This window comes from Sylvia atricapilla, chromosome 2 (genome assembly GCF_009819655.1).
Source record: "Sylvia atricapilla isolate bSylAtr1 chromosome 2, bSylAtr1.pri, whole genome shotgun sequence".
Lineage (NCBI taxonomy): Eukaryota > Metazoa > Chordata > Aves > Passeriformes > Sylviidae > Sylvia > Sylvia atricapilla.
The window spans coordinates 2,746,822-2,891,000 of NC_089141.1; the positions used below are offsets into that span (position 1 = coordinate 2,746,822).

The 144,179-nt window shown below is 40.1% G+C and overlaps 3 protein-coding genes across 4 annotated transcripts in view; all 3 read left to right on the top strand.

The window, feature by feature from the left end:
- Positions 1-17,630: 17,630 nt before the first annotated feature.
- Positions 17,631-105,227, top strand: USP25 (ubiquitin specific peptidase 25). Of its 2 annotated transcripts, XM_066340662.1 has the most exons (26): positions 17,631-17,745; positions 37,108-37,185; positions 38,299-38,443; positions 47,427-47,550; positions 53,470-53,632; positions 66,202-66,288; positions 70,861-70,998; positions 71,862-71,938; positions 72,655-72,728; positions 74,187-74,335; positions 76,570-76,697; positions 77,438-77,533; positions 77,829-77,990; positions 80,366-80,574; positions 80,782-80,852; positions 84,292-84,520; positions 85,767-85,964; positions 86,855-86,994; positions 89,725-89,838; positions 91,649-91,744; positions 95,082-95,260; positions 96,011-96,089; positions 97,889-97,968; positions 102,643-102,766; positions 103,445-103,640; positions 104,087-105,227. In XM_066340662.1, exons 1-26 carry the CDS (start codon positions 17,701-17,703, stop codon positions 104,257-104,259), a joined length of 3,354 nt encoding a protein of 1,117 aa, XP_066196759.1. In that variant the 5' UTR covers positions 17,631-17,700; the 3' UTR covers positions 104,260-105,227. The 2 variants fall into 2 exon arrangements, with proteins under 2 accessions (XP_066196759.1, XP_066196760.1); XM_066340663.1 differs by lacking the exons at positions 89,725-89,838; positions 91,649-91,744.
- A 24,294-nt stretch (positions 105,228-129,521) lies between these two features.
- Positions 129,522-139,258, top strand: SH2D1B (SH2 domain containing 1B). The gene is made up of 4 exons (XM_066338599.1): positions 129,522-129,831; positions 133,138-133,201; positions 135,779-135,947; positions 139,124-139,258. The coding sequence occupies exons 1-4, from the start codon at positions 129,698-129,700 to the stop codon at positions 139,162-139,164; spliced, it is 408 nt and encodes a 135-aa protein (XP_066194696.1). The 5' UTR covers positions 129,522-129,697; the 3' UTR covers positions 139,165-139,258.
- A 2,605-nt stretch (positions 139,259-141,863) lies between these two features.
- The window catches only part of CIP2A (cellular inhibitor of PP2A), a 24,858-nt gene continuing 22,542 nt past the window's right edge, over positions 141,864-144,179 (top strand). Inside the window, exons 1-2 of the mRNA XM_066340664.1 lie at positions 141,864-141,988; positions 142,972-143,119. Coding sequence (XP_066196761.1) covers positions 141,887-141,988; positions 142,972-143,119 — 250 coding nt within the window. The 5' untranslated portion in view covers positions 141,864-141,886. The remainder of the gene's footprint in view (positions 141,989-142,971; positions 143,120-144,179) is intronic.

Sequence of the window (144,179 nt, forward strand, 5' to 3'; positions counted from 1 at the left end):
CTGCTGAAGCCACACCTCAAATCCTGTGTTCTTTCAGTTTTGGGCTCCTCACTACAAGGACACTGAAGTGTTCCATATAGGTCCTTCTTGTAGGGAAGATTTACATCAGGTGTGAGGAAACATTTGTTCGCAGGAAGGGTTGTTAAGCATTGGAATAGGCTGCCCAGGAAAGTGCTGGAGTCCCCATCCCTAGAGGTATGTAAAAGATGTGTAGATGTGACATTGAGGGACGTGGTTTAATGGTGGCCTTGGCAATGCTGGGTTAATGGTTGGGCTCAAAAATCTTTTCCAACCTTAACAACACCACAATTCTATCTTCTTAAGGATTGACCATCTGGAAGTCAAGCTAGAACTTGTAATACCAGTTTTTATCCTGAAGTCAGGTACTTACTCAAGACAGTTCTAGATACATGGTTTCAGTGCTGAGAACTAGACTCCTAATCTCACATTTGCTAATGTTCTGGACTAAAAAGGTTGGAGCTCCTGCAGGAGTTCCTCTCATGTCCCTCTGTAGCAGGGTCTAGCTGACTAGATACCATGTCTTGATCACAACCAAGGCACAGCCATCTTAAAAACATTGAAATAACTCCACACTCAAAAAAAGAAAAAAAAAAAAAAAAAAAGGGAATCCATTTAGAAAAAAAAAGAACATCAAAAGTACTGCATTTGATGTATTTTATTCTGTCACAATTTTAATTCCGTAGTTACAGAGGAACCTATTGACTGATGTTCTCTGCCCTCCCCTTTTCTAATTTGACTAATGCCTTTATTTTGGAAGTGAGAGGGGAGAGAGGCAATACTGAGAAAAGAGAGGTGTATCTGCAGTGTCTGGCTGCTGGGAAATAAATATATCCCATTGATTTCTCAGTATGCCATATTTCAGGAAGGTTATTCCCTGTGTGTTAATTAAAAAGTTGTTGTAGAGGCAGTGATGGCCCAGCCTTGCCATCACCTTTGTCTCACAGGGTTTGTGCAGAGGGCAGGATCAGACGTGACTGCTCTCACATCCTGTCCTTCCCTGAGTTGTAACATCATCACAACCTCAGAGCACACCATGTGTGGGACCAGTGAGTGTCATTGCCTGACCTGGCCCGTGAGAAGCCTGGAGATAACAGTGTGTCTAGTTCCGTTCTTCCTTGTTTGGGCTTTCTCCACAGTCTTCTGTCCCAACCTTGAATGTTGCCATACTGTTTCAGAAAGCTGCTTCATGTGAAAATGGCCTGGCCTCTCCTAATTGCAACAGCTCCTTGTTCTGCTGCCAAGAAAATAGCATCATCAGCTACTTGGATTATACAGAATATTACAGAATAAAGACAACAACAGAAATACACTGTTATTCTTCCTTCATTATGTCCTGCCTTGTGACAGGAATCCCTCCCCCTGCTAAGTTCATTGGTTAACAATAAACAAAGATGATTTTAAGAGCTGTCTCACTATAGCCTCTATGCCCTGTGGAGAGTAATATACTAGAGCACTGATAGTATTTAAAACTGGCTTACCATCACAGTTTTGGTTTTTTTTTAGTAAAACTAGTAAAACACTAGTGTTTTTTTTAAGTAAACTTCATTTGACTTACAACCTCTCTTAAACAGACATGATACCCTTTTCGTGTATCTACATACAATGGAGCATCTACTACCCAAATATCAAAGAATAGCTTAAATAAATTTTAAACCATTTTATTAACATGAGCAGAGACAGTTGTTCACTGAAGAGAGAGTGTCACCACAAAACTCCAGAAGTGACCAGAAGTTGTAGTTTAACTTGGGGGTTTGGGCTTGCTTCTGCCTTTCATTCCTATTAATAGAAGATTGTTTCTCAATGTTTTTTGAAATTATGTAAATTATTTGGCTGAATATCAAATATTGATTTATCAGAAACCTTTCTTTTAAAATCTTAGAAAATTCTCTACTTTGCCAAGGGAAATGCTTTGAGGAAAGGATAAGGACTTCACTTCCCCTAGCTGTAGGTCACTAATTTTGGTCAACAAAATTAAGATTTTAGTTTCCAATGACTCCCTCTTAGTCCACAGAGTGGAAGTGGGTCTCGCAGGGAATTCCTGAAGTCTACCTCAGATATTCTGTGCCACCCTTCAGGGGAGGCTTGTGGAGGTGAGGAGAGAGAAAATTGTCTCAGACACCCTCTGCAGTATGTGAGGGGTGGATGTGCCTTGGTGGCCCCAGTTTCTCAGTGCTGGAGGCTGGCTGGGTGCTCTCCTCAGGCTGCCGTGCACAGGTGGACAGGGAGATGCCAGTTTCCACCTGCTGCTGTGCCCTGGCTTTTCCAGAGCTGCTGCAGAAAGGATGGTAAGTTGGAACATCTTCTGAGCCTAATATCTGAATTGTGGGCCACCAGTTCACAGCCACCTTTTCTTTGGAGCACCAGTCCATCCTTTCTCTTCTCTTACAGTTTCTCTGTCTTTTGTTTTTCAGAATTAATTTAGATGAGGTATCTGCCATTTTGGGGCAAGATCTTCTTGCTCATGCTTACAGCAAGCAAATTACATGACATTAAGTTCTGACTAATGCTTTGTTCCAGTTGTGGTTGTCAGCTGTAGGTGATAACATCTGCATTCAGAAATCACTGGCTCTGCCTTTGCACACAAAGAGTGCTCCAGCTCTGCAGCCCCTCTGCCCTGCCACGTGCTGTCCCCACAACTGTCTCAGGCTGCCCAGGGGGAGCCTGGTCACTTGTATCTATAAGAATGGAGCTGCTCAGCTGTTTGAAGTCATGGGTGCATACTCACCTGTATCCAGGATTCAGATACTCAAAACATCACAGTTTTGGATCTACCCAAAACTGGACTTCAGCGGAATCACCAAGAGACTTTGAGGTGCACTGGCTGATTTAGACAAGTGGGCACTGACCTCCTGCAGCTTCGTAATGAAAGTCCTGCAATTTGATGTTCTTTTGCACTGCACTGCTCCACATCCTCTTAGTTTCTATTAAACTTTTATTCAAACAGAATACTTTAAGTATCTGGATCTTGAAATTCATTGCTGGATTCTTTAGTATTCATCATTCTCATCCGATAAAATTGCTCAGCTCTTCTACAGAAATTTGAGACATATAAAACTTCCTTGATAAAACTTACCCTTTGGTGGGTTCAGAAGTCAGAAGGATACTATCTCTTTTGACTGTAATGGCTATGCTGTTGCTTTTGCTGTCAGCAGTGTATATTTATTTTTATTAATAGATACCTCTTTGTTTTGTTCTCATTTAGCCTGATAGCCTAATATTTAAAATAGCTGAGAATCACATTTTACCTAAAGAACATTTCATTTATTAAAGGCTATTTGAAATTACTGGTCTAGTGAATGTATTGCAACTTAGCCAATAGCCAATAACCTCACCTTCTTTCTGTGTGATTCCAGTTCTGCATAACAAAGAGAGGGCCTTATGTATCCAGGGGAAACTGAATCACTTAAGCAGAAAATAAAGTCTGTCAAAACACTACATAAATGCTGCACATGCATCTTTTTTAATTGAGTTGTGTAAATTCAGAGATTTCCAGTGTCTGAATGTCTAATCCCTGGACCAAGTCAAAAAAAGATCTGCCACTCCTCAGGCTAAAATACAAGTCACGAGTTAAACAATTAGTCCTTTAAAGGAACAGTGGATATGTGTAAATTTGTGATGGTTTTAGAGGTCCTTGATTCAAGTCAACTCATGAATTTAGTTTATTGATTAAGACATGCTGCATCAGGAGCTTCACTGCCACCCTCCCCACAGAGATGGAACCTAATGTGCTGAGGTACAGGCTGACATGAAAAGGATTTGAAGTCTACAGAATGAAGCAGAAATATGCCTGTATCGAAGAGTAGCTCTTATGGTACATTTGGCTTAGCATATGCAAAAGACCTCCAATATTTCCATCTTGTAATGAGGGCTTTAAAAACCTCCTCTCATGAAGAAAAGGCTTGAAGGGAGAGGAAGAAGCTTCTTAATGATTCCTTTCAGTGGGTCACTGCTCTGCAGTAGCTCTCAAAGCTGCTGTGGATTTTAACATTTTCTTGAGCACAGCTGGGCCTTCTTTTTTCCCTGGCATTTTTCATTCAGCTATAAATAGCTACTAGACCAATATTACCAAGTATATCTTTAAAGAAATAACAGAAGAAGTAAAAAAAAAAAAAAACAAACAAACAAAAACCCCAAAAAAAACAAACAAACAAAAAAAAAAACCACAAAACTTTAACTAAAGCTTTCCAGAATGACTGCTGTCATTTTCAAGGTGCTCATGAGTCTCTCTAGGAACTGTAAATTTAGGGAGAGAAATAGAAAGGTGTATGATGACTACAGCAGATGGGATATTTAGTGTATTTTTTTTGAGATTCTTTTTCTTAATGCAGCATTATTTCTGTCAAAATTGAAATGCTTCGAAAAAGATGCTAAGTTGTTGTAAGCCTGTTTAAAGGAGAACTGATAAAACATTAAAAAGTCCAGCAAAGAATATTTTGACCGCTTTTACAAATTTTTTAAATATGAAATGTGTTATTTAAAAGAATAAAAGAAATCTAAACACTAGGAAATGTATTTCAGCAACAGAACAACAAAATATATTTGGTTTAAATGGGAAAAATTGTAATTGGAAAAAAGATTTCTGTGAAACAGAAAATCCAGTTCCTGGCCAGGTCTGTTTAGTGACAATTTCCTAAATCTGCAAATACTTTTGATTCATAGATTCATGAGTCATGATTCTGTAAATACTTTTGATTGATGGTTTTAAAGGGAGAGAAGATTCTTAAATGTCAGCTCACAAATGCAAGTGGATTAAGATCTCCTGAGCCACCTGCTTGTTTTAATGGGGACGGCTTGATCATTGTGTGGAATCCTGTTCCACATGTTCCTCAGAATGGTGCCTGAGCACTGAAGCTTAGTTGTGCCCTTCTCTCAAAACTGGGTGAAGAGATTTTCCCAAGCTGTAAATATCAATAGTCTCAGATTAATGATGCTTTTGCAGAGCATAAGGCTCTCAATTACCTCAAGTGTAGGCTGCTGTTGTGCAGGAGGAAGGGGCAATGTTCGCAGTGAGGGTGTTTGTCTTCCCAAGTTATGTGTGATGGAGGCTGGAGTTTCTGGGGATGGCTGGACACCTGCTCATGGGCAGTGAGGAATGAATTTCTTGTTTTGCTTTGCTTATGCGTGAGGCTTCTGCTTTCCCCCACTAAACTTTTATCTCAACCCACAAATATTCTCACTTTTACCCTTCTGATTCTCTCCCCCATCCCACTGAGGGGGAGTGAGCATGTGGCTGTGCAGTGCTTAGGTGCTGGCTGGGGTGAAACTTCTGTATATTTTAAATTGGATATTACTTTTGAAGCCAAAAGAACATGCCAGATAAGCTGTTATCACATCTCATATGTCACCATGGAGTGCTGCAAGACAGGTCTCACTGGGAACTGGCCAGCATTGGCAGTGGAAAGCTGGGAAACTTATTATAAAGACCACCTTCATAACTGGAAGAAGTGTTGGTGGAGGCAGAAGCTTTTACTGTGAAGGAAGTACACCTCATTCATTAGCTCTTCTTGCAATGTGGAAATTGAAACAGTAAATAAAAAGGACTGCTTTTACTGTGCAACTCACTGCTGTGCAATGAGCATTGCACCATGCTTTGACTATAACACCCACCAAATGTAATAATCATCTATTGGCCAGATTATCTTTTTCCTCTGGGGATTTTGACCTATTTCCTGTTGAAGCAGATTTTTCTCATATCACATCCATGCATTTCCCATCACTCTGTAAGCTGAAGAAGAAATATAGTCTGACAAATTAATTAGCTAGAGTTCTCCTATGTAGGATACCATGTGGGAGTGTGTAGACCTTAAATGAGTATTTGTCACCAAATGAACATGTCTGTGCTAGTTGAAAATGCCCTTCAAGCTATGTCTGAATTATTTCTCTGTTCAAATGAGTTACTCCTTCTTGTAGGTGGACTCAAGAATCTTGTCTTTCATCTTAATTTGTATACAGCAGATTCATGGCAGAGTAACTTAGTCATATGAAGGAATGCAGATAACACCATTCAGAGTTGCTGTAAGCCAAGGAGTTGTACAGGTAACAGACAAGTAAAACCAGGCCTGGGATGTCTACCAAAACAATCAGGTCACAAACTCTGCATAGTCAAGTTAAAAATCTAATTTAGCTCTTTGTATGGGTTCTTAATCATGCATGTAATGTGTACAGGTTCACATTAAAGTTAGAATTAATTACATCTTTCAACCCATCCATCTAAATGAACAATGCTTTGCTTAATGCAGCTTTGTTTTTATAAATATCCTCCCATTATGCAGCAACTGAATATTCCTGTTTTACCTTGGCTTTTGTGTGTGGGAGAGGCACCCTGGAAACTAAATATATCCAGTATTAATTAAACTATGTATCTCGGAAGGACAGCAGGATAATTCTGCTTTATAGTTTTATAATGAGATTTGTCTGAACATGACAAAAGCTCAGTCAATTCAACATTTTTAGTTCAATTTTAGATCTATATTTACATCAGTGAGAGTGAGCAACAATTGGCTCCTGTATTTTACAACCTGGTATTTATGAAAAAAGACCGTTCTTGAAACTGAGTTTTGCAAATACTCAGAAAACAGGAAGAAACAATGCACAGGGAAAGGGGAAATGGAGAACAAAACGTGGAGGAAATAAAAGACATTTTTGGCACCTAAAGAAGCAGGAGGGATCAAAATGCCCGTGAAATACGAATCTGAACATTAAAGTCTTGCTGAATCCTTAGAATAACTTGGAGTATAATAGATCATAATTTTCCTTCTCTGTTACGTTTCTTGCCCTGTTAAATGCCCCACATATCCCACATTTGCTGGCCTTTGTGCTTACCTCCCTTCCTTGTGCCCCATATGAGCCAGCAACTTACCCTGCCTCCCCCTGAAGCCCGTGGAGCTGCTATATCCCATGTTTTGCACCATGAACTGTTTGCAGAGGGTTTCCATCATCCAGGATACAGCTGGTGGCTCTGACTCAGAAATGCTGAACACAAGGGTTGGTTTTCTCAGCTGTCCACAGCAACCATGGAAAGGTTTCACTTCTGCCTTGGATTTAACAGAATCCAGACCTGGAGGTATTGTGAACTGGATGATCTGAACTCAACGAACTAGAATTTTCCCACTGAATTACTCTACTTACAAATGGGAGAAGTCCCCAGTTTACTTGACCTGTCACACAGGTACCTTGTTATTCATAACTTGTGTTAATTCCTTGAACAAAGCCATTTAGCCACTCTTGCAGCCCAGGGACAAGGAGGGACACAGCCTTGCAGATTGTGCTGAGGTTGTTAAGAGGCAGAACCCCTCCAGCTGTTTTGTCTATCCTGTCCTTGCCATAGCTGGCCTGCAGAGGTGGAGCACCTGCACGTGTCTCAGCACAAAGTCTTCTTTCTTGGCCCAGACGAGCTTTTGTCAGCACTTTAAAGAAAATTGCTGGACTTTGCATCTGAGTCATGTACACACGGCCTCAGCAGCTGCTTTTCTGTGAGGGTGGTTTTCCCTGGCAAACTGATAGCAAATTGTGGAGGGACTAGAAACAGCAGTAGGAAATAATTCATGAGTTTACAAAGACTTCCAGACTTTTTTCCATGATATTTCAAAAATCAATTCTTAGCCCTGTATAACAGACAGCAGACATCTATTACAAACATTCTCAACCAAATGAAAAAAATATGTGGCAAGGAAGCACCAAAGATTACAAATATATATTTTGCAAAACTGCCTGTAATTATGCAAAGTAAATTTTATGCAAAAAGTGGCGCCACCTAAATGGCAACACAACATATGCACATGTTCAAAAAAGAGAGTATTTTCAAACAAACTATTGTCACAGTCATGCAATAGCTTGAGTCTTCAATTACAAGTAAATCTATCCTAGTAAAATGAATTCTTTGATGTGGGGATTGGGGGTTTTATGTTTTTCACTACTAGGTGTTTCTACTCTTCCAAGCTGAAACAGTAAAGAGACGTTATAGGAGAAGGCAGGGTTACCTCCATGTGTGGAAACATGACAGTAGTTTTGCTGCAGCTTTCTACTTGGCAAGGTAAAAAACCCAGTTTAGATGTCTCAGATGTTACCAAGTGTGTTAATTTCTCACCTGAAACTCAGACAGAAGCAGTAACTTTTGTACTAGCAACAAACCTGATGTTTACAGTTTTCTCCAAACTCTCCTATTTTCTGTGTTTCCTGGCAAGAAGAGCTGGTCTCGTGGCACTGGGCTGCAGTGCTTTGCTGCATGCCCAGAGAAAGCAGGACTGTTCCAGCCATGGCAGTTCATATGTGCTGCCTGCTCTTGTACCGTGATGCATTTGCTTCACACAGCCTCCCCAGAGATCTGGGCTGAAATTACAGCACTGTGGTTGAGAGTGAAACTGCCTTAAAGAAGTAGAGGATGGCACAAGTTTATATAGGTGGCAAACCCAGATGTCCATTATCTAGTTGGTGCAGTGAGCTGTTTCTGTACTGCTTGTGTTTTGAAAGGTTCCCGAAAAGTCCATGGAAGGGGTTTTAGATGTGTTGATTCAGTTGCAGTGATAGCTGTGTCAGAACCAGGAGGTGTTGCAACTTCCTAAGTAGTAATAATAGATGGGTTGATGCCATCCACTTCCCTAGTTTGTCTTTTCCTGCTTTGTCATGAGGGCGTCTGTCTGGAAGGGCTAGAAAGCGGAAGACTCCTCAGTTTTGAAATGTTTGCAATTGTAAGCACCCAAGAAGGAAATGAGTGCCTTGACAGAGGCAGAGTGCTTCCCTGCAGTCTGAGAGACAAGCTGGGGTCCAAGCTCTACAACACAGAAGGGAGAGTAGTGGTTTTGAAATTTAAGAGTCTTAGTTGGCATTTATAAGTTCTCCTGGTCATCTGTGGTAGTCTTAGGGATGTGACTGTCAGTAACTAAGACACAGCAGTAATGAACCTGAGTTTAGATCCTTTTAAAAAGCATAAGCAGGCATGAAGAATGGATCAAAATTGAATATATTAGAAGAAGCGACATAGATTCTGAGAAAATAGATTCCTTCATCTAGGGTCTTTCTAGATGAGCCCTCAAATCCATGACCCCTTGAGCCAAACTGACCCTACAGTCCTTAAAACCTGGTCTTAAAGTAAAGATCCCAGAGCCAAAGTTTTCCTTCCACTGAATTCACCTAGTGAAGATTCAAACTCATGTCATTGTGTGAGTTAGTAAATACACCCTTTGAATCACAGAACTTTACACAAAGATGTTGAATTTGTCTATTACATTGATCCATGTGCCTCCTCTGTGGTGACCAGAGTCCACTAAAAAACAGTTTGAAATCTTTTTTATCATATAGCTGAAAGAAAATCAACAACAACAACAACAAAACTCCCATATCATAAAGATGTGTTTACCTGAACTCTTCACCTTACTATAGATGCACACTTGGTGGGATGGGTAATCCTGAGTCTCTTGTCCTGTTTCTCTTGCTCTGTCACCCTGTGTGTGTAACTCGTATTTCCAGTTCAGCATTGTGACTTTTTGACAGGTCATGAAGGTGTGTTTGCAAAGGCTCCCAGTGTGGTAGAACCCTCTATGCTGGCCACTTCCCAGGCTGCATTCTGCACAGCTTCCACACCAGTCACCTGCCTAACCTGGTGCAGAGAGCTGCTTGCCCTGATAGTGTGGGGTTTTCCCACAGTCCCTCCTGGTGATTATGTCCTTCTATAGTTAATGCCTTGCCATCCCTGAGCTCTGTTTAGCCATTCCATCTCCCAGCCTTGGATAACAAAAGCAAAGAGAGCCCTCAGAATGGACAACTTTGCCTACATTCCTACATGGACAACTAAACTAAGTGTATGAGATGTCACCTCCTTGTAATGCTGACCAGCTACTGATGATAAACAGTCTCTCTCTGCCTTCACACTTTGCTAATCAGTCTCCATCTTTTCTATGTAATGAACTATTTTATTGTCTCAATTTTGTCCATTTTTATAACAGACACTTCCCTTTGGTTTTTGCCTTTGGAGATTTTCTTGCTTCATTGACTCTCTGGAATACTATATTGAGCTTGTTTTAAATTGCAAAGTGTGCCCATGTGTAGTGTGCCTCAATGAAACATGCATGAACTGCTGTTCCGAGCAGCTCCCGCTGTCAGTCCATACACGGCATTTCTGAGGAGGCTGCTGCTCCCAAGTTCCCCAAAAGCACTGCCTAATGTCACCACTTCAGTTCCTGTCTCCATTTTGAGCCATGGATTCCCCCTCTCCAAAGTTAACTCTTGCTGTAGCTGTTCAGCACGGAGTCCTAGCTAGTGTAGCACTCCCCTCTTTCTGCATGTTCAGTTCCATGGCAGCAAAGCTGACCCTGAAAATGGTTTTCTTTGGAAATGTGTACCAAATGTGCAATAGTGTCAGAAGCTGAATGGAGTTTTACCAGTGAATCCTAAAATCGTCAATGAAAGTCCCCACTGAGAAACAAGTGCCACTGGAGATCATTTCTCAAACAGTCTGACTAATGCAATTTATGACCCTGTCTCATCTCCTCAGCCTCCTGTTTAGCTAATGTGTCATCCTTTCAATCTTATGTTTCACCCCAGCTGTCCATGTTTTTACATTTAAAGGCTTTGCATGAGCTGTGCCTGATACTGTAGTAGTAAAGGTCACGAAGCTGACTTTACTATTAGGTGGGTTTCATTTTTATATGCCAAACGTGATGAGGAAAAGTCACAGTGAAATCTGTTGACAAGATCAGCTTGAAATATTGAACGCATTAAATGACTTTGCTTTCAGTTGGTCTTCTCAGGACAAGGGGGACTGGAAATCTCATTAGAATATAAAAAGTGACAGATTTTGTGGCGCCAAGGGTACTCTTGGAGCCAAATATTATCCCTCATGTGAATACACAAAGAGTAAAGTTGCATATTTATTTGGAGGTTGGCCTACAGCTGTGTCTAGAGCAGCCACTGACAACAGCCATGACCACCCTCAATGCAGCTCTAACAGGGTTAATAGCAATAAAGGGGTCTTAAAGGGTTATTATATATTGATCAAAAACTTCCTTTTTCTTTCTTTCTGGTAGGTAACTTCCCCAGAATTAATTATTAAAATGATAACTTTTTAATCACCCAAATGAACACTATGCTCAGATAAAACAAGTCAGATATGTCAGCTGAAATGATCTGCAACTGTCATCATTCCTCTGTACCATTAAGGTAAAGTTGACTTTCTGGTTAAAACAATCTTGTTTTGTCTTATGTCTTCTCACTTACAAAACTGCTATTGTTGCAGGCAGTAAATGTGGTCAGACACATCCATGGATAGCTGAAGAATGGAGAATACCTTCTTTTCTGCCAAAAATATATTTTAGAAAGATATATTTAGAAAGATTTATTTTACCTTCTATCAGTAGGTAAAAAATACAAGATGGTGTGAGCCTGACCATGCACATGTGAGTAATATTTTTTATCTACTTGATTTTTTACATATAATATCTTACAGTTAGTAATAAGATACAAACCAAACTGACACTCATTTAAGAAAACGAAGGACATGTTGTCCCATAACTGGATATAAAAGAGAAGAAATCACTCAGGGAATGTAAAAATGTAAACATGAAGTTCCTTTTGAGGAAATTTCTACGCCTCTTACTCAGTAGTTTCATGTGATCCAGACTGAGAGCTATTAAGTTAATAAAATATATATCTAAATAGGCTGAGGGCATGAAAACTTGAGGCTATAAAAATCCTAAAAGATCCTATTAAAATCCTTTCTTGGGGAAAAAGAAAAGCTGTAATTAAGTCCTACTATGGAAGTCATACTCATTTGTGAGGAACTGCCTGATCTTTCCTTATTACAGGATGAATACAATGAAACTTGTGCTAATGCCCACCATGGTCTATAGAAAACTGCCTGTCTACAGCTGAGTCGACTGAAAAATAAGATTTATAAAGGGAAAAAAAAAAAAAAAAAGAAAAGAAAGAGAAACACACAAAAAAGGGCAAACTCAGATCTAAATTTTTAGAGAAGCAAATAGTTATCAGAGAAGTTTCCGTTTCCTAAGTGCTGAGGAAGCTCTTTCTGGGTGTGTTCTTCAACCCTGCCAGGACTGAATACCCAGGAACATTCCCTAAACGGGAAGCAGTGGTATTCCCCAGCTCATCTTCCCAGAGAGCACTTGATAGCTGAGCTCTGAGCATGCTGATGGGGTGAATCAACGTGGCATGCAGAGCCTTGAGTTATTAATTTTAAAATACAGCCACTGAGAAGCAGTAATGATGTTTGTTCTTTATTTAAGATCCTCCTATTCAGAGCAGTGTCCCAGTAGATGGAGGATTTGATGAGTGCTGCTTCCTCCTACACTGTCAGGGGTTTGGTGTCCACATTCCCCTCATTCCAGAGGAGTGGCCAGACAAGGAGGCTGCAGACCAGGCTGTGATAAGGACGTGGGCTGGTTGGACCCGAGCAAGCATCATTAAGCTTTAGTTGTGAAACATGAATCCTTATGTAAAGCATCTTCCAACCCATTCAAAACTATCTCCTCTGTCCATAGCAGGGGGAGGATATTAGGCAGCACGTGCCTCCCTCAGCAATTTAGAGGGTTGTAGGTTGTTGGATATTGTACATCCCAGCTTGAAGCATCCAAGGCCATTCCATACCTAGCACAGGGAACTTGAGCTGAGGTATTTCAATATCACCCTAAAAACTCAATACCTGAAACCTATGTGAAATTATGCACTACAGTCTGGGGCCTTTAATTTCCTTATCTTTAACTGTGGGTGACTAGGAAGAAGGGCATACAAGATGATAGAAGCAAAACATGGGAATTTTTGTGCTAGTCCCATCAGCTTTGACTTGTGGTTTTATGTGTGGATTACAGGATCCTGATGGAGAACAACACTGTTGATCCACATAGACCATCAAATGTAAGGTCATTGTCTAAGAAAACAATTGTCTTTCATTATTCATTTAAGGAAGAGTGCAGCATGCATTTACATGACTGTATATGTGGGATTCTTGTCCAGGAGTTGTGATAGGCTGTCATCACAGTCAACGAGCATTTGCTTCAACAAAAAACAAGAAATGACTGAGAAGCTGAATGGGGAAGAAGAACAGGGAGTTTGCCACTTGAAAAAATACATGCAAAGTAAGAATGGGAAAAAGAAAAATGTATAACTGGCTTGATTACTTTGTAACCCAAAATAAATTGTTTAGGCCTTGGAAGTGTGAGTGTTACACAGTTATGGTGCTAACAGTTATAAATGTTAGAGCTGAAATAGTTTCAAAATAAACATTGTGAGTAATCATTAGGTAAATTCTAAACCAGGGGGGATGCTAATTATTATTTTGCTTAAAATAAATTCAGTGGAAATAGTGATTTGTTTTGAAACATGCTCATTTAAATAAGTTACCTTTCCAATGACAGAAAGAAGTATTTTTGGAGCAGTTCTATATCTTTCTACACCTTGAAAAACACTGGGTAATGCCTACTGGAAAGACTAGTAGTTGTTGCTGAGCTCTAAATTACTTTCAGCCAAAATACAAAAATTGTATTTCCAGAGGCCTCTCAGGAAAGCTGTGTGAAGTAATATGATCAATGGGCAAGGATGATCAAGAAAGTAAATAAAATGCAAAGATGGCTAGGGTAAAAAGAATTTTTAACCAGATTCTTGTAAAATCCATAATTTCTGTGAAATTCTGCTGCAATTACATGAACTTAGGAGTCTAAACCTGAGAATTTTTATTTTGAATGTAGCACCTGGGATTAAGAAGGCACGTGAATAGACATCTGCTGTAAGAAAGCAATTAAACGGTCAGGAACCTTCACTTTAAGGTCAATAAACAATGGAGTATGGAGTTGTGTTTTGCAGAGCAACAAAACCTATGTTCACCTCATTTTAGTTTTACTTTTAGATTTTCAAAAGGCTTTCAGACAATGACTGCTCTCTTTCCTGGGTTACAGCTTTGGTTAGTTTTTGTTTTGGTTCCCTTGGATGATAACCAGCAGGAGACTTTGCAGGTGCCAAAGCAATGCTTGAATGGTTACCAGCGGCACGGAGAGTAATTGCCAAATGATGATTTCAAAAGTGTCGTGCTATAAAAGCTGCTTGAATGGCCGTGGTTTTGTCAGTTGGCTGAACTATTTACTCCAGAGCCAAAAAGCCTAAGTGAAAGTGCTCCAAGATGGGGTTTATAAATGTGAATCCAGGGCAGCTCTTGTCCAGGGTTAACTACAAGCCTGTGTTTGTAGTGTTTGCTGCGCTTTTTAAAGCAGTGCTTTCTCATCCCCAGTATAGCAGGTTACACATTTGGGAGAAGAAAACTAAGAAGTCCTGACTTGTACTTCCCCAGCTGTAACTTATGCAGCCACAGTCTAATTAAAGCCCTAAATAAATGTTGCACTTAATTAAAGGCAAACCCAAGTCTATTGAAAACGGAGCGAAATAATGAGCTATTTCTTGTACATGATATTTGTATACAATAAAACATGTGCTAAAGTGTTTTGTGGTTGGCTGATGTTTTGGCTGTTCTTTGCAAAAATGGGAAAATAAGGATTCCTGTGAGCAGGCACAGGTTTTCCCTCCAACAGGCAGATCAGGAAGGTGCGATCACTTACTGATTTGAGAAATAGGTGAAATGAAACTTGATGGGTACTATCTCTGAGCCTGGGTCATCCTCTCTTCTGGGCCAGCACAGCTGTTCCTGCAGCCAGTCAGTGAACCATTTTGGGGAACTGATCTAGCAGAAGAAAACAACCAGTTTATAGGGGGAGGGGAGCCTGTTCTTGTATTTCAGGTGAATCACTTCTCTAGCACTGCTAGTGAGGAAGACGTGCAGATGACGGGGAGCCTTGCTCAGGGAGCAGCTGGTGGCAGAGGTTGTGCAACATGTCACCAATTGTTTAACAACCAAAGCACGCTTGGTATCAGCCAAATCCTGTAATATTGTTAAAAGTTGCTCTCCTGAGCAACTAAGGGGAAACCCGACAAACTTCTGTGAAAACAATCACATATATATATACGTATATATATATATATATGTGTGTGTGTATGTGTGTGTATATATATATGTGTGTATATATATGTATGTATTCTTCTTAAACTGTGGCCCTGACAAAATCATTAGTGTTTTCTGATGAGGTACAAATTCCAGTCTTGTGCTCAATGGACTTCATAGAGTGCTTGAGCTGCAAACAGAACAGGGACCTCTGCTCCCTCTGGTTCCCAGCAACACCATAAGTATGACAAAATCCTCTTTTGCATGGCTGTGGTTTAGATTATTTATTTCAATGACAAATCCCTGTCTTGGGATTGCATTGCTTTGCCTTTTTTTTAATTTAAAGGAAGTTAGGAAGCCAGAACCCTTAAAAGAGATAATTTTATTGGGCGAGGGGAATTTAATGGAAGGCCATCCTATCCTGATTTAAAGAGAATTGAACAAAACTTATGATTTCTTCTTTCTTTTTGAACACATTTTATTTTTGGGCACAGGAAAGCTATTAAATGAAACAGTGAAAGCATTTGAAAAAAATATTTCAAGACAAAGGTATTTCATTTAAATGCTAATTTGTTTTTAATATTTTCAAATAATGTAAATAATTAATAGTTTTGATGACAGTTATCTGAACATAGCACACGTCAAAAACATGGTGAAGAAGCTGTAAAAATGTATTAAGAAAAGCATGATTATATATTGGAAGAGGACAGAGGAATTGGACTAGCACTCCTGCACAACTGCTACAATGAAGTTTTTTAAGAAAAGCCCCAAGCTGCCACTGTTGTCTTTCCTTCTTTCCTCTGAAAGGATGTAATGCCATCAGTCTGAGCAGATAGAATTTCTGCTCCTATCTCCAGAAAAGTAATTTGCAAGCCGTTTCTGATCCCGTTATATTATCTGCATAATTTCTTGTCTTTTGCACAATAAATTCTTTGGGAACATTAATTTTAAAAATTGCCTGGCATATTGCAGCAGAGAAGGAAAAAACATTAAAACTGATACAATCTATGGGCAACAAACCTGAGAAGGGCAAATATTGATTACATTGCAATATCTCCTGCACAGAAGCTACAGTGAAATAAAGCAGCGCTTGCAGGTTGTCATGAGCTGTGCTTGTGTTTTACTTGAAGTCCAGGATCTTCCAGCGATGTTATTACCTGATAACCTGAGTTTTAAAAAGATCCATACTCTACTGTGGGGAGAGGAGGGCCTTGAATTACAGGGTCATAAAGACTGCGTGACAGACAAGCAGTAGCCACAATTCATTCTGTTGTGTTAGGCTCCCAGCTGATGTTTTTTAGGTACTTGAGGCTCTCAGAACCATGCTGCTCTCGGCAGCTTTTCCTACAGGCTAAGCTTTGCCAGCCTTGGAAATGGAACTGGGACACCAGTACCATGCACTGGGCAGGCATTCAAATATGGGGTGGGCTTCTCTGCTGCTGGGCAAACGTGTTTTGGCCAGCCAAGTCTCTGTCCTGCTTGTGCTGATGCCCAAAGCAGAGCTCTTTTTTTGCCCTTTCCTTGACACCCCAGAGCAGAGTGACAGAGGGACAATCTTTTACCTGTTACTGTGTATCTGTGGTTCCAAAATTCACTGTGAGCTGCCGAGACCAGCTACCACCCTCCTCCCCATTCCCCCACACCCCTTACTTCAATGACATTCCCGTACAATTTGAATGCTGAACACCATCACCTCACAGCTCACCCAGTCAGACTCAGGGGAGGGGAAGACGTGCAACTTCAGGATGCACCATTACTGTGTCTAGTTCTGGGCTCGTCAAGGAGCTCCTGGAGAGGGTCCGGCAGAGGCTACAAAGGTGATAAGGGTGTGGTGCATCTCACTTATGAGGAGAGCTGGGCCTGGTTAGTCTGGAGAAGACTGAGGGGGACCTCATTGATGCATACACAGATATCCAAGGCGGGCGCCAAGAGGATGGTGGAGCAACAGGAAGGAGCAATGATCATAAACTAAAATACAAGAAGCTCCATATCAACACAAGGAAGAACTTTTTCCCCCTGAGGGTGGCAGAGCACTGGAAGAGCTGCCCAGGGAGTGTGGAGTCTCCCTCTCTGGAGACACTCCAAACCCACTTGGACACGTTCCTGTGTCACCCGCTCCAGGTGACCCTGCCTCGGCACGGAGGTTGGGCCGGGTGATCTCCAGAGCTCGCTTTCAACCCGAACGATCCTGTGATTCTGTAATTCATTTGCTAATACGGCAAATTTGCTAATACGAGCAGCTGGAACCAGCGCTGGCTCAGAAATTCCCTGGCGATCCCCTGGAAAGCGGCGCCGGTCCGAGCCGCTCTCGGTTTCCCCTCAGCGGGGCAAACTTCGCCCTCCCCGGGGAGGCGGCGGGCCCGGCCCTGCAGCCGAAGGCGAAGGACGCGGAGCCCTTCCCGGGGCAGGGGCGGGCCCGGCCCGCCGCCGGCGGGAGCTCCCAAGATGGAGGCGGGCGGTGTGACAGGGCGGGGAAGGGGCCGGGCGGGGGCTGCGCCCGGGGCAGGTGCGCGGGGCGGCGCCGCCGGGAGCCGCAGCCGGGCCGAGGGCGGCGCTCGGCGCTCCGGGAGCGGCGGCGGGGCCGGAGCGGGGCTGCGCTGTGCCCCCCCAGCGCCGGGCGGTGACTCGGGCTCCCGCCCCGCCTCCCGCCCCGCTCGCCCAGCCCGGGCCCGGCCCAGCCGCCGCCGCACGGCGCCGCCGCCACCCGCCGAGCCCGGGGCGCCGCCGGGAGCCGCGCGGGGGCCATGACGGTGGAGCAGAACGTGCTGCAGCCCGGCGGCGCCGCCAAGGTGAGTCTCCCGCGCGGCCCGGCCTGGAGCGGCTCCGCGTCCCCGCCGCGCCCGGGCCTGGCCGCGCCCGCTCCGGTCCCCCCAGCGCCGAGCTTCTCCCGGGCCTTTCCCGAGCCGCGGCCGCGCCTGGGCCCTGCCGCTCCGGCGGCCGCGGAGCCGCAGCGGGGGCCGCCGCCGGCCTGGCCCCGGGTCATCCCGGCCCCGGGCTCGGCGCTGCCCTCGGGGGAGCCCCGGCGCTCTCCCCCGGCCCCGGGCGGGCTTGTTGCGCTCGCAGGCTGCCGGGCTGGGCGGGAGCAGCGCGGGGTCCCGGCCGAGCCCCCGTGGGCCCGGCGGGAGATGCTGCACATGCCCGGCGTGACCCTGCGGGGCCGGCATCCGCGCCTGCTAAAGGTGAACGCTATTTCCAGCCGCTGACGCGCTGCCGCTGGAGTGAAAAAGTGCCGGGTTTGGGGACTCGTGTTAACGTGCATCATGGAACGGGGTTAAGGGAATGACGGCGCTTACCAGTCTGTTACCGTGCGCCAGGACTCGACGGAGAATGTTTCTCTGTCAAAAGGAGAAAAAAAAAGGATACCTTCTAACCTTTTCCTTTGCTTGAACTGAGCTGTCAAGAGAAATGTCTAAAATTCAACCGCGCTGCTTTTAGAATAATACGTTTTGAAGGTAGCTCGTAGGTTAGCGCAACTCTTCTGGTTAGTGGTGTGACTGTTGCCTCTTCCCGGATTTTTATTAATATTTTAATGGCATGTGCTGCCTTCATAAGAGGATAAAGGTGTATATATATATATATGTGCTTTGGTACAGTCGGTGTGGAAGTTAAATGGCTGCAGCCGTAAGAGTGGCCAGTGGGAATGTGCTGATTAGGGTATAACTGGTTAAAGTGGTACAACTCGCGTTGAAGAAGCCTTTTGGGAGGAGGGCGTGTCTGAGCCAGGGCTGCTCTCCCTTGGAAGTAGTTAGCAGTGATTTTGGCTGTTCAGCAGGAAGGCAAGGGCTGAGCGGGCTGATCTTGTTCCTCTCTCAGTGTTTTCACTCGGGGTGTGCTGGCAGGTGAATGTAGCAGATTTGCTGCTACATGTGCCTGCTCTGTTGGAAAAGTGATTTTGCTGCTGTGCGTCTGACAACTTTCGTGAAGAAGTTTATCTTTTACAAAACCTCTTGTCGGTGGGTTACTTAATGTGTTGTAATTATCACATCAGATACTGTGGTACGCAGTGCCTTCATGCCCCTGATCAGTGCTGCCCATTTGTTTTCTGACAATCCTGAAGGAGATCCTGAAGGAGAAATGCTAGTTTTCAGCTAAACGAGAAGGATCCTTAGTTTTCAGCTAAACTACTACTTGTGGGTCAGTAGTTCAGATTTACTTGAGCTTCAAATCGAGGAGAAGCCAAAAGGAGGTTGAAGATTGATTGTGATATATGCCAGGTAATCCATGCTGTAGTAAAAAAAAAAAGCTAGCAATAATTCTGAAGTTGTAATCAGCATCTGTGGCTGATGGTCACTTTTTTAAGTGTCTAGAGAAACTGAAAAAAATATCAAGGTTTTTTCATGGCAGGGATTTTTTTATTATTATTTCCATTGAATCATCTCATTATTTTATTACCTGCAATTGCTTGTTTCCTGTTTTGTCCCTAATTGCATGCCTTTAAGGAATGAGGGAAAGGCAAATCTTAAAAGTATTTTGTAAAAAAGTTTCATTTGACTTGAAAGTGAGCATCTAATTGCTTAGTGAGACCAATGACTAGCTCATTGGATGACAAACTTTAACATTGATCGGGTATTTGCATGTAAGAAGGCAAATAGTGAAGGTGCAATGGGCTGATGGATGGATGAAAGGTGGAGAGACTACCATAGCACTAACTTCTTGTTTTCTCTTGAAAGGGGAACAATCCAATCTCCACAAATAAGGGAGTTTGTTTTGGAGACGTCAAAGTTTGTTACAGTTGTTTTCTGATAGCATGAAGAAACCACTTACAAGTAGGAATATATTGATTTTACACGAGATGCCTGAGTCATCAGCATACCTTTTTCATAGCCGTGATTTCCAAAATTGTTCATCAGATGTTTTCTTACTGTCATACAGGAAGTGTATGTCAAACTTCAGCAGCACTTGGTTTGTATTAATAAATGCTATAACTACAAACAGCCTGTTTCCCACTGAAGCTATCTTTAGTTTATTGTGTGGTTAAAGCCAGCTGCATCAGGTCAAAAGAAGTTTTTTCATTCATCTCTACTGGTCATCTTGACCCTTAGTTAAAACTTGTAATTTATGTCCTGAAGCAAATAATTAATCGTATTTTTCTCGTTGTTCATGGTTCTAGTGTGCTTGTCTGACATTGTTTGGTGTCTGAAGGTTATAGGTAATGTTCACAGTAAGACTAAAGAGTGTGAATAAACAACATGAAAAGTTAAAAAAAAAGCAGCTTCTTGTTTTGTACAATCTGCAATTCTGTCCCATCCAATCCTTTTTTTTTTTTTTTTTTTTTTTTTTTTTTTTTTTTTTTTTTTTTTTTTGTCAGGTATTTGCTGCTGAGGAACTAAGGCATGTGTGTTGCAGGATTTCCCCATTCTCCAGGCAGCCCTACACGGCTGGTGCCTGTGTACATCGATTTTCCTCCTGCAGGAAAATCATCCCAGACCACCCTCGTGCTGTGCAGACCCTTCCCTCAGCCAGTGTCCCCTATGCAGCGAGTTCAGGGCCTGGATGAATGGGAATTTTTCTGGAAGTTATGATGCGGGGAGGTCAAACATGTCTCAGCTCTGATAATTATTCTGATGGTCATCTCAGAACAGCAGGTTGAAGAAGCTGGGCTTTAATTGGTGGCACCTAGCTGGCCTCTCAGCAATGTATGTTATCAAGTTCTGCTCCTTCTGGAGAGAGCCTGACATTTGGTTGATACACAGATTTAAAGGCTGTTTTATCTGTCCTTTGGTTTCCCACACCCACTGTTATTTCAGACCTGTGATTCAGCAGTGCATTGGCAGGGTAATGTCAGGAATAGTAGAATAATAGTAGAATAGAGCTGTGCCAGCTCAGCTCATTCTTCTTTTTTTAAAAGAAGCACAAACTTTTAAGGATATTTACCACTTGAAATAATGCGTGGCTTAAAGCAAGGTCTGATGCTAAATTCTTCTCTCTCGCTGTTTTTTTGGGATGAAAAGGTGAAAATTGTGCCAGCCTGTGTGTGCTTCTGCTGTGCTTGTCCCATGGTTCTGAAGTACTTATTATTTAAAGATTTAGCTTATAATATGGCTAAGTATTTTTTTTTTCCTAAAAGCAATAGCTGCTTCATGCAGAGGATGATAGAGTCATCTCTGTCCACCAATTGACATGATGCAGTCCTGAATGGCAGGAAGTGACTGCAAAGTATCTACTGAGCACCTGGTGCACAAAGACAGTGTCTTGGGAGCTCTGTACTCTTTTTTTATTTTTTTTAATTTTTTTTTTCATCTTAATAGGTGGCAACCTTCCAAGGAGTTAAAATCCAAACCTTTAAAATCTCTGTATTTTGAGGGTTGAGTTCAGGGTTGCCTGGTGGAGCTAAGAGCTGCAGGCTCCCTCTCTCATCCTGAGGCTGGAGCCACTCTTGCCTGTGACCAACATGCAGGTGTCCCTCTGCACCTGAGAAATGGTCCCTGGCTCATGGAATGAGGGTCATTTCTGCATGTCCCCATGGATGAGGAGCTGTCTGTGTTTGGACTGTGTGACAGGCAGGTTTGGAGGGCCTGAATATGGGGATTACAGCTGCCAGTGCTGGTACCCAGAGCTTCAGTACCTCTGTGACCAGGATGAGCAGAATAACAACACTGGTTTACTTAAAGTGTTTGCACCAGCTACTAAGGAATTTGCAAACATTACTTGAAGTATTGTGGAGTTATGCTTTTAAATATATGCATCTTATTCTGCATTTAAGAAGTTCATATCAAAAAACTTTATAGTACTTGTAGTTACACCTTTGACACAGATTCCTGTTGGTATTTCTGAAAGCTAAAGCAAGGTGCAAAGGCCAGTGATTCAAAGTAATTTTGAAAGCCCTTGTCAGACTGGTCTGCTGAATGCCTTCTGGTTTTGTGACTGTTTTGATGGATTTTGGTGAGAGTGGGTGGAGGTGTGTGTGGTTAGTTTTGGGTTTTTTTGTCTTTTGTTTGTTTAGTATCTATGCAAGCTTGCTGAATCTTGGAGGGTTGTGTTTATTGCTATAATATGATATGGATCAGCACCTTTATGAAACCTTTAACAGCAATTTAAAACATTTTGCTTTCAGAAAACCTTTCACAGAAATTTGGCAATGAGTTCAATTGTGTTTGCAGGAGTTTACAAGAGTAGAGTAGTACTATCATTAGAATTTGTGTGAAATAATGTCTTTCAATATGTTCAGTCCACACCTTGAAAGAAAAAGACTGTTTCGGAATATGAAAGTGTAAAGTTTATTCATTGTAGTATTATTTTAAAATATCTGTAACAAATCCTTAACACACATTTTCCCCTCCCTTCCCCTCCAATATTTTTAGGATAACCCTGTATTCACGGCTACTATGAGCAGCAGCTACAAAAGATGGTAAAACTCATCAGCTTCAATGAAAAGGTCCAAAAAGCAAATTATCCATATCTTAAAATAGAAAAGTATTTCACATTTTAAAAAGTGCTTCATAAAGATAAGTGAAAGGATAATTGAACAGTTGCCTTTCTTACATTCTTGTGCCTAAGAAGATACATTGTGGCCAGCATCTCCTTAATTCTGTGAATTCAGCTAGTGTCTATGGACTTGAGTAACTGAAGGGGAGTGAAAAGTAGAATAAAGATGGAATTTCTGTTCTGTTTCTGGCTAAATCCTCTCTTCTTCCTGGCTGAAGGACCCATCCAAGAGTTGACAGCCTGGTTGTTCAGTCCCTGAGAAGCTGGCTCTATAGCTCAGTGATGTGAATGGTGAGGCTCAGGGATGTCACAGGTTCTGGGGACGAAGTGACCAGGTTGGTAAACCAACCTGAGCTCAGCCCCAGGGGACATAGAGGATGCTTTTCAGGCTGGGCTCAGATCTTTGCAGGGAGGTCTTTGACACTCACCTGTGCCAGGAGCTGTCTGAGGAGCTGTGCCAGTCACCCCTTACAGCCATCGCTGGCAGTGCCAGTGACAGGAGGATTATTGAGGTGCCTAAAGATATATATTAAAATAATATTGCCCTTCACTGTCTCTAGTGAAGATACTGATTTTCAATTCCCAGCTGGTCAAGAGTCAAATGTGACATTCCTGGTATTCCTTAGCATAAAAAGTAAACAAAAAGTTTTAAGAGCTGTGTCTTCACTTACATATTTTCGTGAGGAATAATTTCCTTTAAAGGCCTGAATTTTTTGTTTTGTTTAGTTGGTTGTGTTTTTGGGCTTTTTCAATTGATTTTCCATTCTTGTTAAAGAACAGAACTCTTAAAAATCTGAGGGGGATGTGTTTGTGTGTGAGTTGCTGGGACCTGAGAGAGAAAAGTCTTTTCTGCATTCTCTGAGTAGAAAAGCCACAGGTGTGGGAGCAGATTTTCTTGGAAGTGAAAGTGTCGTGATGGCTTTCACTTTCTAGTTCTCTTTTGATAACCACTGTGATTATGTTAAAGTGGGTGTAGGTTGCCTTGAGTCACAGCAAAGAGTTATGTGTATATAGGTTTTTTGTTTGTTTGTGGGTTTTTTTTCTTTTTGCTTGAGTTTTTTCTTAGCTGGCTTTGTTACTAAACTTCCCCATCAAATCCTGGTGACTAAGTTACCAATGTGATGGTCTTCAGTCAGCAAATGGACACCTTTAAACTGAAAGAATTCAGATTCTCAGCAGGGGCCTGTTGACTTGTGCAGTGTAGCATCCCAATTCAAATCACAAATTAGAGTATTAGGTGAATAATGTAGGAGAGGCTGTTGTGACAATGTATTTCAAAAGGATTTTATGAATTCGGAGTAGAGTTCAGTCTTTTTTTCACATTATGAAATAGAGATGGCTTTTGTTAGCTGATGATTACACTTTATCAGTTGGGGTGCTGTTAAAGTCAACATCTGCTAAGAGTGGAAAATATTAGACTGGAGTGAAAATGAGTTCAGTTTCAGTAGTCAAGTGAATCTAATGTCACTCATGTGTGACTTCTGCCAGGGAGCCGAGTGTGTGATATATGGGATAAAAGCTCCCTCCATTCTTTTTGGGACTGTGATAGGTCCAGTGTTCTGGGGGGTCAAGTATAATTAATAGAGAAAAGCTGATACTGTGAATCACAGGAGTTAATTGTGTGCAAAACCATTCAAGTTGAAAGCTTTCTATAAGCTCATCTCTTTTATTAGTTAAAAAAGGGAGGGAATGCTAAAGCTGTGGGGCTGAAGGAAAGATGAGGTGGTGAGATGTCTTCCTCCAGAGCATGCCTTGCACAATAGTACCAACTCAGGTTTTGTGCCAAGTAAAGGTACAAACTTAGGCTTTGTGCCAAGCAAAAGGAAATACTTTTTGCTGTTTCCTCAGGTTGGCAAATGCCATCTCTTGCTGGTTTTGTGAACCCTTTTAACTCTTGCTTTGGCAACATAGTGTGTTCTGAGCAGCACGTGTCAGATTTTTCCACATTACATTAATACTGCTTAATATAGATGTTACTATGAGCTGTATTGTGCCTGCACACCTCAGCCAAGTTTGCAGGTAAAATTGGGAGCAGCTGTAGTGACCATCTAAAATATTGCTTTCTTTCAGCATTGCACTTTGCCATCTCTCATTGTCTTGCAGGGTTTCCATTTTTTTTATTGCTGTAGATTAATAGATTTCTGTAGGACTTCAAAGCTTGCCATTGCCCAAGAGCTCTACAGACCACTAGTGGAACATTTTCATGACACTTCTTTCTGAATGATCCTGTCTCATACTGGTGCTCTGTTACCACCCCATTTTTCAGAAGTGGATCAAGTAGCTCTTGGCTGCTGAGGGTTGGACTTCTCTGCTTCAATATTTGAGGTGATTACACCAGTCTGTTCTGGCGTGGCTGTGCTGACTCCTGCTGACACTCACAGGGCTCTGTCTTCTGGCAGAGGGGTGGTTTTAGCACCCTGAACTACACAGTAGTTTTCCTGTGGGTGTCATGCAGAATCTGTGAGTTTGGGCTTTAATGTGAATGAAATGTTAAGCAACATTGACTCAAAATTTTGAGGTTGCTGTGAAATGCTGTGAAAGAAGAACTGTGTCCTAAGATGGTATAAAGACAGATTGACACAAAATGTTTATGAGCTGGACACTGAAATGACTTCAGTTGCTGGTCACAGGCTTTGTGTGTTCTTCTCTGTTTAATTATAGAGTGGTTTTCCCATGTATTTAGTAACATAATTCATTCTAAGCTTTTGAAAATCACAGTGAAAATCTGTTTGTTCAGACTAGACTCTTACAATTTAAGAAGGCACTGATTTTTTTCTTTTTCAGTTGGGTTTTGTAGTCTTTATTATTTTGTAAATTAGGTTTTCTTTGCCATAAAGGATGAAATTCAGGAGTATGTTGAATGCCATCAGCATGAGAGTTTTCCTGAAATCTGGTGTTACCTGGTGGTGGGACTTCAATAGGAACAGCATTGTTGTGAGCAGTAGCACCACTGAGTGTCCACAGTTTTAAGGTCTCTCTCCTTCTAAGGATGTTGGAAAGGTGGAATTAAAAGGACACGTGATGTGGAACAGCTTGAAGGCTCGAGTGCAATGTTAACTTTGAAAACATCACCTGACACAGATTTGTGTATGTAAAACACTTGTTTTTAAAGGGCATTGGAAATACTGGTATGCAAATTCTGATTGGTTTTATTCTGAGATGTACAGCTCTGACTTGATGCTTTTGTTTATACCTGGTTTCTGAATTATCTGAATTATTTTACGGGGTGGATTCTTGCTGAAAAAAATTACACTCTGCACAGTGTGTCTTTTAAAATGTTTGTGTTATCAACTAATTGGCAACAGTCAAGCTTATCAAAGTTTAGGTGCCAAGAAAATGCAGACTGTGCTAAAAATATCCTTTACTAAAGCTTTTTTAGCCATCAGGTGAAAACATATTTTCAGATTTACAGTAAGCAGAGGTAGACAGAAGAATATATTTAATAAAAGCTTGTCAGAGAGGCATTAGTGTTTTCAAGGCATGATCTGGAGATATTTAAATCTAATCGACCCTTGTATTTTGCTATACACAGAATTAGTGAAAATAAATGCACGTGATATAATGGCATTTTATCCCCCTGTGGCTTCATCCTGCCAATTGTCATCATTTCAATGGTAGTGTACCCCAGAATGCAGAGGGCACCCTTTAGAAGAGGATGTGCACTCTGGGTCTGAGGTGTAGAGCTTTTGGACTGTGCTTTATGCAGCTGTATTTCATTCCAGTTTTTCCTTTTGTTGAATAGTAAATGGTAGGTTTGAGGTCACACATGATTTTTGTGGTAACTGTCCTCCTCACAGCTCTGTGACTCCAGGGAAAGTCAGATACCTGTGCTTGAAATTCCTGTTCCTATTGTCAAACTAAAAATGACACTTTCTGATTTTCAATCAAATCTCCATTAAAACATAAAGCCACTTTGAAAAGTTGAATATAGCTGTGTTTTTACTGGGATTAAGCAGGAAAAAAACCCCAAAAAAACAGCCCCAAATCCACAAACAAACAAAAAAACAAAACCAACCAAACAAAAAACCCCAACAATAACAAAAAGGGGAGTGTCACATGGAAGTTGAAAATAGTATTCATTTATTTTCAGATGAGTGCTTTAAAGTAAGCATCTGGAAAAGGCTTGGGTGTGCATTGGTACGTGACATTCTTCATTCTTTTCAGAAGAGATGGCAGGAACAGACTCCTGCTCCACTTCCCTTTTGCTTTTGGTTTCATTTTATTCTTCTGAAAGTCAGTTACTTTGAAACAGAAATTTCTTCTGGGACCACAATCTGTTCGAAGAGTACTTTTCCTTTTTTTCCCTAAGACTTTGTAGTGCATAAGTATAAAGGGCCTGGTTAGAGGACTGCATACTATATTTTATCCCAGAAATATTAGGTTGTGACTGAGAAAGCATTTCTATACTTTGCAAATTTTAACTTTTGCTTTGTTTTGATATAGATTATCAAAAATATATGACAACATTTTTAGCTTGCAAATATATATTTTTTTTAACTAAATAGCTTTATAGGCAGCTTGCACAGGGATTTCCCTTCCTGGTATTTCTTATTTTCCCATCTGTCAGCTACTTTTCTTCAAATTTTACTTGTATTTCTTACGTAATTTCCCACCTATTTGAGGACCTCTTTCTTTCATTTAGAGACTTTCCCACTACTGTGCAGTTTTCTTACTTTAGAATCTTTCAATTATTTACTGGTAATAGTTGGCAAGTTTTATTTAATTCTGGCATCTAAGCTTGTAACATTTTTTTTTATTTTATGGGGTACTAGAATTAAGTCTTCTCTGTCTGTATCCTGTTAGTTGTATGGAAATAGAGTACTCCGTGAGCTAACTAAATAGAAAAGGATTGAAGATTTTACTATCAGAGTTTTTCATCTCTGTCATTTGATGGAGAATGTATTGGCACAGTACTACTGCTAAGAAGGAAGCACAGAATTTAAACTTTTGTTTCAAATAATTTTCCAGAAGTGTAAACTCATTAGAGGAATATTTTGTATACCCCTTTTATTCAGGTCAGCTTCTGAAGCTTCAGGTAGGTGTGTGATGATGGCAGAAAGTCATTCTTGGTGATACTGTTATGACAACATTGACACAGGGAAAATTGGCAGGGCTAAATTACAGGGAATAGTACTTAGGAACCAAAGTTGGTCGAGATTTCTTGTGACCGTGTCCAAATGTATTTGAATATAGCACCTTCAGATTTCTGTGGGGAGGTGAGGCAAATGTGTGTTTCAGTATAAGGTAATTCAAAGTCCTTTAAAAAGCCTCCCCAAAACTTTATAAACAATTTTTTTTTCTTTCTCCATGAAAGAAAATGGCTTAAAAAATTTCAGCTGCCCTCTATGGTGTGCAACGCTGAATTTACTGTTCTTTAATTGTGGGGTAGTAAAATTACATGCTGACCCCTGGTACAGCTCTCACAGTGTCTTTGAATAAAGTGTCTCTGTCATGTTTAAGGTTCATTTCAATTCTAACATCACCTGCTTCCAAGGGGGTTACTACCCAGTGCAAGTCAAAGCTGCTGACTGCCCTTCACAGGCCGTGGGGTGGCAGTGACCTTTGCAGGGACACAGCACAGTGCCAGCTCCTTGCTGGTGCTTGACCCAAAGGCTGTCGTGGCCTGTCACCTTCCAGGTGACCTGTTAACACCACCCCAGATTTTACATGTCTTAATGTTATCTGTAGGCTCCTTCTTGTGCAGGGTTGTGCCTTGTGTCTGTCCTTGCCCTTGTGCCCCTCTCCAGGCTAAAAATGTGTCTCTTCCCATAATTTCTTTTTAGATGATTAGTGGAGGGCAGGATGAGCTATCAGATCATTTTACTGAATGCTGCAAAGAGTGGTGTGTGCCTTGCCTGGTACGATTTTTCTTATAATGCACCAACATTTGGGGAGGGAGTGACCAGTTGAAGCTGTGGGGTGAGTTCACATCTGGCAGACCTCACTGCAGTGGAGTGGAGCTGCTCCTCTTCTGTTCCAAAGCCCTCTGTGTTCTCTCCTCCAACTTCTTGTAGCCCAAGATGTGGGCAGTGTGATCAGGAGCTCCATTCTGGCTGGATAAGGTACTGAGAAGCCTGGGGATGCTGCTGAGTTTTTTGGGGATTCCTGGGACCAGGCCAAGCTGCTGGAGGAGACCTTGAGCTTTCGAGAGGCAGGAGGGCAGACGTGCCTGGGTATGTGCCCACTCTGTGATTACAAGGCCTGTTTCTGTAGGAAATCATGCTACTATTTTTTTTTTTTAATTGGACTAAACGGAAGAGCCTTTATTGAAAGGCTTTCTGTTAAGGTCGGTTGTTTGGTTGTTTTTTTTTTTTCCTTCCTATTCAAAACAGACAGCTGAGCTCTTTCCCCAAATGTGTCCATTCTGTTCAATACAGTGGACTCTTTGTAATACAGACCTGTCTGTGAAAAAGCGTAATTAAATTTTATTTACGATTTCTCTGCTGTACTATGCTGAATTTTATGTGGAAAAAAATTGTCAAATCTTCCTGGTATCACTTACCTAGGGCATGTAGCAGAGTTGTTTGAGGTGAAATGGAAGCTTTGATCTTTGTGCCATTAACAGCTGCAGTAAATGAAATCCTTCTGGATGTGCACACCTAAAGCAGCAAGTGGAAAACATTTTGGCTTGTGCAGGAGTGGGTCTGATTGTGTATGTTCATTTGTGAGAAGCATACACCAGGAGCACATCTGTCACTGTGAGATTTTTAATTCATCTTCCATTGGTGTAAGTTTTCTGCGATAGTGCCTAAGTAGAATGGGGACTGCAGGAGGTTTTTTTCCCCCATCAGTTTCTCTCACTAGATAAAAGGAGAGTTAAAATAATAGTAGAGAAACAACTCGTAAGGCTGCTGCTCCGCAACAGTTGAACCCAGTGGAAACTGGTGCAGTCTTTGCCTTATCTCTCTTGTCCCACTCCCGGCTCTCACTAAGCTGGCAGGAAATCAGTGAATGCAGAGAGTAACTCTGATGGTTTACTGAGAGCCTGTCCTGGCTTGGCAGAGGTTTGGGGGAGTGGTGATGCTGGCTCCTAGGGACCAGTGACGTGTGGCAACACCAGTCTGGGCTGGCCAGCACTGGCTGGAACTACAGCCGAGGAAGAACAGCTGACTGCTCAGCAGCAGCTTGTGGTCTGACAGCCCCTGTGAGTGTTATTGTTTGTAAGTATTGTGGAGCCTGGGATCCCACCGATCTGAGGACACTTGGAATTTCCAGAGTTGGTTTGTTTGCTCCGAGAATAGTTGCCCTTGTTATCATAATGGCAGAGCGAGGAGGATCAATGAGACTGGCTTGGTGTTTTCTTGGGAGCTCTTCTGTATTGTGCAGAGCAGGGTGAGGCTATTAGGATGTCTGTTTGGAGGAAAACAGCCCTATAGATGTGCTGAATGTTTGAATGGGCCAGTGGGACTGCCTTTTCCACTTGAGAGCTACGCCTGTGAAAAGCATCAAATATGAGCCAGAATAGCTTGTATTTGGTGTGATGAGTTAAACTCTGATTGGGATGCAAAGGAAAATATCTCAAAGTGTAAAAATGTGGATCTCATGGCAGTGTTGTTTTAGACCTGAAAGACAAGACAGAACATTTTTAATAGTGGCTACAGTAAAATTATACCCTAGGCAATAGTCATTCCTGTGAGGAGAAAGCTTAAGTCTTCGTTGTGCTCCCTGGTCAGACACTGTAAAATGGGATGTTTATGCGTGATGGTAAATATCTGTGAACAGAAGAAAAAAATTGGAAAATAAACTTTTAGAACAGGAGAGACTAGAAAAACGTCGTAGAATCATGGAATGATGTAGGCTGGAAATGGAACTCACTTTGTTCCAACCCCTGCCATGGCCAGGGACACCTTCCACTGTCCAGGTTTCTCAGAGCTCCATCCAACCTGGCCTTGAGCAGTTCCAGGAAGGGGACAGCCACAGCTTCTCTGGGCAACCTGTGCCCACCACTGCCCTGACAGTAAAGAATTTCTTCCTGATATTAATCTAAACCTACTTTGTCTGATGCCATTCCCCCTTGTCCTGTCACTCCAGGCCCTTGTAAATACTTTTTTTTTTTTTTTTTTTTTTTTTTTTTTTTTTTTTTTTTTTGCCACATATGAGTCTCAGAATTGTGAGTGTTTATATGAATGCATGATCTCATGTTGTATAGAAATCATTGTTGTAATATCAAACATTGCAATTCATTGAAAAGTCACCCGTTAAAGTGTGGAAATCTGGTGAGGATATTCTGTGTGTTGTCTAGGATCAACCTAGGTTACATAAAGCTATGATTGAGTAGAATCCTTAATTTAATTCTTGAGAGAGGAGTGTACACACCTAAGTAGTGCACTCAGGCCTTTTCCCCCATAAAGTTTTATTTGGGTTAGGCTGTGGTTGGCTGAAAGTTCCAGCCATACACTGTGTCCTTTTGCTCCTTGAAGTAAGTTCTTGCTCTCAGTCCAGTTGCACTTTGTACAAGCTGCTGCTGTAATTGTCAGATTTTGGCAGCCTGTGCAGAGCAGTCCCAGACTGAAAATCTGCTGTCTTTGTGCATGTCCTTTGCTCTCCACAGGTGATTTTTGTCTGAAGCAAAGCTGAGGTGTATTTTGCGTTAATGTGTGTATAAAAATATATCTTTACCTACTTTCTTGGAGGATACAATGTCATGTAAGAGGTTTCTCTTTTCATACCTGGACAAATGGAAGCCCAGTTAGCAGATGCTGGGCAAGGGAACCTAATTCTGTTGTGCTTTAAGGAGCACCTTACAGCTGGTGCAGAGATTAAACTTGGTCTTTGCACTAGCAAAATAGTGCTTTAAAAATATATGCATACATATAATGACTTTCTAATTTATGTATTTTTGTAAATATGTTTATTCTGCACATACATGGAGAAAAATCTTGAGGACAGAGCTGGGAAAAGCAAAGCCTTCTGGACTGACTGCATGTTTTCCTTTCAACTCAATATTTTCATGGAAGGAGTTAGCTTTTATTTGCCTATTTGGAACTTGACCAACAGCATATTTAGAAAATGGTTAATGTAGCTGTGTTGCTGGAAGCTGTAATGTACAGCAGTGTCTGTGGACCTTTTAACTATTCCTGGGAGATATGATTAATGTGGCAGAAAATGATATTCACAGTAGTAATTGAGGGTCTTTAGTATGCTTGTCCTTTGTATGTTAAACTATTTCTGTTTGTTTGTAGCAGAACCTAAAGCCTGTTTATGGAGGATTACATTCCTCTAAGCTCTCAGTGTTCTTCTCATTACAGCAGCATCGTGTGAGAAAACCAGCTTATTAGCTACTTGTCTACAAGCAATGCCATTAGCAGGTCCTCTGCAGCTTAGGCTTCATTAGAATTGTTTTTATTATAAAATATTTTTCAACGTCATTTGAGTTTTCCTCCACTAAATAAGTCTTATAAATCAGTGTGGCACTAGAAAGTAAAGGAAGTGGGATTTGTGTGGAGGCCCTGAGTCAAGAATGCCATTCTCAGCATTTGCATTTTCGTCTTTCTTTCTTTTGGTCTCTAATAAAAATATACATCCCTCAGGAATCAGAATCATGGCCTGGGTTGGAAGGCACCTTAAAGGTCATCTGGTTCCAGTCTCCCTGCCATGGGCAGTGACACCTTACACTGGACCTGGGTGTTCAGAGCCCCATCCAGCAGCCTGGTCTTGAGCACTTCTGGGGACAGGCACCCACAACGTCCCAGGGCAACCTGTTCTAGTGCCTCACTACCCTCACAGTAAAGAATTTTTCCTGATATTTAAACATACTCTGTCAGTTTGAAGCCTTTTCCCTTTGTCCTGTCACTGCAGGCAAAGAAATTCTCCCCGTTCTTCTCTTCTAGGCTCCCATCATGTGATGGAAGGCTGCAAGTCTAAGCTGTGTCTGTTTGAGGCTGAACAATCCCAATTCTCTCAGCCTTTCCCCATAGGAGGAGTGTTCTCATCAGCTTGGTCCCTAATGCATTTTCATTATGTACTGTCAAAATGTGAACTGTGTAGTGAGGCCATAGATCCCATTTTCTTCACTAATGGTTGGATCATCTCCTTCATTCCTGAACATACAACTTTATCTGTGCTTGGAAATGGAAAAAGGTTGTTTTATCTTCTGAGTTTGTGAGTGCTTGTATTGCAAATGCAAATATTTGGATGTTGCCATGAAAAAAGCCGAAGTTTACATGAGCTTCTTCAGAAGCTACAGAGAGGAGAAAATAAACAGATCAAAAGGTGGCTAATATTTCCCCCAAATTTATCTTCACTGTAATTCAGTCTTAGTCAGTTTATGAGATTTGGCTTGTTCAATAAAAGCATTTGTGTAATTTAGGTTTTTGCTTTGATTGTAGGAAGTTATCAGAGTTTACAGTACTGTTGTGGAACTAATTTGGGCACAGTATCTCTCTAAGCTGATAGTAGTGCAGATCCTTTTCTGCTTCACTGGTGCTGGCACAGCTACTGAATATGCTATTGTGTGAGGTCATAAACCAGATAGTCTTAATTGGGCATTTCCTGAGAGCAAGGGAAGGATGGCTGAAAAAGGAGAGACTTGGAAATAAGGGCATGCATTCCTAATACACAAATTTGGCTTCCATCCAGGAAAATAGGAGAATTTCCTGTTAGTGAAAATCCTCCAAGAGCTAAAAGCCTGAAGATACATAGTGCATACCTCAGGGAGCCAGAGGAAAGGGAAAGGCTGGGAATAGCTTGTGTGTGAAAGCCCCAGGGAACAGACTGCTTCCTGATGTGATGGGACTGAGGGGTGTGAACAGCTGGATCCCAGGGCAGCCACAGCAGCACAGAACCATCTCCTTTGTATGGCCAAGGACTTGGGGTACCCTGCAGCAGCTGTACCAGCACGGTCTGGTGTCAGAGATCAGCTCCTGGGGGCTTTTAACTCCAGTGCTGTTCAGGCTCCGTGGAGAATGGGCCTGAATGTGCACATATGTCCTAACACTGCAGGTATTCCTGGAGTCTTGACTCACTGAACTGGAGGATCTCTGCTAGAGAAAAGATACAGAATCAGTCGTGCAAATTTGAGGGTAGGATGGCAAACAGAAGGGGGAAGTTTGAAAGAATGGAAGGGCATCTCTTAGCATCAGTAGTTGCACCTGATTCTGTTGGACTGATCTGGATTGTGTCTTCATTTGAAAAGAGAGGCTGTTAAACTGAATTAAGGCACAGTTATAATTAAGAGTTACAGGTCAGAATTTGAACCTCTGCTGAGGCATGGTTGGAAAAAAATAAGGAATAAGGAAAGAGCTGCACTGAAAAATGTACAATAGCTTTTTTTCTGTTAGAGCTGATAGTTGTGATCTGAAGCTTCCCTCACTGACCTGGTTTTGTGAGCATGTGCTGGTGTAGGTACTTCAGACACTTGTAAATACTTTTCTGCTGCCTTCTTCATTTTTTGTATTTGTTTTAGTATAGGGTAAGCTCTTTTGAGTATTTTTGGTTATAGCCTGTGAGTGAATTACTATTATAATTGTTTAATATATCATTGTGGTTTTAGTCATTTGAGGGTTTATATGCTACAGTCACGTCAACTCAAGTTAGCCCAAGCTTCTTGAGTTTTTAGGGTAAATGTAATCAGAATGAGCATTAATAGGAGTAAGGAGGGGGGCTTGCTTCATATGTAGAAGTCTGTAGTATTGTATTAAATATTTCTTGCCATACAGGAGAGACTTAACTGTTTAGCAGTTGCACTACAAATTGATCTCCAAGCTTCAATCATGGGTAATAGCAACATTAGTTTCCTGTATGCCACAATGACCAGAGCTAAAGGAATATTATTCAAAACAAATAAAATTTAGCCATTTTGATTTTGCAAAGTAGTACAGATGCAGTAAGTAAAGTCACATTAGGAATTAAGTAATATAAAATCTCTGAATATGGTTGCAGTTGTTTCATAAGTGTCTTAAGTGAAAAGAAAAGCAAAAAGAAAATTGAATCTCACCCTCTGATAGTAAATGAGGAGAGGGTTTGATAGTTGCCTGCTCTGTCACTTGTAATGAAAAGAAATAGAATTACCTGTGTTAATACAATTTCATGGGTGATAACATACTGTCATTATAACAGTGAAGGAGAATAGTGACAAGTTAAACATCTGGTTGCAAAAAAGGTCAATGCACAGTAAAGATGATGGATGCAGTTACATCAGATTTGTGAGGATGAGGGCAGGTGGTGAATTTTTGGAAGAGAAGGCCACCAGTCAGAGGGTTTTTAGCGTCCTTATTGAGTTTAACAATTGTTTCTGAAGATCTGTTAGTCTATTAGCAAGTATTATAAGAACGTGTTGGTGAGGTGGAATTATTTTCAGTTACACTCCTTCTAGAAAGGGAATGTATCCATTCTTTACCTTCTGTGTGATTTGAAATGAGTCAGTTAGAAATTAGTGGCAACTTGTCCACGTTTAGCTGAAGAAACAGTAATGTCTAAACCAGACAAATGCCCCAAAGCTCCATTGATAGTCTTCATTTTCCTCTTAATTCCTGTCACTTCTGACAGTGGTGCTTATGGATTCTCCACGTTATTCTTTTAATTACCAGTTAGAAATTCTGGAGCTGAGTACCTTAAATCTTGGCCTTAAAAAAAAAACAACATTCTTAGATACTTAAACCATTTCTTGGTGAGAAAGGAGCATCTCTGAGTGCTGTTCTGATCTGTTAAATGTGTATGTCCGTGGGAAGTGGTCCTTGAAACCCAGCTTTTACATTGGAGTACTGAAATGTGGATAGAAACTACAGATGTCTAAGTTTATAAGTCACAGCTGTGCTCATAAATTAACAGCCAATATTTTGAACTGCTAAGAGATTGTTTGTTGGTAAACCGTCTCTTCTGTTTTTTCCCAGTCTCTGTGAACGATAAATATCCTCCAGTCAGCCTTTCTAAGTGTTGTATATATTGTGGAAGATACAGGAATCTGTTAGACCTTGTTGTTATGATAATTTATATGAAACTATTTGTTTTGTTTTGTTTATCATCATGTTTGTGGCAAACAAAAAAAGAAATCCACTTTATTGCCATGCCTTGAATTGCTGCTGCCAATTTTAATGCTGTTGTAATTATTTTTCCCGAATACTCCATTTCATTTCTTCGATTCTTGCCAGACTTAGGGGCAGGAAAGCAACTTTTTTGGGGGAAACAAGTGACTTTGTGGAGTGCTATGATATGCACAGAATAAACAGACAAGGGAGTGAGGGATGGGGATAGAGTGGGAGTTTGTTTTCCTGCATCACTTCACTTTTCTTGTGCCAACAGAAGGGTTTTTAAAAGGAAAAGAAAAAAAGGAGGCCGATTGGATTGTTAGCAGTGTCTCTTAGGATCATAAATGAAGGGAAGATTGTGTATGTAAATCATAAACATCCTGAACTATACGCCTTCTATTTCAACTTATTAGGGCATGAAGTAGTGCCTGCCAGGTTAATCTCTCACTGGGGAATTCAGCATTCATGCAGATCTTCATTTCCTCCCCTATACAAAGCAGTGATAAGGGAAGAAGAAGGGTATTTAAATATGTGATTCCAGATAATTCAGTTTAAAGATAAGTATTTTAGGAGTAGCCACAAGACAATTATAGTTGCTATTTTAAAATGAATTTGGAGTGTAGCAAGAGAATGTGTCTTTCCAATAGGAAATATGCTTTTTGTCATGCAAACAAAACCCTGTACTTTGCAGAAATTTTCTCTTTCATAGATGAAATTAGTGTTTTGAGTTCAGGATGTGGTGGGCAAAGAATAAAAAAGAAAAACCATTCGCAAATATTTTTTTCTTCATTTCCCATCTGCCAAAGGAACAATTGGATTTGTTAGTATGGAACAATGGTCAGTGCTCTGTGTTTTCATGGTTTTAATGGTTAAGATGCTTGTAATGGTTAACAGTAGCTCAAGGATTGTTCCAGCTTAGTGCCTGCTCTTTGCTTCTGTGATGGGATAGAGCATGAGCAGAGTGAATCATCTGTTGGCTCTAAACAGGGGTGGGACCAGATTTTTATGTAAATAAAACAAAACCAAGCCTGAAATTTCTTAGGGAGTGAATATTTAAGAGACACAGAACCTCTTGTTCTTTTTCTAATTCTCAATGTTCCTTTAAACTCAGTCATGGGTGCTGACTTACGTGATTTGGGACAGTTGGATTTAACTGATCCAGGAAGGCAGTTTAGATGGCTTCCTAAAGTTCTCTTTCAGTATCAAGAGACTTGTTTTGTTTGGAGTTTTTGTAGTATTTCTCTTAAAACACATCAGTGTTCAGCAAAGTTGAACTTCTTCCTGGTTTTGCAGTTGGAATGACTAGGAATTATTTATGTTAAGGAAATAATGGGGTTGAGAATAACTGGGAGTTAAAGAAGTTGGTTTTGGTGGGAATTCAGTCAGCTATTTCCACTACTGCCTTTGGAGAAACTCCACCAAAGCTGTGGAGTTTTATTTGTTTAGAACGGCCAATTGTGGCTTTATATAGGCTTCTTAAACCCATGTTGCATAAGCTTACCCATTTTTTTGTTTAAAAAAAATCCCAACCCAAGAAATCCACCAAAATGCAAAGTCATTACATTTGGGAATTAAAAGTGCCCAAATTGCAGAAACTAAGACAAACTTGAGTAATGAAAGCTCTCTTTGTAGTGTATAAACCTCATATGGAGAGGCCTTTAATGTTAGTGGAGGAGTGTACTCTGTTAAGAATTGGTTTTTCTGTTATTTGCCTCTAATCTTATCTCGATGATCTGTTTTGTTCTTTTTTTATTTTTATAGCACCAGCAAACGTTTTTAAATCAGCTGAGGGAGATCACTGGTATCAATGACATCCAGGTACTACAACAGGCACTGAAGGTAAGATCACTGACTTGTAGCTTATGCATCTTAACTGCCTTTAAAATCCATAAATCCCAACCTTTCTTACACCTGTCCTTCCCTTCCTTCCATTTTCCCTTCCCAGCTTGAGTTTATTGCAGGGGGGAAAAAAAGCTAGTAATGATGGCTTATTCACTTTACAAGGAATCTTGTTCTCTTCTGGTACTTACCTAAAAATTCATCGAGTGTTCAAAAATGAAAAGACAGGAATTCTATGGCTTGCTTTTAACCTTTGTGTGAATTGTTTTGGGATATGTTGGTGTTATACAGATGGTCAGCTCCTGAGGAACCAAGTGTTGTTTTCTTGTCCAGGTGTGGTTGTTCTCTATCATGCACAGGCCTTGCTCACTGTGCAGAATGAAGAACTCTGAACTTGCCAGTCTTTGCTAGTTTGGTATTGTTTCAATGTTTTTTCAACCGTTGTGATTTATTTCAAGAAGAGTTCTTTGACGTAAATAAAAATGACAGGTGTCTCTGTATTGTTTTTCTGTATACATAAATATATGTATACATAAATATATGTATTTATATTATATAAATATATATAATATTTATTTATATTTATTTATATGTATAGAAATAAAATTTTAAAAAAATGCTTTGTCTCCCTCAAGCAGAACGTTTTAGCCATTTATACGTGATAAATGAGGATATAGTAATTTAAATCAAGAATAGGTTGGTGGTTGTTAACATACATGTGCACAACTGCTTTTCAAAAGCCAGGATCTCTGGCTTTGACAATGAAACTCTATACTTCCATAAGAGCTCATCTGACTCCTGTTGAAGCCTGACTCCTGTGAATGTGCTGGTTATGTTGAAAAGTTGACCTACACTACACTACTTTTTTTTTCTTTCCTGAAATAAGTGAAACTCCACCAAAACAATTTTTATAAGATGTTTTATCTTTATTTTGGTCAAAAATAGTGAAATATGCAGAATATTTGTTTGTAAACTTTCTTTTTGAGTTAGTATTTTACCTGACAGTCCAATGGCTATTGATTTGAAATTGCTAATCACATCCTTTGCTTTTAAGAAAAAATAAAGAAAGGGTGAAGGAACACTCACTTCTCGTTGCCTTTTTTATGCTTAAAGGACAGCAATGGTAATCTGGAGCTGGCTGTAGCTTTTCTCACTGCGAAGAATGCCAAGGTTCCCCAGCTAGAGGAGGCAACTTACTACCAAACAGCCCTTCCTGGGAATGACAGATACATCAGCGTGGGCAGCCAGGCAGACACCAGTAGGTATTTTTTCTTTTCATAAGTTTAGTTTAAAGGCATGGGAAAGAAAACCTTGCTCGTGAAATAAAACCTTAAAAGTGTTAATCTGCAGATAATTCTAACTTATCAATTCTTAGATTATTGTGTATTCTCTTTTTTTCTTATTTCAGCGGGGTTTGTTGTTCTTGTTGTGGCGGGTTTTTTGTTTTGGGCTTGTTTTTTTTTTTTTGAGCTTCCTTTAGATATTGCCTTTACATGTATGTATGGTACTGATCAAAGGGTGAATAACTGGGCTTTCTGTCCTTTTTTTTCCCTTCTCCACCCCCTCCTATATTACAGGTTTTCTTTTGGGGTCATGCAGTAAATAATTTAAGGCAAAAGCTGAGTACTACTCTGTCAAAACAAAATTGGAGAAGACTCTGTCATTGTTTGTCTTAATATGGTAAAAGCTGAATATTCTTAAGAGTAGCTTCTCTCTGACAGGAATTACTTTCGCAAAGGGAGAAGTGGGAATTTAAGTGTGAATTTTGTACTAAGAAAGTAGTTATTTTATCTATGAAATTAGCATTAAATGTACCTAATTTTAAACAATTTCATTTAGTTTATGCAGGAGCTCCCCAAACTGCATTTCTCTAAGTCTTGCAGGCTCTAATCCTCTGCTTTAGTGTGTAGTTATTTTTATGGGGAGAAAAAAAAAAGTGTTCTGCTAATAAATATAAGAAATAAAAGAAGTAAAGAAGTAGAAGTAGAAAGTCAAAGTTAACAAAAGGAAGTTTTGTAGTGGGATTGATATCTGTAAAATCCAAGTTCCTTGATGCTATAGTTGCTTTACACCATTTGCAATGCAGGTGGAGAACAATTTAATTATATATCAATTCTTTGGCCATATATGTAGTACATCTATGTATATTTTATTAAACCAGTAGAATGATGTAGTGCTTTCTGCAGTAGGATTTTTCTTCCCCCTTTGTTTTGGTTCATGGTGGCTTCAGTGTCAAGAAGTTTAGTTAGATCTCCTTAGTGATTGTACAACTATCTTTTGTCTGTAGAACCTTGACATGAACTTTTTAAACTTTTTTTTTTTTTTTTAATTAGAGATGAGTTTATTCTCAGCATGTCCAATCTGAAAACCGTATTTAAATCCTTGGTATTATTAGCAACCCTGTATAAAATGTCCTCAGTGCATTATAGGTAGCTGTGTTATCTATGCACTAAGTTGTGGTGAGTGGCTGGGGTTTTTTGTTTGTTTTTGCTTTTCACTCCTTTGGAAAGAAAACACATACAACCTTCTTTGTGTGTCTAGTTTTCAGTGTCAGAAAATTGCCACTGAGGAAATGAAGGCTATTAAGAACAAACTCACCACTGTGTCATAGTTTCTAGTACTGACAACCTACTATGGCAGTGGAACAGTAAGCTGGATTCTCTTGGAGTCTGTGTTTAATTAGATTTGATAGCAATCCCATTAATAGAAGTATTTAGTTTTGCTGTCACTTACTGTGCTGTACAACCTTACTGAAGAAATGAGGGGACAAAGGATATGAATCAAACTTGCAAGAGGCCACATTACCCATGGCAGAGGGTCAATCTGAAAAGAGTAGGTCTTGAGTTGTACATTCCAAGGTGAGTTTCAGGATTCTCTTCTCTTCTCTGGAGGGCTGAATGCAGATTCCTTACAATTACACAGCACGACAAGTCAGTAATCAAGAAACACCAACTGCTGTGGGGAAAAGTAGGATTTTAAATTATTTTTTTTTAACATCTTTAGTGTCTGGTCAGGTCCTTAGTGGCTTGATGAGATGAAAGCCCTTGGCCATTCTTTGCTGTTTTAGTTAGACTGAAAACACAGTATGAGATAAAGGCATCTTTGTGAACTTTTCATCATACTGGAGGACTTACAAGGCAAGAACTGAACACCTACAGCAGAACAAAAGCCTAAACCAGTGTGATCATGGAGCTCTCCCAGGCTCCTGCAGAGATCTAGTGAATGCTTCTGGAAGAAACCTACACTTTCCTTGGAATGTGCTTGCCTGTAATTATTTGGATTCTAGATTTTAAAAACACAGTGCACCTAAAAGGCCAAGTCTCAGGGCCTGTGTTAGTGAACAGTGTTGTGTAAAGGAGTGTGAAGGAGCTCCTTCACTTGTGAGGAGAGAATGGAAGGGTGGGCACAGGATGGAAAACCTTCAGCAGATGGCTTTGACCATCATCACTCTCTTCTGCCAAAGAACACTTATTAGCAGTTCTCAGTGGTTATGCTGAGTTGCTGACAGGATCTTGTCTCTCAAATTTGACTCCCTTTATTATCCCCACATAGGTATAATTACGTGAATTAATTATGACTCACCCTTACTGTTCCTTACTGCTTAACTGCATCTATGTGTTTGGAATTTGGGATGTTAAAGAGTCACTTAGCTTTAAAGCATCCAAAGTTAAAGCATCCAAACTGGGACTGAGAAAGTCACAGATAAATACCAGAGCTGTCTTGTATGCCACAGAAAACCTCCAGCCATTTCCAAAGGCTGTTGAATGTATTCCTTGCATAAAGATAGGTCAGATGTGTTCTGTGAGCTTGACTGACTACATTTCTTTGACATGATTACTTAGTTAAGGGGTAAAAGGAAAATGTTAATGTGTACCAGAACAGCCAGAATTGTGCACTGGCTCTTCCCAAAGTGACAGTGGTCATAAGTGGTTTGAGAGTTGCATCCTGGATGGTAGGAGGTGTAAGGAAACCTGGTTTGTCTTGTTAGCAAACACAGCATTTTAGCAGCTGTAAAAAAAGAATAGGTTTTCATTAAATCTACTCCATCTGTTAAAGAAAGACTGACTTGCATGATCAGTGTTACTTATTATGCTTGCCTTTTTGTCCTCATTTGCACCTGCAAATGTAGTATTTTCACTATCAACAATAATGCAAGCTTAATCTGATCCTTTTGCAAAGGTGGTTTTAACATTTTGACTTTTTTTTCCTTCCTGCACTCTGTGAAGAGAAAGTGCTTAAGCATTAGGCTTGCAATGTACAGATGTGCACCTTTTAGCCTAAGGTAATTTTAACATTCCACATGGTGGAGGAAATCCTAGGCATTATACTTAAAGAAAAACAAAAGAAGTTTAGTAGTACTTCCAAATAGTTTCACTTTATTTATTTCTCTACAAACCTTTTTATTCCCATTTGAAGTAATTTTGTGTATTTTTATCTATGGCTGTGCAACAGAACTTTTGGATTGCTAAGAATGTATCCATTTTCTTGTTATTATTGAAGGAACTTGAAGAACCCAGGATTAAAGGAAGGAACAGAATGAAGAGATGTGTTTTGGAAGTTATGTTCCAAGGAAACAGCTGTCAGGCCAAATTCTCTCCTTCTCTTCTTTTGAAAGCTCAGATATTTCTCATTAGGACTGAATTATTAGTCTTCACAATTGTATGTTCCATAGCCAAAACAAAAGATTTCCAGCCCTTTTATAAGGGCATATTACAGTGTAACTATGAAATGCCACACACAGGAATTTGAGGATTGTAGATTTCATGGAGTTTGGCTTTTTGTATGTTCCTGCTCTTACTTTGAGCCTTTGTGTATATTTCAGAAGTCACTCAGTCAGCCCTTTCCAGTGAGGTAGAATTTAGACCCAGCGGTACCTAAATCCTTCTGAAATGGTGTTTATAAAAAATTTCTTACTGTCCCATTCTAGAGACTCTGAAAAGTTTATAGGGTAATTTCTTTTGGAGCTTCACTGTCCCTCCTTAGACTCCTAGTGTCTTGCCTAAATCCATTTTGCTTCAGGTTAAGTCCTTTACTCCTTATGTGCCCCCTGTGGAAATTATAGTACATTTTCATTCCTTTTATCTCAGATGAAGCACTGTGTGCTCGAAGACAGTGTATCAAAAGACTTCTCTCACATCTAAAGGAAACAGCCTAAATTCCTTTCAAATATTTGGATGCATTTCCTATACCTATTGTCATTTCTTTTCTTCTCATCTAGGCCTTCTTTAGTATGCTTTTTTTCCTGAGCCGTGGCACTCAAAACAATAATGAAGACATCAGCTTAGTTCTTAATAAAAAATAGGTGAATCTCTATAAATAACCACGTAGTACTCTGACAAAAGTGTAACACTTCCTATTTTCTTCAGTGCTGTGATGATGTGAATTGCAGATTGAACATGAGTCGACTGTAGCTCCTGGATCCTTCTTGGCACAGGTCCTAGTCAGTCCTCATTCTCTAGCTGTTCATATATTGTTTCTGGGAGTCAAATTTGACGGTGGCTTCTTCTGTCACCTTGCCTAACTCAGCCATTGCTATGTGTCTTAATGACATTTTTTTCTATTTCAAGGATTATTTGGGTCATCTCCATCCAAGTTCCTGGGAGTTCTGCCAGCTTGGTCTGTCAAAGTCCCTGCTTCAAAATGTCGGGAGTCTTGTACCTTGAGGTCCTCTTTTCGTCTTACAGATTCACTTGTTGCTTTGGGCCATGATTGCCTCTCTCCTTCCCCATCAGTGTGGTAGTCATTGGTTTAAGGTGTTATGATTCTAGGATGTTGTAGATATAGCTGAGATGAGGGGCTGTGGGATAGTGGTGGCCAGTATTTACAAGCCCCTGCACCAGTACAGCAGATTGAGTTGGCTGAATTGCTGCAGGGGTGCTGGGTCCTCTCTCCTCATCCAGTTTTAACCAAAATTGACATATACAGCCACCTAATTCCTTTAAATCTTTGTGTAGGAGCCTGAGACTACTGTGACTTTAACATCACAGAGTCAGTGGCAGTGTATAGGATCTTACTTACCTGCGCTTGTAATGAATAAACCATATGTAGTCTCAACTCCTCTTTAAAAATTTTTATATTGTTGATGGAATGTTGCTGCTGGATTTTCATATTTGGCACTACTCTATTGAACCCATCAAGGCTGCCTCTTCATCTTTTATCCCTGTACCAGCTGTTGCATCACTGTGGATGTTTACTGCCTGTCTCTGAGTTCAATTGCCACTTCTGATCTGTCCCTCATGCTGAGTTTCCCAGCCTACTTAAGTTTGAAGTTCCTACTCTCTGCCTCCTCCTCGTCTAAGTACAAGTCAACAACACAGTAATTATTTTAATGACCTAGGCAATAACCAAGTTAGAACCATTTATTTAGATGATGATAGAAACTTCTGAAGTAAACAGATTAATAAGCTTTTTTAAAAAGAGGAAGATCTATGAGGATAGATAGATGCAATGTGTGCATTTATTATACATACACTAGTATATTTTGTCCCAGATTTCAGTATACAACTTAAAATTGTTTTGTAGAATTACAAACAATGTCAAACACTCTTAATCTTAAGTATCAGTAGGACACATTATTATATTATAATAATGTTGTAAACCAAGACTATATTTCTTAGTAAAACAGATGATTAATTATGAATGCTAATTTTCTTTGAATAAACACTTGTTAAGCCAGACTGTGTTGATGAGCATCTTCATTCATGGAGAATTTTTTCATAAACAAACTTTATTTACTAGCCACAGCCTGGTTAAGAATGTTTGCAATTTTTAAGGCTATTTGACAATAAAGTTATAAGTATCTTTATGAGGATGAGCCAGTCAGAATGGAAGTGTTCTGTGAGCTAAGTGAGAGGAGTATTACAAAACTGGCATGTGTAAATTGAAGCCAGGTCACTAAATTTGGACAAGTGGTATTATTCTTAGACCTTTTAGGAAATGCATCCTTCAGCCTAACACAGAAAAATACTTGTGTGTCTGATAAATACCTGGAGTAAAAGTCATCTTTTTTGTTTTTCTTCAAGCTTGCACTTAAAAACAGAGAAATCTGTTGGTCAAATATGAAACTTCAGCAGCTCAGTTTCATGAATGAGTTCTACTACTAACAGCTGTAACATTGACATCCCCATGCAGGAATTTATAAAGTATGAAGATGTTTTAAAACAGAAATGAAGAAAGAAAGAAAACGACATGAATTTAATGTATTATATGTACACTTACATGGTGTATAACAATCTTGCAAAATGTGGAGGCAAGGTAATATATATAAAAACATATATATTTGATTTTTTAGAACAAAGAGTTTAGTCTCAGACTTAATCTTTTTTTATGACTTCTACTGAAGTCTTCTTTATCATCTTGTATTTAGGATTTAAGTCATATGTGAGGTGTTGCAGCTTGAATGAGTTACTGTGACAGCTGTAAATACATTAGCTTAAATGTCAAAACCATTTTTATTTTACATTTGCTATGAACTAAAAGCTTGCATGAAGTAGGTTACCATGGATGAGCTGATACTTTTGAATGTGTTTTTTGACATAAGTTATGCTAGGTAAACCCTCTGTAAACCCTCACATGTAGTGGGAATATCTGGCAGCATGCCTTCAATCTACTGTCTTTTTTTCACGCAGAGCAGGAGTAATGTGCAAATAGAAAATTTCTAAAGAGAATCCTGTGCATGCCAAAAATAAACTTCCATGCCAGTACAAACTCTTTTGGCTCATCTGCTTTTGGAAAGCAAACAGAGGTAAAAGATTTGGGGTTTTAATATTAAAATCACGTAATCACTGGTATATGAATGGTGATAAACTTCTAAACACTTAAGGTGGTGGCAAAGATAAGTAAAAATTAGAGGGCTAGGGAGTTGCAAAGAAGTTTACAATTTTAATGGAAGTGTGAGTTGGAGTTGATCCAGATAGATTTTTGTATAATGGGGGAGGTTCCATTAAATACATCTTTTCAACTACATTAAGAGTTCTTTCCTAGAAAATAGTCCCCATATAGAGTAGCTGACTTCTTAATCTAACTTTCTTTACTCTCATGTAAAGATGTCATCACTCTTACCTGACTACAGGCTTGCTCAAGGAACATCCCTCTCTGTAAGGAAGTGGCCAGAGCAATCCCATCCTTGTCCATCAGCATGTGACCACTGTTCCTACTCTGAGAAATAAAGCTTGGCTCCAGGGAAGATGAGGTGCTACATGTGGCTCCTTGTAAATGTGCAGAAAATACAAGACAAGCACCACATTTTAGAGCATAATATAGGTAGTGTGTGTGTGTGGTGAGGGGATCCTCTCATTTCTGACTACCTTTGTAGTCTTCTTCTGCTGTCAGGCTGTAGGACAGAGCCAGGTTTGCATGTGACTCAGACTGAGGTGGTATTTTAGCCCAAATTATGTTGTTCTCAGCATGGCAGCATATTTATCAAAACTTCTTGGGGGGAGACTTCTGCTGCTGGTGGTTGTAATTGCTTTAGTACTTCTGAAGGAGAGTTTCAGGCATCTGAGATGAAGTATACTTCAGTTGTGCTGGAAGATGTGAGCTGACTGTAGATAGCCTAAGAATAAAAGTAGAAAGTGCTGCTTTTATAGCAATGGTGTTTTTCCATACTTCTAGATCATGACAGATTGCCCAGTGTACTCTGCAGGTAAGAGTGTTCTCATTGAAAGCCCACTAAATAAAGTAGAATTTCAACCATTATTTGGAGCAAACAGAGCTGATAAAACTAGGTTTTGAAGATGCTGGTGTTAACAGAAAAATTTCTTCCCAGTTTCTTTCTGGTTTTAGCTTTCTGCAAGGACAGGTCATCCCATTTTCTGTTCATGCATGACTATGGCAATGATTTTTGTATACTAAGTTTAGTGTTTTGTTCTGATCCAATGAGAAGCATCCCAGAAAAGGAAGCCCAGGGGAACAGGGGAAGCTTCAGTCCCTGCAGTGGGCCAGCCCATGCAGGAGAAAAGTCAGAACGTAGACAGACAAGCTCTTTGGAGTAATTGGGTTAGCTTATGGAAGGAGGAACAATGACAGGCTTCTTGTCTCTCTCTGTGTGCAGTTGCCAGTTTCAAATCTGTATCTCTTCATCCCAGAGCCTTTCGGCTTCTAATGGCTAAACCCCAGGCTGGAGACAAATCCCGTTCATAACTCTTTGGGTAAACTTTGCTTTAGAAGAGGGAGACTCAAACTGGCCAATGCTCCATGTGCGTGTCTGTCTGTGTGATATTGCATGCAAAATTTCACACTTTTCCTTTCTTTCTGTCTATCTGACTTGGAAAATGAGACTTCTGACCCTTGAAATGGTGATAACCAGTGACCTTGACTTTTTTGAAGGTCTCGTGCAGCTGATGGACATTTCTGTAGACTCTGGCTGCTCTAAAAGCTTGGCTGTGCCTGACGGGGACATGATTTGTGTGCAGTAGGATCCCACCTGAATTGGGAGCAGGGGTGTTGTTGCTGCCCTCAGGAAATAAGGAAGTTTATGGGGGATATCAGTCTTTGATCCATTGTATAATAAGAGCTGGTGAGGAAGGCAGAAGTAGAGCTGTTTTCAGTCAGTAGTCCATCCAGTATTTCCCATGTATTCAAGTATGGATCCTCATTCTGTCTCCAGTATTTTTTTTTCATGTTGAGATGTGATACTTTCAGTAGATGGAATCAAATCTAAATATGTTCAGAAAAGGAATGCACAAACAGGATAGAAAATAATTAGGTTGAGTAAGGAACTCTCCCACTTGTTATGAAACTGTGAAAGTATTTGGCTCACCAGGGTACAAAAATATGTGTAGAATTTGGGGCAGAGTTGGGAAAACTCCATTACATGCTCCTTCATGAGGAGGAAAGTCAACTATGCTCAGTTAAAGTCTCCTTTTAAAATAAGGTCTTCTTCATCCTGTGTTTCCTGAAGCAACTGATCTCAGTAGCTGAAGTAATGCATTTGAGTGTATTGCTTTAAGAAGGCTTTCAGAAAACATGGATTCCTAAATTTTTCCCATAGCTTTGTGAAACTTAAGAACATTAGGAGCAAGGAGAACTACAGCCCATCATATCAAGAGTGAGCTGCTGAGGTTTTTATCTGGCTTGGAGGTAGAAGGGAGCTGTTAACAGGGTTAGTGGTTGGAAGAGCCTAGGGCACAGGAGGGATGGTCTGGAATGGTGCAATCCACGTGGGCTCTCTCCTCTACAGTAAGACTTACCTTTCATTCTGTTTCACTTTTAATTTTGAGAAAGATAGTTTTGCTTTTCAGATGTGATTGATCTCACTGGAGATGATAAAGATGATCTTCAGAGGGCAATTGCCTTGAGTTTGGAGGAATCAAACAGGGCATTCAGGGAGACTGGAATAACAGATGAGGAACAAGCCATTAGCAGGTAAACAACCAATTTATATAAAGCAGAAATTAAATTAAAGAGTTGGAAATTGGCCTGTATTGCTTTTTTTAAACTTTTAACAAATAATAATTTGTTTACTTTTACTTGTGCTACTGATATGCCTGGCTTCAGGATGCTGCTTTAATGTATTGTATGTTCTACACTGGAAAATAGTCTATTATGTGTGGACTAGGATTTAATAGTATGTTTCATATATATGTATTTCTTTAAATATGGAGGAAGTGGATGGAGATAGAGAATGTGTGGTCATATTTAAATAGGACCTAAACCCTAAAGAAGTTTCTCTTGTGTACCAGGTCAAAAGCAACAAAACCAAATATAATTAAGAAGCTAATAAATGTCCTATTTTACTCAGTGTTCACTTTACAATATTATTATTTATTAATTTTTCATTTTCTTCCCTCTGTGCTGAGGCAGTGGGAAGAAGGAGGGAGTGGGTATTAACATTATGACTTGAGGATACTAAAGAGCTGCTGCTCTAATTTAGCAGATAAAGAATGTTATTAACCTATTTAACAAATAAGATTTATAGGCTTTGAGTGAAGTTCTGGATTTAAAGTTTTGCAAACTTAACTCTCTCAGTTTGGGTGTGATAAGAGTCTTTGAGCTAACTTTCGACCAGATTTTATGATAACTTTCTTACAATGTATGTGTTTTGGTAATGTTGATACAATTATTAAATATTTGGGACTTGAACTAAGCCTGGGTGTAGGGTTGTGTGGGAGGGATGTTGTTTCTTTTTTTTTCCATCTGTAACTGGCCTTGGGAGGAATGCTGAGTTTTTCATTTGTGGCTGGCCTTGTTCTAAGGGAAATAGGCAATGGTTTGATCCTTGATGAGAGGTAGAGTACTGCCTCCTTGTAAAAGACCAATTTTATAAAAAAATAATTTAGATGGGGGACATTAACCACAATAATTCTTTTTCTCAGTTCATTGTGTTTGACAGGCCAAATAACTTATTAGAAAATTCCATCTCTGAGAATCTGCATATTTTATTGCTTTATTTGTATTACTTTATCAACAGTCATTTTCTTTTCCCTTTTGAAAAATAAATATGCTAATTATGAGAATAAACATATCCTTCTGCCCCCCTCCCCCCCCCCGTCCCCATTTGTGATAAAAGCCATCTTGTTATATGAATATAAGAAAAAATATTTTAGGAGGAAAGGGTAGGATGAAAGGGATTTATATTTTCATTTACAACTGGAAGAAGCATTTAAGAGGTTGTTTTTTATAAAACTTCAGTATGTGCATGTGCACAAGAGGATGGTGGAAGTTCTGTCCATTTTTTTTTTTTTTCAGAAGATCAGCTCTTGCACGTTCCTTTTTGAAGGGTAGAATTGTTGTAATTATGGAGTTGTGATTTTGACAGGCACTCAGAAAGATGGACCTATTTCTGGAGGTGGAAAATTTTCTCCCTCTTTTTCTTTACCCAAGCCCTGACTGCTTCTGCTGTACTCGATTCTTGGGAGCCTTGAAGATTTAGGATTTTTGGTGTAGACTTTGTTTTTTCACTTTGGAAGCTAAAAACCCCTTTTAGGTCCTATCTTCTTAGCCCATAACTTAGTATTTTAAATACTTTCTACTTAAATTACAGTGTATATTTTTCTGGCTACAGAAAATAACAAAGGATGCCTTTTTTCTCTATGTACAAAGACATCTAGACAATCTCTTTGGTTATTCATAGAGAAAATGTTGGTCTTATGCAATAGAGACTTGCATCTAATGGCAAAATTGCCATTAGCATAGTAGCATGTGCAGTGTCAAATGAGCTTGTTGCAGGTCATATCCCCCTTGGTGCACTGCACCACATTTTCTATGCTTGCTGGAGGGTTCTTTGGACCATTTGTTTCACAAATTCGTTTCACAAAGCTAGATAAAAATATTCACTGAAGGGTCCATAGTATTTCATGAGTCAAGGAAGGGAATGGGACTTTGTTTGTGAATGGAGACAGAGAAAATGAGGATCTTGAAAGTTTTGACAGCATTGAGACATTAGATCAACTCAGTAGTGTAGCAAGAAGCACCCTGAGCTGATGGCAAATTATGTCAACACTGAACAAATACAGGAAGTTCAGAATTCTTGATCCGAACTGTTCCATCAATTTCCTTAAGGACAGAACTTCAGCCTGGTTTTATTACCAAAAAAACCAAAACAAACCACCCCACTTTGTAGTTAACACCCTACAGAAGAATGTTGGCATTCTAATAGAAAGTGCAGGATCTGTGAAGAACTTCTCAAAACAAAAAGTGGAATGCTGTGGTTGTAAATGAGTCAAGCTACAGCCATTTACTTTTGATTTTCTAGGTAAAACAAGAAGCAGAAATCAAATAGAAGGCCAATAATAAGCAAATTTAAACTGTGGAAATGTTTAATTTTTTAAAAATGTAGGCTATGTGCATATTTAAATAGTTTTTGCTGTGGTGGATATTTTTTTCAAAGGTATTTGTAGTGGTTTGGAACCTAATTTGCGCAGATTTTGTTAGGGTTTCCAAGGGAGAATTAATGGAATTTCTTGACTTATGTAATTAATGTTGTAATGCACATAGAATTTGTCTTCCTGAATGTAATTGCTTTAGACTACCTAATAAGGACAGATCTGATTACTGTGTAGGTGTTGAGAGGAGTGTGTCTGAAATGTCCAAGTGTCCGAACTGAACATCTTGTACATGGCACATTTAAAGTCTTTTCCTGTTTTCTCTTTAAATCTCCTAGAGAAATGTGCATGATCAGTGTATTTCTTGTTGTGAAGAAGTTTCTTCTGTTTATATTACTTTTCCTGGATTGAAGGAATCTGAAGGAGAAATCAGCTGGCCTGTGTTGTGCCCGTATAAAAATGAGTCCATGCTGTCAGTGCATAAAGGATGTGCACAACCCATGGGCCTTTTTTAAAATCAGGGTCATTGAAACTGCTGGGGACTCTGCACTGTGGTTAAGAATTGTGGGTGTAGATCCAAGGTGGGGTTGTGGAATTTTGTAGAGTCAGGGATGTATTCCTGGATGTCCAGCTGAAAGACAGTACAAATACCTTCCCATGCTCTTTTAGCTGAGTAACCTGACAGAGTGGACTTTCCTGCAGCATGTTGAGTGGGCTTCATAGAGTGGTTTGACTGAATGTTTGTGCTGTGAACTTGCCTGGGTGTTCCTGCTTTGTCTGGTGAACCCCCTGCAGTTCTGCAAAGCTGCTTGGCTGTGCCCAGCTTGTTCCAGAGAAATAAAGCACTGCTTTCAAGTCTCATGCCAAGCCTGGCATTAACTATAGCATTTCCCTCCAAACAGGATTGCAGCCCTTGGAGGGGGGGGAGCTGTAGGTGCGCTGAGTCCAGGGGATGCCAAACCCTGCAGGTAGCTAGCTGACAGAGCTGATGGCTCTGTGCTGGAGACTGTGCTGTTGTCCCCAGGGGTCACCAAGTGGGACTTTGCCTCTGTCGTCAGAATTGCTAAACCCTTGTAATAGCTCTCTGGAAGGATGCTTGTTTTGTCAAGCAATGTAAGATTGTTGATCCAGGTGATGTCCCAAATTTGTAACTCCATGAATGCAAGACAGTGAGCATTTTATATGAGTTATCCTCACTGTGCTAGTAAATGAATTTATATATGTAGCTTTTGAGCTGATCATTAGGTTCCTATTTACTGTGCTCGCTATACTTTATTTCACTTTTCATTTTTGATTTAGCTGCTATCACAGCTATCATTATGTCTGAAAATTAATTCAGCACATAAATGTGAAGTTATTACATGTGCTCTCTGAGGACAGATAATGTTATAAGTAGAATTAAGGAAAAAAATACCATGATGCCTTCAGAAGCAAATACTTGATTAACACATGGAAACACATTTCAGGTCAAGCTAGAGATGAGTAAACCCCTTTCCTGCTAAAGAAACACAAATTCAACAAAGAAATTTGACTGGGTAATTAAGCTAATGAATGGTAGTACTCATGGGGTCAGGGAACTGTCTCAGTTTGAAAGTATTTATTTTTTGGAACTTGACTCTTGAAATACCTTGAAATATTCTTGAAATTCTAGGGAGAGCAAAAAAAGAGAAGTTTGATTGTTTACCTGAAACACAAGTGGTGTGAAGTAGGTATTGTAGTCCTGTTACAACGTAATTTAAATTTATTCTAGTCTGTCAGTCTTCCTGCCAGTTTTAAAGGTCCCTTTGATTTAGTTTAAACAAGATTTTAAGCAATTCTACCTGCATGACAAATTATTTGAACTATGTATGACATTTTTAATTGATTTTTAATGTCCCCATTGACCAATTTCTGCTCTCAAAGCAGAGATATGCAGGTCATCTAACACTTTTGGAGGACAGTATTAGTGAAAAGGGAAATGAATTTGACTGTTTCTTTACATTTTGGGCTTTTCTTAGTAGAAAAAACAATCAGAAAAAACTCTTAGAATAATCAGGGTCAGGTTCCATCCCTATGCAGTGTTCGAATAGATGTCAGAACAGAAACTCTTGGTGGATTGTATGCCTGTCCTTTCAGTGATGTTTACAAGGTGATGTAAAAAACTAAATCGATTAATCCTTAGGAAATGACCAGATTTAGATTCTTCCTTAGACAGATACAAAACTGGTGTTTGTATCAAATGGTGTCTCAAATTTAGAATGCCTCTCTTTTACTGCATTTTTTCTGAAATGAGTTTCAGTGACACATTAGTATGTTCCCCAGAACAGTTACCTGCTGTAAATTCATATGATGCTTCATAGTTCCTGGTGAGATAGCTTTTCTTTCTTTGACAGGAACATAGCTTGAAATAAAGATATAGGTAGGAAACTGTGTTTTTTCCTAAAATGTTCAAACTTTATCCCTTAGGAGCCCCTTTTACAAACCAACCTAAACCTGCCTTTCTTTGGTGCTTGGTGAGTCTAGAACTGAGAGGGGGCAACTCTTTGTGCTGCTCAGACTGCTTAGATGCTTGTGGTGCAGCTTGTGAAGTCCTGTGCTTGGTGTAGGAGAGCTCAGCCTTTTGTCTGGGAGTTGGACTGGATGGCTGGGGACAGTGTCAGCAGTGCCCACACCAGGCTTATGAGTTAGAGCCACTGTTACATGACCTCAATGCACCCCTCTCCATCTTTCTGTTTAGAATACACCTACCACAAACAACTTTAAAGTTATATTTTGTCACCAGGCTGAGCATGCCTGCTGATATAGAAATAATATATCCAGTGAAGCTTGTGTTGGAGAGCTTCACAGTCATCAGATCTTACTGTCATGTGAAATATGGATACTCAGCATAAATCACGTAGGAGCAGTTTCCAGCAAAGAAAGTGGTCATTGAAGCATACAATTAAAGTGTTGGGCACTTTATTTGAAAAATTGCAGGGAGATGTCTTTCCATGGCTCATAAAGTAATTACTTGCCATGTAAAGTGATTAACACAGTTGCATAAGTTGCAGAAATGGAAACTAAGGAAACTGCCTTCATTTTTGAGAGTGGCCTAGCTAGCTTTGGGTTCCTGTCAGTAAACAAAAGATTGGTGCTTCACAAAGCAATAAAAGCATTTGAGGATGAAAGGACTGTACTATTAGTGCTGCCTAAAATCTGTGCATCCTGTTTGAATCTAGTTCTTAAATAATTGATGACTTGTAGACATGACTCTTGGATCTAGGGCTCTCACAGGAGATTCATGCACTCACTGATACCGTTTTCCAAAGGGTAATGAAATTGTTGTGGCATAGCTGAAAGTGAAATAGCATTTTTGAAGACGTTATTGCATATAATATAATACATTGCATATATTTTGCTCAGCAGCAATTAGTGAACCATGTCATTATAATGTCTGTATTGCTACCTGAATGTATTTTCCTACTTGGTTTTTTTGTTTTGTTTTTCTGAGGTCTTTGGGGTTTTTTTTCCTCACATTTTTCCCTCCCTTCTGTTCTCGAAGAGTTCTAGAAGCCAGTATTGCAGAAAATAAAGCAAGTCTAAAGAGGACGCACCCAGAGGTCTGGAGTGACTCTCCGAACCCTTACGATCGAAAGCGGCAAGACAACTGCCCAGTAGGATTAAAGAATGTTGGCAACACGTGCTGGTTTAGTGCTGTCATTCAGGTAAGCACTCTTCAACCAGCTGTGTGTATTCTTCATTGTATCTACTGGGAGGTGAGTCAGCTCATTTTAAGTGAATTGTTTAAAATAATCTCTTTTCCTGGAAGTTTAGGCCACTGCATGAGACGTTTTTGCGCATTAGTTATTTATTGCATCTTTTAAAGGGTCTATCTGTAAGTCAGATTGAAGTGTAGAAAGTACTAGTAGCATATCAAAGTGAAGCTTCAAAATGTTTGTTATTAAGAAGTTGTTGGAAGACAAGGAGTTGACTCTCTGAAGATCCTGGGTGTATGCAGCTTGTGCTAACATCAGCGACAGTTGTGGATGCCTAAAAACATGGGAAAACTGGGTTACAGATGAGGAACTGATTTTTTTACATGAAAAGGGGCACGTGCCAATGACTGAAAGGGGGTGGCTGACAATGGAGGTAGGTGGAAGAAATGGGACACCTTCAGTGCTTATTCATATTGCTACAGCTGGGTAGGATAAAAGGAGGAATAATTGATAGAGAAGTAAACTTAAGAATGAAGGGGAAGGTCTTACACCGATGCAATTGCAACTGGTTTTGGTTGTTTTATGTAATACAATCAATCTGTGTGCTTTTTTTAAAAAGATAGGGTGAGTAGGGAAATGAATACAGATACTGCAAGTTGCCTAGTGAGAGCTAATGTTCTAATATCAATAATTGATGTGCATAAAATTTATGAATCCATCTTTTAGGTGATGTATGTTTCAGTTAAAAATCTGTAGATCTATTGAAAAGCATTTTAACCTACAGAAAACTGAGGGTGAAATGAGAATACAGTGATGGGAAATTTATTTTTTAGTCTACTAGAAACAAATATTTTAGTCTACAAGAAACAAATGTGTTGTAACTTTTCACAGTCTGAGGTTTTGAGAGAAAGAAAATAAAATATTTAATACTCATTTTTAACAAATTACTGTCAGGCTGAAGCACTTCAGATAAACTAATACTGTTCTTTCATACTAACTGTTAAAAGATGGCTGTTTTACTTCAGGCTGAGTCCATTTAGATCAATGTTCTTCCCAGCAATTTCCACAGCTGGATGCTTACAGGGGAGTACAAACAATATGCATGATACTGCTCTGGTAAAACACTCCTGAGCCTCCCACTACTGTTATCTTGGAAGGGTTTTTTAATCTTCTGCGGTTTATGTAGTCACAGGGGGCCTCCCCTGCATGTTACTTGTCTTCCTTGATCCTTGCATAAGGGTGCAAGATAGGAGTTCCACAGTTGTGCTTCCTATTGCATAAGGAACTGCCGTGATTTTGTGTGGATTTTTGAACCTGGCTCCCACTATCTTTGTCCAGTAGCCTTCATGTCTCCTGGTGGATCAGATAGAAGTTGATGGCCATTACAGTTCTGTGGGCTGCTTTCCTACTCATTCAGCACCTCAGTGGTCTCTTTTTTCCAGGCTGGATGCTCCATTGCTACCTGTGGAATGTGTTCTAAGCTCTGATCCACTTTCTTGCTGTTCTCCAGATTATTTCTAGCTCTAGTAGCCCTTTAGTTGGTGGATGAGGAAAGCTCTTCAGATGTGAGTGTGCTGTGAATTGGGGGTGGTATGAGAGAGAGATACAGATTCCTCCGGAAGGACAAGTAGGGGTGACAAAGAGAGGCACTGCCGTTCTCCTCAAGGAGCAGCTCAGTTGTGTGTGGGACAAGGTGGCAGTTTAGGTTGACAGCCTGTGGATCAGGATCAGAGGAGGGGCTGATAGAAGTGCCACTGTGATTAGTCTGCTACAGACTACCCTCCTCAGGATGAGGATGTGCACACAGCCTTTTGGAAAAGCAAGGAAGTCTCTGGATTACAGTCTTGGTTCCCATGGGAAACTTTAATAAACATCCTGACCCTTGCTGGGTCCAACACAGCAGGACACAAGCAAACCAGACTTCTGGAGGATATGAGGAACAACTTCTTGGTATGAGCACTGATGGGCAAGCCAGGGGTGATGTGCAGCTGAATCTGCTCTTCTCCTAAAATGGGAGATCAGAAGGTAGAGGAACATGGTTACTCTTGACTGCAGCAACCGTGAAACAGTAGAGTTCAAGATGCTGATGGAAGTGAGAAAAGAATAACAGGACCCAGACCCAGTGTCCAGGAGAGCAGACTTAGTCTTCCAGAAGTTGGTATCTGGGATTGCAGAGGTGGCAGCTTGGAAGGATGCTTAGGAAGCACCCAGAGATGCTTAGGAAGGCTAACAGCATTTCCTGATTGCCAGAAGGGTCCATTCTGCTCTCAGGGAGCTCATAGCCAAGCTTCAGTGCAAGCAGGATGTGGAAGCAGAGATGGGGTACTGAGGAGACTGGAAATGTTGTCCAGACATGAAGGAATGGTATTAGTAAAGTGAAAGCTGACCTGAGTCCGTACCTCAAAGGTTGTCTAGGGTAACAAGAAATGGTTTGGATGTTATACTGGTTGTAAAGGGCTGAGCTAGGAGAATGTTGCTGAAAAGAGCAACTCTCATTTTTGCAAATCATGGAGAATAAAAGAGGTTTCTGATGTACTTGAGCCAGGCTTTTTAGAACAGTGCATATTGGGAGGATGAGAGACAATAGGAGTTACTCAGATAAGGAAGATTAAGCTGGATATAGAGAAGCATTTTTTCACATAAAGACAGGCAGGCAGTGGAGGCTGCCCAGAGCAGCAGTGCAGGCTTTGTCAAACCTTGTGAAGTTTTAAGATGCCTGGAAAAAAGCCCTGAGTAGCCTGGTCTGATCTCACAGGTCAATAATGTGAATAATGCTAGTTAGTTTGGTACCCATTATCTTCTATAAATTCCAGAGTTGCTTTCTACCATGTACCTCGCTGTACACATAGCAGTCTTGAATTTAGCTTTTTTCTTATATAGATGCTCTCATATGATGTTTCTGTCAGTTCATGCTTGCCAACTCTTGTTTCTACTACACTGCAATTCTCTTTACCGAGCAAATATGGTCAAAACTTGCTCTCCTTTTTAGATGACTTTTGAATTTTACTTACCAGTGCAGAGTTGGTGTATTTGCAGTAAACTGCCTTCAGGCTGGAACAGATGGTTGCCTCTTTTTCCTCTCTTCATTTTTGATTGCCTATTTGTTTGTACCTGGACCTTCCATCTCACCTCACTGGTGCTTAGTTAAAAGCTTTTGTTGAATGAATTCTTCCAAAATTGCCCAGCAATCCCAGCAGATTGCATAAATTGGATTACTGTTATGCATGTGCTGCTTGACTTGGGGGTTTTTGGTTCAGTTTCAGGTGAGTCATTTTGTTTGTTGGTTTTGTTTTGGTTTTTTTTAATGGGAAGGATTTACTTACCTGGAGGTTGCATGTAGGTAATGCTGTAGGTAATGAAATGAAAAGATTTCTTCAATTGTTTTATGATGCCCCTTTCCCACTGAAGTTTTTTATGTTCTTAGGCTTCTTTTCTTTCAGCATTTAGTAATCTAGCAGGTATTTAAATTTTCTGTGTTCCTAGAGATCTTTTGATGTTTCCCTTGTTCATCTGTCCTCCTTTCCTTATTCCATCGCACGTATTTCTCTTTTTGCAGTAGCAGAAACATTGTCTTTGTCCTAACAGAAGCAAACATTTTATTTCCATTAAGATCTTTATGGAGCTAATGTGACTTGGTGTTTTACCTTCTCTTTTGTGCAATCAGGTTTTACTAGCAGTCTCAAATCGAAAGGACTGATTTTATGTGCATGTACATTTCTGTTAAAGACTTTTTAATATAGAAAACTGAAAAATCTTTAAATAAATGTTTTTATGGCAGCTTGAAGTTTTAATTTGTTAATCACAGAGATAAGAGCAGGGGCCAGAGAATGTAAAAACCTATGCTAGACCTATGATCTCATGTTATTTATACCCAGTGTGCAACTTTATACCTTGAAAACAGATTAGAAAGAGACCTATCTAGTTCTTATGGTCACCAGCCATACCATGTAAAAGTCTGTGGTGTCTGGAATTATTATGGTTTGGTCCTAAAAGATAGTGAAATTTCTGGAGTTAGTTCTATGGAATGTAATTCAAGCAAACAATTGAAAGATTTATAACTTCAGTTGGTTGAAAATTTAGGTTATTAATATTATCTGTCAGCCAGGAAGATTTATGTTTCAAGCAACCATCCTAGGAAATTTAGTGCATGTTAATTTAGAACATTAGCTAATACCTTTATTTATCCACAGGGCAGATTGACTACTTGGGTTGCATTGACTGTGTAGAAGTATTTTCTTGCTTTCTTTGGGAGGCTTTTGTAACCTGACACATCACATAGGTCAACAATATCTAAATGTTAACTACTGTCAGTCACAATGATATACTGTGTAATGCAATCCTAAACTAAATTGCAAAGAAAGGAAAGTCTTCCTCCTATTTAAGGGGTGCTTGTTAGGGAAAGAAAAGGTTTTGACATTCTGATGTTTTCCTTTTGCAACGTATGTTCTTTTATAGGCACCAATTAGCTGACTTAGTGAAATACAGTCCGAAATGGTTTGTGTATTTGCATTAAAAGCATGAAATTCCTGAAGAGACTTTGTAGTGAGTGACAGCAAACTCTAACAAGATTCAAATGTTGCTGGAAATGTTGCCTTTACCCTGTTTTTATTTGTGCCATAGAGAAATAGGCACATCTGGAAGTCATGCTCTTCTGCAGGGGAAGAGGGGAAACTCTCTCTTCTGAGGGCTCCAAAACAAAGTTTTGCTTTCAACAGTTAGATTCAAGAGCATTAGAATGAACATTAGTATTTTTCCCACAGTGTGACTTCTAAAAATCTGCCTTGATGTTGAGGACTTTCTTTAAAAGCTTCTTTAAAGAAATAAAACACAAACATACCACTGTATATTTTTATTTTTCTGCAGTAGATTTTAGTGGCCTCCTTGTGAAAAGGTAATGTCATAGTTTTTTCTTGGCTGTAAGAGTTTACAGCCTGAAAATGGCTTAGAAATAATAAATTTATGGGGCCTGTGGAGTGATTCAGCATTGCATGCTGTGAGCACAAGTTAAGAGTTTTCAGTAGATGGGATGTAGAAGGCAAGTAACTCATAGGACATAGATATGTTGCTAGAATCATGTCTTAGGCTTGTTGCCTGTGCAAGTTCTCCCCAGATGTTTTGGTTTAAGACACTGCACCATACTGACTTTATCTTTTGGAGTCCTAAGTGGGGTTCTGGTCATGTGCAAGAAGTAATGTCCTGGCAGGATCTGTCCTGTGGAAAAGGTGTGCCATGGGAGATGCCCAGATCATTCAGAGAACGTCACTGACTTGGTGTGCCAAGGTAGATACCTGTGGGGGGAATCACTGAAAACTGCTGTGAATGCTGCTGTTTCCCTTTTCTCTGGTCCCATTCCTCAAAAACCATGTGCACTTTCTCCCCCAGTCTCATGACTTCCAGAAGGCTGGGTTTTATCTCCTCCCTTTACCAAATGAGGCCTCTCAACAGGACAGCTGGGGCTTGGCATCCCCACACTCTTTTTCTCTGTGTGTCAAAGTCTGAGGAGATTTTTTTCCCCCCACCTAAAAGTGCATAGCTTGCTGAATGAAGTTAACAAGCATAAATCTCCAAGGGTGCTCTTTAACTTTTATTTTCAGTTTATTTTATAACACTATTTCTGGCATTTTGCTCCGTTGCAGCGTGTTTGGGAGCAGCCTTCTTGCTTGCCTGATGCCAGTATATTTGGGGTTAGGATCTCCTTTGATCCTAAACTTCTGGTTCTGGGAAGAAGTGAATCAGCTTGATGGGTGAGACTCAAGCAAGTATTTTCTTCCCAGTTGGTGGCTCAGCTATTTACCAATATTGTTCTTCTTTAAAGCAGCCTACCACAAATAGCTAACTTTTGCATTTTTTTATGTTTTTTATTTGTCATGACAGATGGAAAGATTGGGATGGATGGTGTGGTAGTGCATTAATACCAAAAAGCCTAAGATTATATTAATAAATGTGCACATTTGTACATTATACATGAGTCTCTTGCTTCCCTGGGCACGCAGTTCAAGGTTGTAGGCTGAAGAACATTCAGTGCTCAATTCCCATATGAGTTAAAATGGCCATTGATGGAATATTTTCCTTCTACTATTTTCACTGTAGAACAGCCTGAGGCAGGGGTTGGTGGGGAGGTATATGATACAAACTGCTCTGTAGAGTTTCATGGGCAGAGGAATAATGATGTTGGAAACCTAGTTTCTTGCTTTCCATTCCTCTGTCACTCCCCGTTTCCCTGTAAAGTGAACCTGTCCCTTCCAAATTTAGTCCATCCTATGATATTTGCTGACAGGGTATTCCTTTTCCTGCTTTTTGTACTTCTCTAGTCTGGTTCCCTCAGGTTGCTTGTGTGATATTTCAAACTCTTACCTTACATTTAGTCATCTGAAATATCGCAAACTTTGTTGTGATGGTATGGAAAGCTTTAATGGATCATGGCTTTCACCTTGACTCATTAATAGTTGCTCATTTAATTAAGATGAAGGGTACAGGATGCATTGTTTAGGTGTGTTATTCAAATTTACATCACTTAATTTGGGCAAGAAGTTGAAAACTGCAACCATGTAAGGAAATGTTGGCTGTGATTATTTTGTCCTAACAGATTTTTTTTTTTCTTGCTTTGACCATGTAATAGTGGAGTGGTTGGATGGCATTTCTTCGTATGTGCCAAGATGCAAGCATAAAGTGAATTCTTCTGGACACATATCATACTTAGCTGTCTTCTGAATTGCAGTAATGTTCTGAGTTTGTTGCTATAAACAAGTAAATGCTCTCTAAATGTAGGCTGGTAATTCCATGGTGAGCTGTTTGTTTAAAATGTTGACTTAACCCAAGCTTGCTAGAGGTCTTAGTTTTACTTTCTAGCTCAAACAGTATGCAAGCTGTTTTCCATCTTCTTTCATATTGCACCTCAGTCTTTTGGAGATGTAAGATAGCTTAAAACTGCAATTTACACCTAGGTTTTCAGCAGTTTGGAATGCTAATTGATTGTGTATTTATAAATAAAAATGTCCTTTTAGAAGTACATTCCAAATCTTTTGAGACCTGGGATTGAATTTGTGGTTCTCAAATTGCTAAATGTTTTCCTCCTCACTACCACTGTACATGTGGGATCGTTGTGCTGAAGTTCAGATATCAGACAGTGGCATATCTGTGTGTAGGAGTTTTTGTTTCATAGGGGAAGAGAAAAGGAAAACTCCTCTTCCTATACTTTTACAGTCAAGTTTGAACAGGAACCTGCTCAAGTCCCAGCTTTGAAGCTGCTTTGCTCACTTCTCTTCTGTCTTCCTTACGTTAATTTTTTTAGAGAATGAAAGAGAAGCTTTAGACTGCCAAATCCTCAGTGTATATAAAGAAGCACAAAACTATGTTTTGGGTGATTTCCTAATTTTCTTGATGCCTGTCATTAGTCTTTATTCTGGAAACAGGATTTACCACTTAACAGGAACAAGACACAAACAGGTGCAGTGGGAGACAACCCAATAGTAAAATGTAAGGAGGAGCAGGGTAGAAGGGAGCGTTGTGCCCAGCAGAGCAACCAATGCAATAGCAACAAGCAGCCACTTCGTTTTGAGAAAGTACTTTCAAGGATATGAACCAGAAAGGGGAAAGAAAAAATAAATCAATACATAGAAAAATTTTGGAAAGCCTTAAAGAGGAGAGAGAAAGGATTTTCCCAGATTAGAACCAAAGAATGGCCTGACTTTGAGCGATGGTAACGATTATCTGTTTCCAGCTCCCTGCCACAGGCAGAGACACCTTCCACTAGACCAGATTGCTCAGAGCTCCATCCAACCAGGCCCTGAGCACTACCAGGGATGGGACCTGTGCCAGTGCATCTTCATCTTCACAGTAAAGAATGTCTTCATAAGTGAGATCTAAACCTCCTCTGTGTGTGTGAATCTATTCCCTCTTGTGCTGTCACCCCAGGATAGTCTTTCTCCAGCTTTGCTGTAGGTTCATTTCAGGTATGAAAAGGCCACAATTAAGTCACCCTCAAGCCTTCTCCAGGCTGACCAGTCCAAATTCTCTCAACATGAAGGGATATAGAGTCCAAAGGGCTTGCAAGTTGGTGAGAACTGGACTCGGTTGTCAGTGAAGTTGCTCATGTTTTTGCAGTATGGAACTTTGGACACTTAATACTTCAGTCAGAGGCATGGAGGAGTATTAAATCACTCATTTGTGCAATATTTAGGAGTACTTTCACTTTGACCCTTAGCACTTCAAATATTGGTAACTAGTAAATTTCGAATTCTTTATTCTCTTGGAGGAAACAAGGCAATTCATTCAGGTAGGACCGTATATTCCTGTGTTTTTCTGTATATTTCTGTGTTTTTCTTTTATTTGAGTTATTAACATTAATAAAATGTTAACTTTAGTAATACTCAAGGTACCCCACTAAAACTGGCTCTCTGTACCTTAAACCACCAAAATTGTTTATAAAGTGAAGTAAGAACATAAATTTAATTTGTCATGTTGGCAGAGGCAAACTATTCCAAAGAATATACTTTATGACATAGGGCTCTGGTTTTTGCTTTTTATTATTAGAACAGTAGTGATGTATTCATAGTGACTATTTAAGATTGCTTTCTGCTTGTTACACAAAATGAGCGTAGATAGTCTTGGCTTTGTGACTTTAAATAAAAAATGAAATAAATAAATGTCAAATTGGAAATGCATAAGAGGCCCCAGACGAATAAATGAGGAAAATGAGTGTTGTGATGTGCTACTATGTCTAAAGTTTCAACTTATGCAAGATGATGTTTTAACTAAATGCCAGTACATAAAGGAATTTGTTTAAGAGCTCTATAGGACTGCATGCTTTTCTTTTTCCTTGCCAAAGGTTGCTTTTCAAACTTTCCTATAAGATATATTTAGTTTTTGGATTTCTTCCTTCTGTTATGTCTTCTCTCTGTCCTTCCAAGCTTAACCTTTACAAATTCATTGGGAAGCTGTTTGTGTTCATGGTACTATGAACTTCAGGTTTCACGCAAACTAGTTTAAAGGTGATACATATTAAAAATGCATAGTTCTTGTGGAATTTTTTTTCCTTTTTCTTGTTGTTTTTTTTTTTGTTGTTCTGAGAGCTGGAAACAAATACCAAATTGGTAGTCAAAGAGAACTAAATGTTTTCTTCAATCTCTTAGTGAAACGGCTGGTTTTAGTGCCCAGTGCTTACCAACTTGCAAGAATTCACCAGAGAGCCCCTCTGAAGCTTTCTGGAGCAGCTTGTTGGGTCATCTTGTATCTAGACTCAGAAACAATGTTTTCCTGCTCTCTAAAGTCGGTAACTTTATTAATTTGGGGCTCTGCTAGTAGCTTTTAATGACCAGTGCTGCATTTGTAGATTTAATTTACTGACTAATTTATATTTGTGCAGCATTAATGCAGCATCACAGTTCTTGAATGTTAAGAAGTAATCCTTTACTCAGTCAACCTAAATTTTGGCAAGGTCCTTATGTTTGGTCATCCTAGACTTTAAGCAGGGAAAAAGGGACAAGCAGAGTGTTTTAAGGGAAACCAAGGCAACTTACATTCATAAATTGTGTTTGAACTCAATGTAAGTAAACATTACTCATAAAAGCGAACGTTTTAGTATCTTACAGTATAGAAGCTACTCTCTTAGTTCTCCCTGGCATGACTGGAAACACATCATCATCACCTATAGCAGAGGGGAAAGACACAATGTGTTGTTGCTATTGTTGGTGTGAATGCCTCAAACTGAGACTGGATTTCTGTTCTTGTTTCTTCTCATTTACTGTCTTGTTCACTCCCCAAAATAGACAGAATGAAAGGCAATATTCTAAAAACCTATTGATGTTCATGGCAATTTGGATTGCTATAACTTAGCTCGGCTTGGTCAAGTTTCCAGATGACAGCTTTTAAATGGTTTAAATGCACCGGGAGAAAAACCTGCAAACTCACCTTGTAGAGAGTTTTTCTTTCATGTGTAAGTTTTGCATACTTTAGTAAATTGTCAAGGTATTTGATCAAGGACAGTAGATGTGAAGTATCCACCTTTTAGATGCCTGTTTTCTTGCACTGGGGCTCCTGACACTTTTGTGTGGCTGAAGCCAAGTGGGTGAGAGGTGAGGTGCTGCTCCATGCAGTGTGTTTGGAAAGCAAATGTGTTTGGAGCTTTAGACTAGGGCCAGTGCATGGCCCTTGGGCCAGAGGCAGTCTCTGCTTTGTCTCTTGGTGGCTGCAGAAGAGCAGCTTCTGCCTCATGGGCCACTTACCCTGGTGCAGGGAGCCTGGACAGAGGTCTGGAAACTGGAAAGTCAGCAAACTGGGAAGTGTTTTGCCTTTCTGTGCTCTGGGGTGGTTGGCCTTGGGTGGTCTCTGCTGGCCTTAGATGAGCTCATTTTTATCTCCTTACCTCGGGAAGAACTGCAGGTTCCTCACTGAGATGCTTCAGGCACAAAAATAGTTGGTTTCAGGCACTTATTTACACTTATTTACACTGGGAAATGATCTTTTTTAAATCAAGATAGAAGTTTCCTTCAGTTGATTTAGCTCAGTATAAGAGAGCTAGAGCATGACACTGTCCTGTGTGCATTAGTGGTGTTGGCTGCAGATAAACTGTGAGGGTTCTGCTGCATCTCAGAACAACTGTACACAGTGTAACCTTTTCTGGCAAGAGGTTTAACAACTAACATCTTGCATAAGAAATGTTGAGTAGTACAAGACTGAAGAAGAAAAGAGTAAATCAAACAATCCTTTTAATTACTCTCAGCAGATTGTGCAGATAAGTTTGTTCAGGTCAGTCAGAAAGCATGGAATTATGTTCGGTAGAGTTCTGAATTAAAGAAACTGAATTTTTGTGAAAAACTTGTTGGATTAAATGCCAGGCAAAAATGGTAAACTTAAGCACAGTTTGCTCTACATAATTTGTGTGTTTGTATTATGAAATTGGCCTGCTCAGCTGCTTGGCACTTTGATGGCACTTGGATTAGTTACGGAGAGAATTCAGCCTTTGGACATTATATTTCAGCAGCTGGTTTATTTTGTACATAAAACATTGCTATGTTTTGCTTGATGAAGAGCCCACCAGTGGAATGCTGTTACATCATGAGATATAACTTCAATTAGTATCAACTTCTAGACTGACACTTGAATTAAATATTAACATTTTCTCTGCTTTGAGTAAGTAAACAAAGGACTCTGTTTAAATCTTCCTTCTCTGCAAGGATGGATAAAAGGGAGCATGTATTTTGAACAGCAAAACAAGAAAATAGTTTGACTGCTCAGTTGTCTGCCTTGATTCAGCACGGTCAGAAAGGTCTTTTCTCAGCTGATTTTTTGATCCTTTTTAAAATCTAAAAAGAGGTGTGGTAGCTTCTTTGCTTTGTTGGGGATGCTGTATAATGTGGGGTATGGGAAAAAGTTGGACTCTATACAGGCTCTTTCACAAGGAGAATCAGGAACATGACAATTTTTCACAACCTTATTTTTCCTTCCAATGTGTTCTAAATTACTGGAATAAACGCAGAGCCTCTTCACAATTCGTGTTTCACTTATTTGGCACTATGGTGTTGAAAACCTGTTAAACTGATGTGATCTGTGACTTAAGTCTTTACATGGGTAGGACAGTTTCTGGGATCAAAGTCTACTGCTGGGGTAAGCAAACTCTCTTTCCAAAACAAATAGCTAAGATATGTGATGGAGTGGGAGGAGAGTTAATTATAGACTGTAAACCCAGGAAAGTACAAATAGGAAGGTAGATCTTTGCTGTGCTTCTCTGATGAGCATGTTTAATGTACTACAGACCTTTCCTCCTGCCTTGTCTTCATCAAAATGCTCTTCGGTAATGAAGGGATTTTTAGTTAAGATGCTTTTTGTCTGTACAGAAAAACAGTTATGCAGCTCCACAAGTTCTGAGGTGTCCAGTTCTCAGCACAATGTGTTGGAGTTTTACTGTTTGCAACCCAGAGTCCTCTTGTTCTTGTACTTTCTTGGCTCCAGGCTCTATGTTACACTGTGGAGTTCTTTGTGGGTGTGCCTGCAGTCACCTGTTTTCATGTCCTAGACAGACAGAGACCTGTCTATTCATGTGTCTATAAAATGGGAATGTTATCAGTCCCATACCTGCAAAGTTGTATAACCCAATTTCCTTGCTCTAATGTGCATCCCTCAGATCATACAGGAATGGGAGGAGAGGACAGAATGCAAACTGTTCAGCTAATGCAAGTGAAATTAAATTGCATGTGCAGAGATGTGCTCTCTGTGCACTGAGAAGTATATGATAGAGGGCCTACAAGATAAATTTTACATGGCTAAACAGTGTTTCCTGTCAATTTGAAAATTGACAGTTATACAATTCATAAAATTCTTGTAAAATGTAATTTGCCTATCATGTAAAATTATTGTTCCTTTTATGTGATTAAGTGCAGAGATATTTTTTTATTACACTGTTTTCTTGGCAAAAGTGGTTGTCTTCTGGTGAAAATATGTTTAGCAATACTCTGCCTTCTGAAATAAAACTTAACATTGCATATGTTTAACACTTCATTTGTTTTGCTAAGGCTTATTTAGAAGTGTTTTGTATTGTTTGTAGAAGTGCTTAAAAGTTTTCTTAATTTTTTTCTTTTCAGTCGTTATTTAACCTTCTGGAATTTCGAAGACTAGTTTTGAATTTCAACCCTCCTGCAAATGCTCAGGATTTGCCCAGAAACCAAAAGGTAAAACAAGAAGCTAACTTCGTCTCATGGCTGATGAGGGCATTTCTGTCTCATAGTTGAATTTTGCAGTTCTCTAGCTCATATCAGCGTGGGTTTTAGAGGTGCCAGTTAAGAGTTCTCTGAGCTTCCTGTTGTGGATCTTACATAAATGACATCAGCCTCATAGCAGAGTATGGGGCAGAGCATTTCTCATGTGTGTGTAGTTTGTCTTGGCAAACACAAGTGTCTTATTCCAGTTCCCTCCCATTCATGATCTGACACTGAGCTTTCATTTATTCACTTGTCTCTTCTGGCTTTTTCAGGAGGAATTTATAAGTATAAATTTTCACATGTTTATCCTGGTACTCATACAGGATAGGGAAAGGGAAGGCCTTGGCTTAGGTTTCTTGTGACTTCAGATTGGCAAGGGGGAATGATCATGGAGCAGGGGACAAGGGAGACCAGTTTTCCTTGCTTCATGGGCATCCTTTGAGGAGAGATACAATGGGAGCCTCTTGGTTTCTATGCTGTGGAATGGGAAGGAAGAAATGGAAAAGGAAGTGGCTGTATGAAATATGAAGACACTTGGTTGCCTGATTTTTAGCAGGGACTTAGCAATGAATTTTTACATGTCTAGGAATTAGTATCATAGAATAGTTTAGGTTGAAAAGAACCTGAAAGATGAACTAGTTCCAGCCTCTGTGCCATTGACAGATGCACCTTACACTAGATCAGGTTCCGAAACTGGCCTTTATCACTCCCAGGGATGGGGCATCCACAGCTTCTCTGGGTAACCTCTGCCGGTGCTGTACCACCCACACAATAAATTAGATTTGTGTGTTGCCCCTTTCTGTCAGATTTAAGGAAGGGAGTGTGTTGTCAGCCTGTTCTTAGTTGTTTGTCTCTTCAGGCTTGTCTGGAATGTTCACTATCAAAAGTAAGAGCTGTTATTAGAGAAGGAAAAGAAAACAAAGAGAAGACAGTGTCCATTTTCTAAACCTCTGGGTATGTTCCATAAAAGGGAAGTTGAATGCTCAGTCAGGACTGGATAATTTCTCCCCTGCCCTACCTCCTTCTTCCCTCACCACATTCAAAGTGCAAGAAGTCACTTTTTTTTGGTTGGAAAACGTATTTGCATTAGGTCATGAGATGATGTGAAAAGAAAACAAGGGTAGTGTTCCTAACAAAAGGTAGGGATGGAGCAGTGTATTTTAATAAGAAAGATAAGTCATGCTTTACAAAGAGCTGTACTAAAATTTTTGATTTTTATTTTTAGATTGACTTTCTGCCCAGTATTTAATTTTTCATCATATAATCTATTTATATCCTTCAGTACTCAGAAATTCTATGTTCATTTTTCAGCATGTAAAAAGCAATTGGCATTTAAAAAGTGGTATGAAATAGCTGATAACAAGCAGTTGTCTTCATAAACATCTTGCCCAAGCATTGACACTTGCAGCCAAATGCCTTTAGCCATTCCAAAGTGCTTTATTTTAGGAATTCTGACCATGACAAACAATAAGTTTGTGTGCAGTGGTGTGATGCCAGGCAAGGGCATGGATTTGTGCAGGAACCTTGCTTTCTGCAGGCCTGCTAGAAAGAATCTCTGGCAGTAGTTTGTCCTCTCCTTTCTTAATTGCATTCCAGAATGAAGTAGCATTATTACTTGGTGTACTCATCTGTCTTATCTACAGCTGAAAAAGAAAGGATTGAGGAGAATTTAGGATAAGGGATCACTTCACTAGTTGGAATGTAGACAGATAGAAGTCATAAGCATGCATGCCCCCAGATATGGTGCCTTGAGTTCTTTATAAGTGAAAGCAATTAGAGGCAAATTGATTTAGAGTTATAGCATAAGTTACCAGTTGACAGTAGGGAAAAAAAAAAAGTAAAGCTCTGAAATTTATTTCTGACTGCTTACTTATTTTAAAAGTATTTTGCCTTAGTTTTGGTTTTATTTTTGTTTTTATTCCAGTGTTAACTATCATATGTGACTGATATTCTCCAGGATCAAATTTCCTTGCTAATAAAGGACATGTTTTAATAATCCCAGATTTTGAATACTTGGGTTTATATCCTGTTGCTCTTCCAGTTGGTGGGAATTAGAGTTTAATGCTAGGGTCATGACAATCTCTTGATTTAGAATTAAAGCATGTGGTTGTACTTCAGGGAATATTGCAGAGCAGGAGGTTTGTTCTTTCCCATCAATATATTGAATCCAAATGCTATGAATAATTTGGCATGTAATCTTCTTAATCCAGAAGTCGTTGATATAAATTTTTACTTCAAAAAGCCCCAACAAAACAACAGCCCCACCCTATTTGTCTCAGCTAATTGGGCTTTGATTTTCTGGATTTGGGTATGCATACACTTAAAATCTTGAACTTGATCTTGCTTCTTTTTAATTTGAAAACATTTTGTCTTCCTTGGTTTCTTTCTGTAGAATAAATGCAGTTCTCTGTAGTTACTGAAGCTTCTTTGCTTTCCCAGTTCTCTTGGCTCTTGCTGTCATATGAACAGATCTTTTAGCTGTGCACACTGAGACCAGCTAAATATTTAGCCTCAGTGATATCTTCAGGAAACATTTGATTATCAGAGGAAAGGGGCTACTGTGCTCCAGGTTACATGTCCTTCCACCTGTTCTGATATTACTGTAATATTATCATTATCTCACTCTCCTGGCAAACTGATTTGCCATAATGAATGTTTGCTAGGTATTAAATATGTAGACTGCTTCAAAAGCATTTATAATAAGAAGTTATTCCGACACATATTGAGAAATTGTTTATGTAAGCAGGATAGGTGATAAAATGGAGAATGTCTTAGATTATGAATTTTCCATACAGTGCTTAGTTAAAAACTTACTTTAATCTTTTTTTGTGTTGGTGCATGTACAGGATGCTTTAGAGGTGAGAGCTATGTGCTGTGCTGTGATCACTTTATTAGTTGTTTGTTTTGATGTGCAAGTCCTTTTGTGGAATTCAAAATCTTATCTTAGGGACTGGCCCGACTTATTTTGAAGATTTTAGGGTTTGTTCTGGTCAAGGATCCTGTCCAGTGCTTTAAATCGAGCTTTGTCAAAAGCAGCAAGGATTTCCCTAGTTTTAGAGAACTTTGGTAGCCTTTGTAGGTAACTGTTTTGAGTAATCCTACTGACAGTGGGCAGTTGTTCAAGTTAAGGCTACAAGTATGGCTAAAAACTGGGCCAAAGTTCTAGTGTAAATTTGGGTAATGCAGTAATGTACTATGTACATAATAATAATGCCTATGTACTTCAGATTTAACAAAAAGAAGGTAAGATCTGCAGTATTCTGTAGTTAATAATTTGTACTATGCATATGAACCATCACTGGTATTGAAGCATCTTTATAAAATGTATCTAAAATTTGAAAATCCATTTGTTTTAATAGAACACTTAATGAGAACAGCAAGAAAAATACAACTTTAGCAATTTGTTTCCTTTATTATGTAGTGCTTTAAGTATCTAAATGGGAGACTGATTTTGTTCTTAAATTAGGATAATTTGATGCTGAATTAGGGTGGCACTTGAAGTGCAGCCTTTTCTGGGAACAGTGTTTTTAACTGGCAGGTGTTTGGCGAGGTGGACTAGAAGAGCAAGTTAAATTCACGGATTTACATGACTAGAAGTATTTCCTAGGTATTTGGAACATGGTGAATTCACTGTGCACTTTTTAAATCTGGAGTAAACCAAATTTTACATAGAAAAAGCTTTATGCCTCCTGGATTGATGCAGGAGTGACTAAACAAGTCTGTTGTTTGATGATCATGTGAAGTACTTTGTCATCAGGTAATTCCAGTTTGACCAGTATCAAGACATGTGTTGCCTTTGAATGATACTTTGTTCTAAACACAAGTGGATATTACATGGGGTTTGCCAACTATCTACTCAGCAGTAGATATCCCATCTCCACAGCATTGGTAACCTGTGATTTAATCTATGGTATTTGTGTTTCAGTTTATTTGTTTTTCATTATGCAAGCAGAAAGTATTTCTTCTCTTCTGGAAACCAGCAAAGGAATGCCACAGTCACATGAACTGTACTTCAAAATTGGCTAGAAACAAGAGCAGGCTATTTTACTTGGGTCAAGAGAAATGATGAAGGTTAATGTAGACCTTAGAAATTTAGTCTTCAGTAAAAATAAGTTTTAAAAAGGTGCCGAATACTGTGTAGGCTCACAAGAAATTCTTCTAGAGGTACAGAGGATTACTGATGTGAATCAAATAATGCATATTATTGCAGTGTGTTACTTAAGGCTTTGTAAGTCTTGAAAGAAACATTTCTGTCCTAAATGCAGTTCTGCTTGTGGAGTTGTCAGTTCAGGCCCACTTCAAGACAAACAGTATCTTCTAGATATGATTTCAGGGAGTTTTTAGTTTCTGTAATGGAATTTTCTTTCCAGAGAACTGCATTATTTTGTCACCCTGACAAGTAAAAGGCACGCAAGCATTACCTTGGTAGTACTAGAAGTAACCTTACCTATTACTATGATGTTACTCAGTTTATTGGGTAATGCTTTTGTTCAGTAGATTTCTGTTATCACTTGGTTAAATATTTGTATTCTCCACATACAGGAACATAGGAATCTGCCTTTCATGCGTGAATTGAGGTACCTGTTTGCACTTCTAGTTGGTTCAAAGAGAAAATATGTTGATCCATCAAGAGCAGTTGAAATCCTTAAAGATGCTTTTAAATCAAATGATTCCCAACAGGTAAATTCCGTGTATTTTCAATCAAGTTGATGCATATTTTTGTATGCATATTGCAATAGGAAATACTTACCATGGACAGCAGTATTTCCAAATATCCACAGAAAAGCAACTTCTGATTATCACAGTCTTTGACCTTTTCCTATAATATTACATGATTTCTGGTTACTTTTTTTAGAAAGACTAAAAATTCCAGATAACAGGACTATTTTATTCAATACACTTTCTTCCTATTATTTTAGAAATTAACTAATAGTTCAACATTATTTCTTTTATGATTTAGTTTAGCTTCTAAGTCTGTGGGTTTTTGAAAGATAAATACTGTTCTGATCTAACAGTACATCCAGGGCTTTACTATTAATCTACAATTCCATTATACTGCATGTTTAGATACTGGTTTGGAGATTCTAAATATTCATATTCAGGATTGTTACCCAAATCTTAATGTGCATATTCCCCTTTTTGTTGGAGAAACATTTTGTTTCTTTGTTTTTCCACATGAGGTTATATGACTGAGGTGTTTAATTACAATAGCATACTGGATTTAGTGCTTGATGAAAGTAACATTAGTCACCACTTGCTAAGATACCAAAGGGTTTGAACAATGGAATTCATGAGATGCCTTTGGACTAGCATGGTGTGAAAGCTGAGCCCAAGTAACAAGGATCACAGGAGAGTGTCACTGCTGAGGAACACCAGAGCCACTCATAAAAAAAGCTGTCATGGCATAGTCTTAGACATTGTGTGATTTTGGAACACTGGTGGAGGGGGAAGGGAATTCTGCTCAACTGATCTTGTAAGGTGACACTTTGTTGTGTTCTGTTGCATATGTGAACTGATCACTTTTTTTTTTTTTTTTTTAACAGCAAGATGTTAGTGAATTTACACACAAATTATTAGATTGGCTAGAAGATGCCTTCCAAATTAAAGCTGAAGAAGAGAGGTAAGATTTTTTTTTTCCTGTCTCTGCATGTTGAACATTTGGATAATAGAAAGGCAATCCAAATAGCCAAAAATCCAATTCTCTGTATGGCTGAAAATATTTTCACTCTGTAGCTTAGTTCAAGTGTGGTTTTTTTCCATACATGTCAATGCTTTTGGGTTTTTTCCATGAGTTGTCTTTTTTCACCATCTTAGTTCATGTTAGAAATCTAGCTCCATAAAGTCCAGAGTATATCAAGAGTAGAGGTGTTTTGTAGATAATCAGTTAGGCTTCTTTTATTTTAATGCTATTTTGCTTTTTGATCCTGTAGTTAAAGTACTTCAAAACTTTGCTCCTCTTTCTCATCTCAGAAGTAAATGCTCATCATTTGTATTAGTGAGCATCTGGAAACTCTTTTAAATGCATGATTTTTTCTATAATGTTTGAAGAAACAGTTTTTACGAGGCTTTTGTATATTTAACCACTCATGTGAATTGGTTTGCACAGATTGTCTTAGAAGTGAAACATTTCTTAAAACTAGTTTTCAGAATACACTTTTCCCTGCAAATATCTGAATCGTTGTTATTGTCAGAAAAATTAATACAAAAATAAATTAACAGTAAAATGGGCATCATTTCTATAATGAATTCAGAATAGTTTGTTCATAGTTGAATAAATCAATGGTTGTGGCTTTGACTTGCACTTTTTTGCTCTAACACAGTTCCTGTTTCTTTTAGGGATGGAGAGAAACCAAAGAACCCAATGGTGGAGTTGTTTTATGGACGATTTCTAGCAGTAGGTGTACTTGAAGGTGTGCATCAGAATTTACTTGGACTTTTCTGATCGTGTCTGTTCTGTGCTTGTCCAAGCACACAGGTGACTGGTGCAGCTTTAGGATTTTAGCTACTTTTGCAGAACCCGATGTGGAGAACACACATGTGTACATATGTCTGTGGCAAATGGTTCATCAGGTCTGAGATTGAGGGGAAGTGCAGTGAGCTTCAGAGGTCCACAAAGATTTGATAACCTTCAGGAGCTGAGTGTATGTTCTCAGTGCAGCAGAAGTTGGGGTGAGGTGCTGAGGGAAAATACTTGGAAGAAATTATTTGGGCACTGTTACCACTTAGTAACGGTGTAGAGAAGGCACAGCATACTGTATTTCACTGAGCTGTTCTCTCATACTCCTTCTGATTCATTTAATGCAAGTTAAAACTTCAGTTACTGCATTTCCTTCTGCACAATTTCTCTTAAATTTCTCACCTTCTTAAAAGTACAGTTTGTTGGAAAATAAGTCAGTGGAAACCTGCTCAAGGGCAGTTTTGGAGAGAGCACTAAGGAGGAAGAGACTGTACAGCAAGCTTCCCTTTATCTTCTGTGCATGTAATTAGCAGATCTGCAGAATTGTACTGCTCTCTATTTCCAAGAGGCTATGAAAGTATTTTTGAGTCATTTTAATGTTGATGATCCTGCCTCCCATCCAAATTAATTACTTTTGTATTGGAATGAAGCAGGTATAGTCTTTTAAGTGGCTTCTGGGTTATTCCGTGATGTTGAACAGGTTTCTAATGAGTTGTCAGATATCAGAACCATTCTGCAGATTTCTTGCTCCTTTATATTTAGCTGCTTTCATCCCTTACATTCTCATTTTAACAGAGGAGATACATAAAAATCAAACAAACGAAAAGAAACTAGGAGATGCAAGACTTGTTACTGACTTTAGGTTGAAAGAAATTGAAATTCTAGGTTGAAATCAATTGTCCCCCATATTTCTCCTCATGTTTACACTTACATCTTTATACAGTATTACCAAGTTATAATCTTGTTTTTCAGGACAGAAATGAATGTTCTCTTTTGTGGCTTATTTTTGCAAAATCTGCTTATACAAAGGGCTCTTTCATACCAGCAATTCCACTGGCTTTGCTGATACAATATATGTTTTTATTATGAAGCTCCCATTTGCAGGAGAGGACTTTGATTTATATGTGTAAAACTTCCCATATGTCTGTGGTGCTAAGTAATTTTGAGGTTTTCTTATTACCAAAAGATGCTAAAACAATATGAAAAATGGGGTGAAGAGGAAAATACAGTAATTTTCAATATTGCTTGAGCAACATTTTTTAAAAAATTCTTTGAACATATAATTAAATTGTTCAGTAGGAAAATGTAGGTATTGTTCAGTAGACTAGATCGATTTACATAGGATTGATACAGTTTTTTTCAAGGTAAACGTTTGTTCTAAAACATTAAGTATTTAATTTTTCATGTGAAGGTAAAAAATTCGAAAATACAGAAATGTTTGGCCAGTATCCACTACAAGTTAATGGCTTTAAAGATCTACATGAGTGCCTAGAAGCTGCAATGATTGAAGGGGAAATTGAATCTCTCCATTCAGAAAATTCTGCAAAGTCTGGTCAGGAGGTGAGTTAAGTGCTCCTGTGGACTTCTCTTGGGATGTTGTTCTCATGCCCTTTATTTTTTTCTTGGGGTTTCATGTCAGGCTTTTATGGTTCATGGCACCTGCTATATAGATAGGAATCCACATGGCCTGGAAATGCTGAGTTACTTTCTCTTTACACAGCTGTTCATGTTTCATCATGGTTATTTTAAAATTGTGAAATCTTGGGAGGTTTTATTCCTGCTTGCCTAAAAGGTTCAGGTGTAATTTCTTCCTTGATGTCAATCTTTTGCAGTTAAAAAAATGGTATTTCCTTTAATCATCTCGAATAGTGACACACTCTGAAATCATCCTCCAGTCTGAAGTTCTGGTGCCAATTCTGTGTTTTATAACAAATATTTTATAGTGTCTCTTTTACGATGAGTATATATCCTGAATTATAATTTGAAGAAAAACAAAATCTCATAAATTTTTTGGTGCAATCCCAAGTTTATTTCTTCGTGCAAGGCGAAACTTTGTATCTACCTACTACAAGAGCACAATTGTTCATCTTATGAACTAAAGGTTGTCTTACAGATCTAACCTGTGTGTGTTTGTGCATAAAATGTCAGTTCTGTTATAAATGCTTGACTAGAAATGTTAGAGTTTGATGTCGTGGGTTTTTTTGGTTTGGATCTGAGGCTTTTTTAACTTGTAATACTGGGAAACTGCAGGATAATGATGTACAGGTCTATACTTTTAAGCTTTGAGTTCTGTGAAACTGTCAGCTTGGCTTCTTAGCATGTGGGAATAGAAGTGAAATAGTCATATGACAGATTGACAGTAGTGGCAAACCAAGAAAAGTAATGTATTAAGTCCTATTCTAGAAAAAACATTGCTTCATTATTACTAGGGCCAAGTAAATTGGTTATGTTTCCCTGAAATAATCCATAGTGATATTGCTTCTTTTAGTAGCTATGCTTAAATATAATGCCTGAAAGATGTTACAGTGCACTGGAAGGTTTGAAAGTACTAAAGAATTCTGAATTTCTTGTAGTTTTAATATGATTTGTCTCAGCTCAACAAAGACTTCAAGTAACTTTTCTCTGAGCTGATGGATACCAAAGCTTAAAGAGAATAATAATGTGGTACTCACGTGTGTTGAAAGATCCTCAAAGCAACATTCTGGGTTTTTTTCCTTATTCCCACCACTGACTCTAATGGAGTATTTAGCTTGACTATTAGTATTAGTACTGTTATTATGATACCTAAAAGCCTCGGTTAGAGCAGGGTTGAGAGCAAGTGAGCTAATGCAGGAACAGAAAAAGAAGGCATTCTCTGTCCTGAGGAACTTAAATCCTGCTTCAAAAGAATTTTAGCCGTGAGCACAGGAAGAAAAGGCTGTTTGCCAGGAATTGTATAAAAAGATTATTCAAGACGTTTGGCTAGGTAGGAGAACTTGAAGTGACCCCTGAGTCAAATGCCACATCTGGGCTATGGCACTGATGACAAATATGTGTCAATGGTGTCTGCAGCAATCAGAGAAACTTCAGGTGATGGTTAGATACCCAAAACTTATTAAACGGGTAGATTGTGGTTTTTATGCTTGAGAATGGAGAGAAACAAAAATATCTTCAGTGCTGGAACTGGAGCGGGATTTGTATTGTACTTGAAAAACAAAGTATGTAAAAATGAAAAGAGGACTATGGATAGACCTCTGCTGAGCAGTCAAAGACAAGTGGGGTAAGATGATGAGAACAGTGATTAGAGACATGAGTAGAAACTTTAGGCCATTAGTATGGAGGAAATGTCAAACACTCGCTGATCGTGTTTCAAAGGGGGTCAGAAGCTTTGAATGATGTCAGGTGAATGAAAGGATCAGAAAGTTGAGTCTGAGAGAACTACAGCAGGAAGAGCACTTGCAAACAGTGTAACCAACCCTTTCAATATCATTGAGGAGTTAAGGAAACAGAACAGTTGGCAAGGCAGATATGCTCAAGTGTGAGCTGACTTCTCTATAAGCAAAATAAATGTGAGTGGAACAAGTATTTCCGCCTCCTTTGCTGGAGCACAGATAGCAAAGCTGTCATGCAGCATGGACAACAAATGGTCTGTGTTTACATTGAAGGGAGAAGGTGGTAGCATTGGAAAACTTATGCTGACCCACCCTCTAAAACCAGTTTCTCTCACAGCTGTGTTGGTCTGCAGGTATTGTATCATTATTACTTAATTTCTATTGGAAGGCATTAATTTTGGGGATTTCTGTTTCTTCATCCAGCACTGGTTCACAGAGCTTCCTCCTGTCTTAACTTTTGAGCTATCAAGATTTGAGTTTAATCAGGCTTTGGGGAGACCAGAGAAGATACACAACAAATTAGAATTTCCTCCAATTTTGTATCTAGACAGGTATGGTATAATATTATCAACATAATTCTAGTGTGAATATAAAATATATCTTGTAAGTTTGTTAAAGTTGATGATGTGTCTTATACTCACTTGAATTATAGTAAAATTATGTTCTATTTATACAAGTTAGAGTTTTCATGGGTTTCATCTTTTTCAGAAAATGCACATAGATCACAATTAAAGACATACTGCTGCTTTGTGTCAAAAACCTCTTTCATTTATTGCTAGGTACTTGTGTACACAGGCAAAATACTCTGAAAAATCACACCGTTTATGGGTCCACTTGGGAAAGAGGGTGACAAGTTGGATATTTCGTGGTGTTCCAGATACTCTTCAAACATGCAGCGAATTCTCAGCATGAATGCATGCAGTTTCTCTGTAGAGCAGAAATACCAGGATGACTTTCAGTTATCTGCTGAATGTTATTTGTGAACCTAAATAATGAAACAGGGGTATTGCTATGTGGTTGCCACTTAAACTGCTTACTTTGGAATCTCTCTGATAGTGGCTTTCTAATACATGTTTGTCATCCATGGTATCAACAGAGCTTTTGACACTGGGGAAAAAGCATCTTCTGAAAGTGGTGGAAAGAAAGGCTTATTTTCTTCTCAGTTCTGTTTTAGTGCTGAGTATGTTGTAGGTTTTAGAGGGTGAGTTGTTATGGCTGATGGAGACAGACCTCAGTTTCACTGTTGGGATACTATGGGCTGACACTGCTTTCCAAATTTCATGTTTTACAGGTATATGCACAAAAACAGAGAAATAACAAGAATTAAACGAGATGAAATCAAGAGACTCAAAGAGTACCTCACAGTTTTACAACAGAGACTAGAACGGTACTATAGATAACTGTGTAAATGCAAATAATGTTATGGGCTACATAGAATAACTCTTTGCAATTATACACTTTGTGTATAGTTATTTACCTGAGATTTCCTTTCTATATCTCTTTTCTTTTACCCTTTCATTGGAAGCTATGTTGTAAGAGTGGTAATTCTGATTCATGAAACATGCTAGAAATGTTTGCTTTAATTAATTGTAGTCAATCCTTTTTTTTTTTTTTCCCTTTTTTTTTTTCTTTTTTTTTGTGTGTCTGTGAGTCATGGCATTAATACGTTTTGTGGTTAACAGATATTTAAGCTATGGTTCTGGTCCTAAACGATTCCCCTTGGTAGATGTCCTGCAGTATGCCCTGGAGTTTGCCTCCAGCAAGCCAGTGTGCACGTCCCCCGTGGATGACCTGGGTGCCAGTGCCCCCGCCAGCAGCACCCTGCCACCACAGATCCCCCCCAGGTAAGGGCAGAGGCCAGAGCAAACCAGCCTCTGGGAGACAGTTCAGCTGCTTTGTTCACCAGACCAATAAACCTGGGCATCTCCGGAGGGGTGTACTGTAAAGTTTCTGCTCATTTCTTTCAGGCTTAAATAAACAAAAATGTTAATAACCCAGGTTTGTCTCATGCACTTACAAAAACGTTTTCACAAGGAGATTACCATTTTTAAGCCCAATTCCATCTGCAATTCTAAATAGACAGAAGATTCTGGTGAGGTCATTGATTCCCATGTGTATTGTTTAAGAATCTGAATTGGGCAATGTGTATGTGCTGCATAGCATCAAGGTTTCTGGTGTGCAATTTATCTGTTACTATTGCCTGGGAGCTAAGCTCCTTTCTGCCATGCAGTTTGCATATCTTACCAAATTTGTCAGAAACCTAAATAATCTGACTTCTTAAATGCAGAGTAGCTAAAGTACCAGAGAGATAAATGTCCAATAATGTTTTTCTCCCTATTTAAACTAATAACTCAATAGAGGGGTTTGAGTCGTATGCTCAGTCAGTTTGTAGATGACGCCCAGCAGAAAACAATCTGGGGGTGGTGGTCAACAGTGGCTGAACATGAGCCATCTCCCAAGTGGCCAAGAAGGCCAGTGGCACCTGGCCTGGACCAGCAGTGGTGTGGCAGCAGGACCAGGGATTGTCACCTGTGCTGGGCACTGCTGAGGCCACACCTCAATCCTGTGTTCAGCTTTGGGTTCCTGACTGCAAGAAGGACACTGAGATGCTGGAGCATGTCCAGGGAAGGGAACAGAGCTGGGGAAGGGTCTGGAGCACGAGTCTTATGAGGAGCAGCTGAGGGAGCTGGGGGGACTCAGGCTGGAGAAAAGGAGGCTCAAGGGAGACCTTAGCACTTTGTACAACTGCCTGACAGGAGGGTGCAGCCAGATGGGAGCCAGCCTCTTCTCCCAGGAAACAAGTGACAGGACAGAAGGAAATGGCCTCAAGGTGCACTAGAGGAGGTTTAGATTGGATACTAAGAAATACTTTTTTCACAGAAGGAGTTGTCAAATGTTAGAACAGGCTGCCCAGGGCAGTCATTCCTGGAGGTGTTTAAAATATGTGCAGATGTGGCACTGAGGGGCGTGGTTTAGTGTGGACATGGCAGTGCTGGGTTAATGGTTGGGTATGATTGTCTTAGAAGTTGTCTCCTAAACCTAAATAATTCTATGATTATAGAGTATAACTTTGGATAAGCGGACACTAACAGTTTATATAACATAGCTTTGTATATTGTATTTGGACAGTAGGGTTCTGTCTCCTGGGTCAGTCAAAACTGTTAAATTTGTTGTTCAGAGAAGTGAAGTACATGGATCTAAAAAGGCTTTAAAAAGATTTCCAGTGCCTTCCTGGATTTCTGCTTGTCAGCAGAAATCGTGATGATTGATAAGAGAAGACAAACTTTTAAAAGTTACTATTGCTTGCATGAAATGCAGTATTAAAAGTAATAAACTGCTCAAACTCTTGTATAGGAAGTTTGTTCTGTAGAAATGTAAGTATTGTGGGGTTTTTTGTCCATCTGTAGAAACGCCACAGCATGTTATATGGAGTGACATTTTCAGCTCTTAATGTTCTCAGAACTTTCTAAACTCCTGAAGAATCCAAGTTCCTCAGGCTGTATCATGATGCTGTACAAAAAGGAAAGATTCAGTGGCATATTTTCATATTCTTCCTATGCCATGTAATTATTTAGAGGTGATCTTGTTGATTGGAAGGGAAAAATCTGTAACAAGTCTTCATTTCTAGTATCCTGCTGCTCTTGCAGAATTCTCCTAAGATGACTGCTTTGCAGTTCGAGTTAGAGAGGTTTAGAACAAATTTAGATCAGTTGGTAGTGCATTTCCAGTGTGGCATGAATATCAGATGTCCCTTCATTATTACTGTTCAGCTCACCTGAGTTGTAGGTAGGACATGAGAAAAAGTATATCTGCTAGGCATAAGACACATGAAGGAAGTTATTCCACTGAGAGTTTGTGCTTATTGGATTTTACAGTCATTGGCTACAAGAGAAACTGCTGTGATTTGTCTCTGCCATTTGGCTATAAGTGTTTCAAACCACAGTTTTTTTATGTGTATGACATGATGTGAAATTATTCAGTAGTGTTTCACATAAAGCAAACTTTGTTGTTGTGCTAATGTGTAATACACCACAAAGCTTTCAGAATTTAAATACTAATTCCATGTTGCTATTGTAGTTACCTGTTTTAGATTGCACTTTAGGAAATTGTTACCTTTAAAATGCCCATTTTCAGATGAAAAGCTTATCTTTATGGTGTAACTTTTAGTCTGTCTGTGTGATGATTCAATTTTTACATTTCATGTTTTGAATGAATGCAGCACAATAGAGCAGCAGGGGCCTTCCTCATCAGATGTCCCAAGCACATCTCCTGTTCAAAGATCAGTAATACATAAACCATTCACGCAATCACGGATTCCCCCTGACCTGCCAATGCATCCAGCACCAAGGCACATCACAGAGGAGGAGCTGTCAGTCCTGGAGGGCTGTTTGCATCGCTGGAGGACTGAAGTAGAGAATGACACAAGAGGTAATGTCACGCACTGGGGAGTGCTTTGGCTGGAGGCAAGGATATGTGCATGTGGGGGAAATCTTTCCTCCAAAAAGTTTAGTGTTTGGTGTGTAGATAGATGTAGCACGTGTGAAATGCACTCCTGTTTGGCTTTTGGTGAGATAAAGATGTAGTCATAGGCAATTATACAGCTTTGTGGAAGATTCTTTCTTCTCTGCCTTTCAGATTTACAAGAAAGTATATCTAGGATACATCGGACAATTGAATTGATGTACTCTGACAAAACCATGGTCCAAGTAAGTACAGTTTTGGCATGAGATAATTGAAAATAGATCCTTTTTGGTACTTTTTGAAAGCTCTTAGATGCCTGAAAACAGAGCAAGTATACCACAATTATGTAGTGTTTTGAGAAGTTTCATTGGAAAATCATAATGGGTTTTGTAAGCCCTTGAGTTGTGCACAGTCAGGTGAAAGGCAGCATTACAGTATTTTACAGGTGACATGCTAAAATTTAGGGAACTGTGATGAAAAGCCCAAGTAATGCTCTATCTCTGATCCCCTTTTTTCACCTGAATGCAGATTCACACAACAAAATTTTCTTGCCCTGATTTGCCCATATTGCTCAGTAACCTTTAGCCTTTAAGGTGGTGAAGCATTAGAACACAGGAAAGTACTATTTACTTTGCTGCTTAGTGCCACTGTATATTGCAACTTCCGTGCTAATGCATGGAAATTCCAGGCTCCTGATTTTGATTTGTAGTTAATCCCAGTGAGTGGTTTTGTTGCTATTGGCTTGGTTTTTTTGGTTTTGTTTTTGTTGTTTGATTTTTTTGTTGTTGTTTGATTTTTATTTTTTTTTAACTTTGTCTAGGTTAGGTATCAGTCACAACTTTGATTATTAGTCTAAGCTGTCTTCTAGCAGAATCTCATTCTGTGTGATCTGAACAGTGTTTTTAGAATGCTTTACTGTGGAGTTGTGGCTCCTCTGCCGTTTCCTATATTCACATACTCATGTTCTCTCACTCTGACAGGTTTTAAGGTTAAGGATTACTTCCTCTGTTACTTTCTGTTAGTAAAAAGAACTATTTTCATTCCAAGTAAGATCTGTTCAGCTTACAGTTTTCCTTGAGGTATGTTTTCATTTTGTACATGGCTTCTAATAGTTGCTGGCAGCTGAACTCTGATGTTAAGGATTTCAGGTGGATTTGCCTAGATGACTTCCTTTAGCTTGCTATTAGCAGGCACTTTTTTTCCTTAATACTTGTGTTACATATAACAAGAAGGCCACAGGCTACATCTGACAGTAAAATTAATTAAATTGGTAACTTCCATCTGAATAGTCTACCTGTGCTGGCTTAGGTGTTACAGGAGGAAATACTTCTGGGTAGCAAAGATACTAGTCAGCTGTCATTACAAATGAAAAAAAGAGATTACTTAGTAAAACACAAAGTAGGTGCTGAAGCCATCTGAAATCACAGGCTGGAAGGGAAGCTGCCCTACTGCAGCTCAGCTCCTTTATCCCTGTGGCTATTTTGGCACAATAGGAAGGAGGCAGGTGTGCAGAATGTCTACTTTGCTCTGCCTACCTCTGTCTCTGGGTGATTTGATAGCTGGGGATATTGCCCCATTCCCTGGGAGCAGTTTCACAGTGTTGATGTTTCCCACTGCACAATACAATTGCAGGATTGCAGTCTTGAAGTCGAGTTCTGGGCACATAAAACTAGACACCTTTTTAAGACACACGTATAATGTTTGCAGGCTGCTTCCTAGTGTATTTATGAACTATCTGAGGAGCTCTTTGTCTTCTCCTTTTGTCTTTTCAGATTCTAAGGAGATGCAGTAGTCCATAAAACCTTTGTTAAATTGTTGTGTGAAATACATTCTCAAAATCTTTGTTTCATTCGTTTATTTCCTATCTTCTGTGAACTTGCTGTTGGGAAAGAGACACAACTGTTCTTTCTTGGATATAGCAGCTTTGACACAAATGTTCTGTAGCTACATGTGATGGGGTTGGTCAAACTTCACTCCTGCTTCACAAGTACTAAGTGTAAACTAAGAAGTTTAATGCCACTTCTGTTTATGTTGCCTTGTGCTATTAATTATTGCTATAATAGCTTATCACAAGAGATGCCTGTTGGCACTGAACTCACCTATCCCCTGGTCGAACACCTCTGTGGGGAACTTTCCTGAAAACTCAGTGTGGGTGACTGACAGCTGCTTCTCCTGACTTGGAGGAAAGGGTGGGGGACCCTTAAGCTGACCCAGTTAGCATAGGTTTTAAATAAAACGATTTAAATTCAATGGGGATTTTTAGTTCCTGATTTTAGTGTAAGAAAATTTTGTTTTGACAAAGTCTAAAGAGACACATTTTTTTAAATGTGATCTGCATACGTTTTTGTGCATATACAGAGGCTTGCAGTGATTTTAAGGATGACTGCAAGCCTGTGCATATGCACAAAAGCTTTTACGGCTTTTACATTGGTTTAATAACAGATGTTAAAAACCTCAGAACATTCAGATTTAAGAACTTGCCAGGATTTCTTCTGTGTACACTTGTGTTTGGGAGATTTAGAGTGAGGTTTGGTCTCTGGAATGGCTGTTTGATCCCAGCTGCTGTGCACTCTCCAGTTCAAGAGGAGCTGCAAAATCTCCAGCACTTGCATATAGCCTGGAAGAGAATGATCAGGTTAAAAATAACTTCAAGGAGTTTCTCCAGCCACATTTGTGTGTGTATTTACGAGTGTTGCAGTACTCAAACGATATTTGTGAAAAATACTGAGTACACCTTGAGTTAGAGACTGTTTATCTTCTGTCCACATTGTGACACCAGTACAGGCTGGTTTTGGGGCTTTTCATACCAGCTGAGCTGTTGTCATTGAGGCACTCTATGAATTAATAGGGAAGCTCAGCTTTCTCTTTTATGGTGCATGTGCTATTCCACTAGGTTAAAACGAGTCAATCACGAAGATGTTTTCAAAAGATTTTTAAGTAAAGAAGAACTCGTTCATTCTGCTTCTCTCTCTCCTTCAGTTTCCCATTGTTCTTACTGGTTGGTTTACAGATGTAGCTTGGAATTCATTTTACACCAGTCCTGGAAACTGCTATTGTCCTTTGCCTCAGGAGGAGGAGAGGACCTTTTCAGGTCTTCCATGCTTTATTTAGCTTTTCCTGATACAGTAAAAATACTGGAAAACAGTTATATTCCTATTCTGATGTAGAAATCCTATTTTTGTGTAACTGAAGAAGATATTAATTTAAATCAATTCTTTTACTGTCACACATAAAGTACTGAGTTTATTACATTGAATTTGCACATGCCTTTCCAGCCTTTTTGAAAGGCTCTCCAGGTCGGAATTGAAGCAAATCATAGACAGTCAAGGCTGGCTTATTTGAGGGTTTTTTGGCAGATACAATGAGGGTAGGAATATTAAGGAAATAAGAAAAGAGGATGGGTGGCACTAAAGACAGCAGAGTAGACATTTGTCATGCACTGATATTTTTATGATCTCCTGTAACTAGTAGTGGTAAGTAACATAGTTCCAAGTCCTTATGCTTAGTGGGTTACTAGTTTTACTGATACTTTTTTCTCCGTGTTGTGTTTTGATCCTGATTAACTTTATTTCATTTATTTCAATTACTTCTATTTCATGTAGCACTTATTGCTGGCATACAGTAGGAACTAAATGTGTCAAGGAGGGTTTGACATTTATTTTCTGTTTTGTTTTTTTTTTTAAGGTTCCTTATAGGTTGCATGCTGTCTTAGTTCATGAGGGTCAAGCGAATGCAGGACACTACTGGGCATATATTTATGACCACCACCAGAACAGATGGATGAAATATAATGATATTTCTGTGACAAAGTCAACTTGGGAAGAGTTGGAACGGGACTCTTTTGGTGGCTACAGGAATGCCAGTGCATATTGTTTAATGTATATCAATGACAAGGAGCAGTACTTGATACAAGGTAATGTTATCAACACAGATTCTGCATGATGTAGAATAGCTGAATACATTGGCAAAGCAAACTTCTTTCAGGTGGATTTCCAGATTTTTGACGTGTTTTTGATAGTTATTGAAAGTTTTATTCCTGCTCCTGTTTGGTTTTGTGTGTGGAACAATTGCTGTTCAACTTACAGATCATTAAAGATAATGCCAGTGTTTCAGCATTATTAAGATAAAAGAACCAAACTGTTTGCTGATTTGTAAATATTTTAGAGAAGGGATTGGAGAATTTTGGAGGGTTTATCTCAAGATTAGAAGAGAAGTATGGCAATACAGAAATGAGCCTTTTGACATTAAAATCCTCATGTAGATGCTTTTTCCCCCCCTAAGCTTCAGAGCCCTGATACACTCTACTGGAGCGTAGAAACTTGAAAGCTTATGCAGTAAATGGAAATGTGAATAACTTAGCCCTACCAACCACACATCAAACCTAAGTAATACATGGGCTGGGTAATTTTTTTCAGGTCATGGAGGAGTATGCAGCTGTAAGGCTTTGTATGGAAGTGTTTAAAGAGAGGACAAAGATCTCTTAGCACAAAGTTTTTGATAATGGTAGAGACCTCTCTGTGAGAATGTCCAGAGATTCAGTAGAAGGTCATGGAAAATATTCGAGTTCCTGTTTTTTCATAGGGCAGAAGGCTCAAGTGCTCATTTGTTCAGTTTTTAAATGAGAGCCAATATCCTTGACATTCCTAGGTTGCCAGGTTTGTGGTGCATTTGCAGCCACAAGGTGTTTGGGCCCTGTAGGCTGCCTGTGCCATTCCAGTTAAATCTTGGGCCTGCTCACTGTGGGACAATTACTGCTTGTGGATCTGCTGGGATCTGGGAGACCTCTGCAGAGACCATTCTCAAGTCAAAAGGAAGATAACTCAGTTTAGCTGGTGTTCTTATCAGCTGGGTTTCTGAATTCCTGTAGGTCCATTCTCTCACTCTCCTTTCCCTTTTCTCCTGGGAAGTTCAGTTGTGTCCAGCTCTCTGTGGCAGTAATAAAGTCAAACAATGATGGGTATTTTGTGAGTATTGTCTGAATGCTCACAAAGTGTGTTCAACAGATAGTAAACCCAGTTACAACTAATAGAGTTTTGGGGGTTTGGTGTTACACTGTACATTTCTGGTAATTCACTTGGGGATATTTGTTGAACATACTTTCTACTTTCTTTTATCCTCTTCTTTCTTTTTTCTGAAACTTATATTTTATGTTACCACAGAGGAGTTTAACAAAGAAACGGGGCAGATCCTTGTTGGAATGGACACGCTGCCTTCTGATCTAAGGGATTATGTCAAGGAAGACAATAAACGTTTTGAAAAAGAACTTGAAGAGTGGGATGCAGAACTTGCTCAGAAAGCACAACAGGAGAAACTGTTATCTCAGATACCCAGGGCACCAGCACCCTCACCTGCTCCAGGTTTGCTGCTTCTACCTGTTTGAAAAGAGAGTAGGACCAAAAGTCTGATTATAAAGAGCTGCCAGGATTTTGGTAACATCCACCTTTTGCTCGTTTGCAGTAGGCTGTGTATGTTATGTGAAAGATGACATGATGAATTTTCTGTCCAGATGTTCTCATTACTGAATTTGGGTCCTAATGATGGAGCATAATTTCTCATAACTACATATGACTGCAAAACGAGCGTAAGAAGTGCAGTGATTTAATGGCATTATTTGTTTTGCAAACTCTACAGAGTTGCTTCATCTTCTGTTATGTTTTGAGTTCACAAACACTTTGAGGTTCATACTATTTATTTTGTTAGTAATGGAAAGTACAATATGAATGCTTAGTCTGCCAAAATCTGGGTTCATCTTGTAAAGGAGTGTAAGACACTATACTAATCAATTTATTGCTTTCAAGTGGAGGAGACTGAGATCTCCTTTAAGGCAGAAAAATACAATGTGATTATTATTTTACAACAGAAAAATAAATCTTGCACTCAAGTGGCTGGAGATCATTCTGTGTGTTGAATCTGTGTCCCATAGAAACTCCAGCTAGGATCTCACCTTTGTTCTCAGTCATCCTTGATGATTGATTGTTGAACACACTTCACTCAAGAGCCTTAATTGATCTATAGACAGGACAGGTCTGTTGTTCCTAATATAAAATCAGGGATCCATTTGTAGGGAAGTGCTTAAATGGCATGAGATGCAGACTGCTTTAAAGTTGTGTTTGTGAATTGTGTGTCCTATCCTGTATTTTCTGTGTGTTTACCTTATCTATGAGACAGTGATTCAAATAAAACAAATCCATTTAAAATTCATGCTTATGTTAACACACAAAATTGTTTTCTTATTTCTGTCACTAAGTTCAAGCAGGAGAACCAGAGTATTTAGAGCAGCCATCAAGAACTGATATTTCAAAGCACTTAAAAGAAGATTCTGTACAAGCAATCAATAAAGCTTTAGCTGAACAAGAAGATAGAGGTCCAGAAGCTATAATGGATACGGTGAGGACATTTTGAAGCTTGAAGTACTTCTTTTGCTTTTATTTTGCAAGTTAAAATGATAAAAAGAAAAACTGATAAAAGGGTGTGAGTCTGGAAACTTTGAACTGAAAATTGCTTTTTCTTCAGGGACTGTCCAACACTGAAGTCCATCCAGAAACTATGTACAAGGGTAATGGGTGTAGTGCCAAAAAAATTACTAAGATAGGTGTTCTCTATGAGATTAAAGTGCTTGTCAGGAGTACAGCATATTGTTCAAATTACTATCAGTTGTTTGTGCCCACCATCTTTTTAAAATGTTAGATGATCTCATATACTTTTGAGGAGTAAACATTGACAGTCCATGTAAAAGACATGAAAAATATTGCTTTAGACATTCAGGTTTTTATCTGGGAAATATAAGAATATGATTGAGTTCCTTTGACAGACCTGTGGAAATTAATGTAGCTTTCAAAAATAAGGAGTTTTTCAACAGTTTTCTATAGCTTTAATGCAGATTCACAACTTGACGAAAGTCTCTTTTTTTTGTGATTCATAGGACACCTATATTAGCTTAAAATGTCTATAATAATCAGTGTTGAGTGTTTCTGTTTTCACTTGGTACAAAGTATACTAAGAGGAATAGGACAGGAACTATTTTATGGGTTATTAATGGAAGTAATATTTGATTTCTTTTTTTCTTTCAGCTAATATTTTTTTTTCCTTCCCCATAAGTATGTAGGTAAATGACAAATGTGTTTGCCACAAAACTTAGTGCCATTCAAACAATATATGCACCTGCCTTGGAACTATATCCATAAATGTACAGTATGGCTTCCTTAGGTGACCCTAGTAACCACTGAGGATAGGGAAAGTTTAGATCTGTTCAAAATGCTTCACAAGATCAGGTGTGAATCCTCATTAAACAGAAGCAATCTGGCCCCAGATACTTTACAATCTTTGAAAATTATGTCACAGTTTGTTGGCACCCTGTTGACCTGCTGGGTTTTTACCCCTCCTGTGGTGTCAGGAGGGCAGGGAAGCACACTTCCTCTGCTAAACTGAAATCAAAGCTAACAGGGAAACTCATCCAACCCTGGATGAAAAATGCTCTGCCACTAAAGCCTTGGGCTGCTGCATATTGGTCTTCTTTGAGTTCTCAGAACAGCTTAGTGGAGGCTGTTCAGTACATGTTACTCCAGCTGAAAAGAGGTCTATGGAGGTATCAAAATGCATGATAAAATGTCTTTGATAAGGCTGTTCTCCTTCCAGGGTTTGTGGACACCATCTCAGTGAGATGTGAAAAAATCTTAGACTTTTTTCCATGGATCAAGTGTTGTAGTTCAGGATAATGGCACTTGGCACAGTGATCAGCCTTGGGACTTCACACGACTGTGATTAGGGAACACCACAATCTGTATAATGAGACAAAAGAGAAAAAAAAAAAAAAAAAAAGCAAACATTATTTAGAAATAAATGTACTTCAGCTGTTAAAATGTCAAGTCAATTTCTAGTTCATCTGAAGGTGCACTGTTAATATTTAAAAGCTGTTCTCTGTATCCCCAAATTTCACTTATGCAGAACTGTGCTTCCTTCTCAGTATTATCAGCATGCTTTCTAATTATTCTGCTTCCATATGCATTCGGACATGCAGACATATATTCCATTACTTCACTTTTTGTTTGTCCACTTTTAAAAGAAGGAAAGCCAACATCAGCACCTGTTAACAGGTTTGTAGGTTATTCACCACATGTTCATTTGGTCCATTTTATGCCTTTTGATCCTTTTTTTTCTGCCCTCTGCATAACTTTCCTTTGTATTTATACAGTATTGAGTGTAAATAGATACTGAGTATGTTTTTGGACTCTTTGTTAAAAGGTGAGGCTATTGATAGCCTCAAAGTTGCAGAACAAATAGCATAGCACTTTGAGTCAAGATTTAAGTTCTGCAAATGTTGCAAACTGCCTATTATTCAGTGATAGACCATAGGAGCCAAGATTTGTCTTCATTGCTGTTTAAAAAAAACTTAGTTTAACATACCAAGAATTTGGATAACTAGGATAATCTTCTCCTGGTTTTGTTTAATGACTCTTCTAAAAAATCAGCCAGTTGAATGATTGAATCAGTTGAATCAGCCAGTAATGCTCCTTTAAATATTCTTTAAACTATCTTGGTTGTTAGAGGCTTTTTTCTGTATTTTTTTCTCTCAGAGCATTGGGAAATGTTAGCTTTTATTTTGTTTCTATCCTTTAGTATGACTTCATCAGTTATCTTTTAGGTCTAGATGATCTTTTAGGTCCTTTCCTAAACTGTTCTGATATTTTATGATAAACTTAGTAATTGTGGGGTGAAATGTACAAAAAATGATGGTTCACAGACATCCTTTGCCAAGTAACTTAAATTTGTAGTGGATATTAGATTGTAATACTGGTATACTAACTTCTAAAGATAGAACAGGTGAATAAAGAGTGAATGAAATCATTTTAGCAATTATGGCTTGTAATCTTAATTTGTTATGGTTAGTAATTTTAATATGTACTACTTAAAAAACTCTAAGCATCACTTATATTCTCTGATTAGATACAGTCTCTGAATTTTTTCAGAATTTCAACAGGGGATGACATCATTGTACTAGATCAGCCTGTCAGTTTGTCTCTCTCTATAATTTTACTGTATTTTCTGATGATTATGATGATTATTCTTTTTTTTGTCTTTTTCCCCCAAACATGTACTGATCATGGTTTTCTTCTGCAGAGCTCTGATAATGCCCCAGCTCAAGCAGCTCCTACCCAGCGAGTGGTAGAGGTGGCGATCCCTGATGTAGGGACTTTTGTCATTGAGTCAGAGGAGGGGGGTTATGACGATGAGGTACCTCTGATTGCAGTTGTGTGCACCACTCCTCCCTGGTGCTTCTTTGTGCTGCCTGATGAGAGGTTTTGGCATGTTGGCACACTGTGACACCTAACAGAGCTCTCTGCAAAACTAAATGCTGAGTGATCTGCAGTCTTTAACAATGTCGTAGTTTGTCGTGAAATATGGAAGGAAAACACTACAAACTATACTTGGGCACGCTTTGCATGGTACCATGGACACTGGAGGTGTATTTGTCTCTTCAGCTGTGGAGGTTGAATGTTTGTGTTAGGCCAGGTAGCTTTCCAAATGCTGGTGATAGACTGCACACTGCTGCATTGTTGAAAAGGTGCCAGGACACTGAGAGGTATTCTTAATGTTTGTGTCATTTCTTGTCAGTCCAGTAAAGCTAATGCTCTTATTTGTCAAGGTGTTAAGATTTTCAGGCTTTGGGCATTAAATTAGCCATGGAAATAACCTGCAACTGATATGGCTGGTAGAACTGAATCTTGTAAATCTTAAAAATAATTCAGACTTGGGGTGTTACATGTACCTGCTGCTACTTGAGGAATAATTGAAAGGCCCATTTTTTTTCTGAGAGACGTTGTTTTTTGCTGCCCAGTTTCATTAGTAGAAAGCAACTGCTGGTCATCAAACTGCCCTCCCTTGTCACTGTTTAGTCCACATTTATTTTGGTTGGGAATAGTGTTGGTGCAGCCTGTATTCTCCCAGGTCTGAACAGAGGTTCTTGGGGGGGCTTTAGCTTCCTTAGGCAAATGGATATTTCAGGACATTCTGCCCTGGAAGTACGATGATCAGTTAAAACTGAGGGTGGGGTGGGGAATGGTTTAATTTACATCATCACACCAAGTTTAGATTCTCACAGATGTGTAGCCTCCACCTTGAAACCTCATATAATGACCTGCTTGTTTATTTGTTTTTGCTTTAGTCCCCATGCTATTGTCTTTCTAGAGGATAACTTTCTTGCCTATTTCTCTGTTCATTTTGTGAGTGTATTAACTTTTTTTAAATTTTTTTAATGTTTGGGAGACTTGCAAGCAGTTTAAGGTCCTTCATAGTTTGTTATTGCTGCACCACCAATCCCTTGGGCAGGGAGAGAGAGGGAGTGTTTTCCTTTGCTTACAGATAAAAAAGGAGGAAGGTTTTTCTTAGTAGCTTGAGTATATCAAATTGTGTTTAATTGGCGTGGATAGCAGTGTGAGATGTCTTGTGTTTAGCTTGGTGTTTGTTAATTGTTTTAGGTTTGATGTTTAAGAAATTATCTGCAGATGCTTCAGGGATTGATTGCATTTGCAGCAGCAAGTCCCCTAAATTTGACCTTAAAATATGCATAAAATACAGTGATGTCATTTACTGTGGTTTTAATGCAGTATATCTGAAGTGTGATTGGATGATTTTTCTACTTGAAACCTTTTTTTTTTTTTTTTTTTTTTTTTTTTTAAAATTAAAATCCTTAGATGGCCATGGCTAGCACTCATTCAGGGTGCAGTTTCTGCTTGGTACTAATGCTGAACTGTGCATGTTCCTTTTCTGCAAAGTTTGGTCCATGTAACTTTTTTGACACTTTTTTTTAACTTTTTTTTCTTTTTTTGTAAGGTTCCTTTTATGTTGTTACAATAAAACTATATATACACATGCCATGATTTGATTTGCAGAATATTCTCACCAGATCTGTATTGAAATGTGCCACATCAATGTATGCATGCATGAAGTTGCTTTTTCATCTTGCATGAGACTAAAAGCATATTGAATTTAGTCATTAAAATATTAATTATTCAAAACTTTTACCTTAAATCCCTTGTGGCAGGTCATGCTGACCCCGAACATGCAAGGTATTATCATGGCTATAGGTAAAGCCAGGAATGTTTATGACAGGTGTGGGCCAGAAGCAGGGTTCTTTAAGGTACAACTTTTTCTCCTCTGACTTTTCCTGTTAGATATACTCCTCCCTCTACCCCTTTCTGTATAGAAAGTCTTTTACAGCCTTTATAAATCCTTGTCTATATCAGTCCCTCATTTAGATATTTCTCCCTTGAAAAACAGACAGATATTTGCCCCGTTGATATCAGTAGCTTATGTACCTTTCTGCATTTTAGTTTTTTAATGATAGTAGTGAGTAACATAATAGTAACATGAAACCTAGATGTGGAATCCATAAAAGTATATGGGTTTTTTCTCCTTTTAGTAATAAAACCCATGCCTTTGCTAGACTGTGGGACATGATGATTTTTTTTACTCAGGGACTTTTAGTCATTTGTTATTTATTTCAAAGAGACCTTCTTGGTTTGCACTCCTTAAAAGATTTTTAATAAATTTAAATTTTTGCTTCTGTGTTACTGCACAAAGGTGTCAATACTATTTATTTGAGCAGTTTTTTATTACTGGGAATTAGACATTGGACTTTTTATGGTAATTAGTCTTCACTGTGACACCAGATTTAAAAATGTGTTCATTTTCTTAAGTACATGAACTTCTGAGCACTTTTAGCTCGTGGCCTTTTGAATTTTCAGGGTATTAGAAGGGGAATAGCTTTAACATGATGTAAAATGTAAAATCCTTTCAAATGTGATTTGGAGAGGAGAAAGAAGTTTCTTGCTTGTCGTTGAGCAGTGATCTGTTTTCTACTTAATTGTTACGGTATACTTCCACTACAAGAAATTCCAAAAGCCACAAAACCCCCAAATGAGCAAACAAACAACACTAACATCACCAACAAAAAGTTCTGCAACCCCTTGGTAAGGAAATTGAAACCTCATGAGTGGGTTGGTTGGTGTGTTTGTGTGTTTGCATGGGTGTTCGAAATGGATACTTAGAGAAGGGTTATAACCATAAAGTATTTGCAGGGCTGTCTCTGTTAACTGTGCCTGATCTCAGGGAAAGGAGAGACACCTGCCATAGCCTCTGTTCAGTGAAACTGGGTTTGTTTGGGATTCAGTGGATAGTTGCCCCCCCTTTTTTTTTTTCTCCTCCACATTTATTAATGAAAACCTGTAATTTTTTTTAAGTTGAATAAAAAGTCCTCATTTAATCAAATCACTCCTTACCAAAAAGTTCAATTCTGTCTAATTATATTTGTTAATATGAAGGGTGTTTTGATAATTTTAAAACAGAAACATATTTGAAAATAAAACTATATTTAATGCTTTAGAGTTATCAAAACAATGCTCGGTTGAAATGATTTTCAGTCTTTAATTTTGAATCCTTAAACATTTAGATTTCACGGGGGCAGAATGTCTTTGAGTGAGAAAATATTATGACATCAAGTAGAAAACCTTCCTTACTTATTTTCTGCTGAATCATGTTTGCAATAGCTTAGCAGAGGTGAAACATGGTTCATTTTGAAGGAATACATTAGTATGAATGGATGCAGATGAAGTGAGGTTGTTTGGGAATAAAATTTTTGTTTTGGGATGCATCAGATGACATCTCACATTTTCCCATAACTTACTCTAAAAGCTTCTATGATATCTTTGAATACTGTTACTGTGTTCTTTAAGTGTTTGGTTTTGATTAAATTAGTGTTTTCAGAAAATTGGGAGGGTTCTATGTCTTTGTTTTAATGTTACTCAGGTGAATCTCCATTGGCGTGGGACATTGTTACTGCCAAGCTTTCACTCCCCCTCTAGATCTCAGTTTTAAGACATGACTAACAGTCAGATATTTTTTGGTCAGTGATCTCTTCAAATCATTGTTCTTTAACCTTTATAGACAACTCCTTGCAGAATGTTTCCTTTAAGATCTTTATATAACATTCTCAGTGAGAAAAATTTTTTTCTGTCCTTTTTTTCTGGGTAGAGGAATAGTAGGTTTTTTTCATTTTGTCAAATATTTCTGAATTTGTAGAATACCACACTATTTTAAAAAATATTATAAAAATACAGGGGTTGTGTTGCATTTTTTCCTGTTTCTAAGTAATTATATAAAAAGTTAAATGTCTAATAGCAATTTTCCTTTCCTGCCTCAATAAACAAGGTTTAATTGTTAGCCATGTTGACTTGCTAATGGTTGAACTTCTGATGGAAAGTAATAGAAACTCGGTGGCTTCTGCCATTTATAATGTTGTCCTAAACATCCTTTTTAATGGCTATGCAATTCATGAGTATTTAAAGATATTGATGCAGAACATCCTCCTAAGTTTTAAAGGTCTCAGCATGCTCTGTGTTGAAACCTGTATGATTATTACCCTATATGTTTAGTCCTGAGGCAAAATGTGTTATTAGCAGAGGATGGGAGCCCAAATTTCTGATAATTAAATGTCAGGTATTACATCATAAAGGTGTTGAAGATACTGTGGTGTTTTTTTTTTTGTGGGGTTTTTTTTTGGTTGTGTGTTTTTTGTGGGGTTTTTTGTTGTTGGGTTGTGGAGGGGATTTTTTGTGACTGCTATGGTGCTTTATTTTGTGCATACATTGTATGGAAACTTTACTAATGTGTTAGGAAACCATCTGATAAACCTCCCTGTTTTCAGAGGGAATTTATGGAATGTTTGTTAACATTTGTCACCATTTTTCTAATTCTTTTTCTTGTTGCTCCTGTTCATGCCATATAGTTTTAGTGAATGAAATCTAATGAACATATCAAATGATGTTCATAAAAAACCTAATGTGCTGGCAAAGCTGGAAAAGTAAATGATTCAGATGACCTCTAAAATTTCTCTAAAATATTCAGTGTGGCTGCATCCTGCCTTACAGAGCAATACTGTTGATATTGAATTATTATTTTCTTCAGATATCCTATCATTTGTTTTTGACTGAAAGGCATATTTCATTCCCACTAAGTATTTTCCAGATCATACATGTTCACTAAACTTTCTGGAGGGTATTTTTTTATTCACGTTTTTGCATTTAACCATGTATTAGAGGTACTTTTTTAACCTTATGACACTTCAGAAAATTTCTTAAGGTCAAGAGAAATCTTATACTTGTCTTGGGCTTAAAGAAACCTCTTTAAGGATTGGATAAATCTCCTCTCAGGGAGACATAGCAAAGGATTGGAACTACTTTAGTAGGGAAGGTTTACTTGGGATTTTGTCAGGCTTAACTGGTGAGAGAAAGTACCAACTTGACAATTTATCTGTGGTTTTGTTGCTTTTCATTTTAAAAGCCTAGTTTAGACTTCTTAGAAGGGTGGTCTGTGGAACTGTTAAAAAATTAAAGTGTCTCATAAAGTGTCTCGTGTCTGTGGTGTTTTGAGTTAAAAGCCAGAAGGAATTAACATCTATTTTTTTTTAAATCATGTAGGCAATTAAATTGGAATACACACGTCTGCTAAAATTAGCCCAGGAAGATCCACCACCCGAATGTGATTATCGTTTGCGTCATGCAATTGTTTACTTCATCCAAAACCAGGCACCAAAGAAGATAATTGAGAGAACATTACTGGAGCAGTTTGGAGATCACAATCTCAGCTTTGATGAAAGGTAATAAGATCTGCACATCTCATTTCCTGTGTTCATGAATGTTCTCTGATGTGTGGAAACACCCCTTCATATCTGACTGTGTTTGGCTTTATCTCCAAGTTAATAGTTTGCAAGTTCACTTTGTAAAACAGAAAATTTTTATAAAAATCCCTGTTAAAAGAGTAATTAAGAAATTGAGTTTCTACTCATTTAAGTAGAAATGCTCAGTGTTCATAATTCTGCACTTAGATTTCTGTAACTTCTTTCACTGTGTTTCCTCAATGCCCTGAAAGCCAGCAGTAGAGATCAAAGCCTTTCCAAGTGGGTCAGTGACTGGCTTGAGAGCAGGACAATGTCTCTCTTCCACTCCAAATTCCATCTACTTACTTAAATAAATAGGTAAATTAAAAGGTAGAAAACAGTCTTATTTCTGTGTAGGGAATAATCTCCTAAACTTCTGCAAAGTAACTGTCAGGGAGTTTCAAACTATCTGAAATTTAAAATTAAAAGAAAGACCGAGCAATGTGACAATATAGTGAAATAAAAGAAATAATCCTTTAAATAGCACAGGCCTCCATCACACATACTTCAAAAGTATGCCTTTCCTGCTGATTATACCATGCATAATAAAAAGTACAATTTCCATGGCATTTTCATACTGGTTTGCATAAGGCTGTAGCTCATACTGTTTGAGGCTCCTGTCTTTATAAGGATAATATCCTCTGTGAATTTGCAGTAATATTTCATGACTTTTTTATTGCTTTTTGTAAGGTGCCGTAACATAATGAAGGTTGCTCAAGCCAAACTTGAGATGATAAAGCCAGATGAAGTAAACATGGAGGAATATGAGGTCAGTATTTCCTACACTTTAAATTAAGTTGTAATGTGAAATAGTTATCAGTAAAGCTCAATTTCATCTTCACAAATTTGTTCTTGTCTCAGACTGAGAAGTTAAAACTGGCTATTTATTTAAAGTCCCCTTATTTGTCCAAAGACTGCTCTTGAGCTAAAGCTGTCTTTTCCACATCTGTAATTCCAATGTTTGAGCCATAAATGAGTGTCAGGTTGGAATCTGTCCTTACTTTGTTAACGAGGCTTGACGTCACTAACAATATTTTGTAATTTATCACCACATGAGCCACATGGCTTTTTCCAGGCAGACACAACTGGCAGGGAAGGAGGAGAGTGGTCTGTGTCCAGCCTTGCTCATCTTGAGAGCTGCACAGCAGGCACAGTCCCATTTGTGCTTTTTCCTCCAGCCATCTCTGCAGCCATTCCCATTTTCTTATGAGCAGCAGATTCTTTTCTTTGCCAAGATCATGCATAACCAGCTTATGCATTTATTTTTTCCTCCTGTGTTGTTTAGAAAAACTTGGAGGGAAAGTGAGAGTGGATCTTGGACATTAAATAATCATGACTAATAGTTGCTAAAATAATTCAAGTCACATTTAAAGCTAAGCTTGTAGCTGATTTTCCAGCATCAGTTTCAAATCTGAGTAATACTGTTCATTAAGATCTCTGAACAGTGGGTATTTATGTCCTGGGCAGATTCCAGTGCACTACCTATACCTCCTTGTTGTGCGTTAGGTTCAAACAGTTTGATCAGGAGGATAATGGGAGTAATCTTTCCCTTCCAAATCCAATGAAAAATATTTTAATTGCCACTTCTCATTACCAGGTTTAGGACCTACAGTAGTAGGTAATGCTACTGCATTACAGTGTGCCTCCCTAGTCACTGATAGGGAAGAACACTCAGAGTGGTATTTTACTTGCATTTTCTTGGCTGTGCAGGGCTCAGCTTTTTACCGTTTTCTGAATGATGCTGCACAGAGAGAACAAACAATTCTGGATTTAGCTCTAAGAGTGGGGAATGGGGATATCTTCTGCTCCTCTGCAGAAAAGTGCCCCTTTTTAGCTCCTGCAATAGGCATTTGTGGGTTTCTCCCTAGATTGTGTCAGTCCAGGATAGTGAGTTTGAATTTTATGGATGCTTTCTCAAGCTCTTTCTGTTGAATCTGCTAGTGGCTGTGTCTTATGGTGTGCAGTCCCCCATTTTATCTTTAATACACAATTGAAAGTCAGCAGTTAACCCTCTGTAGAGAAAGTGCCTTTCTCACCTGGAGCATTTACCTGTCAAGTGACCCAGGAGTCACTTGATATAAATGGTGATGCAGTAAGATAAATATTCTGCTCCAGCAGCAGCAGCTCATCTGAGCTGCATTTTGGGTTTTTTGTAGCACTTCCCATGTAAAGTATTCAGGCTTTTTCTATGTCATACTTGTATTGAAAATTAAGCTTAATATCTGGCATATGTAAAAAGCTTTCCAACACTTTCTGGGTAATGTAGGGAAGAAAAAAACATCATCTCATATAATTTAACCTGTGGTTCTCCAAAGATGCTTTGTGTTCCTTTCAAATGGTAATAGGTTCTGGAAGAATAATCTCGTCTAGAAATGTTTAAGACATTTAAGACTTTTATTGAGGGAGGGTGGATTCAGGTGGACTTTCCACATATGCAAGCCTACTGGCATCCTTAGTACTTACTGTCACTATTGGACACTAAATTTAAGTTGGGGGTGGTGTGTTTAAAAAAGTAAATTATATTTCATTTTTGTGGATGAAGTTCTGTTTACCCTTTCTTACATGCAGAGATGGCATCAAGACTATAGACATTTCAGGGAAACAACCATGTTTCTCATGGTAGGATTGGAGTTTTTCCAAAAAAAGAGGTAAGTGGTAGTATAGAACTCAAATGTAGTAGAACAATGTGAGGGCAAAATGTAATATTGATAAGTAAAGCTATTTTTTTAAATCAAGAAGTGTTTAATGTATTCTTCATTTCAGATAAGCATTTATTTGGTCTACTAATACCTTCAGTCTTGTGTCTTCCTATTTTTAATTTCCATTTCCAATCTCTTATCAAACCATGGGTTCTTTTCAGAGCACCCTCTACATGCGCCCCTGTTCTTCCTTCTCTTCTATTCTTAAGTGCTCACCCACTCAGCCATGAAAATCCTCTTTCTCTGGCACCACCTGTGCAAATATATTATCTGCTTTCATCAGCAGACACAATTAGTTAAGTCCATCTCTTTCCTGCTTTTTGACTGAGTCTTCCCAATGATGCAGTTTTACCTTCTTCATTAGTCTGAGCTAAATCTCCAGCTATGGTGGGCTCTGAAGGTCAGGAAAACAGTTTCTCTCAAATATGTTTTATCATGCATAGCTGTCATAGTTGCAGCTGATTGTCCTTAACTCCATGGTGATTCATTCCCTTCTCTCTTTGAACCAAGTCAGAAATTGTGCCTGTATAAAAGGGGTGACATTTATGTTCTTAATTCAAAACAGCTCAAATTTATTCTGATCTACACATACAACAAAAATGGTGATTACAGTATAAATGTAGTCAATCACTGATTTTTCACATAAAAACAATAGGTAGGAAATTTATTGCAGGAGTCAAATTTAATTCTTTGTCTCTGTGTTGTGTAGTAAATTGCTCCATATTTCTCATCTTGTATCTTCCCAAAAAAGAAAGGCCCCAAACAATACAGGAAAATTGATTGCAAAAGACACAGCCTTGCCTTTGTGACATGATACATCTTTTTATACTGGCTAACACAATGAGCCCAGAGTCTTGGATTGTCTTTGGTTTACCACCATGTAATAAACAGTGTATTTACTAATAATCTAAATTGAAATATGCTACGCTGTTGGTCTTAAACAGTTTGTGTACAGAGGTTAGTCAGAAGATTGCCTGGCTTATTTGAAAAACAAACACCCCAGTGTTGCTTCGTTCCTTAAAGAGGCAAAAATGTCAGAGGCATTGGTGTGGTTTATAGGTACCCCTTCATGCACTCTCTTAAGATTGCAGGCAGGGGTGAAACATCTTCAAGTCCTTGGCACTGGGACTCCAGAGTCACACCTTCAATTGTAAAGTACCAATGTTTTCAAGAAATTCCTTCCTGCCATAACATATTCTGGCTATGCCACGGAGGAGAGAGAGAAGCACAGGTTTCTGCTGTGTGCTAAACTAAGTTCTCTGTTATTTACAATAAATTGCAGAATTAGGGTGAAGTGTTTGTTAGAAACATCTTCATAATTCAGAAAAAGCATCTTTGTAATTTAGAAAACAAGACTATTATCACCCATCTTTAATATGGATCAGAAATAAAAGGTACCGTTTCAGAAGTGCTTCACAAAGTGTTTGATACAAAAGCAGTAGGACTAAAGTATAGTAGTGGGTGAGTGAAATCTGGGTATCCAGTGACCTGCTCCAAAGGCATCTTGTGCAGAAATGTACCTGTGTTTCAGCTTCAGGTTGCCAAAGGACTGAGATTTACTGAGTTTCAGCTTCAGGTTGCCAAAGGACTGAGATTTACTGAGGTTCCCACCTTGCACACCTGAGAGAGCAATGGTACCATCCTTACACTGGAAATGAGACAATGCTGATCCCTGTCAGTTCATTTAACACTAAAATCATACAAACATAATTTAAAAGATATTCATGAAAGGATAGACTTTTGTAATAGAAATACAGTCTTCATTAGTAGGATTGTCTTGAGGCTTTTTTTTCCCCTGCAAACCCACCTCTCTGTTGACAAACTTTTCTTAGCTTCAATAGCACTAAGTGATAGCAGCACTCAATGTCTTGATGGAGCCAAAAGTCGACCTTTATTCAAGTATTTATTTCTTTAATTGTAAGGTATTGAACAAGCACAAAGATCAACATTTAGGTAGTTTGGTGTATGTTTTTCATGCCTACTTTCAGTGGTCACTCATGATCCCTGATGGTGGGTGACAGGGCCCACTTTTCACTGCAAGTGGAGAATTAAGGGGCCTTTCAGGCAGATCTCCTGTATCCTGGCATTATAACCTGCTCTGGCTGAGATGAACACAGCCAGCTAATGAGCCTTGGTAGGAGTTTTGCCTGCAGCTCACTCTTGTGGCAGCAACTTAAAAGTGAACAAACTGTATGCTTTACCAGTTGCCTTTTAAGTTTTTTGGAATGCCAATACAGCTTTTTCAGTTTTGATTGAAATGCCTTTTTCAAAGCAGTGCTAAAATTTTGCCATTCTGTGCTTTCTGCATCTTTTCCAAAGCTTTGACCTGGTGAGATCCAGAATTTTGTGAGCAGCTTCAGTGATTTTAGACTTAGGCTGCACGAGCTTGAGCTTACGTGCGGGCTTCAGCTGTGAGAAGGCAGAAAGCCAACCATGTCCTGGGCTGCATCCAGAGCCCTGTGGGATTCTGCCCCTCTGCCCTGCCCTGCTGAGACCCCACTGCAGGGCTGCTCCCAGCTCTGGGCTCCCAGCACAGCAAGGACAGGGACCTGCTGGAGCCCAGCACCAAGGGAATCAGAGGGTGGAGCACCTGCCCAGTAAAGACAGGAGGATAAATTTGGGGCTGTTCAGTCCAGAGGTGTGGGAAATAGTAAAAGAAAGAAAACTCTCTAAGGCCTGCTTTCACTGCAGACCTCAGATAGTCTTCTCACCTTTACTATTTCCCACATAAAGGGAGAGAAGGTTGCATGGAAACCTGAAAGCAACCTTTGAGTATCAGAAAGGAGCCTACAAGAAAGATGGAGAGAGACATTTTACAAGAGTATGGAATGACAGGACAAGGATGAATGGCTTCAAACTGACAGAGAGGAGGTTTGGATTCGGTGTCAGGAAGACATTATTTACAATCAGGGTGATGAGGCACTGGAACAGGCTGCCCAGAGAAGCTGTGGCTACCCCATCCCTGGAAGTGTGCAAGGTTGGATGAGGCATTGTACAACCTGGTCTATTGGAAGGTCCCTGCCCATGGCACAGAGGTTGGAACCAAATGACCTTCAAGGTTCCTTTCCAACCCAGGCCACCCTATGATTCTATGGATCTGTTTGGTAATTTTACTGTAGTCCCATTCCTGAGACCCAAGATATTTAAGGGGTCTGAGCTTGGATATACAGTCATGATAATCTGAAATAACTTACCTTGGTGTTAAATGGCACCACAGTTGGTTCAGGAAATGGTCACACACAAGTGAGGGAAGGAGCAGGAGGAGGGTGACTAGAAATAAGGCCGCTACCACCACTGAGTTTTAATTTGCCTCAACAGAGCTGTTGATACTGTAGCTTCAACCTTCAGTTTAACAAATAACTGAACTAAGAATGGAAGGAGAAGGTCCTCCTCCTCTGGCTTTATAACCAGCAGTTTCAGTTCTTGTAATTGTATTTTCTTCCCCTCTCCTCCTACATTACATTTTCAGCTGTCTGGTCAGTTTTATTGGTGACCAGTGGTATGAAGAGTTTTTATGGCTAGGAAAAATGGACTTCAAGTAGCCTTTTCCCTATTTTTTTATATTGTCTCATTAAGAGGTGTTACCTTACATCTTGAACTTTTTACTTTGGAAAACTCTTGACTTGTATTCAGGTATGCTCTGTGTGTGCACATAATTTTTAGCCTTTTTCAGTAGCTTGATAGCTTGATTTTGGTAGTTTCAACTTGACCCATGAGCTCATACTCTCATCAGGAGGGAGAGCACAATTTCATGTTCCTTTAACCACTCCCTTAGGAAATTTCTCTTCCTACTTTTTTTTTCTAAAATTTGAATAAAAAATGAGATATCAAACTGCCTGTTTTTAGGGTAGCTACTGCTTTCAGTGCTTGTCTGTCTTAACTGGGTCTTTGCAAATCAGAGAATTAACCATTTCAAGTGTTTACAGGAGATAGTGTGCAGCAGTGTGAGGGGAGATTGTTCATCTGTGCATGAAAGGATCTCTGTTAGTTATTAACTGATAGGTTCTTGGGTGCCCTCTTATTCCTTCTCTACCAATTACCCTTGCATTTATCTTCTTCTTGCATTCAGATTAAAGACAGAAATACCAACAGTCTAACAGCACTTCTGCTTTTGAAATGCTGCGATTGCTTCTTCCATCACGTTAGATTTTCAAGTAACTTGGAAGAACTTAGTTAGTGAAGCTTAAAAATCCACAAAATTAGAAATAAGGTGACAGCTTTAAATCTTATTTGCTAAGGGGTAGAATGCTATCAAGATATTTATGGCAATGGAAGTTCAAACCCAATGTGACATAAATGCAGTCAGGAAAAATTAAGTTTTCATGGATATTCAAGGCCACTTTAAAGCTGGTTTTGAAGTGATTGAAATTATACCCATTGGTTTCAGTGAGCTTTGGATCAGACTTTTTGTGTAATGATCTAACCTAATAATAAAACAATTTGTTCTAATATATGTAAAAGAAAACCTGTATGGTTTCAAAAGAAATTATGAAGAGATTGGTGGGAAGGGGTGGATTTGCCATGCAGCAAGGGGAGTTACCTGTCCTTCGAGGAACACAGTAGTTACCTTGAAACAGGTGGTTCATGGATGTTGTGCCTAATGCTTTTGTTTCTTCACTTCAGTTACATGGAAGCCTTGCTCTACCTTATCTATGCTTACCAGAATAACAAAGAACTCTTGTCCAAAGGCCCATACAGGGGGCACGACGAGGAGCTGATATCTCACTACAGACGAGAGTGCTTGCTAGTAAGTGAAGGGGGAACTATATGTCTTAAAATGTTGGGTTTTCTGCTTTGCTCTAATAAAATAAATAAATAGGACAGTATTGCCATCATGCACAACAAACCCAAAACCTCTGTACATTAGCAGTTTAATACTGAGGTTTGTAAGGGGGGAAAAAAGCAAAAGTAAAGAAAACATTATTCCCTCCCTTTTTTTGAATAGCCAGTCATTTTCTTTATGATTAGTAGTGGGCACAGTACCATCATGTCTGGGCTAGGTGGGAGCAGTGGTTGGCAGTGTTGGTGAGCAGACTCACCCTGCTGCCATGGTTTGATGGGGAGACAAATATTGGGAAAGGCATCAGCAATGATGCCTTGTCTGAAACAAGGGATTTTTTCCTTCTTGTGTCACTTTTAACAATAGTGAAAAAATCAGGTGATAGAATCTCAGTCTTAGCAAAACAGCTGCAAAATTGGAGTTGGCAGGTATGAAATGAAGTGGCTTGAGGAACAGCACCAGTTCAAGTGGATTAGTAGAGCATATGGATCATGAAGTAAACGTTAAAACACAGCTGTGGTTAATACAAATTACTAAGTGATTCTGTAGGAAGACTGTGCTTTTAAACAAAATGATAATGATGCATGGTAGATTGTGAAATGCTGTGTACTTAAAGCCTTTCGTTTTTTGTGGTGGTTCCTGAAGAAACTAAATGAACATGCTGCAGCACTGTTTGAATCTGGAGATGATCAGGAAGTAAATAATGGCCTGATCATAATGAACGAGCTTATTGTCCCATGTTTGCCATTACTACTGGTGGATGAAATGGAAGAGAAAGATATTGTTGCTGTGGAAGATATGAGAAACCGTTGGTGTTCCTATCTTGGACAAGAAATGGAACGTAAGTCATTTATTATTAAGGTACAAGGCCCTTGTGTGCCCTTTTTATACTTGTGATGTTTTAAGTGGCTGGAATTAAACCTGGATCTTTTGTGCTTTAGTAATGTTTTGTGAGATGCCCTGACTTTTGAATAATCCTGTGTACATTTAAATAAAAAATTTTTCCATATGTTACACTGGGGTATCAGGCTGTAAAGGAAACATGCTTTTTGAATGGCAAAATATTTGTGGTGTTAGACCACCTAAAGGGGAATTATTATTAACATCTTACTAGGAATTGGTATGTCCTAATTATTGCTGGTAGGTCTAAAGAATCTGAATTATTCCAAGTGAAACTCCTCCTCTTCTACCCACTAATTAAAAAAGAAAGTCAACATTGGGCAGAAAAAGGACAATTCGACATATGGACATCAATGCTTATGTTTGTTTTTCTGGTTTGATTTGCAGCCAACTTGCAAGAAAAACTGACAGATTTCCTGCCAAAACTGCTAGATTGTTCTACAGAGATTAAAGGTTTCAATGACCCGCCAAAGTTACCCTCCTACTCCACACATGAACTGTGTGAAAGATACGCCCGAATCATGTTGTCACTCAGTCGAACTCCAGCCGATGGAAGATAAATTCTGCAGACCTTCCTAAGCACATTGTATAAACTTTTTTAGTTCTTAAACCTTGCCTTCCTGTCACAGGGTTTGCTTGTTGCTGCTATAGTTTTTAACTTTTTTATTTTAATAACTGCAAAAAGAGAAATGACTGTACAAACTTTAGCCAGACTGCAAACGATTAAAGCTGAGAATCGCATGGCGCTCAGTCGTTTCAACCAGAATTGATGCAACATGCAAGTCTGATCATTATGGCAAAACTGCTTTTTTTGCCATTTATCTGTTACAGTATTACTTTGCTTTTATCTTAAGATCCTTTATTTTATCAACAGCTGTCTGGATCATTTTGTGACTGCAACTACTTTAAGTGTCCAGTGCTGTGTAAATACATGGTACTTGGTAGCTTGTAAATGAAAAGAAAGAATAAAGTTTTATTTATGGCTACTTCTGTGTTTGCAAGCAGATACCTTGTATATTATTGTAAAATACGGGTATTTTTAGAAGAGATACAGTATATTGATGGGTTACTCAATTTTATAGACAAGGTTCTTCAGGACTTATGGCCAATTTCCTTTCAGGTACCTGGAGATTACTGTATGTGAATATATTGAAAAACTGTCACAGTATTATACACAGTGGTGTTTTGTATATTCTTCACTGGTCTGTATGATACTGCACCTGAGCACTTTAGTGTGCGTGTGAATGGCCATGCCAAGTCTTTTCTAATAATAGGGACTGGCTTCTGAAGCAAAACAATAATGGCACCTTCCTTCTATTCTTAGAAAAAAATGGAAGTAAAAAAATTAAAAAGTATTTTCAGTATAAATATATTACACCCTCTAAGCAAAACTTCTAAAAATTTATTTAAGTGGATAAAATAAAGGTTTTTAAAAACTGAGTTTATGAAGTTTAAGGATTAATCCATTTTTAATTGGTTTTTGAGTCATGTAATTGACCAGAAATAAAATCTTAATTTTCATTCTTTACTTGAAATGGGTTGCTATTGTTGCAACAAAATATCTCAAAAGTCTTTTATCTGTCCTAATTAAATTTCTATTGGAAGTAAAAAAAACCTATCTATTGGGCTTGTTTTGTAGAACTGAAATACTGTCTGGTTTTAATGAAGAAACTTAATTATTTTGTGGAAAAAGAGATTTAATGCGTCCTTAGGTAATGCTGTTACCTGACACTCTTTTGATTCCTTCTCTTTTTAGAGAACGTTTTGTGTTAGATCAGTAAAATATGTGAATATTTATTTGTATGTTTTTATTGGAGCGGCACAACTTTTCCTTACAGGCTTCCAAGTGGTGTTTGGATATCTGCTAATAAAAGGCCACAGGGAGAAGGGAAGGAGTGATGAAGTTCAGACCACCTAGAAATGCAGTGGGCAGAAATGTGGGCATCTCACATGCAAGAGGCAGCAGAGTTCAGTCTTAGCATGTATCAGTCTGAGAATTTGTTCACTCTGGAGAGACACTGGATCACAATGTACAGGATCACAGTAAAATGTAACCTTCAATTCCAAATCTGTTCAGGGCTGTTCTCCACTTCTCAGTATTGCAGTGTTTCATGCTTTTTCAAACCACCCATTTATTTTATCAAATTGTTTTTAAAAAAAATATATATATTGACCTTTTACAAGTGAAATTCTGCACAGGAGAATTATTCTAGGTTCTGAGACTGTTGATGTGTGAAATATCCCTCTTAAAGAAAAAGGAATGCTTATTATGAAATGAAAGAGGATATATTTTAAAATCCTTTACATTTTGCACCTGCACCACTTTGATTTGAAACTCAAGAATATGCCTACTTAGCACTGTATTTTTAAACAAGCTTTTGAACAGATCAGACTTCCAACTTTTTTTAGTAATATTAAAAAGAATTAGATGTGGAAGAGCAACTTTATTTTGTTATGGCTTACAAGTGCTGAGTTTGAGTATTTGTGGAATCTTTTAAGGAAAGCCCCCCTCTTACCCTGAAGGAGCCAGTTACTCTCATCTGTTTAATTGATCACAACAAACACACGGGGAAAGGCACTCTTTCTAAGGTAAAAAGAAATAAATTTCATTTGGAAAGAGTACCTAAGATATTTAAATTAAAAGGAAGCAAGGAAGGATGAGACTTGGTTTTTGTTTTGGGTATTTTTTTATATTCAGTTTCTGACAGTATGAAAAGAATCCATTGAAGTTCATAGTGCTGAAGATAAATGTGTATTCCTTTGCAAAGACAAATTTTTTAGTTGAATTGAGAAGGTAGAAGAGCAGAAATAAATATATATGTATTTTTCTATTTTAATATATTTTAAGTATCTGAGTTTAAATCTTTGCTGGAATCATTAATGCTCACATTAATGTGAAATCGTTAATGGTTGTATTAATTTTGTCTTAAAAGCCTTACTTTTCTCACTGCAGTAAGGTGGTTGGATTTTCAATGCCCAGCACAAAACCTCTACAAGTAACAGTAAGATAGTAAAGCATACAGTCCATTTGGCTACCTGATAATCTCTGACTGAATTATGTGATGAGTTATGGTCTCTTCACAATGGGGATTATGAAGGATTTCATTAGGGGCTTTTTTCAGTTATTAGAACACAAGATGATTATGGAAATTTAACCAAAATTCATTGACAAAATCACCTGCACTATCAAGTGAAAGATGGGGGTTTTTCCAGATGTTGGTTCATAATGAGAAAGAGCTTGAAGTTACCCTTTTTCAGTTAATTGCCTTTTTTTTAATCTCTCTTAAACATGTCTTTCTTTTAGCTGCCTGATCCTATTGCTTTACTTGAAGTAATATTTTGGTAGTATCAAGAATCCTGTTGTTTCTAGTTCAAGCTACCATACAGGTCTATCAGTCTCAGCCTAGCAGAAAACCATGAGCAGCAGCAGAGCTGAGCTGAATTAAGGAGGAGGGTAGATGGAGTCAGATTGTACTTCTTGGATGTGGGATATTTGGAATCACACCAGACACCAAGAACTTGACCTTTACTAGTGAGTCAGTGTTGCTTTATGCACAGTCAGTGCTTTACTGCAGGGAACAGGTTTGCTCAAGAAAACCTCAAGTATGAGCAGACCCAAAAGCACATGCTTTGTGTTCAAGCATTAACATACTAAATTTTCATAATATCTGCATTAAGTATCTTTCAGGTTATTTTTAGGCTACTCCTGTGAAGGTTGCAGCTCCCAAAAGGACCTGGACACCACCAGTAGCGCACAGGAGACTGCTGGATACTGTCCAACAAACAAAAAGGTTCATAAAGAGAGACAATGGTTGCTGCCCATAGTCTTCATTTTGTCACATTTCCTTCTCTCAGTCTCCAGTGAGTCCAGATGTCTGTGGGAGGCCTTATATGTAAGCACAAGGTAAAGCATTTTGATGGAACAATGCACCGCCCTATGAGTCACCTCATCTGTACAGCATTTTTCAACATAAATGTGTGTTTTTTAAAAAAATATGTATTCTAGGTTTGCATCTATAAGAATGCAAGAAAAGCGAGTTTCAGTCTTAGCACTGAAAGAAATGTGGTTGCATCTTTCTCTTTCCTGGAGAGGACAATAATACAGATATGAAAATGCTCTTATCTAGAGGTCTTTTAGCAAAATGCAGTAGGTAGAATTCCAAAGGGGGGTGATTGAAATTAAACAGTTATTTTTCCTGTGCTTGAGATCCAGTTTTTCTTTATTTATTGTGTCCTTGAAGATTTTTTGAAGTCCTGGTCTTGGTGGATAAGTTATTAGCTGGAAACACTTTTAACTCCTAAAGAGCATCTTTCTTTCTAGGCAAGAATCAGCAGAACATTCTTGCTTGATTCAGCATTTCTTGTTCCATTCTGATCCATATGGAGGCAAAACCTCTGAATTTTTGCAGATGTGTCTGTCGCTGCCCTACACTTGTGTGTTCCAGCTTTATTGTCATGCCCTTAAAATCTTGGATTTGGCCATGGAATGTTCTCAACTATGAATTTTAGATTTTTGCTATAAGTTGCAGGGAAGGACTCATGCTTCTCAAAAGCTGTTTCTTGATGTAGCACTTTGGAAGAGCAGCTTGATTAGCTTTATGGTGGTTGGGATCAACCCAAATCCCCTCTCACAGGCTGGGAAATGCATAGTGGGAAAGGCTTGTCTTTTTCCTGTGAAATTCTGTTTGTCATTGGTACCACTGCCCTGGCTGTGGAGGCACATAGCAGCTCCCAGGAAGCATTCCTCAAAAAATCGGTGGGGCTTTCTGAGACTCAGGTGTGCCTGAGAATAAGAGAAATTAGCATAGTTTAGTAGCAAGTGTTTTAAATAAATATGATGTATTGTGAATTTAGCCTTTCTACCTTTAAGGTTGTATATAAATGGGAGATTCGGGATAGCCATACACTGGAAATTTTCAGGAGTTTTTGTTGTAGGTCATTTTGGTTTGGCTTAAGTGTCTATGAAAATAGTAACTTTACTTATTTATATATTCACTTTTTATGTCTGCTAACGATGTCTAGCAGGAAAGAGAAAGAATAGCTTATGAAATAATGAAATAAGGTTTCTTTTGGATGCCTAGAGCAGGTTAATTAGTGGGTTAGTAACTAACTGATAGTAACTAACTGGGAACAGTTAGTAACTAACTGTTTTTTGCATACTGGGGAGTATTTGGAAGTGTGTATGTGTGATGAAGCAACAGTGCATACAAGATGATCTGGCTTAGTTGAGGTCTCAAAGGGAAAGTTCCACAGACGTACTTGCGTGGGAAAGAAAATTGCTGAATTTTTTGACTGCTACTCTTCCTAGCAAATCAGATCATTTTGACCTCACTTGCCCAAGAATGGCAAAAATAGCATGTGTGGCAGTGCTTGTCATGGTTTAAGTATCAGCAACATGATATCGTGACAATGGAACCCACAGTTTGTGGCTTGAGCTTTTCTGCTGGCTTTGAAATTGCTCTAAAGTTCAGACCTGAGCTTGCTCAGGTCATTCTGGTGCCCACCTGAAATCTGAGACATTCAGAGCTCCAGCATCCTCTTTGCTGCCTGCAAAGGAATGGAAGAACAGATTAATCTTTATTGTGTTCACCTAGTTTGAGATTCTGTAGGCAGACCAAAGATTGCTTTAGCTAATTAGGCCTTCTAATTGGATTTTAAAAGTTATTAACCTTTCAAATAGGCTCTTCAGAGTGGCATGTCAGCATGTTTTGAGCTAATGTGCAGCCAGCTATTGGTTCCACTTGCAGGTCTGACAAGCAGAGGGCAGGCAGGGTTGAGTTGCTCCTTGGGGAAGGGAGGGCAGGGAAAACTCTGTGTCCCTGCTCTGCAGTGGCAGGGTTGCAGTAGAAGAAGGTGGTGCAAGTTCTCAGCATGTCCAAGTAGCTGCTGCATTCTCCATCACTTTCTGCTCATGGAACCAGCTGAGATTTTGCAAGGCTGAAAGAAGAAATAAAATTCTTACAAAGAAAGTGTCTTTTTTTTTTTTTTTTTTTTCTCCTTTGATGCCTTTGCGTTTGCCCCTTTTGTGGCATATATCACATTTTTCATCCCACAGACTGTAAGAGGTTCCCCTTGAAACTCACATTACAGAGTGCTGAGAATGGTTCCTAACTGGAAGAGGATGTGTGTGTGTGTGAAAAGCTACAAAATAGAGTGATATTATTTTCTGGGCTTATAGGAAGGTATGATTAATCTTTTACAATTTTTGGACCAGCTCTGTCAGTGACTTTTTAAATTCTTGATGAATTTAAGTGGCCTTCAGTGTCTGTGCTTCTGTGTCACTCAGCCCCATGTGTGCAAGACCAAAATAACCCTACAATGAACATGTCAGAGATAACCTGAGATGTTTAGATATTGTGACTCGTGGCCAAAGTTATAGAGATGGATGAATTTGTGTTGCTGTAGCATGTCTACAAGAGCTTTCCTGCAAGCATTTCTCCTTACCCACTGTGCTTTAGGACTTGTGAAATTTTCTTTTTTCCCAATGTGCAGTGCATAAGGTCATATGAGCAAGAAGGAAGATAGATGTGTGTTTGCTCAAAGTTGCCCTATGAAATAGAAGCCAAAGTACAGGAGAAAGTCTCTCTGATACTCAGTTTTCATATAACAAGGAGTTTAAATCTCCTCCCCCAACTCTCAAAACCCATTGCATTTTTCTTTCTGGCTCTCATAATTACTTTTCCGTGGCTTGTAATTTACTCTGTAAGGGCTGGAGACCTGAGGCCAGCACTGAGCCATTTGTGATCATGCTGAAGCGCTGCCATTTGATGGATTTCATTAACACAGCAGCTGCTCCATGCTTGCTGCTCCCCTTCCTGCTGTCTGGAATAAAGCTGGTGCTCTACCTGCTCCAGAGAGCTCAGCCTGCCTTTCCCAGCTGTGTCACACCATGCCTCGCTGGCAGCACGTCACAGAGCTGCCAGCGTGATGACGATGGGCTTCTGTCAGTGCTCAAAGCTTCAGGGCTGACAGCAGCCCCCAGCTTGCCAGACTGCTCTCTAGCACAGAACAGGAAGAAATATGTCATGCTTCTGGTGCTCAGCTTTTTCCATGGTTCCACTTCCAGATGCTTTGCTGAGAAGCGTCAGGAACTTTCCTCAGCTGCCCCTCGTACTCCACTGTGAAATATTCAGAGAGAAGAATGCCAAAAGTCAAGGATGCAGTTAATGCATGCAGTAGTAACACTTGGGGATAATGCTCAGTTCTTTTATCTTTGTTCTTTTTATGCAAATTTGCTGAGTTCCACCTCGAGTGAGAAAGCTGTAGCTAAGGAATTGCAGGCTAAGATATAGAATTTTTATTAATGGAGTACCTACTGTGGTGGAAGAAGTAAAATAAAAAGGGCAATTTTCTTCATATAATCTCAAAACCCCCTGCCTTTATATTATTTCCAGCTATATTGGTGTCTTGTTGCAGAACTAAAGCATGCAGTAAATAGTTTTTTTGTCATTATTGCCTTGATCTTGTAGTTGCTAAACTCTTTCTGGAATATGCTAGTGAGATTTCTGACCTGATTAGTTGTCCTATGTGTTAAAACTAACACAGTGCAGTGCTATCCCTCCCTCACATATCAAGGCTTGTAAGTCTTCTGTGTGCTTCATTCAGCAGAGTTTGTGCTGCAATGGAAACGTTCACTGGGAATATGTAGTAGTGACCTGTACAGTCTGAAATGACGCACACTTGGAAAAAATCTTAATGTGATATGTCGCCATGAGGGCTTCTAAAAGCCTGAAAAAAAGATTCCTGCCCTATTCCTCCTCTGAAAGATTGATTATACGCTTCTTGGAAATGTGGTTTCAATTTGGGAGAGCCAAGTCATGGCTTGTGAGCAGGTACCCCGGAGCAAACCTAAGGCTGCAGCAATTGGACCTGACACTCACTTGAGGCAGGGAGGGACACAAGGCTTGGGGATGTGGTTCTGGTTTGTGTTAGAATATGTTCTTGAAACCTCAGCTGAGAGAAAAGTTCTGCTGTTAAGTGTAGTAGAATCAGTGATCATAAGAGTGAATAATGATCTTGAACATCTTGACATTTTTAAAGGCAGAGTGGAGAAAGATTTGTCCTCCCCAGTGTGGGGAAAGGAAGTTGACAGAAATAAAAGAAGGGTAAGGTTGGGCCATGTGTTTGAGGACTGTATTTCTATTTGGAGTGCTGTCTTCCTTCTAGAACCACAAGCTTCTGCTGAAACTGGTTCAATTTTCCTTCTTTCCAACTCAGGAAAACTGAAAATATGTTTAAAACCAAAAAGTCTTGAATATGTGCTATCAAGTCAGTCTTCATCTGCTCCTCCTATAGATCAGACAGAGCAGCTGCTGTCTGTAATCTGGAGCTGGCATAGATGAGTGTGTATGAATAGACATATATGTATGCATGTGATTGTGTGCTTATTCTGATTCTTTCTTCACAAAACAGAAAATGGAATATGCTATGTGCTCAGAAAAAGGCAAACCCCTTCTGACTTGCATTTTAACCAGTCCTGGGTGGGTGTAGGCTGCCACTCCAGCAGATTTGTTTGTGAGGGCGTGGTAGACCCACTCTGAAACTGATAATCAATATTTTAGTTCAAAGCTACTCAAATCTCTGCAAGCACACAGCCTTAAAATAACCTTAAAGTTTTGTTTGTTTTCTGAAAAACTAATACTTTAAAAAACCACTTTCAAAAATAATGAACCATATAAAAAACATAAAAGAAACTGAGAAAAAAAAATCTATAGAGATCATAGCAAGTAGAAGTGTCCAGGTTTTAGAGTGCTGTGTGGAGTCAACACTCTCCTGAATGTCAGTTGCCCAGGGTATCTGATATGTTCACATCACACTTATTCTGCTTTCTACTAAATCCTCAGTAACATTTTCTTTATAAAGTGACAATTGAAAGCAAAATAAGACTCATTTTAGAGTAACTGTATTGTCAAAATCAATTAAAATTCAGATTTATTATGCTGATATTAAAACTATTGGAGTGAATGCACCATAGGGAATTGTTCACCTATTTGCCAGTTCTGTGCTAAATGGAACTTCAAAAAAGCTATTTTCAGGGGTTAAATGCTAAAGATAAAAGTGGACTTAAGCTGACATTTTCAGCTTCTCATTTGTACTTTTTTTCTCTGTGTTAAAGCCTCTGAATTCCAAGTGAACTGTAAGATTCCAGTGGTCAGAAGTGTTTTGTGTGTGGCTTTTTGTATGGCTGCCATGGATCACTGTTTGCACAAACATCAGCAACCACTTGGATACCAGTACAAAACACCCTTGGTCAAATGACCATTTAGTGGCAACTCTTCAAGGATCCAGCTTTTAGTCCTTATTTAGTTGTAGTTCTCCTGAAGAAAGAAGAAGAGAAGAGGCTTTCTGTCATCACTTGTGTCAGAATCAGCTGCTTTCCAGTCCTTTCAGTCGTGTTTCACACTGCACAGAATATTGTGAGTTGGAAGGGCCCCACAATGATCAATCAGCAGGTCAAGAGATGCTTTCACACAAGGAGGATGTTTGCTTGCAAAAAATCTTCAGCATTGTACTGCACAATTGCTGGTAGCAGTGATAGAGTCACAGTAATAGTAATTGGAGTTAATGGTAAGGACCACTGCCCCACTAGGACCCTAGGGACTGATGAATAAGGAGGATGTGCCTTAGCAGTATTTAGCCTTGTTAGATTTTGGTGCCAAGTGCTCCTTGTATAGTAATAATATTGAGAAAAGTTATTGCCATTTTGCTTTACAAACCAGTGCTGAATGTACTCCTTTAAGTCCCTCCTCCAGTCTTCAGAACTAAATGCTCTGCTTTAGTGTGGAAGTGGAGGAAACAAGCAGTTTTTGAATGCTAGTTTGAGAAATCCTTTCTATAATTGTGGAAGGCAGAGAGCAACATTAGACACGAGTGTAAAACATGAATTTATTTTCCTTTCTCTGGTGCAGTTCCAGCTGCTCTTTCTAAAATCCTTTCAGCACTTTGAGGAAAAGTTTTAAGTGCCAGAAAAACTCGAGCACAAGGTAAAAAGTGTTTATAAAAGGAGTGCCCAAATTGGGAAAATGTGTAACAGCAGCAACATGAAACTATGGATATATTTCTGCTGTGTTTTCTATAGCTGGTATTCTGATTAGTATTACTTATACAAGATTATATTCCTCACTATACAAAAAGGTCATTAGAAAACAAATGCTATTACTTTGTTATTAGAAGTGAATGAAGCACTGAGGTTTTTAACTCTCATTTCTGCAAAATAATTTCTGTGCACAGTCATACCCTTTTGTTTTGTTTTGGTTGGGTGGGTTTTGGTTTTGTTTTGTTTTTGGGGGGAGTATTTGTTTTATTTTGGTTTTGGTTTTTACAGCTGTTTGTCTCCTAAGTATAAATTTTTACATTATCAGGTTTTTTTGTTTGGCTTAGGCATTTAAGTACCATGAAAAAGATGGAGAAGAATGAGTACTAATGACTGCTACATCTATGTCTATGCTTTTACATCTATGTCTATGCTTTTCACATTTTCTTTTGAATTTAAGGTGAGCTTTCAAAAGAGACACTGCTTCAGTAAAGACCTTAGCAACATTGACATTGGGGAACAACACTAAATTTCCTTAAACCTTTGAAAATCCAAATGTTTTCTAGGAGATGAAGAAGTGTTTAAGCAATAGGATGCATCAAAACTATCTGCTCTTCCTTTAAAAACAAGAATGTGACCTATAAATGCTTTCATAAATTTGTTCCTCTTATGTAGATCTGCAAGTTTTGATAATATCTAAACAATGTGGGTGTGCTGTTTTATGGTGTACATGTGAATGTACTCATCTTCTAACAGTAATGGAGTGCAGAGGAGCTGTGGCTCTACTCTTTTAAATACTGATTTTTTTTTTTTTTTAACTGTTCACTTGGGCATCTGAGAGTCAGACTTGAATTATGTTTTCAGATATTGACGTTTCAGAGCCTCAGTCAATCATTTAAAGACATTGAGGAATTTTATCACATAGGCTTGGGAAACACTGTATACTCTTAATATGTCTACAACATTGTGTTTTACTACTAGTTCAAAGATCTAATTATCCTATTTCTTAAAAAAGGTTTGGGGTGGTTTTCGTTTGTTTTTGTGGTTTTGTAGGTTGTTTGTTTGGCTTTGTTTTTCCCAGAGGATTGAGGAAACAACAGGGAAAAAAAATGGAGCAGTTTTAACAGAGGAAAGCTTGCTCTTCTGATAAATATGTTTTCTTGCTCAGATGATACGAAGCAAGAATGCATTAGCAGTGTAAACAGCCAGGTTTTGTTCTCATATGCTTCAGGTAAAGGGTCTTACGGATTTTTTTTTCCTAGTAGAAGACGGGACTGGGCATTCCTTGTTCCTACATAACAAAATATTTGCCTGTTCGACAAACTGAGACTTCAGAATATACCTGCATTATTTCTGGGAAGTTAAAACTACTTTGGAGCATTTGCAGAGAATCAGTGAAGCTGATCATGGCATTAAAATACCCCAACTTGGTTAAGTTTGTCCTACAAGCACACATTTAAAAATGTTTTTATTACATAATCTTAAAGCTTAAGGTTGTATAACATATAGCCACAATTGTTTAATTGTTGGCCTCCCCACCAACTACTTCATAAGGTTTCACATGCTTTGGATCAGTTTCCAGAAAAAGACTCCTCTTCCTAAATGTGTTAGGTGATGATGAGATTGCTCTAATTTCTTCACTTTTCCCCTCCATCTGAATTCTTTGCTCTGTGAGGGACTTTTCTTGTTGAGGTGCAGATAAATGAGTCCTGTAAATCCAGGAGGGCTTTAGCCCTGGTGTAGCCCTGGAAAGAAATGACTGCTGGCTCTGTAAGCCTCAAGGCTGCAGGGTGCTGGGAGCAAAGAGCAAAAATCATGGTGTGCTTACCTGTGTTACCCCTAGGACAGCCTTTGGGACAGGAGGTGGGGCTGCAAGAGCTTTTGACTCTGGCCAGGGGAGACCTTTTACTGTTGTTGTTACCTGAGGGGTCTGAGCTGTCTTGCCTGCTTTAGCCTTCAATGTGGGTTTTGTGGCAGGACACACCTTGGGATCCCCAGAAGGGCTGGGCTGGGAAGGCTCCTGCACCTTCTGTGGCTGTTCCCTGCCCATTTCTGGCAGAACAGGTGTGCCTGTGCTCAGTCTTCCATGCAATTTGCTGACCCTCCATCAATAAGTGAAAACCAATCCCAGCGAGGTGTTTGGACAGGGGAGGAACAGCAAGTAATTAAATTGAGAAATTTCTGTGCCAGCTGTGCTTTGCAGTGCCTCTCAGGAGAAAGTGGTTTTTTTGTCTTTCTCCTGTCTAAACTAAGGCTGAAATTTAATTTGAATGTCTTCTGGTCATGCAATACCCTAGGAATGAATCTTATACAACAGCCTGTAGAAATTGTAGACCTGCTTTGTCTGAACGAGCTATAACTTAATTATGTTAGCAGAGAATAATTAGCAAAAAACTGAAATGATCCTGGCCACGGCGCAGTTGAACCCACACCCCATGTCCAGAGACCCTGGAAACACTGCAGAAAATTGCTCCCAGGCAGCACCGTGGTTGGGCTCGTGCACAGGCTGCCACGCAGCCGAGGTCTTTGCATTTTTACCACCATTTCGTCTGTGGTCTTTGGACGGTCGGGCGGCAGAAGTGCCCCGAGCTCACAGCCCGGGGCTGGCCAGCGGCTTGGGGACGGGCAGGGGGGAGCGCTGCAGTACCGCGCTGTGTCCACACGGTGGCAGCACTGCCTTGGGCACTGCTTTGAGCGCTGCCAGGGGCTAAAGCTGCAGTACCGCTCTGTGTCCACAAGGCTGCAGCACTGCCCGACGCTGGCACGGACTAAAGCTGCAGTACCGCTTTGTGTCCACACGGCGGCAGCACTGCCTTGAGCACTGCTTTGAGCGCTGCCAGGGGCTAAAGCTGCAGTACCGCTTTGTGTCCACACGGCGGCAGCACTGCCTTGAGCGCAGCCCGGCGCTGCCAGGGGCTAAAGCTGCAGTACCGCTCTGTGTCCACAAGGCGGCAGCACTGCCCGACGCTGGCACGGACTAAAGCTGCAGTACCGCTTTGTGTCCACACGGTGGCAGCACTGCCTTGAGCACTGCTTTGAGCGCTGCCAGGGGCTAAAGCTGCAGTACCGCTCTGTGTCCACAAGGCGGCAGCACTGCCCGACGCTGGCACGGACTAAAGCTGCAGTACCGCTTTGTGTCCACACGGCGGCAGCACTGCCTTGAGCGCGGCCCGGGGCTGGCATGGGCTAGAGGTGCAGTACCGCTCTGTGTCCACACGGCGGCAGCACTGCCTTGAGCGCAGCCCGGCGCTGCCAGGGGCTAAAGCTGCAGTACCGCTCTGTGTCCACAAGGCGGCAGCACTGCCCGACGCTGGCACGGACTAAAGCTGCAGTACCGCTTTGTGTACACAGGGTGGCAGCACTGCCTTGAGCACTGCTTTGAGCGCTTCCAGGGGCTAAAGCTGCAGTACCGCTCTGTGTCCACAAGGCGGCAGCACTGCCCGACGCTGGCACGGACTAAAGCTGCAGTACCGCTTTGTGTCCACACGGCGGCAGCACTAACTTGAGCACTGCCCAGCGCTGCCAGGGGCTAGAGCTGCAGTACCGCTTTGTGGCCCCACACGGTGGCAGCACTGCCTTGAGCGCAGCACGGCGCTGGCACGGCCTAAAGCTGCAGTACCGCCTTGTGTCCACATGGCGGCAGCACTAACTTGAGCACGGCCGGGCTCTGCCAGGGGCTACCGCTGCAGTACCGCCTTGTGTCCACACGGTGGCAGCACTGTCGTGAGCACTACCCAGCGCTGCCAGCGGCTAGAGCTACAGTACCTCCCTGTGTCCACACGGTGGCAGCACACCCTTGAGCGCAGCCCGGCTCTGCAACTGGGTAGAGCTGTAGTACCGCTCTGTGTCCGCACGGCGGCAGCACTGCTTTGAGCGCGGCGCCGCGCTGCCAGGGGCTAGAGCTGCAGTACCGCCTTGTGTCCACATGGTGGCAGCACTAACTTGAGCACGGCCGGGCTCTGCCAGGGGCTACAGCTGCAGTACCACTTTCTGTCCACACGGTGGCAGCACTGCCTTGAGGGCGGAGTGGCACTGCCAGGGGCTACAGCTGCAGTACCACTTTCTGTCCACACGGCGGCAGCACTGCCTTGAGCGCGGCCCGGCGCTGGCACGGACTAAAGCTGCAGTACCGCTTTGTGTCCACACGGCGGCAGCACTATCGTGAGCACTACCCAGCGCTGCCAGGGGCTAGAGCTGCAGTACCTCCCTGTTTCCACACGGCGGCAGCACTAACTTGAGCACGGCCGGCCTCTGCCAGGGTCTAGAGCTGCAGTACCGCCCTGTGTCCACACGACGGCAGCACTGCTTTGAGCGCTGCCCCGCGCTGCCAGGGGCAATAGCTGCAGTACCTCCGTGTGTCCACACGGCGGCAGCACTGCCTTGAGAACTGCCCAGCCCTGCTAAGGTCTAGAGCTGCAGTACCTGCCTGTTTCCACAAGGCGGCAGCACTAACTTGAGCACTGCCCAGCGCTGCCAGGGGCAAGAGCTGCAGTACCGCTTTGTGTCCACACGGCGGCAGCACTGCTTTGAGCGCAGCCCGGCGCTGCCAGGGGCTAAAGCTGCAGTCCCGCTTTGTGTCCACAAGGCGGCAGCACTAACTTGAGCACTGCCCAGCGCTGCCAGGGGCTAGAGCTGCAGTACCGCCTTGTGTCCACACGGTGGCAGCACTGCCTTGAGCGCAGCACGGCGCTGGCACGGCCTAAAGCTGCAGTACCGCTCTGTGTCCACACGGTGGCAGCACTGATTTGAGCGCGGCCGGGCGCTGCCAGGGGCTAGAGCTGCAGTACCGCTCTGTGTCCACACGGTGGCAGCACTGCCTTGGGCACTGCAGAGTGCTGCCAGGGGCTAAAGCTGCAGTACCGCCCTGTGTCCACACAGCGGCAGCACTGCCTTTAGCGAGGTTTGGCGTTGGCATGGGCTAGAGCTGCAGTACCCACTTGTGTCCGCACGGTGGCAGCACTGCCTTGAGCGCAGCACGGCGCTGGCACGGCCTAAAGCTGCAGTACCGTTCTTTATCCACACGGCGGCAGCACTGCCTTGAGCGCGGAGGGGCGCCGCAACGGGCTAGAGCTGCAGTACCGCCCTGTGTCCACACGGTGGCAGCACTGTTCCATAGCTCGGCCCGGGGCTGAAAAAACATCAAGAATCCTGCCATCAACCAAACTGAAACCAAAAAAGGTTTTAGTTTAGGTTATATTTCGATATTTTTTATACGTATTTAATATTTATATTTATCTTTTATCTTTTCTGTTTATATCTACTATGTATATAGGGGTCAGGAAGGTGTGGGGCAGAAATTTGTGGGGCAGGAATGTGTGGGGCAGGAAAATCTTTGGGGAAGAGGAATCTATGGGGCAAGAATGTGTGGGGCAGGGATCTATGGAACAGGAAGAGGCTGAGGATGTGGGGCAGAACTGGGGAGAGAAATGGGTCAAGAATTGTGTGGGGCAGAGCTGGGGAGAGAAAAGGGGGTCAGGAAATCTCTGGGGCAGGAAGGGGGGCAGAAATGTGTGGGGCAGGGAATGGGGTCAGGAGATCTTTGGGGCATGATTTGCAATCTGTGGGGCAGGAAATGTGGGGAAGGAAATGTGTAGTGCAGAACCAGTGTCAGGAATGTGTGGGGCAGAGATCTGTGGGGCAGAACTGGGGGAGAAATGGGGTCAGATGTTGGGCAGGGAATGTGTGGGGCAGAGATCGATGGGGTCAAGATGGGAAGCAAGAATGGGGTAGGAATGTGAGGGGCAAGGAAATCTGTGGGGCAGAGCTGCTGGCAGGAAAATTGGATCAGGAATGTGTGAGGCAGAGATCTGTGGGGCAGGAAATTGTATGGGGTAAAGACCTATGGGGCAGGAATGGGGCAGGGAATCCATGGGGCAGAGATTTGTGGGGCAGGAATGGGGCAGGGAATGTGTGGGGCAGAGCTGGGGGAGAGAAACAGGGTGAGGATGGGGGGCAGGATATGTATAGGGCAGGATGTGTGGGGCAGAGCTCAGGGAGAAAACCAGAGGTCAGAAAATCTATGGGGCAGGGATCTGTGGGGCAGGAATGAGATCAGGATGTGGGGCAGAGATCTATGGGACAAAAGGGGGGGAGAGAAAAATGGGGTCTGGAAATCTGGTGCAGAAAATGGGTGGGACAGAACCAAGAACCTGTGAGGCAGAAAATCTATGGGGCAGGAATGGGGGTCAAGATTTGGGATAGGGAATGTGTGGGGCAGGATGTGGGCAAGGAATGTGTGGAGCAGAACCAAGGTCAGGAATCTATGGGGCAGGAATGGAATCAGGAATGTGTGGGGCAGGAAAAGATGTGGGGCAGAGAATCTGTGCAGCAGAGCTGGGGAGAGAAATGGGGTCAGGAAATCTCTGGGGCAGGAAAATCTGTGGGGAAGGGATCTGTGGGGCATAAATGGGGTCAAGATGTGGGGCAGGGAATCTATGGGGCAGGAAGAAGGTGAGGATGTGGGGCAGAAGTGGGGGAGAGAAATGGGTCAAGAATGTGTGGGGCAGAAATATGGGGCAGGATATGTATAGGGCAGGAAAATGTGTGGGGCAGAGTTCAGGGAGAAAATCGGGGGTCAGAAAATCCTTGGGGCAGAGACCTGTGGGGCAGGGAACATCATTCCCACACATCGAAAATCGTGCCCCAAATCCTGACCCCAGACACGCCCTGCACACCTCAGCATTTGCATCAAAAATGAGACTTCCCCTGATGTCTCCTAAGGGGTCACACCTTGGACATCTCCATCTCCTAACCTGACTCAAAATCCCTCCTGGTGACCCCTGCCCCAGCAGCTCGCTTGCATCCCCTCTGGGAGCCGCGGCCCTCTGCTTATCTCTGGAATGTCTGAGGATGCAAATCAAGAAAACCAAACGTGAATGTGTGATCTTAGCATCCCATCACCCAAAACCCAACAATTCTGCAGCTCACCGTCTCCTAACCCTGCCTGTGTCCTCAGGCCCCTTCAGCTGCACTCAGAGGCTCAGATCAGCATCACTCTTTCCTGAGATGACAAAACAAAACTTTCTCTCTTTTCTCTTGGTTAATTCAGCTGTGTGAAATGTAAAAACAGGGGGAAAATGACAGCATGTTTCAACCAAAAATATTGACACGAGGGAGCCCCACGGAAGCCTCTTGAGACTGGTCTCAATTACAGATCCCTTCACAGAGTTTCCCTAAGAATGGTGGTAAAAACCCTCTCTGCCTCTCTTTAGATACATATAGTGAGACGTGTGTTGCCTAAATATAATTTGCTAATAAAGAGATGAGATCTCTCTGTTTTGTTGATTTGAAGGAACCTTGTTGGTTCCTTCTTAGTTTCTATATATAATTTAGTTGCACTTTAAAAGAAATAACTGGACAAGTTCTGTAACATTATCCAGAAATCTGTTTTCTCTCTCATTATGATGGGAAATTCTCACTTGTTTTGAGGATCTAAAGTTTAACAACTGAGTACCTTTCTAAAACCAAAGTCTGCCCCACCTGCTGTTAGCCCAGTATTAGATGTAACCATTGCATATTTGTCTGTAACAAGCTGAGTGAGATGTTATTTTATGAAAGATGTTGAGAAAACCTCCAGTGCAGCTCTCAGTTTGAGAAGGCAATTTAATGGATCATGAAGTGACAAACCAGCATGACAGATCTTCCATATTTTTCGGCAGTAAAACTGATGAAAAAAACTCAGTAAAACAAAAAGCCCAGCATGTAGTAAAGAGCAAGGGCTGCAGAGAGGAAGGGCCTAATAGGGCTCTCAGAGGGTGGGCAAGAAAACAGATCCACTTGACAGTCTGCCGAAAGCTCTGCTTTTAAAAATCGCCTTTTCGTGTGAGACTAATAATCTCCAATTTTGCAAGGAAGCTGGTGGATGAAATCTACTTTTGCTATAAATCCAGATGTTCCACTTGCATGTTCAGCCATGCCAGTCATCCCTGGGAGCTGCATCCAGGCCTCTTGAAGTTTGTATGTAAAGGGTTTCTGCACTGCAGTTTCTCTCTTTCGGTGCTAATTACAGTTGCAGAACATTTGAATATTTCGCGTATATATTAAGTGATGTCTCATAACAAGTCTTTTTCTTCACAGGTGAGCAATAAGATGCTTGTGAACTCATAGCCAAACGTGGAAGTATTCTCCAGATGACAGAAGTGAGGTGTTGAGCTGCAAGTAGGACAGACTCCAAAACAAAACAGCGAGGGTTTACCACACTTATGCTGCCAGTGTTGCAGAGCTGAGCTGAACCACAAATGATTGCATGGTAAGGTGTATTTTTTCTCCTTTTTAGTGGAGCATATCTATACAGGTAGATTATAACAGTTTTCATGTAAACACAAATTCTTACCCCTCTCTCCTCTACAGGAGTTAAGTAAGCTTGGTTTGATAAACTCCCAGACTTCCAAAGAAAAACTGAAGCGTTTGTGCTATTAATTTTCATTTCTGCTTCCTTCTTCATGATTATTTTAACCAGTACAGTGGAGTTATTTTCAGAGGAACCAAGCCAGAAAATCATTGCACTCAGCTTTCATGCTGTGAGATGGAGCATTTGGGTTTGAATATGAATTTGATAGTAGCAACAGGAGCAGTGGGAAGCTTTATCTGGGAACGGGAGTCAAAATGGAGCAGAACTGAGAACTCCATCAGCAAGAGAGTCTGTTATAGTTGTGCTGCAGTAGTTCAAGTCTGTTCTTTTCTCCCTCTTAATCAAGTGACAGAAAACATGTTCCTGCCTGGTTCAGCACTTTTTAATCTAAGCATGCTGTAAAAACACAAAGCCCTTCATAAATGTTGGCCTCTATTAATTTGTGTCAAAAAGAACCAAGGTTTTCTAACTAGTTTGAGAGTCTATAAGCACTGATTTGGGCTGAAATGCTAAACTATAATCTAATATCCTAAATTTTCATCTAATTATTTGCAAAATAGTGAAAACCAGCTAAGACCAGCTAAGGGTTAGGGAGAATGTTTCCAACAGAGAGAGAGAGGTACCTTTGCAGGCAAATAGTAAGCTGCCAAAGTGAAGCTCTTAGGCTCTGAAATCCACAGAAAAGCTGGGAATCCTCACATGGTCTCCACTCAGGTCACTTTTATAAACTGTCCTTGAAAAAAAAGAAAAGTTCACCTGCTCAAATCCAACTGTTCTGCAGAAGATCAAAATTGATTTGATCAGAGAAGCTGAAGCAGTGTGGGAAAACCATCCTGTAGTGCAGTTCATGGGCTATCTTCACATGAAAGTCATGGTACCTGTACTACATATTGCCCTAATGAATCACTTGTCGTGGGATCAGTGCTTGCTGATACATCTTTAAACAAAATTAGGTCAAATGGTCTTTAAATATTACCCCCTTTTATTATCCTCTTCAGCCTTTGATTGTTCTTAAGGAAAATCAGGTTTTGTTTCATTCATTAATCTTTTTTTTTTTTTTTTTTCCCCAGTTCCCTTCCTTTCCCTCCTTTGTTGCCTTGCCTCTGCCTTTCCCTCCCTGTGTGGCTGACCTCAGCCCCTGTCCTGCTGGATGAGTGTAGCTGACCTTGGGACACCTGCCATTCTTCCCCTGCTTTTAGTGACCTCCACTTGAAGGACTCCTTCCAGGATCCCACTTTTGCTTCCTAATGCCTGCTGCTCATTCTGTGCCCCTTTTGTCTGCCTCCCTCCCTTCTATCCTGTGATCTGCTCTGTCGTGATTTCCACTCTCCCTCTGCTTCTTTCTGGCTTTCCTTTGAGGAATCACAGAAGATTCTGACTGAGACAATGGGCTGACAGACCCCCTTTAATTTAATTGATGCATTCTCTTAGAATCTAGGGCTACCAAGCCAGTTTTCCCTAAAACCATTCTCCCATTGTGTTCTCTACCACAGAGCACAACTAAAGGGATACAAAGCTGAATGCCACCTTTGCTGAGGCATCTGTAGGTTCCCATATTCAGCCTTCATCCAAACTTTGCAGCTTCTGTCCTAGGAAGTAGGACAGTAGGACATGTTTTTTCCTGCTGATTTTTACAGATAAGGTTCTCAACCTAGAAGTCCTTTCACAGTATTTATCCTCTTTTGTACAAGAACTGTACTCACTTTTGTACAAAAAAAAGTGTATCTACCTTACTCTTTCTTTTTCTACATATCCACTAGTAACCATTTTTGGAAGTGGGACATAAAAATTATTTTTGGCTTCAACCAGATGGACAGCCTAAGTGCTTTCTTTGCTTTTGATATGCTCCACAAATTCTGCTTTAATCAGTTCTCCTAGCCTATTCTTTCGATCCAATTTTTGATATCTATGACTTAAACTCCCATTTGCATTTTAGCCTTTAGCTTTAGGAAGTTGATACTTTCAAGCATAAGCTTCTGCATCGGGATTCATGTCTGTCTTGCCCAAGATATGAATCCAAGCTCTGTGTGAACTTGTCCTGTAAACCCTTGAGAGCTGGGACCATCATTTTGTCCTGTGCATGCGCTGCATGCACAAAGGTGGTTTAGAAAATGTTGCAAGAGCCCTCTGAAGTTTCTATGTTGTCATCCTGTTTTTCTTTATGTTATTCAGTGGCTAATTACTACAGGGGGAGGGGGGAATAAGTGTTGTTTTCAATATTATGCACTATTCCAATGTGGCAAGCTGTAGTTGCCATGTACACAGCATTCTGGACAGGACACTGTAACTTAGTGACTAGGAAAATATTAGTAATGGTAAAAAGATCTAACTAGTAAGAGAAAATTCACAAGGTAGAAATGATGACATGGTTAATATGACTCTAGATCGAAGGACAGATTAACATCCTGGTCAGAGTTAAGACAAAAGCTCCAAATTTTATAGTGCAGATATATTTGGTGCAGTATGTAGTGGAAGTATAGAAATGTGATTAAGTGTAAATGAGGTTTGTCACTTCCTACAGCTTTATTTGCAAGTTTCTTAACAGGAAGGCAGAACTTTGGGTGCATTATGATGTGAACTATCTTCTTACTGCATTTCATTATTTGATTTATGTGATATTTGAGACCAATGAATGGTGTCTTAGAGGATGAATTTTCAGGATATATTTTTATATTTTCATAGAAAAGAACTAAACCGGCTACATGCCTTCTTTCTGCTGCAATTAAATTGTTTTAAGATAAGCATACCTCATATATATCCCTGTAATTCATTATTGTTTCACTAATTCACTCCAAGGGAGCTATTAACAAGAGCCTCAGTTACCCAGCCTCGGAGGCAGATCATAACACTTAAATACAAACATTGCAGCTATTATAAGCTCAGGGAGTAATTGAATATGAATTACTCTGAACCCTGAAAATGTGGTTTCCATTGAGAAGGAAATTACGGTTTTATGACTCTATCCTGTAAGTAAACTTTTAAGCAAAATTCTAGATCATTTTAAGAACAAAACCCACTACTTACACATACTCGTGTATCTTATAAGCCTTTTTTAATTCTTTGGCATTGTGACTTTTTAATTCAAATTTTAGCACAGAGAAGTTTGAACCACCATTCTCAGTTCATTTTGAACTACGATTTTCTTTTTGCTTGCATTTTAAAAAATAGGCAGTATGTTAAGAGGGTTATAAAACAGGTTTTTTCCTCCTAGCTTTCTATTTTATTAGAAAGCTAATAGCAAAACTCTGAGGTCTTGGGGCTCCACAGACAGCTGTAGAAGCAATCTCTAAGTAATAGATACACTAGTTCAATTTTCTTCTTGAATTTACATCATAATGATTTTCCTTTCAGTCTCAAGTAAATCTTGCCATCAACAGATACTACCAAAAAAACCCAAAATCCCCTTGTATCCAGACACAGTAAATTGCAAAAGTACAGCCTGGTGCAGATATCATGCTAAAGTGTTAAACTGAAATGAAAATGTAATTTTTTTGCTGTAACATTTCTTCTTGCAAAAACATTACTGGTTCTGGTGGTAGAGTAAGCCACAGGACTGGGACTGCCCAGCGACACAGCTCAATATTTCAGACATTTAGCTAGAACTCAACTTACTTTCTGTTTCCTTATGTTGTGGCTGGTTTTTTTTCCTTCTGCCAGATAACAAACGACCCTTCAACTCCCAGTTCAAGCACACTGGTTTGGCTTTTGACCACAGCTTTTATTTAGCCCTGCCATCCCACGCTCTGCCTGATGATTCACTGACTGTCTGACCCTCATCAGTGTTGTGAAGCAGCCCAGCTTCTCCCCAGATTTCCTGTTCTTACAGAAGGCACTGTCAAGAGCTTTGCTTGTGCTAGAGCTGCAGCCAGGAGATATTGCAGAACCAGAGCTCCAGCTGTGCTTGTCAATGTGAGGTGTCACTATGAAATGGCATTGCTAAGTTTTACAATAACAAAAAAAAAAAAAAAAAATTCAGTGCTGGCAGATAACGGCAGAAAACCAATTAGATGTATGGTCAGAGAGGGCTTGGCACTGCTGCCAAGATGTTGCAGGTCTTGTTTCTCAAGAAGCTGTTCTGTGAAGGGAAGAGTGGCTAACTATCCTGCCAGTCTAAAGACTTTGCTTATTTATAGGCATCAAATTTTATAGAAGTAGTAGCCAAAGTGGTGTCAGAGAAAAGTAAAGAGAACAATTGCAAGAAAAGGTGGCTTGTGGAAAAAGACTGAAGGAAGTGATTGCATTAAGTTCAGAAAACATAAGATGTACTAAAGGATGTAATTGTTTTGACATACAGAAGAGTTTTAGGAAGTGAAACTCTACCTGTTTTTTCCCCCATGCTATGGTAGAAGCAGGCCAAGAGGCAATCTCTCAAGGAAAGGGACTTTGTTTTTCCCCTGTTCTCTGCCATCTGAAAGGATGGTGACTGCAAGAGGCTCTCCTAGGAACTGTGAAACCTCCTTAAGTGTCTGGGAAATAAAAAAACACCCCAATTTTACTTTGGAATGGAATAAAATTACTTTAAGCACAGATTCACAGCAGCTATTGCTTGGTTTGGTGTAGCTAAGATTCCCAGAGGCTCAGCTTGGTGCAAATGCCTCAAGCACCCAAGCCTCACTGCCTTGGGGCATCACTGCCATTCCAGCTCCCCAGGTCTCTCATCACACATGTAACCAGACTTAATATCATCAGGTCATATTTTTTACCACTCTTCAGACTTGGCTGAGAAGGCAACCAGAGTAGGTAAGTTTGTGGAAGCCAAAAATACTTGTGAGATTTGTTACGCTAGAAATGCTTGCATTAGAAAATGTTGCTCAGAGTTTACAGCTACACTTGGCCCAAGGAAATATGTTGTTGTGTGATCTCTACATGCACAGTAAAGATTCAGTGCTGTGTGCTACAAGTTGTGGTGAGGCTCATGGTGCAGCCCTGCGGGGACTGACAGGGAATTCCCCCACCTTCCAAGTGTTACACAACAGGGATCCCAGGCTAGGATCTACAAGTCCTATTGTGGTTTTGCCAGAAGCTGTGTGGTTTTGCCCTGGATTAGCCTCAAACACACACATACACATATATATTTAGTATATGCGTTTAGTGACTGACCAGACCATATTTACAGCCTCTTTCCTTTCTCCCTCCCAGACCCCTTTCTCTGGAATGTTTCAACGATTTCTGCTTTTAAATCAAGCTCCTATTCTCAGGTCCATTTGAATACTACAGACAGGTAAGGTGAGGTAAAAAACAATGATTTTTCCTGAATGCTAATTCCTGGATGCTCTCAGGGAGCTGTGGAGGAAGGTGATTGGGCCAGTGGGTGCTGACTGCAGATGGAAAGAAACCCCACCCTCATTTCTCCTCAAGCACTTTTTCCTTTGTAATAAGTGATCAGCCAATTTCATCAGTTAGTGATTTTATTAAGATATATTGCCAAATGGAAACTCGAAAAAGCCACAAGCAAAGGTCAGCAGTCATCAGTTCTGGGTGAACCTCTGATCTGGCCTCTGTTGTGCTGTATCTCCCCTGTTCACAAAGTTCATTTCTGCAGGGCCAGTTTATGTACAGTTTTTTGGCCAGAAAGAAGGTTGCCTCATCCCATTGTCCACTCAGTCGGTGTTCCATATTCATATTCCTTTTCTCTCTGTCTCCCAGTCCGATGAATGGCTTTCTGCAGGGCTGGACTCTGATTACATTTAGGAACTCGCTATTGGGATGCACACCCATGATGATGTAGATAAGATTTCCATCAGGTGTTGATCACTGGGTCGTTGGTTATTCCATCTCCAGAGGAGACCCATCTCCTGGGGAAGCCACCCTTCTTTCTATTGCAAATGCACTGCTTCCCCTGTTCCAGGCAGAGGCTTGCAGTTTCACAATCATCTTTTATTTCTTAGATACAAAATGGTTTTATATTATGTATATCTATAAAACACAAATTAATTCTACAAAAATCAGCACATCCTTCTTATGGGTTTTTTTGGGAGGGGAGGGGTTTGGTTTATTTATTATCACACGAACACTCTGCTAAGCTGTCAGCAGGTAGTGTGTGGTGGTTTAAGTGAATTCTGCATTCAGATCTGCAAGATCTACTGAAACTACTGTCTTATATTTCTGCACCTAGGCAATGAGATCTTCAGGGAAAATTGTAAAGAACATCTGTTCCCTTCTTGAAAGAGGAATTCACAGTTGTTTCCTATCTACCTTCCTTTCAATGTAAGGAGAGAACCTGCCTGAAGCAGGATAGTGCTGAGCAACTGCTGCTCTTCATTTGCAGAACAGGGGTTCTTGAAAAGCCATTCACCAATACCTCATGGAAATTCTTTATTTATACAATGTGTAGAAGAGAAGCCACTAACAGTTTTAACCTGAGGAAAATACAAGTGCATTTGATAGGAAGGAGAATCTTTGTCACATGTTCTTAAGGATGCTTCAAAGACTGGGGTATTTCCCTCCCAACATCACTACCCCCATGCCATTGGAGGATAAAAGAAGACATTCCAAATGCAGCTGTCTAAACAGCTGAAACTGGAGAAGCTAAGTACACAGACAAGTTCATCCCCTTGGTGATCAGGACTTGGTTTATCAGTAGCCTGTGATCACTGCAGGACAGACCTCAGCAACAGCATCCCCTTGAACTTTGTGATTTCTTGGTTTCTCACTTGAGGCATCTTTTTTCCCTAAGTCTCTACATTTCTTTGAGACAAACAGTACCTTTTTAGAGGTACTTTATTCCTGAACTAAGATACCGTCTGGAAGTGGCCTTAGTGTGATGCATGATCCATTTGCAGTTAAAACACAAATGTTAATGTAAGATTTTTGTGTACAAAGTTGTCAGAGAAAAAAAAAATAATGTAATAGCTGCATGTAAAACATGGTTGTTTTTGCTTACAGTGTTCCATCAGTATTTATCTTGGTTTTTTCACAGGTTGTTTTTTCTCTGTGATCAAGATGACAGCAGTCCCTGCATCTCACACCGTTCCTCTCTTAAACACCCTGTGTCATTCTACAGCTTATTTTGATGAAATTTGTTTAAACCTCTGCATAAACAGAGAATTGCCAAGTTTTTTCTGGCACTTTCTATCGCTTTATGACTGAGGCTGATTAAAACATCACAAACACTTATTTTATCTTCTCATAATCTGAAAAAAGACAAGAGTGCTTTTAGATAATTTTATCCTCCTCTACACAGTCCTGACTTATTCTTGAAGCATAGGACCCTCTTTGCTGGACTTTGAGCCACTTTACCGTAAAAGTTAACTTAAAAATATAACTATACCTCAGTGTCAACTCAGTGATTCCGTAGCTTAAAGGTGTGATGCATAACCCAAAAGTCTGGTGTACAATGTGACCAAAGTTGTTCCTTTTTGGTGTGGACTGTGACCAGTGTAGACCAACCCTTTCCTCCCTCCACAGAGCTCATGAGCTGTCAAGCTGCAGAGCTAACCCACTTCACTGGGGACAGTTCAGTAAAAACACAGATGAACTCCTGTGTGTTCTTGGCACCTCCAACTTCAGATGTCTGCAGGAAGCTGCCTTTGGAATAAGTCTTCTTTTCATGCCAGGCTTCTGACTTGCTCCAGAATTGCTTTGAAAGGCAAGATACCTTGTGTTTCTTTTGTCCATGGAATTGCCATTTTTTCATGGAAAGATAACAAGAAGAACCTGTGAAGAGCTGCTGACCAAGAAGAAAAAGAATGGCAGCTATTTAGTACGGGAGAGTGAAAGCGTGGAAGGAGCCTTGTGTCTCTGTGTTTTGTAAGTACCCTAATACAGATTTTTTATGAGTTTTCAGTTGGATCCAAAGACAGCAATCATCTTCTCTAACATTAATAGCTCTTCCCTGATACTAACAGACTCCAAGGGAGTGTATCTATGTATTCAAGTAGTGCTGTTTGCTTTAGGTTTCCTTTATAGTGACTAGTGAGAGGGTGGCATTTCCAAAAGACCATTTAATGTAACAGATGATAAATTAAATCTGGTGATGCTGGTCTCTCTCTGCAAACAATAAGGGGAGCCCAAAGAAAATAACTCAGTCTGCTAAAACATGCTAAGAGCCTTACTCAAAGTAGCTGACTCTGTAATGATGAGTAAACAGCATTTTAGCACTGTTGAGACACTGAAAAGTCTCACAGAGTGTTACAAAACACTTACTTCTTTGTAGAATTTCTGTCTGAAGAAAGCTCAGCCTTGGGTTTCAAAGGAATTTTACCTGATATAAGACCATAGACTGAGGCTGAAAATCACAAAGTTCTGTTTCAATTCATATAACAAATCCACAGACAAGATGGGCATAGAAAACTATTTCTCTTGTTGAATTAAAGTCTGAAACTTTAATCACTACAGTTAAAATTTTATTATTTTCTTTTTCTGTAGGGAACAGCACTTTTATTTCCCTTTTTACACTTTTCATATATAATTGATCTGTTTGTAATGCATTCAAAGTTTAAAAACTAGAATCTAGGTCTTTGTTTAAACCTATGAGGTTTTGCACTCTCACTGCAGATACGTTTGAGTGTGACATGAAAAGATTTTAACACATCTAATTAATTAAAAATATGAGAAGATATTTTTATCAATCACTAAAAATTAATTTCTTATGAAGCAAATCAGTGGAGAAGGGAGGAAAAAGGAGAGGAAAATGAAGGACTACTAGGTTGGACAGTAGAAGAAAGTAGGTCTGCAAAATAACAGAACGAGGAGAAGAGAAATAGCAAGTGGGGGAGAAAGAGAGCCCACAGCAAGGGAGCTACAGGAACCTGCTTGGTTCCTTGAACCAGTATGGAGTGGAATGCGACAATGCAGGGGCTGAGGGGACAGCAGGGAGATGGGAGGGAATGAACATCCATGACCTGTCAGAAGGGAAAAATGAGGAGCCTCACACAGAGGAAGAATGACAATGTTATCTAGAACCCAGGTTAAGCTTTGTGCCACACCAACGCAGTTGCTTTTCCGTTGGCCTTTTTTTTTTTTTTTTTTTTTTTTTTTTTTTTTTTTTTAAGGGCAAAGCAGATTTGCCTTGTGATTCTTGCAGACATACTTTGGCCTGTCACATCTGCCTGCCACAATATTCTGTGCAGGCACATGAAAACTCATGTGACTTCCAGTTTGCCTCTGTGGGTTTTAGTGTTAAAAGGTGATAAAACTGAAGTGGATTTGTTTAGTGGATTTGACTACAATCCCGACATGAACAAATGCTGTAGTTAAAGCACAAGAGTGGCAGCAGTGGTGCACAGATAGATGGTGGCTTGCACAGGTCAGAACAAGGCTTGTGTTCAGACACCACCTGGGTTGATATTAGTGTACTGTCAGAGAATTGCCTCAGAAACAGGACTGCCTGACAGTGGTTCACTAGGGCAAACTGCCCTAAAACTGGGGGACAATCAACACTGAAGCTCTTAGTGATTGCCTCTTTGAAGGCAATTTTTGAATTAACATTGCATCTTATCACCTTGTTTAGTATATGACATGGTTGATGTGCAAGCTGATAAACCCTTCTCAAATTAACTGATCTGTGGGCAGAGACACTGATCCACTTGCTACAGCAAACAAACAAACAAACTTTCTTGTCCTTTTTTATTGGGACACACAGGGGAGTTCTCTCCCATGGGGGACCTGGGAGTCAGAATGGTGGGACCAGTTGAAATGCATCTCTCCTCTAACTGGGTAAGGTGCATGGCTCTGCTGATACACCTGCCTCCACAACACATTGTCTCTTTCATCCAGAATTATCCCAGGTCCCTGACAGTGCCTCAGTTCTACTGTTTTTGCTACTGTTCTCCTTACTGTTCAACCTGCCATTCTCCCTCTCACCTCACTTTTCTTCCAAACCAAACATTTTATTTGTACCCTATTACTAGCTCTTGGATAAGCATTTAGTAATGACAAAACAGAAGTTTCCATTGTAATGGTAGTTTCATGTTCATTTAATAAAAATTACAGTAGTTACATGATATTCAGGCAGTAACATTTTAAAATTTAGTTGGTCAGTAAAGAACAAGTTTCAAAAATGATCAGTTCCTGGTATTTCTTTTCCTCACTTCTCTGTGTGTGTGCAAAGAATAAGCATTCACATTTATAAAAGTACTCCTCAACAAGGAACATGTGGATTTCCACAGGTATCTCAAGAAGGTAAAAACCAAAATATGCTTCCCTGTGATACCACTCTTTGAATTAAAATAAACCTGTTCTAACTGGAAGCTTTATTCTGATCTCAGTTCATAGTAACTTCACTTGCAGGACAAAGTTGTTTACTTTCAGAGTAACCCTTCATTCTGTGCAAGTCCCCTGAGCCAGGTTTTTACCCCAAGATTCTCCTTCTCATGACAGTTCACATAGGTACAGCTGAAATCCTCCTGATGATCAGGCACACCAGTTAAAAAAACTTGTTTTCTGATGCTGCTCTGCCCACTCCCCAACCTCCTCACTTATTTGTGAAGTATATTTTCTTGCAACTCTGCTACCTTTTTTGATCACAGTCATGACCTCCAATTCACCTCCTGAATTGCTGCTACTGTGGTATCTGATAATGCTTTTATTTCTGTTGACAAAATATATCCAAGGACATAATTAGCCTCAGTGTTCAAACGCCTGCGTATTATCAAAAATATCAATAACTAAAACCCTGGGAAAATGCAAAGGAAGAACATTATTCTTAGAAATAGGAGCCATACAGTAATTTTCTGGGTGCTGGTGACTGGAGGCCATTTCCTGCCAACACCTCTCCAAGAATTCAACAGCCTCCTTGTGACAGAAATGCAAAATGAAGGTTAGAGCAGTGAGGAAGATAAGAGACAGATGAGAAGAGTTGATGTCTGAGGAATCAAATAATGCTTATTAAAGGCCTGTGTTAGGCTTCATTCACATGTTCTTGGAAACCCCAGGTTAGAGTAATCTTGTATTTCAAGATATTAAACCTTCACTCATTTTGTAATCTCTATGATCTCTTTTGCTTTTCTGTCTCTGCCTCATTCACTTCTACTGCACTTCTCATGTCTCTAATACTGTTTGCAGATATGTCCACTTTGTTAATGTGATGCATTATGTATACAATGTTTTTCACAGATTTGAGGGCATTGTCTACACTTACCGGATCTTCAGGGAACACCACGGATATTTTAGAATAGAGGTGAGTAACTCTCATTAAATATCAAAAGACTGTATTAAGGATGATGGATTTTTTAAAAATCCAAAATTAAAAGATCTTAGATTTATCTATGATTAATGATCATTTTAATCTATTGTCATTTTAGTTTGTGATCATAGATTTTTAAAAAAATCCATAAACACAATACTATAGAAAATATTTCCAAGTTTGCTCTCTACTCAATTCTTACTGTAGATGAACTCAAAAAGTAGCTCTTGTGTTTGTAGACTAAGTGGCTCTGTTATTTATTAACCAGCTACTTTCTAATTTCTTTTTGATAGCACTGATGAAATATCTATGGGGTTTTTTTCTTACTTTCTCCTGTTCTTAATGACCTTTTTCTACTTGAAAGTGCTGCTATTGCATGCAGCATCTCATAGGGATCTGGGATATTGCAATGATCTTTTGGATTTAAAGAATCTATGATTCCATGCGATTGTGAGGCATCTGAAGCGACAACGCCAAATATTTACTTTATTCAACTAAAACAAGTTTTAGAGAGACTAATGCACCAATCAAATCCCCAAGCAATATGAAAGGACACCGAAAAGCTGGCTCACTCCTCTGCTTGTAGTAGCACAGCCAAGAGGACTGCCAATATGAAGCAGCATTTAAGTGGAATGAGGAAATCACTTCATAAAGAACACTCCAAGATCTCATATGCTGGTAATTTACTGCTTATCAAGGGTTTTGCCTGTGTATGAAAGACATAATTTCCCATTAAAAAGAATGGTTTGCTGACAACAAATACTCTGTTTTGGGCCTTAGCCACTCTACGGGAATTATGCTGTCATTCCTGTCAGCAGGTAACTCAGAAATTTTTAGTCTTTTCAAACCCATTCTTCCTTATAAAGTTTTGCCAATATTGTGAAAGAATTCAGTTCTTAAAAATTTTGAGTCGGATTTATTTGGGTTACTAAAATAATTGACTGAAATAATGTATTGATGATGGAGGAGAGGTTGTTTGGGTTTGTTTTTTTTTTTAAGGCCCAATTCAGCCATGAGCTTTCTCAAGTGCAGCAGGCTGGCCCCAACAAGATAAGCACTACCAGAGCTGTTCACTGCCTCCCTCCTTAGCAGGACAGCTGGGGAGAAGAGAACACAAGGAGCAAAAGTGAGGGAACTCCTGGATCAGATAAAATGCAGTGTAATAGGGAAATAGGTAAAGCAAAGTCGTGCACACAAGAAAAGCAAAGAAGTTCAGCAACCCCTTCCCATCAGGAGGCAGATGTTTAGCGACTGCCCGGAAAGTGAGGCCTCAGCACAGACATAACCACAAACGTCCTCCCTTTTCCTAAGCTTTTATTGCTGAGTACAGTGTCAGATGGGGTGAGTAGAATCTTGCACCCCTAGCCTACTCCCCAGGGGAACCAAGTGCAAGAAAGAGACATCCTTAATGCTACATGAGCACTGTTCATTAACAGCCTAAATGTGGCTGTGTTATCAGCACTGTTTCTGTCACAAATTCAGAGCATAGTACTATGTAGGCTGCTGTGAAGAAAGTTAACTCATCCCAGCCAGACCCAGTTCACAGAGGCATTGGCACCCAGTCCATCATGAATGGAAGATGAAGGATGCAGAAAGCCAAAGAAAATAAGTACATGTTTCTTTGTTAGCTATCAGATTAAGTGAAACCAAAGCTCTGTTCTCTTTTAATGACTATAAGTCTGCTAGTAGTACTGCTCACTGTCTGTCACTGCCCTGAAGTCACAGCACTGTAAAGATTCTTGCAGGGCTGAGCTGCAGGAAGGGTTTAGTCCTGTCACATGAACTCACACTTAAACAACAGGTTTTTGCACACGACTTTTGCTTGCCAATGCTGATATTTTACAAAAATTTGAGTTCTGTTTGTCACCTAGTTATTTAAAGGCAGCATTTTAAGTGAGTACTAGATATATTTTCCCTAAACTTTTGCTCTCAGACTAGAGTGCAATGTGTAATGCTGTCGCTCTTCAACACTGCTGTAGTGGATCGCGGCAGCACACATCTACACCAATAATTTAACTGATGTTCTTTTGGAAAACAAAAGATGGTGAGGGAGGTTATTGGTGATTGATAGAGAGACGGGAAGACTGATTCATGATCAGAATTCGATTTTACTCAGGTTTTCCAAGTCTTATATACCATTTCAGTGAGGTTAATAATTTCTACTACAATAATTAGGTTAAAAGATCATACAAGCAACTCATGCATTTTACAACATCTTTATCGTAGGGGGTTGATTGAATCTTTTCCCTTAAACAGGTTTTAATGCCATCTTCTCATAAGCTCAAAGTTCTGCTTGTCCTTGCCACGGCATCCTAGTCACCAGACTAGTTATGCTAATTAAGTCTGTCTTACTCTCAGACTTGTGTATTCCTACAGGAGGTTACTTTTAGTGCCATAACCATGACTATGAACAAGTGGCCCTAGTGTTTTAAGGACAGTGCAATATTCTGTCACCAAACCTGTTTACAAAACAGTTTCTTGGTAAATAAGAAACAACTTATCATTCTTTTTATTTAGGGGACTCCATGTGAAGGGAATTTGCAAACCCATTTTGTTATGCTTTCCTTACAGACTTCTGAAGGTGTTCCAGAGAAAACCTTCAAAACATTAACAGACTTAATATACACTTTCGAGAAGCCAAATCAAGGACTGATAATAAACCTCCGCTACCCAGTGAAGAAGCTGAAGGCCTTGCAAACAAGACAGAGGTGCAAGTCAGGAATGGACAGTGTTTATGAGGGTGAGAAACTCATCTCTGCCTTTGTGGTTTTTTAAAGATTTAAAAACAACATTGACAGGTTTGTGGTGAATTCTTGCTAAATGTCTTCTTGCATGGACAGAAGTTTTACATCCTCCCTTCTCTCGGATGTTCACTGAAATGGTTATTCTTAGCTCATGGGTTACTTACCTTCACCCACTACAAATGAACAAATTAAAATTGCTAGAGATACACAATGATGAAAAAAGCTGCCTACAGCTTTCACATCCATGGATGTTGATGCTTCTGGGCTGAAGAAGGCTGAGAACCAGTTTTATCTAATGTGGTTCTTCCAAGGTACCAGGCCCTTGCGCTTCACTGAGGGTTGAGGCTGTCCTTTACTTTCAATGTCCAGGTTCTAAGATATTTTTATATCAAAACCTTACTCAGTTACTTCTAAGATGGGTAGGTAAGTAAGCCAGCTTGTGACTTGTATTCAAACATGACTAATTGATAACAAGCATATAGCCCTGTGCTCGGGATCACAGCTTTGGAACCAGAGTTCAGCCTCTCATTGCTCTTCTGTTAATTTATGCTCATGAGTCTCTCAGGTGTAGCATGAGGAGATGATGCTTCTACCTGGCAGAATTATGCAAATGGATATAGTAAAGACAGAGATTCTCATAAAGCATTAGACTATGTCGTAAAGCCCCATGTCACCCTCACATCCCTGTTTTGAGAAGCAAGATACTGTTGGTAACTTGCTGGTATCCCTCACACCCTTCTTCATGTTCCCGCTGTACAACATTCAGCTGCAGCATCCATCAGGCCATGGGCTGCAAAATAACCCTGAGAGTGTTCCATGACTTCTGGCAGAGTGTGCTGAGAGCCCCAGCCACGGCATGCGTGAGCAAGGAAAATCCTTTCATTAAGTAAGGATAACATAAAGGAAACAAAACTTTGGAGTCTCCCCCCTGCCCTCTCATTTACATCTCGTGCCCAACAGCAGCTCAGCACGGTGTGGGACAGTGTTATGATCCTTTTATTAATGTTATTAGAAATGCCTCTGTCCAAATTAAGGTACAAACGAGATCATATGCCAGTGAAAATAGTATGGAGTTTATATGATAATAAGTATGAGAGGGAGAGAGAGAAAAAGGAGAGTAAAAAGAAGAGAAAGGAGAAAGAGGGCAGGGGCACAGGAGGAGAGTGACAGAAATCACTGTCCACTCCATAGATCCCAACAATGCTCCACTGATCCTCTCCAGCTGGTCTTGGCGGTGAAGGCTGTCCCAGAAAGCCTAGAATCCAATGGGTTAATATACACTCAGGCCAGCTAGGAAAACCCAGGCACCTCCCTGGGGCAATCGGGGAGGTTGTCATTGTCTCTTAAAACAGACTCTGGGTTTGTTGCATCACGTGCAGTCCTGTGGTGCAGGGCTTCACGAATGACTCCGGCGGACTTGGATTGCTCTCCCTCAGCTGCCTCTCACGTGAATGTCCCATGGATCTGACCTTCCCAAGGTCAGGGGTTCCACAGCTGGGCCAGTTTTCATAAGGGAGGATGGGCTCCCTGCCCCTGAGCAGAGCTTACAACACGCTGAAACTTCCTCCCCCCCACCTCGTTTCAGGAGGGAAATTTGTGTAAACCTGCTCCCAGCAAAGGGGTCTGTGGGCTACAGCCTTCCCGACCCCAAAGCAAGCCAGAGATTATTCCTAGCACCACTGCTGGGTTTGGCACACATTCTTTTACTTGTTTACTTGTTGGTTTCAGGTGACTGAAGAATGGGTTTTCCCTTTATCTTATGTCAGCAGTTTGATTTGCAGTCCGAAGTTCCAGTCAGGCATCTTCAGGGAGGCTTCTTTGGTTGTAACCTCCTTATACAGTTTTTGTTATAACAAGCAGAACTTTATATATAAGTTTAAGGCATGAGCTATTTCAGTCTCTGACAGGCATCCCCTCTGTGCTGCAGTCGCTGGGGTTTCAAACACCAGAGCAGTACAACTGCTCTGGCCGAGCTCCCACAGCACTGCGTGCACTAAGCTGCAGTTTTGGGGCCTGAGCCCCAGCAACCTTGCTGAGGGGAAGTCACAGAGACACATTTCCCATGGCTCCAACATTGCCTTATCACCTCTATCACAAGGCAAATATGCCACCTTTGCTCTAAAAATGTTTTTATGGTTTCCTATCATTGCTGTTCCAGGGAGACAGAAAATCCTGCAGTAGTATGGATATGTTTTTTTGGAAGAATCAGGTGTAATACATATTTTAGCTTTAGTCCTCCAATAGGAGTTTTTCTAGAAGATGCACAATGTCTTTAACTGGACTCACAGGGAGGGAAACAAACCCTTTCGTTTCAATGTCAAAATATGTGTACCCTTCTATTAAAATGGAGGCTTTTTAGAAATAATCAGACTACTTTGGAATTGTTATTAAGTTTTGATTTAATTTCACAGCATTCCAAACTTCCCTCTCAGATTGCATTATTACATGCCCACAGCAGGGGCTTCTATTAATGTCATGATGGCTCTCTGAAACACAGGCAGTGCCCAAAGCACAGCAGTGTTCCCTAAAGCAAGCACCCTATTTCCCTATTTCCTTATTCCAACCCTCATGTGCCACCAGCATCTGCCTTTGCTGCACATGTGGGAATGAGCGCTCCAGTGCAACCAGTGGAACACCTCAGGGGACTGGGGTCACAATCCTGGTGGTTAGAGATATTATTTGAGCTTTGTTTTCTAGCCTAGGGACAGCTTTTCTGAGGGCAGCTGCTTGAAGAGCAATAGTTTTCCATACTGAAGCTTTGAGTTCCAAGCATTGAATTTCTGCCTGCTCCCTGGCTTCTCAAAAACTGTAGCCAATCTGACAAAGTGTAAGAGAGAACAGGATTTTTTAGGCCCTCCTCCTTTAGTCGCAGTGGATGATTTCCAACATTTGACTGTTCCTCAGGAAGGAGGAGGTCTCATGTGGATATGACTGTTTACAACAGTGCTTGCTGGCCCAGGATGCAAGATTTGCCTGCAGGTGTGTTCCTGGAGAATCCAGTCCGTAGGACAGGGAGCCTAAATGTTGGCTCTGCAATAACAGAGAGAAGACTGAGAAACCACACTGTGTTACTGTTACCAACCCTGCCACAGGCCCTGCCGCTTCCTGTGGCCTTTCAGAAGAGCACTTTGCATGACATCTTTTTTTGTTTGTTATGTTGATTACTTCACAGAAGTTGATGACGACGGTGATTATGTCGATGTCCTGCCCTGAAGGATCTGCACCTGATGGTTTGGGAAGCTGTCGTTCCAGGATGTGCCCCGGCACTCTGCTCTGGATTTGGAATTCCCCTCCTCCTTTTGCAGACTGTCAGAGTAGGTGTATCTTCTACCTGTAGAGCCAGTACAAGCTATTATGCATGTCTGCTCAGCAATAAAAGAAGTACTTTTTGTTACAGACACACACACACAGAGGTAGGGGGGTACCTTGTGTCCACCTATGTGCCTTCTGGTGATTTTTAGCCAGCAAATTGTCCAAGACATTGACTGCTAGAGTGAACATTCTGTTAGAAGGCAGCAGTATAAATACCTGAAATGAATGGGCATAAGTAATTTATGGCAGAATTGACAGGTGTTGATAAAAACCATATATGACAAAACTATTGTCATTGTAAGATGCTTTAAAACCCCCAACTTCTGTAATTTTGCACGATTCATGTTACCTCAGTGTTGGAGGAGTGAATAGTATTTCAGCAATGTCAAGGAATAGTAGTCTATTCCTTGGACAATGCAAATCAAAACAAAAATGCTGTGTTAAATATATGCTGTAAAAAATTAATCAACCAAAGGAAAATGGTTTGAAATAACTTAAATGTTCAGGAATGGTTCTGGCAGATTACAATAAGACTGCAAGTTCTACATGCATGTCAGCATCAACACATCCTTTTTTTTTGATAGGTTCTGTACATATGGGAATGCTCACTCCATTTTCTACTGCCATTAGTTCTGTATTATGTATATGCCTTTTGTTGTTTGTTTGTTTTTAAATGTAAGAATTTGCTTTAATATTACCCCCAATTGTAAATAGTTAATAAACACTTTTGTTCTGAAGGTGGCCTGCAACTAGCAGCCACAGCAGAACTGGAATATATGTCCTGAGTCTTCCAGTCACTGCTACAGACTCCCTCACCGTTTGAGACTGCAAAGAAGACATTAGTATTGGTTGTATGTTTAAGACTCTTCACAAATTTTTAATGGATTTTGATGGATAACACTAGTTAGATTTTTTTTCTATTATGTTTCTCTCACACCATTATATGTCAAAGGAATTTTAGACCTTTAAGTGCTTTGGACTTCATTATGAATTTAACAGTGCTGCAAGGTTTTGGCTCCAGGCTCAACTAGTATTTGTAGCATGAAAGAGGGGAAAAAAAACCCCAGATTATTAATTAACCCTAGCAATGCCAAAAAATACTAAAATGTGTGTCCAAAACCTCATTAACTGACAAAAGTTGTCCATGAAAAATGGTACTGTGGGACTTAAACACCCCAGGCCTTGCTCTGTACAAGCAGACAAAAGAGACACAAGGACATAACTGATGTGTCTCTCTGCTTGCAGAATCCAGCAGCCTGTCTGATAGCTGGTACTACAGGTACCAGCCTGAGGAACTGCTGTGCTGAGACACCCCACCTCCAGCAGCACGGTCCCTAACAAAGCACAACACTGTAGTTTTTCCTGAAATTACAGTCTCAGTAGTCCCTCAGTCACACTGATGTTCGCCCTTGGGAAAAGGCTGAGTGACAAGGGATCCCAGCCTGTGCCTCACAGTGCCTACGATGGCTGAGCAGGGGACAAGGGCCGGGCTGTGGTGCCTTTGAGCATGTTGGACTCAGACTTGGCAGCGTCTTTTGGACTCAGATTTACACCAGTCGTGGTGGCTGCAGCTCCTGGTGTGACATCCCGGCCTGATGGTGACTCCAAGCCCACGCTCCGGTCACTTCTCCAGTATTCCCTTGCAGCAATCATGTGAAGCAGGGGACACGAGAAGGATCAAATACAGAGGCCAATATAGACATTCCTACTCATATTTGCACGCCTAATGTGGCAGAAAAAAAATCCGTGCACGAGTTGAGAAAACGCGTTCAAAAGCTTCGCACAGCAGCATCTCCCTGCCGACATCCGAAAGGTGGGTGGGTGAGTGCGTGTGTGCCCATGTCGAGGGGCTGAGCGGTGAGGGGCTGGAACCTCTTGTACCTCTTGTACACTGGAAAGGTTCGAGCACATGATGTAAGGAAGAACGTGGTCCAAGAAGGGCGTGATCCCGGTGTCCCGGGGCGTTCCAGCGGCAAGGGGTACGAACGAGGAAAGGATTCCTGTCGCAGCGCGGGCGGGCGCGGTGCCAGCAGCGGCCTGCGGGGGTCGCTGGGTGAGGCGCAAGAGCGGTCAGATCGCGGGGCCGCGGGTTCGGTCCCCGCCATCGCCAAGACACCGCCAGAACGTCCCCTTCCACGGGAGAGCCCGGGGAACCATAGGTGGAAGGAGAAGCTGGCTTCTGGCCGGGCTTAAGCCCTCCCCAATAGCAGAGAAAAGGATAATGGGGACTAGTAAGACAGCAGGAATGCGAGGCACTGCTGCGGGCGCCAGATGGGAACCGACGGCAGCTCCGACAGGACGCGGCTCTCCAGAGGCTGGGTGGCTGGAAGACTCAGCTCACCCCGACCGCACAGAACTCCGCTTAAGTAGAGCATCCCTCTGGATCGCCCCGACGGCTTTAGTGAGCCCCAAAGCCGCTGTCAGCGATCCAAGCGCCCGCACCGCCCTGATCCCGCGGCTGCCGCCACCTCCCCCGAGCCGTGGCCGCGGCCCGCCCCCTGCCGCCCTTAAGCAAGATGGCGGCGGCGGCGTCTCCCGTGGTGCCGCGCGGCCGCTGCGTCACGATGGCGGCGGGAAATGCGAGTGAGGGCCGAGTGCGGAGCGTCTGAGGGGCCGCGCCGCCATGGACGCCTCTCGCTGTATGAAGGCGCTGCTCCTCGCAGCCACCGAGTACCGCGCCGCCAAGACGGCGCACAACACCGCGCTCCTCCAGCGCAGCCTGGAGGTGGGAGCGGCGACCGTGCCGGGGCGCGGGGGGAGCGGGGCGTGGGGCGGGCTTTGGTGGCCGTTAGGGTAATGTTTTATGAGGCGTTTGTGTCTTTACAGAGGTGTGCTGTGAGGCTATACGCACCCAGGGCAAGCGGACAGTATGTGTTACAAGGGGCTTGTTTTGTGGTTTTTTTGGGTTTGTTTTTTTTTTTTTTTTTTCTCTAAAATTCTGGCCCTCATGAATAATTTCCAAACTTAAAAAATAGCGTGTGAATGACCAACTGGTCTTGTGTCTGGAGATTTCCAGTTCCGTGCAACACGTATTCAAACGTGTTTTCTGCTAAGGAGGTGGTCCAGTGCCTTTCCCTGGTCTTCAGGTACAGCTTTGTGTACAATTTACGTGGTGGCCTTTGATTTAATCTCCAAGTTACATTTTTCAAATACAGATTTATTTTAATTACTAGAGCGTTTATATGAGAGTTAGTATCTCGCTTTGCTTTCCTCTCTATATCCCTTGAAAAGAGACACAGAGGGAATACACAAAACCAATGTGTCTCCATTATGCAAAATATGAACTGTGTGTGCCTGTATTGGTGTGAAGGTGTATGTTTTTCTTATATTTGGTTCTTATATTTGTATATTTGGTTCTTATATTTGGTTCCCTCAGCTCAGGTTCCATTTTTTCATCCCAGTCACAGAGGGCTCCCAAAACAGCGCTGACTGCCACTGCACATGTTGAGCAATCTATTGGGATTGTTCTTTCAAAAGAAATAAATTCGATACATTCCAAGCATAAAGGAGCGAAAAACAGATTTTTTTTTTCCTATTACTGCTTTTTTTTTTTTTCCCCAGCAGATGTGAACATAAATGTCCCATTTATGGGGACATTTATGTCTAGTAGGACAAAATGTATTTCATACAACTCTGTGCTTTGACTTCTGTGTCAATTACATTGTTGCAGTTGAGTAATTAAGGTTGTTTTTCTCCTTTCATCTCCAGGTTATCTCTGGACTGAAGCTTACCTGGTTTTTTGCTTCAAACCAGATTCTACCAAGTGAATGTCTCAGTTGCCTTGTAGAGCTCCTGGAGGACACTAATATAAACCCTTCTCTGGCCCTGTCTGTGGTTACTCTGCTATCACAGCTCGGTAAGGTTTGCATCTGAACTTTTTATCTTTTGTCTGGGCAAGGGAAGATCTGGATGATGAATGTCTTGGAAGAACATAAAGTGTGAGGTATGAAGTATTTTTCATTGTAGTGGAGCACTTGGCTAAGCCACCTCTTAAGAAAGTTTGCAGTGAGAAGGAGATTTTAATCCCCTGTGAATGACAATGATCATGTTTGTCACAATTTGTTTATCTGCTGGGTAGGATGAGAAATTATTCTCTTGTCCTTACTTGTCAAATTATTTTTGGAGCTGGAAAAGACTATCTTTTTAAGCAAGTGAGAAACCTGGCTGGAGCAGGCAAGGATAGGGAGCAATCATGCCACATCCTCAGCTGTCATCACCTCAGTTTACCTCTCCCACTGGACTGTTTCCTGCAGTGTGGGCTCTCCAATAGCCTGGTTTATGTGCATCAAGTTTCCCAACTGCAAAAGAGGTTCTACTGCCTTTAGCTTGTGTCTTGAGAGGCCTTTTTGGGATTTTTCCCCCCTCCTCTACTTCATGGAAATGGGACTTCATTGTCCAGGGAGCTCTGAGCTCAGAGCACAGCCTTCATATACAGGGAAAAGTTACCCTATCACTGCTTAATTTTTTGTCATATATGAGTAGTTCTTCAATATTTGAGTCCTTTATTTGATATTTGATGCCCCCTTGTTTATCTTCTTCTAATTAATGGATTTTAAGCATCTCTGAGTTTCCATTTATGTTTTTGGAACAATTTGGAATAATTACAAAATTATATTTGTTGCTGGGGTTCAGTCTGGAAAATTTTAAGAATTGAGTCCTCTTCCTAATGATCTATTGCTCTACCTGTTTTGTTCTGCATCTCTTTGAGGGTTGCCTAAGCAGAACTGGTGTCTATTTATTTATTTAACTAATGCTAGATAACCCTATCAAGTCATCAGTTTGAGTCTACCTTTCCACCACAGCATAAGGCAAGAAACTGAGCTCATTGTGTTTAAGATCTAAGCCTTTGAAGTGCAGGTTTCAAGATCTCAGAACTGAAAGTTGGTAGGTAAGAGGTCAACTATTCTTTCAGTGTC

Bases quoted from the DNA above. Each gene is read 5' to 3' on its own strand.
- USP25 (XM_066340662.1), top strand. From the start codon at position 17,701: ATGACGGTGGAGCAGAACGTGCTGCAGCCCGGCGGCGCCGCCAAG. The intron at 80,853-84,291 runs GTAAGTACAGTT...TTTTTTTTTAAG, and splicing joins CTGACAAAACCATGGTCCAA to GTTCCTTATAGGTTGCATGC. The intron at 102,767-103,444 runs GTAAGTGAAGGG...TGGTTCCTGAAG, and splicing joins ACAGACGAGAGTGCTTGCTA to AAACTAAATGAACATGCTGC.
- SH2D1B (XM_066338599.1), top strand. From the start codon at position 129,698: ATGGAATTGCCATTTTTTCATGGAAAGATAACAAGAAGAACCTGTGAA. The intron at 129,832-133,137 runs GTAAGTACCCTA...TGTTTTTCACAG, and splicing joins GCCTTGTGTCTCTGTGTTTT to ATTTGAGGGCATTGTCTACA. The intron at 135,948-139,123 runs GTGAGAAACTCA...ATTACTTCACAG, and splicing joins AATGGACAGTGTTTATGAGG to AAGTTGATGACGACGGTGAT.